At 43.9% G+C, this 144179-nt stretch overlaps 3 protein-coding genes and 1 long non-coding RNA gene across 5 annotated transcripts in view; 2 read left to right on the plus strand and 2 right to left on the minus strand.

The window, feature by feature from the left end:
* Nucleotides 1-3212: 3212 nt before the first annotated feature.
* On the minus strand, nucleotides 3213-4045 carry LOC306936908. The gene is made up of 2 exons (XR_013791563.1): nucleotides 3424-4045; nucleotides 3213-3376 (listed from the first exon to the last, which is right to left on the minus strand). It is a non-coding gene; the product is annotated as an uncharacterized lncRNA (long non-coding RNA).
* A 14347-nt stretch (nucleotides 4046-18392) lies between these two features.
* On the minus strand, nucleotides 18393-88203 carry LOC306936262 (tectonin beta-propeller repeat-containing protein 1-like). The gene is made up of 26 exons (XM_079519753.1): nucleotides 88137-88203; nucleotides 85936-86167; nucleotides 85448-85627; nucleotides 84904-85026; nucleotides 83179-83301; nucleotides 73108-73282; nucleotides 72359-72459; nucleotides 71633-71734; nucleotides 53609-53739; nucleotides 49188-49833; nucleotides 48026-48380; nucleotides 47450-47565; nucleotides 46714-46869; nucleotides 39447-39596; nucleotides 37814-37971; nucleotides 36392-36522; nucleotides 35031-35121; nucleotides 24901-24997; nucleotides 24499-24578; nucleotides 22876-22932; nucleotides 22509-22683; nucleotides 21578-21713; nucleotides 20993-21085; nucleotides 19863-19969; nucleotides 18943-19062; nucleotides 18393-18636 (listed from the first exon to the last, which is right to left on the minus strand). Exons 2-26 carry the CDS (start codon nucleotides 86158-86160, stop codon nucleotides 18499-18501), a joined length of 3966 nt encoding a protein of 1321 aa, XP_079375879.1. The 5' UTR covers nucleotides 86161-86167; nucleotides 88137-88203; the 3' UTR covers nucleotides 18393-18498.
* A 3711-nt stretch (nucleotides 88204-91914) lies between these two features.
* Nucleotides 91915-112645, plus strand: LOC306937350 (membrane protein BRI3-like). Its single transcript, XM_079521060.1, has 3 exons — nucleotides 91915-92645; nucleotides 101888-101993; nucleotides 111931-112645. Exons 1-3 carry the CDS (start codon nucleotides 92438-92440, stop codon nucleotides 112061-112063), a joined length of 447 nt encoding a protein of 148 aa, XP_079377186.1. The 5' UTR covers nucleotides 91915-92437; the 3' UTR covers nucleotides 112064-112645.
* Nucleotides 112646-137465: 24820 nt separating this feature from the next.
* bri3 (brain protein I3) overlaps nucleotides 137466-144179 on the plus strand; it is a 19887-nt gene continuing 13173 nt past the window's right edge. Inside the window, exons 1-2 of one of the 2 annotated variants that reach the window (XM_079520413.1) lie at nucleotides 137466-137604; nucleotides 139820-139956. In XM_079520413.1, the coding sequence (XP_079376539.1) occupies nucleotides 139944-139956 (13 nt within the window). In that variant the 5' untranslated portion in view covers nucleotides 137466-137604; nucleotides 139820-139943. Of the gene's footprint in view, nucleotides 137605-138385; nucleotides 138437-139819; nucleotides 139957-144179 lie in introns of those variants that run through there. The other variant, XM_079520414.1, reaches the window with a different exon arrangement.

Raw genomic sequence — 144179 nt, forward strand, 5'->3', positions numbered from 1 at the left:
ATGATTATTTTGGGGGGTCCCCAGTTCAAATATGATTATTTTGGTGGGTCCCCAGTTCAAATATGATTATTTTGGGGGGTCCCCAGTTCAAATATGATTATTTTGGGGGGTCCCCAGTTCAAATATGATTATGTTGGGGGGGGGGGGGGGTCTCAAGCTGAACATTTGGAGATCCACCAGCGTTGTACGGTAAAGTCCACGACCAACCACTGGCGACAGACACGTCACTATAGGAAAAACAAATCCCCCATATTTTAACATATTCCAAAATGTGTGACAAATAGCAGATCTACAAGCTGACCACGCTGTCTGTACATTGTGGCCAATGCGGAAGTTGACACTGAGTGTTGGAACTGTGAGTCAAACTAATAGATTGTTAAAGGTGTCGTGAGCTTGTAGATCGGCTGCTATGATAGGGCTTGTAGATCTGCTGCTATGATATAGGGCTCAGATCGTGTAGGGCTGAAAATGTGTCGGAATGTATAAATGAACTGAACTGTTTTTGTAAGTGTGTGTGTGTGTGTGTGTGTGTGTGTGTGTGTGGTGTGTGTGTGTGTGTGTGTGTGTGTGTGTGTGTGTGTGTGTGTGTGTGTGTGTGTGTGTGTGTGTGTGTGTGTGTGTGTGTGTGTGTGTGTGTGTGTGCAATGAGTTCTCATTAATTAATTGGTTTAAATGAGGTTTTTTTCCAGATCGACCGGTGAATATGTCAGCGTTTTTCTCTTAGTTTGTATCAAAGTTGCAGCAGGGACTTAGAACACTAAAGCAGTGGTTGTTCAACGTGTGGGTCGGGACCCCTAGGGTGGTCCCCCACAGGACCCCTAGGGTGGTCCCCCACAGGACCCCTAGGGTGGTCCCCCACAGGACCCCTAGGGGGGTCCCCCACAGGACAGTGAAGTGACCACTTAAGGACTCTTTGAGACCTTAAAAATATATGTATATATTAAAAAGAATTACTGAACTGGTCAAACATTGTCCAAATTGTTGAGAAATAGTCACATTTAGCCCAATTATTTTTGGGGCCCACTTGCAATACCCCCAGGGTCCACCAGTGGGCCCCGTTCTACAGGTTGACAACCACTGCTTTGAAAACAGAACGTTTTTCGCTCAGCTACTGTTATCATCACCCCCCCCCCCCCCCCCCCTCTCTCTCTCTCTCCGTCTCTCTCGCTCTCTCTCTTCCTCTCACACACACTCTCTCTCTCTCTTTCTCTCACACACACACACACACACACACACACACACTCTCTCTCTCTAACAGAGTTCTCTAGTTTGCCTTTGTTGTTGTTGTTTTAGTGTTTTTGGTTTACTGTGTCAAACCAATTTGACTCCCGGGAGATTTTCCTGCAATGGCGACGATGATGATGATGATGATGATTAATTATTGTATACCGTTGTCTATAATGTTGCTGTCGGGTCAGAGAGAACCTTGCATCTCAACCCTCATCTCAACTGTTTTTAACCCATTTTGGCCTGAGACCAGATTCTATAAATGTCTTCTACATCCTGACAGTTTTCTGAAAAAGCTATGTTTCTATGTCAGTCGTTCTTCGATTTTTCAAATAATAGCAGACCTACAAGCTCATAGCGCGCCACTCGGTGGTGGGGCGCTATGAGCTTGTAGATCTGATATTTTTCAATAGCTAAAGCATAACATAATGCTAACACCAAAAGGGGTTCCCGCCAAGTTTCTCTGTGAGTCAAATCGCTCTATACTTTTGTCGTACAAGAGTTATTGGGGGGAAGAAACATGTTGGGTTTTTTTAAATAAAAGTTGAACCAACAATAAAGTATTATTAACGAGGACTTACGACTAAATAATAAATACTTTTGGAACCTTTTTTAACCCATTTAACCCATTCTGGGCGGGAACCCCTTTTGGTGTTTTAAGCATTATGTTATGCTTCAGCTATTGAAAAATAGCAGATCTACAAGCTCGTAGCGCGCCACCGAGTGGCGCGCTACGAGCTTGTAGGTCTGCTATTTTTGAAAAATCGAAGAACGACTGACATAGAAACATAGCTTTTTCATAAAACTGTCAGGATTTAGAAGACATTTTTTCCTCTTATTTTCTCAAACGTGACGGTGTTGGACATGCAAGGTTTTCACCTGACAGCGACGTTGACTTAATTGTACAGCGGGGGTGGGTTGGGGGGGGGGGGGGGGGGGGGATATTTGTGTATCATTTACGATGATTAATTAATGTATAAAAACACGACTCAAATGGTAAATATCAGGATCTAGCAGATTGATACTTTTTTTTCATGTACAGAAATCATTTAAAAAAAATACAGTTCTTCCAAACTGACAGGCTTTTAAAGGAGAATCCACAACAAAATCACATGTACCCTGAATTATAGGCTGATTCAGGGTACATGTATGTATGTTGGGACAGGATTATAGGCTGATTCAGCGTACATGTATGTATGTTGGGACAGGATTATAGGCTGATTCAGGGTACATGTGTGTTGGGACAGGATTATAGGCTGATTCAGGGTACATGTATGTTGGGACAGGATTATAGGCTGATTCAGGGTACATGTGTGTTGGGACAGGATTATAGGCTGATTCAGGGTACATGTATGTTGGGACAGGATTATAGGCTGATTCAGGGTACATGTGTGTTGGGACAGGATTATAGGCTGATTCAGGGTACATGTACTGTATGTTGGGACAGGATTATAGGCTGATTCAGGGTACATGTACTGTGTGTTGGGACAGGATTATAGGCTGATTCAGGGTACATGTACTGTGTGTTGGGACAGGATTATAGGCTGATTCAGGGTACATGTATGTATGTTGGGACAGGATTATAGGCTGATTCAGGGTACATGTACTGCTCTCCTAGTTAAATATGAATCGGTCAACTATGGAGCGCTCTGCGCGTCGCCAGTGATCAACAGTGGTGGATCTACCAAGTACTCCAATCACACCCCAGTACTCTAGTCAACAAGGATAGTATACATTGTGTATAGTATATATTTGTATATCCTTGGTCAAGTATTACTCGACCACCACAAAGTGCAAGTTTGTCTTGTCAAACGTGTATGCGAGTTACAAGTGCTGAAGTACTTGATACAAAAAGAATAATACTTCAAGTATTCCAAAGTACTTCCTTTTTAAAACAATACAAATAATAAAGTATTGAAAGTACAAAGTACATAAACATTTTCCGGCTATCGTCACTATTTTCTTTAAATTATTTTGATTTGATAAATTTGTATTTTCCTTCCTATAGAAACGACGTGGAGTCAAAAAGTACAACACTGGTATTTTTTTCTGTGAAATGTGGAGTGAAAAGCGAATAAACAAAGGAAAGGAAAGTACAGATAATACTCGAGTAAATGTACTCATTACGGCGTCTACCACTGTTGATCAGCTGTTGGTCACCTGTATGGATCACACTGTTGATCAGCTGTCCGTCACCTGTATGGATCCATAACAGTATGCTCTGTATCTTAGAAAAGATGAATTGATTGATCTATCAATGATGTATTGATTAATTAATTTAAGGATCACCTCAGTTGAGAAACAACAGACTCCAACCAGCAGCCTGTGCTTCAGTTAAACTTGAATTTATTTTTATTTAAGGAAATCTTTTTTTCTCTCTTCGTTTTATTCAACGAACAGTATACATTATTTTATTTTTATTATTATTATTTCTTTGCTTAATCTTGCACATTTGAAAAGTGTAACTTAATGTCGAACTGTACTGATGTATATAAATGTTAATTTCTTTCGTCTGTAAATGGGACATTTATGTCGTTTTAGTTGAATAGGTATGAGGTTTCATTTTTTTGTAATTTAAAGGTTGATTTAAAAAAAGGAAAAAAAAGCAAACATATCATCGTGGTCATTCGCATAAGAACAGTTAAACTAAGACGGACGTGAAAATGCATCGTCTTGTCCTTTAAACTTGTAGATTTTAAAGAATTGTACTATTTTTACTTCATACTGATGATGATGATGATGATCATGCTTAGTGTAATTGAATGAAAAAAAATGTTTATAATTACACTGTTTAATATGGAAATAAATGCAAATTTACTTCTAATCGTTGTCTGTTATCTTATTTGTCAGGGTAAGGTTTGCTATAGGGCTCTGTTGGAGGCTGTGCTTCAGGGTAAGGTTTGCTATGAGGGCTCTGTTGGAGGCTGTGCTTCAGGGTAAGGTTTGCTATGAGGGCTCTGTTGGAGGCTGTGCTTCAGGGTAAGGTTTGCTATGAGGGCTCTGTTGGAGGCTGTGCTTCAGGGTAAGGTTTGCTATGAGGGCTCTGTTGGAGGCTGTGCTTCAGGGTAAGGTTTGCTATGAGGCCTCTGTTGGAGGCTGTGCTTCAGGGTAAGGTTTGCTATGAGGGCTCTGTTGGAGGCTGTGCTTCAGGGTAAGGTTTGCTATGAGGGCTCTGTTGGAGGCTGTGCTTCAGGGTAAGGTTTGCTATGAGGGCTCTGTTGGAGGCTGTGCTTCAGGGTAAGGTTTGCTATGAGGGCTCTGGAGGCTGTGCTTCAGGGTAAGGTTTGCTATGAGGGCTCTGTTGGAGGCTGTGCTTCAGGGTAAGGTTTGTTATGAGGGCTCTGTTGGAGGCTGTGCTTCAGGGTAAGGTTTGCTATGAGGGCTCTGGAGGCTGTGCTTCAGGGTAAGGTTTGCTATGAGGGCTCTGTTGGAGGCTGTGCTTCAGGGTAAGGTTTGTTATGAGGGCTCTGTTGGAGGCTGTGCTTCAGGGTAAGGTTTGCTATGAGGGCTCTGTTGGAGGCTGTGCTGGTGAGTGATTTTAAACTCTGAATAATAATACACAGTGGTGGAAGAAATGGTGGGAACCCCTTTTGGTGTTAGCATTATGTTATGCTTTAGCTATTGAAAAATAGCAGATCTACAAGCTCATAGCGCCCCACCACCGAGTGGCGCGCTACGAGCTTGTAGGTCTGCTATTTTTGAACAATCGAAGAACGACTGACATAGAAACATAGCTTTTTCATAAAACTGTCAGGATGTAGAAGAACATTTTTAGAATCTGATCTCAGGTCAAAATGGGTTAAAGACACTGACGTCGAGATTATTTCCTGCTTTTTCATCACTTCAGTTATTTATGGTGTCTCACTTGTCAGATATAGAGGTTATGCACATTCATGAAGTGAATGGGTTTAATGTCCTTTAACATCATTGACTGCACTCCGATAGGGCCCCCATAGGGCCGGGGACCCCCGCGGGCCCCCATTTGAAGAGATATGCCAAGGACCCCCATAAGAGGAGATTTGTACGGCGCTATGAGTGATTCTCAACCCGTTTCATTTCAAGGACCCCCACCGGGAGTATTGGTTTAACCCATTTTGACCTGAGATCAGATTCTAAAAATGTCTTCTACATCCTGACAGTTTTCTGAAAAAGCTATGTTTCTATGTCTATTCAAAAATAGCAGACCTACAAGCTCTATGAGTTTGTAGGCTAAATCTCATCAAATGGTGGTTCCGTGGCTCAAATGCCGAATAAATAATGGATCTTGATGTGAAAGAAAAGGGTTGAACACCACCGGGTTAAAGCAGAGGAAAGTGACTGATGTAGGGATGCACTGAAAGGGTTGAACACCACCAGGTTAAAGCAGAGGAAAGTGACTGATGTAGGGATGCACTGAAAGGGTTGAACACCACCAGGTTAAAGCAGAGGAGTGACTGATGTAGGGATGCACTGAAAGGGTTGAACACCACCGGGTTAAAGCAGAGGAGTGACTGATGTAGGGATGCACTGAAAGGGTTGAACACCACCAGGTTAAAGCAGAGGAGTGACTGATGTAGGGATGCACTGAAAGGGTTGAACACCACCAGGTTAAAGCAGAGGAGTGACTGATGTAGGGATGCACTGAAAGGGTTGAACACCACCAGGTTAAAGCAGAGGAGTGACTGATGTAGGGATGCACTGAAAGGGTTGAACACCACCAGGTTAAAGCAGAGGAGTGACTGATGTAGGGATGCACTGAAAGGGTTGAACACCACCTGGTTAAAGCAGAGGAGTGACTGATGTAGGGATGCACTGAAAGGGTTGAACACCACCGGGTTAAAGCAGAGGAAAGTGACTGATGTAGGGATGCACTGAAAGGGTTGAACACCACCAGGTTAAAGCAGAGGAGTGACTGATGTAGGGATGCACTGAAAGGGTTGAACACCACCAGGTTAAAGCAGAGGAAAGTGACTGATGTAGGGATGCACTGAAAGGGTTGAACACCACCAGGTTAAAGCAGAGGAAAGTGACTGATGTAGGGATGCACTGAAAGGGTTGAACACCACCAGGTTAAAGCAGAGGAGTGACTGATGTAGGGATGCACTGAAAGGGTTGAACACCACCGGGTTAAAGCAGAGGAGAGTGACTGATGTAGGGATGCACTGAAAGGGTTGAACACCACCGGGTTAAAGCAGAGGAAAGTGACTGATGTAGGGATGCACTGAAAGGGTTGAACACCACCAGGTTAAAGCAGAGGAAAGTGACTGATGTAGGGATGCACTGAAAGGGTTGAACACCACCAGGTTAAAGCAGAGGAAAGTGACTGATGTAGGGATGCACTGAAAGGGTTGAACACCACCAGGTTAAAGCAGAGGAGTGACTGATGTAGGGATGCACTGAAAGGGTTGAACACCACCAGGTTAAAGCAGAGGAGAGTGACTGATGTAGGGATGCACTGAAAGGGTTGAACACCACCAGGTTAAAGCAGAGGAAAGTGACTGATGTAGGGATGCACTGAAAGGGTTGAACACCACCAGGTTAAAGCAGAGGAAAGTGACTGATGTAGGGATGCACTGAAAGGGTTGAACACCACCAGGTTAAAGCAGAGGAAAGTGACTGATGTAGGGATGCACTGAAAGGGTTGAACACCACCAGGTTAAAGCAGAGGAAAGTGACTGATGTAGGGATGCACTGAAAGGGTTGAACACCACCAGGTTAAAGCAGAGGAAAGTGACTGATGTAGGGATGCACTGAAAGGGTTGAACACCACCGGGTTAAAGCAGAGGAAAGTGACTGATGTAGGGATGCACTGAAAGGGTTGAACACCACCGGGTTAAAGCAGAGGAGTGACTGATGTAGGGATGCACTGAAAGGGTTGAACACCACCAGGTTAAAGCAGAGGAAAGTGACTGATGTAGGGATGCACTGAAAGGGTTGAACACCACCAGGTTAAAGCAGAGGAAAGTGACTGATGTAGGGATGCACTGAAAGGGTTGAACACCACCAGGTTAAAGCAGAGGAAAGTGACTGATGTAGGGATGCACTGAAAGGGTTGAACACCACCAGGTTAAAGCAGAGGAGTGACTGATGTAGGGATGCACTGAAAGGGTTGAACACCACCAGGTTAAAGCAGAGGAGTGACTGATGTAGGGATGCACTGAAAGGGTTGAACACCACCGGGTTAAAGCAGAGGAAAGTGACTGATGTAGGGATGCACTGAAAGGGTTGAACACCACCAGGTTAAAGCAGAGGAAAGTGACTGATGTAGGGATGCACTGAAAGGGTTGAACACCACCGGGTTAAAGCAGAGGAAAGTGACTGATGTAGGGATGCACTGAAAGGGTTGAACACCACCAGGTTAAAGCAGAGGAGTGACTGATGTAGGGATGCACTGAAAGGGTTGAACACCACCGGGTTAAAGCAGAGGAGTGACTGATGTAGGGATGCACTGAAAGGGTTGAACACCACCAGGTTAAAGCAGAGGAGTGACTGATGTAGGGATGCACTGAAAGGGTTGAACACCACCAGGTTAAAGCAGAGGAGTGACTGATGTAGGGATGCACTGAAAGGGTTGAACACCACCAGGTTAAAGCAGAGGAGTGACTGATGTAGGGATGCACTGAAAGGGTTGAACACCACCAGGTTAAAGCAGAGGAGTGACTGATGTAGGGATGCACTGAAAGGGTTGAACACCACCGGGTTAAAGCAGAGGAAAGTGACTGATGTAGGGATGCACTGAAAGGGTTGAACACCACCGGGTTAAAGCAGAGGAAAGTGACTGATGTAGGGATGCACTGAAAGGGTTGAACACCACCAGGTTAAAGCAGAGGAGTGACTGATGTAGGGATGCACTGAAAGGGTTGAACACCACCGGGTTAAAGCAGAGGAGTGACTGATGTAGGGATGCACTGAAAGGGTTGAACACCACCAGGTTAAAGCAGAGGAGTGACTGATGTAGGGATGCACTGAAAGGGTTGAACACCACCAGGTTAAAGCAGAGGAGTGACTGATGTAGGGATGCACTGAAAGGGTTGAACACCACCAGGTTAAAGCAGAGGAGTGACTGATGTAGGGATGCACTGAAAGGGTTGAACACCACCAGGTTAAAGCAGAGGAGTGACTGATGTAGGGATGCACTGAAAGGGTTGAACACCACCGGGTTAAAGCAGAGGAAAGTGACTGATGTAGGGATGCACTGAAAGGGTTGAACACCACCGGGTTAAAGCAGAGGAAAGTGACTGATGTAGGGATGCACTGAAAGGGTTGAACACCACCGGGTTAAAGCAGAGGAGTGACTGATGTAGGGATGCACTGAAAGGGTTGAACACCACCGGGTTAAAGCAGAGGAAAGTGACTGATGTAGGGATGCACTGAAAGGGTTGAACACCACCGGGTTAAAGCAGAGGAGTGACTGATGTAGGGATGCACTGAAAGGGTTGAACACCACCGGGTTAAAGCAGAGGAGTGACTGATGTAGGGATGCACTGAAAGGGTTGAACACCACCAGGTTAAAGCAGAGGAAAGTGACTGATGTAGGGATGCACTGAAAGGGTTGAACACCACCGGGTTAAAGCAGAGGAAAGTGACTGATGTAGGGATGCACTGAAAGGGTTGAACACCACCAGGTTAAAGCAGAGGAGTGACTGATGTAGGGATGCACTGAAAGGGTTGAACACCACCGGGTTAAAGCAGAGGAAAGTGACTGATGTAGGGATGCACTGAAAGGGTTGAACACCACCAGGTTAAAGCAGAGGAGTGACTGATGTAGGGATGCACTGAAAGGGTTGAACACCACCAGGTTAAAGCAGAGGAGTCACTGATGTAGGGATGCACTGAAAGGGTTGAACACCACCAGGTTAAAGCAGAGGAGTGACTGATGTAGGGATGCACTGAAAGGGTTGAACACCACCAGGTTAAAGCAGAGGAGTCACTGATGTAGGGATGCACTGAAAGGGTTGAACACCACCAGGTTAAAGCAGAGGAGTGACTGATGTAGGGATGCACTGAAAGGGTTGAACACCACCAGGTTAAAGCAGAGGAAAGTGACTGATGTAGGGATGCACTGAAAGGGTTGAACACCACCAGGTTAAAGCAGAGGAAAGTGACTGATGTAGGGATGCACTGAAAGGGTTGAACACCACCAGGTTAAAGCAGAGGAGTGACTGATGTAGGGATGCACTGAAAGGGTTGAACACCACCAGGTTAAAGCAGAGGAGAGTGACTGATGTAGGGATGCACTGAAAGGGTTGAACACCACCGGGTTAAAGCAGAGGAAAGTGACTGATGTAGGGATGCACTGAAAGGGTTGAACACCACCAGGTTAAAGCAGAGGAAAGTGACTGATGTAGGGATGCACTGAAAGGGTTGAACACCACCAGGTTAAAGCAGAGGAAAGTGACTGATGTAGGGATGCACTGAAAGGGTTGAACACCACCAGGTTAAAGCAGAGGAGTGACTGATGTAGGGATGCACTGAAAGGGTTGAACACCACCAGGTTAAAGCAGAGGAAAGTGACTGATGTAGGGATGCACTGAAAGGGTTGAACACCACCGGGTTAAAGCAGAGGAAAGTGACTGATGTAGGGATGCACTGAAAGGGTTGAACACCACCAGGTTAAAGCAGAGGAAAGTGACTGATGTAGGGATGCACTGAAAGGGTTGAACACCACCAGGTTAAAGCAGAGGAAAGTGACTGATGTAGGGATGCACTGAAAGGGTTGAACACCACCAGGTTAAAGCAGAGGAAAGTGACTGATGTAGGGATGCACTGAAAGGGTTGAACACCACCAGGTTAAAGCAGAGGAAAGTGACTGATGTAGGGATGCACTGAAAGGGTTGAACACCACCAGGTTAAAGCAGAGGAAAGTGACTGATGTAGGGATGCACTGAAAGGGTTGAACACCACCGGGTTAAAGCAGAGGAAAGTGACTGATGTAGGGATGCACTGAAAGGGTTGAACACCACCAGGTTAAAGCAGAGGAAAGTGACTGATGTAGGGATGCACTGAAAGGGTTGAACACCACCGGGTTAAAGCAGAGGAAAGTGACTGATGTAGGGATGCACTGAAAGGGTTGAACACCACCAGGTTAAAGCAGAGGAAAGTGACTGATGTAGGGATGCACTGAAAGGGTTGAACACCACCAGGTTAAAGCAGAGGAAAGTGACTGATGTAGGGATGCACTGAAAGGGTTGAACACCACCAGGTTAAAGCAGAGGAGTGACTGATGTAGGGATGCACTGAAAGGGTTGAACACCACCAGGTTAAAGCAGAGGAAAGTGACTGATGTAGGGATGCACTGAAAGGGTTGAACACCACCAGGTTAAAGCAGAGGAGTGACTGATGTAGGGATGCACTGAAAGGGTTGAACACCACCGGGTTAAAGCAGAGGAAAGTGACTGATGTAGGGATGCACTGAAAGGGTTGAACACCACCAGGTTAAAGCAGAGGAAAGTGACTGATGTAGGGATGCACTGAAAGGGTTGAACACCACCAGGTTAAAGCAGAGGAAAGTGACTGATGTAGGGATGCACTGAAAGGGTTGAACACCACCAGGTTAAAGCAGAGGAGTGACTGATGTAGGGATGCACTGAAAGGGTTGAACACCACCAGGTTAAAGCGGAGGAGTGACTGATGTAGGGATGCACTGAAAGGGTTGAACACCACCAGGTTAAAGCAGAGGAAAGTGACTGATGTAGGGATGCACTGAAAGGGTTGAACACCACCAGGTTAAAGCAGAGGAAAGTGACTGATGTAGGGATGCACTGAAAGGGTTGAACACCACCAGGTTAAAGCAGAGGAAAGTGACTGATGTAGGGATGCACTGAAAGGGTTGAACACCACCAGGTTAAAGCAGAGGAGTGACTGATGTAGGGATGCACTGAAAGGGTTGAACACCACCAGGTTAAAGCAGAGGAGTGACTGATGTAGGGATGCACTGAAAGGGTTGAACACCACCAGGTTAAAGCAGAGGAAAGTGACTGATGTAGGGATGCACTGAAAGGGTTGAACACCACCAGGTTAAAGCAGAGGAGTGACTGATGTAGGGATGCACTGAAAGGGTTGAACACCACCAGGTTAAAGCAGAGGAAAGTGACTGATGTAGGGATGCACTGAAAGGGTTGAACACCACCAGGTTAAAGCAGAGGAAAGTGACTGATGTAGGGATGCACTGAAAGGGTTGAACACCACCGGGTTAAAGCAGAGGAAAGTGACTGATGTAGGGATGCACTGAAAGGGTTGAACACCACCAGGTTAAAGCAGAGGAAAGTGACTGATGTAGGGATGCACTGAAAGGGTTGAACACCACCGGGTTAAAGCAGAGGAGTGACTGATGTAGGGATGCACTGAAAGGGTTGAACACCACCAGGTTAAAGCAGAGGAGTGACTGATGTAGGGATGCACTGAAAGGGTTGAACACCACCAGGTTAAAGCAGAGGAGTGACTGATGTAGGGATGCACTGAAAGGGTTGAACACCACCAGGTTAAAGCAGAGGAAAGTGACTGATGTAGGGATGCACTGAAAGGGTTGAACACCACCAGGTTAAAGCAGAGGAAAGTGACTGATGTAGGGATGCACTGAAAGGGTTGAACACCACCAGGTTAAAGCAGAGGAAAGTGACTGATGTAGGGATGCACTGAAAGGGTTGAACACCACCAGGTTAAAGCAGAGGAAAGTGACTGATGTAGGGATGCACTGAAAGGGTTGAACACCACCAGGTTAAAGCAGAGGAGTGACTGATGTAGGGATGCACTGAAAGGGTTGAACACCACCGGGTTAAAGCAGAGGAAAGTGACTGATGTAGGGATGCACTGAAAGGGTTGAACACCACCAGGTTAAAGCAGAGGAAAGTGACTGATGTAGGGATGCACTGAAAGGGTTGAACACCACCAGGTTAAAGCAGAGGAGTGACTGATGTAGGGATGCACTGAAAGGGTTGAACACCACCGGGTTAAAGCAGAGGAGTGACTGATGTAGGGATGCACTGAAAGGGTTGAACACAACCAGGTTAAAGCAGAGGAGTGACTGATGTAGGGATGCACTGAAAGGAAAATTCCTGGCCGAAACCGAATATAGGAAACAGTTGGCCGAAAACCCCAATATGATTAATATTATATATCTTTTTTTCCTACCATTGCTGTCATGGCCGCACCTTAAAGCTACCTGATTTATGGCAAAAGGAATGGTCATGGCAAAACTTAACTTAAATAATAATCACTATTATGGGTCCATAAAACATTTATTCAGCTCTTTTGAATGCATTAATTGCATACACTATTCGGTGATATATTTTCTGCCTATTCGGGCCGAAACCGAATAGGCCGAAAATGCATTTTTTTAGCCATTTTCTGCCGAATATTTTATGCGGTGCATCACCAGACTGAAGAAACTTCAGGACGAGAATATAGGTTCAGAGTTTTATTTCACAGTTGGTCGTCGTCGTCCTCATCAGAAGAACATCAACGTTCAAAGGATGGAAACATTCATCACTGCTGTACAACAGGTCCGTTCGTCATCATCACACTGCAGATCACTGCTGTACAACAGGTCCGTTCATCAACACACTGCAGATCACTGCTGTACAACAGGTCCGTTCATCATCAGATTCATCACACTGCAGATCACTGCTGTACAACAGGTCCGTTCATCATCACACTGCAGATCACTGCTGTACAACAGGTCCGTTCATCATCATCACACTGCAGATCACTGCTGTACAACAGGTCCGTTCATCACCATCACACTGCAGATCACTGCTGTACAACAGGTCCGTTCGTCATCATCACACTGCAGATCACTGCTGTACAACAGGTCCGTTCATCATCATCACACTGCAGATCACTGCTGTACAACAGGTCCGTTCGTCATCATCACACTGCAGATCACTGCTGTACAACAGGTCCGTTCATCACCATCACACTGCAGATCACTGCTGTACAACAGGTCCGTTCATCACCATCACACTGCAGATCACTGCTGTACAACAGGTCCGTTCGTCATCACACTGCAGATCACTGCTGTACAACAGGTCCGTTCATCATCACACTGCAGATCACTGCTGTACAACAGGTCCGTTCATCATCACACTGCAGATCACTGCTGTACAACAGGTCCGTTCATCATCATCACTGCAGATCACTGCTGTACAACAGGTCCGTTCGTCATCATCACACTGCAGATCACTGCTGTACAACAGGTCCGTTCATCATCATCACACTGCAGATCACTGCTGTACAACAGGTCCGTTCATCATCACCACACTGCAGATCACTGCTGTACAACAGGTCCGTTCATCATCACACTGCAGATCACTGCTGTACAACAGGTCCGTTCATCATCATCACACTGCAGATCACTGCTGTACAACAGGTCCGTTCGTCATCATCACACTGCAGATCACTGCTGTACAACAGGTCCGTTCGTCATCATCACACTGCAGATCACTGCTGTACAACAGGTCCGTTCATCATCACACTGCAGATCACTGCTGTACAACAGGTCCGTTCATCATCATCACACTGCAGATCACTGCTGTACAACAGGTCCGTTCATCACCACACTGCAGATCACTGCTGTACAACAGGTCCGTTCGTCATCATCACACTGCAGATCACTGCTGTACAACAGGTCCGTTCATCATCATCACACTGCAGATCACTGCTGTACAACAGGTCCGTTCATCATCATCACACTGCAGATCACTGCTGTACAACAGGTCCGTTCATCATCATCACACTGCAGATCACTGCTGTACAACAGGTCCGTTCGTCATCATCACACTGCAGATCACTGCTGTACAACAGGTCCGTTCGTCATCATCACACTGCAGATCACTGCTGTACAACAGGTCCGTTCGTCATCATCACACTGCAGATCAACACGTTAATACTGAGAGGAGAGGAAAACAAAAACACTTCATACTGCAAGATGGAAACAATATAGAACAATAGAACAGGAGGAAACAATAAATATTAGGAATTATCTGCTGAGTAATAATATCCTGGGGATCCAAAAATAAATGCTTTCAGGTCATTCCAAATGTTTGTAATAAAAACCAAAGTAGTATATTCTTTTTTTTTAAATGGAGTGGGAAAACAAAAAACACGTAAACAAGCCAAAACATAATGGAGAAACAAAACACAACGCAAATAAATAGGTTAAAAATAAATCACATCGGGTCAATCAGGCAAATGAGACGGAAGCAAATACAGCAAAAAAACTAAAATGCTAATTTTAACACCACACGAGCCAATTGATCAGCCAATCAGACAGATGGACGATAAATGATCAGCCAATAGGGCATAGCAGTGGCGGCCATTTTCTGGTTCCATCATTCCAGACCCATTCGTATTTCCCATAGAGATTTCCAAAAAATATTTATATCAATTATTTTTAACTATTTATAAGCCTTTCTTCTGTCCTAATAAATAAAACCTAAGCCTAGAATCAAGCCATCCAGGATCCTGTCTCCTGTTGTCTGAGAATATTGATTCTAGACTTAAAGGAGCATTCAGTGATTTGGGTGATTTGGAAAACCACCCAGTCCGCCCCGGTAACAAAATGTGCACATGCACGCTCTACAGTGGGGGGAAGTGCAACAGGCCAACAGCATGTGCACCAAGGCCCGCTCCCAGTCGATCATGATTGGAGAAAGGCCCCTCTCATCCTGATTGGATGAAGGCTTTGCCACCCACCACCAAAACTGAAACTAGGGTTTTTTGACCCCAGGTGCTCACTGGGGACAGGGAGGAACTCCTTATATGGTCAGCACACTCTATAGTAGGGAGGATTATCCAGAAAAAAATAAAAAATAAGTGATATTTGAATTAAGTAAAATCACTGAATATACCTTTAAAGTAAATGATATCTATCTCTATAAATGCACCATGTCTCTGTCTGTCTGTACTCTGTACCTACGTGCGTACAGCTGTAATCCACGTAACTCCAGAACCGTTCGCCCCGCCCACTTCAAATTCCACACACGCGTTCCACACCCCCGCAGGGAGTGCAGTGACCGGTGTCGGCACGGTTGTCCAGAACCGACCCAAAGAAGTCTCTGCCCGGGCTCTGGACAGGGACAGGTTCTGGAACGGTGGAACCAGAAACATGTCCGTCACTGCTATGTCCTATGAGACAGCATGTGATGAAGGTAGGTAAACCGGACCGGTGTCCTATGAGACAGCATGTGATGAAGGTAGGTAAACCGGACCGGTGTCCAACGGTCCTGTCATACGGCGCTGTCGTTCGCTGAAAATAGCAGATTTATGTTCTCACAACTCGTTGGTCGGAAAAGCCGACGATACTGCCTCTAACATGCTGGTATCGGTATCCAGGAGTATATGGCCGTCTATGCCATTCCCATACCACACTATTTATCACAGTTTTGCAGTTATATTTTCAATGTTTCAGTTGATGTTGAGCGACTGTTTTAATACTCTTACTGTACTATTTGCATTACTAATTTGTAGCGGCACAACTAGCAATGGAATTATGATTTTTGAGTGGTGCAGCCACTCCAATGCACAGCAATGTGTGTCTCTGGCTGGCTGGGTCTGTCTCTGAGTCTGTTTGAAAGACCCCCATAACTGTTGAGTGCACACATGGAACCAAATGGACCATTTGTGTACACACTCAAGGACCACTGAGGTTCCCTGAACCCCACCTTGAGTATTATTATTTTAATCACACTTTGGTATCGGATGTGTCGGAACTCGATATCCGAAGAGTTATGGGTATCGGAATCTGTATCAGGAAGGACAAACGAACGTGTCGCATGTGAGCTTGTAGATGGTCTATTTTCAACATGTTGTGAGCTTGTAGATGGTCTATTTTCAACATGTTGTGAGCTTGTAGATGGTCTATTTTCAACATGTTGTGAGCTTGTAGATGGTCTATTTTCAACATGTTGTGAGCTTGTAGATGGTCTATTTTCAACATGTTGTGAGCTTGTAGATGGTCTATTTTCAACATGTTGTGAGCTTGTAGATGGTCTATTTTCAACATGTTGTGAGCTTGTAGATGGTCTATTTTCAACATGTTGTGAGCTTGTAGATGGTCTATTTTCAACGTGTTGTGAGCTTGTAGATGGTCTATTTTCAACATGTTGTGAGCTTGTAGATGGTCTATTTTCAACATGTTGTGAGCTTGTAGATGGTCTATTTTCAACATGTTGTGAGCTTGTAGATGGTCTGTTTTCAACGTGTTGTGAGCTTGTAGATCGTCTATTTTCAACATGTTGTGAGCTTGTAGATGGTCTATTTTCAACATGTTGTGAGCTTGTAGATCGTCTATTTTCAGCGAGCGCCGTTATCATACCATTGAATGGGGCCAGTATGGCCGTTATCATCACCATCGAATGGGGCCAGTATGTCCATACTGGCATACTGGAATTTCCAACTCTTGTCGGCGCATGGAAACTAGGGGCTACTAATATATACTATTCTCTGCCTATCGGGACGTAACTCGGACGGCGCTGAGTCAGGTCTGGTGGCCGTCGCAACGCTCGGCTAGCGCCTCGCTCGGCGGTGCCTCACGTGGCTCAAGGCCACCAGACACGGGGTGCCTCGCTCGGCGGTGCCTCACGTGGCTCAAGGCCACCAGACACGGCGCGCCTCCGTCAGGACATCAGTGACATTATCACCCGTCACAATCGGTGATAATGACATACTGAAACAGTGAGTATGCCAGTATGACCATACTGGCCCCATTCGATGGTGATGATAAGGCCATACTGGCCCCATTCAATGGTGATGATAAGGCCGTACTGGCCCCATTCGATGGTGATTCAATGGTATGATACCGGTCGAATGGGGTGCATGGAATGGGTTCAGAGCTCTCTGTCCTCCTATAAAGATGATATCATTTATAAAAATCTATTTGCTAGATCCGTGTTTCATCCTTTTGACAGATATGTACAAATAAATAATGTATGGTCACATATATATGCATTTGTCAATAAAAACAATCAATCATTTAACAACCAACCAATCAATCAATCAATCTCATGGATCACCCGATAGCCAGAAGCTAATGAGAGCAATTTGTGTGCTTAAGTTTATTTATTTGTATGTTTTTTACTCGACCAAATCGCACCAAACGTCGACGCCATCCGCAGGCTGCAATGCTCCCTTTGACCCTTTTCCGTAAGAAATCAAATACTTTCTGCATAAATATTTGTGTGATTTAATTTCTACTTTGGGGAGGAGAGAGAGGCTGGGGAACAAACACTGTAACATCCCTCCATTTAACCCATTTTGGGGCGGAAACCCATTTCGGTGTTAGCATTATGTTATGCTTTAGCTATTGAACAATAGCAGATCTACAAGCTCGTAGCGCGCCACTCGGTGGCGCGCTACGAGCTTGTAGATCTGCTAATTTTGAAAAATCGAAGAACGGCTGACATAGAAACATAGCTTTTTCGGAAAACTCAGGATGTAGAAGACATTTATAGAATCTGATCTCAGGTCAAAATGGGTTAAGGAGCAGGACTCTGTGAGAACAGAACAAACACTGTAACATCCCTCCATTTAAGGAGCAGAAGGACGTGAAGGTTGGAGGAGGAGGAGGAGGAGGATACTAGGCTGAGGAGATCAGGGTGTAGAGACAGAGACCAATGATTCTCAACCTTTACAGTTTCATTTCAGCGACCGCCCCCCAACATTTTGGTTCCTAATATAACGATCAAGTCATTTAGCTGGGGGGGGGGGGGGCGGCCTGGAAGCCCCCCACCCTGGGGGTCCCCGGACTGGACCGCACGTTGAGAACCAGTGGTGTGTAGTAGACAGTGTCGAGCCATGAGGCACACGAAGAGAGCTGCGAGGAAGTTGGGTCGCCCCTGGGTGGGGTCACATGCCCCCTGGGTGGGGTCACATGCCCCCTGGGTGGGGTCACACGCCCCCTGGGTGGGGTCACACGCCCCCCTGGGCGGGGTCACACGCCCCTCTGGGCGGGGTCACACACCCCCTGGGCGGGGTCACACGCCCCCTGGGCGGGGTCACACGCCCCCTGGGCGGGGTCACACGCCCCCTGGGCGGGGTCACACGCCCCCTGGGCGGGGTCACACGCCCCCTGGGCGGGGTCACACGCCCCCTGGGCGGGGTCACGCGCCCACCGGGGCGGGGTCACACGCGCCCACCGGGGCGGGGTCACACGCCCCCTGGGCGGGGTCACACGCCCCCTGGGCGGGGTCACACGCCCCCGGGGCGGGGTCACACGCCCCCTGGGCGTGGTCACACGCCCCCCGGGGTGGGGTCACACGCCCACCGGGGCGGGGTCACACGCCCACCGGGGCGGGGTCACACGCCCACTGCGTTCCCGTTGGCTTGTGTCTCGGGCCTGGAGGGGCGGGGACTGCCGGCAAGGGCGGAGCTAAGAGGCGGGAACGGAGGGCGGTCTATGGAGTTCCCTCTCACGCTGATGTGCTCCCAGCCACCCTGTGGAAAACAAACAGTTAATCACTGAGTTCACTGTCAATAATAATGGGTGAACAGTCAGAAGTCAAAGCTCTGAGATCATATTATTTACAAAATATATTCATGACTTTATGTCAAACTGAAATGTAATGCGTGATTATGTAGGCCAAAAGTCAGATATGGGTGGGCCACACATGGGTGGGCCACACATGCTTTGGAGATTTACAGTACAGACCCTGATTCAGAAAAGGTCTGGATTTGAGAAGCACTGCTTCATGTGAAGAGCTGTGATGATGATGATGATGATGATGATGATGTCACACTCACCCCGATGCCGAAGTCCCACGATTGGCCCTTGGGTTGCATAGGCCCCACCCCCAGCCTGTGACAGACAGCCCCGGTTGTCTCGGCGGGGAAACCCTGGACAGTGTCGGCTATGATCCATACCTGCAACACATGATGACAGCACTGGGCCAATCAGAATGAGGCATGCCTGCAACACATGACAGCACTGGGCCAATCAGAATGAGGCATGCCTGCAACACATGATGACAGCACTGGGCCAATCAGAATGAGCCATGCCTGCAACACATGATGACAGCACTGGGCCAATCAGAATGAGCCATGGCTGCAACACATGATGACAGCACTGGGCCAATCAGAATGAGCCATGGCTGCAACACATGATGACAGCACTGGGCCAATCAGAATGAGGCACGCCTGCAACACATCTGGCACTGGCCTATTTGGGAACGATGCAAGTTGGGAACAGTGAAAATCGAGAATACATACCCCACCCTAGTATGCAATACCCGTTATATCCGTTGTCATTAGTTTTAACTGTAGTAGTTCTGTCTGTCTGTCTGTGTAAGGCCTTGTGCAGTGTTAAACGTCTGTGGAGAATCTCTGAAGAGTGACTGTGAACTATGACGTAATCAAATGGCAGGTGTTGGGAATAAGGCTGGGGTTACCATGGCAAACAATTGGCTCAGTCAGAGCCTGGGAAATGTGAGCTAGGGGACTTACTGTAGGCTCATTAGGTCCACTGGCAGAGCCTGACCAGAGCCTTGTGTGGTGGTTCTAGACAACTGTGTATTCCCACCGAGTCAAGGCGGCGGGCACTGCACTATGTGTGGTGGTGTGGAACACGTGTAGGCGACGGACAGAACCCAAAATTAACTGGAAGTGAAAACTCTGTCTCCATCTGCCTCAATGTGGCGTGCGTGCGTGCGTGCGTGCGTGCGTACCTGGTCCAGCGGTCCCACAGACACCTTGGTGACGTTGTTGGAGATGGGCTCCCACGCTGACCCCTGGGGGTAGCTGGGGGTCAGACCCTGCCTGTACCACAGGTTGCCTACAGGGGGAGACAAAATACTCACCATCACCTACAAAACCCTCAACAACCAGGCCCCCCTCTACCTCTCTGAACTCATCCACCGTCATGTCCCCTCTCGCTCCCTCAGGTCAAGCACTGCCAACCAACTGGAACCCCACAAGTCCAACAAACGCACTTGGGGTGACAGGGCCTTCGCAGTGGCCGCCCCTTCTCTGTGGAACTCACTCCCAACTCACATCAGATCTTCCCCCACCTTCGAAATGTTCAAAAGCACACTCAAAACCCACCTTTTCAAACTGGCTTTCCCTACATAACCCCCCCCCCCACACACACACACACCCTTCTTGTTTGTCCTTTTTTGATTTTGATTTCTAGTTTTTAACCTTTTAAACCTTTTTAACTAGTTTGACACAATTCTAATAAAAATGTCTGTATTAAAATGTCTGTAAAGCGACTTTGGGTACCCAGAAAAGCGCTATATAAATCGTATGTATTATTATTATTATTAGAATGTATGTATGTATGTATGTACCGACCCATTTAAAGGTAGACGCCTCTGGCGCTGACTGGAGCGTCTGTTTGTCTCCCGGGCGCCATTTCAGGGACGGCGAGCGTCCGTGTGTGCCAATCAGAGGCAGGTGGGGTACGGGGGTCTTTTCGTAAACCCAGGGTGGGTTCGGATATCGGTGTGCCCTCTGGTCGTTCGTTTGTCCCGGAGAAGACGTGCTGTGATCACTTTGAGTGACAGCGTGCCTCCCCGAATATGAACCTCCCATGAACTGCAGCGGCCAATGAGGATAGGTTTTTATATCTATGGATGTACCCTCAACTAAACACTAAACGCTGTGCACATGTGTGTACATTTATACAGGTATGTAACTCTGAGAGAGTGCAAATGCACCCTTACGGGTCCAACAGGTCAATTTGGTTCCATTTGAACAAGTAAAGCCCAAACCGGGACAAAACAGTTTTTAAGGTCAACCACACCAATGCAACTCAACGAGTTGCATTGGTGTGGTTTACACTTGGTTTAATACTCACTGTTTTCATCCACAGCGAACACAGAGGTCCTTCCCACGGAGAGCTGTCTGAGAGTCTGCTTGGCAGGAGAGGGGATGTGGTACCAGCACTCGCCTGCAGGGGGAGACAATACTATACAATTCAATACAGGGGAGGGGATGTGGTACCAGCATTCACCTGCAGGTGGAGACAATACAATTCAATACAGGGGAGGGGATGTGGTACCAGCATTCACCTGCAGGGGGAGACAATACAATTCAATACAGGAGAGGGGATGTGATACCAGACTACCCATCGCTTGTTGTCTTGACGGAACGTGGCGTATTGTAGTAGCGACATTGACTTCAGTCCCGGAAGTGCAGTTTTCACACTTTTTTGATTAGCTACACCTGTTCTACAGGTCACTGCCCATAGGGCATGGATTCATGCCCTATAGGCCAGGTGTAGTTGATGGTATACCTCAGTAATGAGCATATTAGATTAGATTTGTCTATAGACTATTGCTGCCAGAACCGTGCAGCGCATATTATCTTACTGTGAAGTGAACTAGACCTACTCAACTGAATGCTTGCTTCTCCTCTCTTTAGACAGCCCTAGTACACTCACCGGCAGGGTTTTGGGGGGACACTGACCCCCGGTAGAACACGGCCCCGTCCCGGGCGATGGCCCACACCTGGTTGGCACCGCCGATGGAGATGGACTTGAAGGGCTGGTCTGTGCCCACGTGCAGCCAGGAGGTTCCCTGTGACATCACACAGTGTATGCACGCACGCACACCATTTTTTTATTTTCGGTTGCATTCGGCTCAAAAAGAAAAACCTGGGGGAAACCCATTGGACCATCTGGCATAGGAAGTGGGAGTCAACTTGTATATAGCTGAGCTGACCAATAACAGTGCAGAGGGGGCGTCGCTGCGAGACGTTGTGTGTGATTGTAAATCGGCTATTTTCAGCATGCGAACAACTGTAAAATCAGCCATTATGACTGTATCAAGGCACCGCCAACATATATTTTTGTCAACTGTAGATTTAGTCAACTAAACTCTTATGATAGTTGATTAAAACTAAACCTTTTCAGATGACTAAAATATGACTAAAACTAAACACATACACTGCTGAACACGAGTTAGCCGACTCCTCGGGTGTGAATCACATGAACGGAAGAAGATATAAAACAGTTTCTAGCCCCGCGAGGCTCCTGTGGAAAATCCCCACATAATGGACTCCTATGGGATGACGCAACGCAACGCGACACGATCAAACGGTTTGTCACAAATGGATCGTGGGTTATTTTCCGACACTAGGACATGCGTGCGCGCTAATTTAAGGCACTCGAGGAGCGTGGAATGGAGCGACGTACGATATTGGGTGATTCTTCAAAGGTTTAGTGAAAAACACCCAGCAGTCAAAGTGGGTTAAAGGTTACTTTAATTAAAAAGTCAATTTAACAGAATTGTATTCAAAAGACTACGACTAAAACTGAATCAAACTTTGCTGTTTTAGAATCAACACTGCAGAAGATGCAGTCATATTCTCACCGCGGGGACTTGGGGCGTGACCCCGAGGCGACACAGGACGTCTCCCTTGTCGCTGAGCGCCCAGACGGGGACGTGCTCCGCCCGGCTCTGGGCCAGACACGGCATCACGGAGATGTCACTCAGCTGGATGGGCGGGACATGCTGCCACGGACCAATCACAGTGATCTTACACTTCCTGGAAACAAAAAGGTTCAGTACAACACTGGGTGACGTCATTCACATGTCTTTAACTCATTTTCGGCCGAATAAAAACTCAAACCAAGGACCTTTCGGTTATGTGGCCGTCGTGTTTTCCGGGTGAGTGAGTGTGTGTGTGTGCGTGCGTGTCGGTGTGTGTGTGCGCATTCATACGTTGACGTGCACATACCTGGCCCATCTCCTGCGTCTGACAAAGTCCTTCATGGTCTTGTGGCCGTGGAAAGTCCTACGAGAAACAAACGGAAACCAGGCGGATATAAGTCTCACGCGGGGTCCCCCAGGGGTCTACACCCGGGACCCTCCTTTTCTCCTCCTCTGCACGGGGGACATGGCCGATATAGAAGCTCACACCGTGTCGCGTGAGCTTCTAGATTGGGTGTTGAGTGTTTTGGAGGTCTGGCCCTCGGACTAGCCATCAGAATATCAATATATAACTAAAACATGTACTTTGTGGGGTCTCTCTGCTCTATTGTGTCTTGAGACTCTACTTGTCATTCGTCACAGTGATAAAATAAAATTGTTTACATATAAACTTTAATAATATAGAATTGTTACATATAAACTTTAATAAAATATAATTGTTACATAAATAAACTATACTGGAGTAATAATAAGATGGAAGTGTTCCAGTACAGTCATGATAGTGAGATGGAAGTGTTCCAGTACAGTTATAATAGTGAGATGGAAGTGTTCCAGTACAGTCATAATAGTGAGATGGAAGTGTTCCAGTTCAGTTATAATAATGAGATGGAAGTGTTCCAGTTCAGTTATAATAGTGAGATGGAAGTGTTCCAGTGCAGTTATAATAGTGAGATGGAAGTGTTCCAGTACAGTTATAATAGTGAGATGGAAGTGTTCCAGTACAGTTATAATAGTGAGATGGAAGTGTTCCAGTACAGTTATAATAGTGAGATGGAAGTGTTCCAGTGCAGTTATAATAGTGAGATGGAAGTGTTCCAGTACAGTTATAATAGTGAGATGGAAGTGTTCCAGTACAGTTATAATAGTGAGATGGAAGTGTTCCAGTACAGTTATAATAATGAGATGGAAGTGTTCCAGTACAGTTATAATAGTGAGATGGAAGTGTTCCAGTGCAGTTATAATAGTGAGATGGAAGTGTTCCAGTTCAGTTATAATAGTGAGATGGAAGTGTTCCAGTTCAGTTATAATAGTGAGATGGAAGTGTTCCAGTACAGTTATAATAGTGAGATGGAAGTGTTCCAGTTCAGTTATAATAGTGAGATGGAAGTGCTCCAGTTCAGTTATAATAGTGAGATGGAAGTGTTCCAGTACAGTTACAATAGTGAGATGGAAGTGTTCCAGTACAGTTATAATAGTGAGATGGAAGTGTTCCAGTTCAGTTATAATAGTGAGATGGAAGTGTTCCAGTACAGTTATAATAGTGAGATGGAAGTGTTCCAGTTCAGTTATAATAGTGAGATGGAAGTGTTCCAGTTCAGTTATAATAGTGAGATGGAAGTGTTCCAGTACAGTTATAATAGTGAGATGGAAGTGTTCCAGTACAGTTATAATAGTGAGATGGAAGTGTTCCAGTTCAGTTATAATAGTGAGATGGAAGTGTTCCAGTACAGTTATAATAGTGAGATGGAAGTGTTCCAGTTCAGTTATAATAGTGAGATGGAAGTGTTCCAGTACAGTTATAATAGTGAGATGGAAGTGTTCCAGTACAGTTATAATAGTGAGATGGAAGTGTTCCAGTACAGTTATAATAGTGAGATGGAAGTGTTCCAGTTCAGTTATAATAGTGAGATGGAAGTGTTCCAGTACATACACGGGGAAGTCAGCGGCGTACTGCCACCCATCGTTGTCTGTTCCCTCAGGCAGGTTGTAGTCTATGCTCCACTCTGACACCTGCAGGCCACAGGACCACACTGCGGTCAGTCAAAGTGTGTCATATACACTCTATATAGAGCACCGCAGCCCCGCCCCCTCTCAGAACGACGGGGGCACCAGAAGAGAATTCCCCATTCATTTTCCCCCCATAGACGTTTCAGAAAGTATTTATTTAAAGACCTGTAAGCCGTCAGAATAAGCCAACTCGGATGGTGACAAATCATGACAATAAACAATTTTTTTTGGGGCCGAACAAATAATTAGAAAGAAAAGAAAAAGTAAATGTACCCTGCCCTTTTTTCCCGTGTGTGTGTGTGTGCGTGAGCGTGCGTGCACATACCCAGGTCCACCGAGGAGACGGGGGGTGTGTGCTGCTTTTCGTACACTCTTTGAAGCCGCTCTCATCACTCCACATGGGGCGATCCGTGGGGAGACCCCTGGGGGGGGGGAGGGAGGGGGAGGGAGGGAGGGAGAGAGAGGGGGGGAGAGAGGGGGGGGAAGACAGAGAGAGAGAGAGAGAGAGAGAGAGAGAGAGAGAGAGAGAGAGAGATGTAAACAATTTAGAAAAATCTTGTAACAGTTTTGAACATTATTTAATTTGGGGGTTCTTGGCCCGAACATGTTTGAGAACTTCTGATTTACAGTAGAAGGGTTTCCCAGCACTGTCAGCGGTTTGCGGTAACACCTCCCACTCTCATCAGCTGACTGCTGTGATTGGCTGTAAAAGTGCTTCATCTCCAGTAGTCTCTTCTGTCATTGGCTGCGTTTAGCAGACACTCTCATCTCAACCACAGAGAAGTACAGAGTCTAAGATCATTCCCCTCCTCTGTCTGCCACCAACATGTGGAAGGCAAGGCCCCAGAGCATCTGTCTGCCACCAACATGTGGAAGGCAAGGCCCCAGAGCATCTGTCTGCCACCAACATGTGGAAGGCAAGGCCCCAGAGCATCTGTCTGCCACCAACATGTGGAAGGCAAGGCCCCAGAGTGTCTAACTGCCACCAACATGTGGAAGGCAAGGCCCCAGAGTGTCTAACTGCCACCAGCATGTGGAAGGCAAGGCCCCAGAGCATCTGTCTGCCACCAACATGTGGAAGGCAAGGCCCCAGAGTGTCTAACTGCCACCAACATGTGGAAGGCAAGGCCCCAGAGTGTCTAACTGCCACCAGCATGTGGAAGGCAAGGCCCCAGAGTGTCTAACTGCCACCAACATGTGGAAGGCAAGGCCCCAGAGTGTCTAACTGCCACCAACATGTGGAAGGCAAGGCCCCAGAGCGGCTGGCTACCACCAACATGTGGAAGGCAAGGCCCCAGAGTGTCTAACTGCCACCAACATGTGGAAGGCAAGGCCCCAGAGCGGCTGGCTACCACCAACATGTGGAAGGCAAGGCCCCAGAGTGTATAACTGCCACCAACATGTGGAAGGCAAGGCCCCAGAGTGTCTAACTGCCACCAGCATGTGGAAGGCAAGGCCCCAGAGCGGCTGGCTACCACCAACATGTGGAAGGCAAGGCCCCAGAGTGTCTAACTGCCACCAACATGTGGAAGGCAAGGCCCCAGAGTGTCTAAATGCCACCAACATGTGGAAGGCAAGGCCCCAGAGCGTCTAACTGCCACCAACATGTGGAAGGCAAGGCCCCAGAGTGTCTAACTGCCACCAACATGTGGAAGGCAAGGCCCCAGAGCGTCTGGCTGCCACCAACATGTGGAACTGCAGGACGTTCATGGACATGCGTCATGGGGCAAAAGTTGACCTCGCAGTTGAGACCTGCACTCGAGCCAACCAACCATAGCCAACAGTGGTACTACAGGCAGGCTTCTGGGTGCTTCAAACACCACTGAAACACACACACACACCATTGAAATGACTAGTTGGGGGCGGGGTTGTCCGGTCTCTTGATTATATATAACTATAACTGGTGGAATTCCCAGGGAGCATCAATATGTCTGTACATGGACAAATGTGTAATTGTTATCATAAGACCCAACTACTGGATGTCATAATATCTATTCTTCATTATTCATACCCTGAAGAAGGCATTTTGTTGCCAAAACGTTGGTAACCCAATACAATGTTTTTGCATCGTGACTACGAGCTGTGGGTCCTCTCTTTCCTATTGTCAAGTTTGTCAGCTCTGTGGTCAGCACCTCCCCACTATTAGTGTGTCAGCTCTGTGGTCAGCACCTCCCCACTATTAGTGTGGTCAGCACCTCCCCACTATTAGTTTGTCAGCTCTGTGGTCAGCACCTCCCCACTATTAGTTTGTCAGCTCTGTGGTCAGCACCTCCCCACTATTAGTTTGTCAGCTCTGTGGTCAGCACCTCCCCACTATTAGTTTGTCAGCTCTGTGGTCAGCACCTCCCCACTATTAGTGTGGTCAGCACCTCCCCACTATTAGTTTGTCAGCTCTGTGGTCAGCACCTCCCCACTATTAGTTTGTCAGCTCTGTGGTCAGCACCTCCCCACTATTAGTGTGTCAGCTCTGTGGTCAGCACCTCCCCACTATTAGTGTGTCAGCTCTGTGGTCAGCACCTCCCCACTATTAGTGTGCGCTCCAACCTTTTGGTTTGCTTTGAGGAGTCCACTAGGACAGTGGTTCACTTAACGTTTTATGTTCAAGGACCCCCATAAATGGGGATGTCTGATGTCATCGACAACCGCTGACGGTTGTCTTGATGACATCACCAACTGATTGGCCATCCCATATAAAAGATTCAGATTTGAGAATATGGTGTCATCACTATACACAATTAGAGGGAGAGGCATATTGTTATTCATAGCTAGGTTTTATCCCGTTTCAAGAACCAAAAGAGTCACAGAAGATCATCGAGGATTTACACAGCGACCGCCCCCGTCCGACGGTATGAAGGGCAGGGAAGCACACGCCGAACTCAAGCAGCGGATGCTGCAGAGGAGCCTACGGGACCAGCAGCAGCACCTGGCGCAGCAGCGGGAACTCGCCATATTTACACACCGAGCAAAGACGCTGTCGTGGAGCAAGGTAGAAGAGAACGTCGGAGAGCCGCAGGGGCCGAGGGAGGTCATCTCCGACCCACTGGAGTCATTCAAGCAACAGGGCCAAGACAGGGAAACGGCCGCCGAGGGTATAGCGTCCGCGCTGCGCGAGCAACAGGACCGAAAGAGGGACGTAGACTCCGACAGGTTGGCATCGGCACAGCGAGCCCAGGTAGTCTCCGACAAAATAACGTCCGCGCTGCGCGAGAAGCTATACCGAAAGAAGGACATGGTCTCGGACGAAACGGCGTCCGCACAGCGAGAGCAAGTAGTCTCTGACAAAATAGAAGCCACAAAGCAAGAGCAAATACTCTCTGACACGACAGAATCTGCAGAGGGAGAGGAAACGGCCGTCTCTGACGAAATGGCAGCCGCAGAGCGAGAGCGAATCCTCTCCGACGAAATAGCAGCCGCAGAGCGAGAGCGAATCCTCTCCGACGAAATAGCAGGCGCAGAGCGAGAGCAAATTATCTCGGGCAAAATAGCAGCCGTAGAGCGAGGGCGAAGTGTCTCGGACAAAATAGCAGCCGCGCTGCGCGACCATGAAGCCCGAAAGAGGGACTACATCGCTGACCAACTGGCGGCCGAACTGCGAGAGCAGGACGACCAAAAGGAGGGGGAGCTGTCGGGCACGGATCGGGAGCAGGAAGACCGAAAGAGGAACAAGATGTTTGACAAAATGGCCGCCCAACGGCAGGACCAGGAGCGAAGGACTATCCTCAAGCGGGAAGAGGAGATGCTGGCCGTGCTTGCGGGCGTCGTCCACGACATCCGCGAGATCAAGGTGATGAAGCCGATACTGATGAATTCGCTCAAGGAGCTCCGGGAGCTGCGGTGCCTGGCACAGCAGCTCGCCGGCACCAGCCTCTGTGAGGACGACTCCTTCACCCAGATGGCGGAGCAACGCGCCAGGAATTACTGGAAGGTCAAGAACCAGCAGCAGGATCTAGCGGCGACGCAGAGAGAGCGCGAACTGGAAAGCGAGCGGAAGGTATTCATGCTGCAGAGGAAGGCGGCCAGGGAAGTGATCGGCGCCGGGCCCCTGTTGGTCCCGGTCTCGATCCCGGGACCGGGGGACAGGATGCTTTATAAACGCATCACGGACAGACTCAAAGCAGAAGCAGCGGCAGCAGCGGCACCAACCACCTACACCACTACACTACAACCACCACTACATGGACATGAGGAAGAGGACCAAGAACACGAACTCGAGGAAGAGGAAGAATTTGAAGAGGAATGCTAACAGGGAGGCATCGAGACGGACGATAATGGTAATGTCCATGTTAGACAAGGGGTCAAGGCAAGATACCCCTGCCCCCCAACAATAGCCATAGTCCCTTACATTCATTTTGTGATATTAATGTAATAATTATCAATACAATCTTGTGTTTCCGCCAATTATTTGGGGGCCCACTTGCATTATCCTCATGGCCAACAGGTTGGGATGCTAATAGACTAAAATATATATGTATGGACAAAGGTTTCTACTGGCGCCGGAGTTGAAGTCCTCTTACAGCTTGCAGTATAAATTACTCAATGGAAGTGAACGAGGTTTATAATAGAGTGTTACAAATCAAAGATTCAGATTTGAGAAGATGGTGTCATCACTTACAGTACACATGATTAGAGAGAGAGATATTGTTATTCATAGCTAGATTTTAGCCTGGTTAAAGAACCAAAAGAGTCACAGAAGCCCTCTTACAGTAATTGCTAGATTAAAGTATTTTTTTAAAACGTTGTGCTATGTGTTTAGTAAATTATGGTCCCATCAATTTTAAAGTAATAATGATAAAGTAGATGTTTCTAGGGTTTCTGTGGTTGCAGTCGATAGCAGTCGTTTCTGGTTTCATTGTGCACCCTGCAAAGATGGCAGATTTCAATTTGCCAAAAACGTGGCTTCAAAACGGTCATGTAGAAACCGATGGGACTGGCTTTGTACATTCAATTCAGACCACTCGGGAGCAAATAGCTAGGTCTAATTATTATTAAGCTGGGTAGTTACTAATATAACCCCGCCCTACCCCCTTAGATAGCACTTTTTGTAAACTTAGATAGCATTTGATACAGACTTATAGCATGTTATGTAGACAGCACTAGAATTGCAATGTATGTAGTCATAATACTTCATATGTATAGCATAGTATAGTATATATGTATAGTTTATATGTATAGTTTCATTATATAGATATTCCACTGTTACGTCTTAGTTTACGCATGTTTCATGATAACTACTTTTTATGTATGTGATGTATTGCCATGCTTTTTGTTCCTGCTTAATGTAAATCGCTCTGGATTAAGAGCGTCTGCTCAATGCCTAAATTGTAATTGTAAATTGTATTCACCTGTCTCAGCCCCAGGAAAACGAGGCTGCATGTGGGCTGATGACAGGGATCAATCAACCCACTACATGTGTTGGTTGCACCTGGGGAGTGTTATAATGTTGCATGTTTCACTATTTTTTAGTTTCTTGGTTTTGACTTCTTGTTTTCGTTTTCATTAGTCTACAAGGATAGTATGCTAGTTTATAGTTTAGTTTAGTTTTTTATCTGAATGGTTACTTTTAGTTGAGTTTTTTATTAGGTTTAGTGTTAGTTATTTTTTTACAGGTTAGTATACTTTAAGTTTAAGCAGGTCTTACTTGTCTGTATATCCAATCATGGTTGTATTAGCTATACTTTAGGTATACTTGAAGTTAAAGATGGAGTGCCGCAATTTTTGCATTTTTTCCAGTTGTTCGTGTGTTTATGAGGTGACGGCACTTCATTAGACCCCCTGGTGTGGTTATGTGCAATGATTTTGCATTGCAATGATTTTGCATTTTAACAAATACTGTAAATAAATTAAATAGTTCTTCCTCCTTATATAATAATACCTGATGATCATGTTTTCAAGGTCTTAGGCCTGACTCACATGTGCACAACAGATTGTTGTATAGCTGATGCATGAGACTTGTTTACTGATGCAAGCTCGCAATTAATTTCCAATGGGAGTCACATGGTTTGACACAACATTTGTATTGTATGAGGGGGAGGGGGGCAGTCGAAACACAGCCGAAAGCTGTACAACAAAAATGTTGTGTCAAACCATGTGACTTACATTGGAGATGCATTGGGGCGTCCATGACACTTACCCTTTGTTTACATCTAGCATGCAACAATGTTGTATGCTAGATGTAAAGGTGTGAGTCAGGCCCTACTTGTCTGTGTATCCAGTCATGGTTGTATCAGGTAAACAGGTCTTACTTGTCTGTGTATCCAGTCATGGTTGTATCAGGTAAACATGTAAACAGGTCTTACTTGTCTGTGTATCCAGTCATGGTTGTATCAGGTAAACATGTAAACAGGTCTTACTTGTCTGTGTATCCAGTCATAGTTGTATCAGGTAAACATGTAAACAGGTCTTACTTGTCTGTGTATCCAGTCATGGTTGTATCAGGTAAACAGGTCTTACTTGTCTGTGTATCCAGTCATGGTTGTATCAGGTAAACAGGTCTTACTTGTCTGTGTATCCAGTCATGGTTGTATCAGGTAAACAGGTCTTACTTGTCTGTGTATCCAGTCATGGTTGTATCAGGTGAACAGGTCTTACTTGTCTGTGTATCCAGTCATGGTTGTATCAGGTGAACAGGTCTTACTTGTCTGTGTATCCAGTCATGGTTGTATCAGGTGAACAGGTCTTACTTGTCTGTGTATCCAGTCATGGTTGTATCAGGTAAACAGGTCTTACTTGTCTGTGTATCCAGTCATGGTTGTATCAGGTAAACATGTAAACAGGTCTTACTTGTCTGTGTATCCAGTCATGGTTGTATCAGGTAAACAGCTCTTACTTGTCTGTATCCAGTCATGGTTGTATCAGGTAAACAGCTCTTACTTGTCTGTGTATCCAGTCATGGTTGTATCAGGTAAACAGCTCTTACTTGTCTGTGTATCCAGTCATGGTTGTATCAGGTAAACAGCTCTTACTTGTCTGTGTATCCAGTCATGGTTGTATCAGGTAAACAGCTCTTACTTGTCTGTGTATCCAGTCATGGTTGTATCAGGTAAACAGCTCTTACTTGTCTGTGTATCCAGTCATGGTTGTATCAGGTAAACAGCTCTTACTTGTCTGTGTATCCAGTCATGGTTGTATCAGGTGAACAGCTCTTACTTGTCTGTGTATCCAGTCATGGTTGTATCAGGTAAACAGCTCTTACTTGTCTGTGTATCCAGTCATGGTTGTATCAGGTAAACAGCTCTTACTTGTCTGTGTATCCAGTCATGGTTGTATCAGGTAAACAGCTCTTACTTGTCTGTGTATCCAGTCATGGTTGTATCAGGTAAACAGCTCTTACTTGTCTGTGTATCCAGTCATGGTTGTATCAGGTAAACAGCTCTTACTTGTCTGTGTATCCAGTCATGGTTGTATCAGGTGAACAGCTCTTACTTGTCTGTGTATCCAGTCATGGTTGTATCAGGTGAACAGCTCTTACTTGTCTGTGTATCCAGTCATGGTTGTATCAGGTAAACAGCTCTTACTTGTCTGTGTATCCAGTCATGGTTGTATCAGGTAAACAGCTCTTACTTGTCTGTGTATCCAGTCATGGTTGTATCAGGTAAACAGCTCTTACTTGTCTGTGTATCCAGTCATGGTTGTATCAGGTAAACAGCTCTTACTTGTCTGTGTATCCAGTCATGGTTGTATCAGGTGAACAGCTCTTACTTGTCTGTGTATCCAGTCATGGTTGTATCAGGTGAACAGCTCTTACTTGTCTGTGTATCCAGTCATGGTTGTATCAGGTAAACAGCTCTTACTTGTCTGTGTATCCAGTCATGGTTGTATCAGGTAAACAGCTCTTACTTGTCTGTGTATCCAGTCATGGTTGTATCAGGTAAACAGCTCTTACTTGTCTGTGTATCCAGTCATGGTTGTATCAGGTGAACAGCTCTTACTTGTCTGTGTATCCAGTCATGGTTGTATCAGGTAAACAGCTCTTACTTGTCTGTGTATCCAGTCATGGTTGTATCAGGTAAACAGCTCTTACTTGTCTGTGTATCCAGTCATGGTTGTATCAGGTAAACAGCTCTTACTTGTCTGTGTATCCAGTCATGGTTGTATCAGGTAAACAGCTCTTACTTGTCTGTGTATCCAGTCATGGTTGTATCAGGTAAACAGCTCTTACTTGTCTGTGTATCCAGTCATGGTTGTATCAGGTGAACAGCTCTTACTTGTCTGTGTATCCAGTCATGGGTGTATCAGGTAAACAGCTCTTACTTGTCTGTGTATCCAGTCATGGGTGTATCAGGTAAACAGCTCTTACTTGTCTGTGTATCCAGTCATGGTTGTATCAGGTGAACAGCTCTTACTTGTCTGTGTATCCAGTCATGGTTGTATCAGGTGAACAGCTCTTACTTGTCTGTGTATCCAGTCATGGTTGTATCAGGTGAACAGCTCTTACTTGTCTGTGTATCCAGTCATGGTTGTATCAGGTAAACAGCTCTTACTTGTCTGTGTATCCAGTCATGGGGTTAGTCAGCTCTTACTTGTCTGTGTATCCAGTCATGGTTGTATCAGGTGAACAGCTCTTACTTGTCTGTGTATCCAGTCATGGTTGTATCAGGTGAACAGCTCTTACTTGTCTGTGTATCCAGTCATGGGTGTATCAGGTGAACAGCTCTTACTTGTCTGTGTATCCAGTCATGGTTGTATCAGGTAAACAGCTCTTACTTGTCTGTGTATCCAGTCATGGTTGTATCAGGTAAACAGCTCTTACTTGTCTGTGTATCCAGTCATGGTTGTATCAGGTAAACAGGTCTTACTTGTCTGTGTATCCAGTCATGGTTGTATCAGGTAAACAGCTCTTACTTGTCTGTGTATCCAGTCATGGTTGTATCAGGTAAACAGCTCTTACTTGTCTGTGTATCCAGTCATGGTTGTATCAGGTAAACAGCTCTTACTTGTCTGTGTATCCAGTCATGGTTGTATCAGGTAAACAGCTCTTACTTGTCTGTGTATCCAGTCATGGTTGTATCAGGTAAACATGTAAACAGCTCTTACTTGTCTGTGTATCCAGTCATGGTTGTATCAGGTAAACAGGTCTTACTTGTCTGTGTATCCAGTCATGGTTGTATCAGGTAAACAGCTCTTACTTGTCTGTGTATCCAGTCATGGTTGTATCAGGTAAACAGCTCTTACTTGTCTGTGTATCCAGTCATGGTTGTATCAGGTAAACAGCTCTTACTTGTCTGTGTATCCAGTCATGGTTGTATCAGGTGAACAGCTCTTACTTGTCTGTGTATCCAGTCATGGTTGTATCAGGTAAACAGCTCTTACTTGTCTGTGTATCCAGTCATGGTTGTATCAGGTGAACAGCTCTTACTTGTCTGTGTATCCAGTCATGGTTGTATCAGGTAAACAGCTCTTACTTGTCTGTGTATCCAGTCATGGTTGTATCAGGTAAACAGCTCTTACTTGTCTGTGTATCCAGTCATGGTTGTATCAGGTAAACAGCTCTTACTTGTCTGTGTATCCAGTCATGGTTGTATCAGGTAAACATGTAAACAGCTCTTACTTGTCTGTGTATCCAGTCATGGTTGTATCAGGTGAACAGCTCTTACTTGTCTGTGTATCCAGTCATGGTTGTATCAGGTAAACATGTAAACAGCTCTTACTTGTCTGTGTATCCAGTCATGGTTGTATCAGGTGAACAGCTCTTACTTGTCTGTGTATCCAGTCATGGTTGTATCAGGTAAACATGTAAACAGCTCTTACTTGTCTGTGTATCCAGTCATGGTTGTATCAGGTGAACAGCTCTTACTTGTCTGTGTATCCAGTCATGGTTGTATCAGGTAAACAGCTCTTACTTGTCTGTGTATCCAGTCATGGTTGTATCAGGTAAACAGCTCTTACTTGTCTGTGTATCCAGTCATGGTTGTATCAGGTAAACATGTAAACAGCTCTTACTTGTCTGTGTATCCAGTCATGGTTGTATCAGGTGAACAGCTCTTACTTGTCTGTGTATCCAGTCATGGTTGTATCAGGTAAACATGTAAACAGCTCTTACTTGTCTGTGTATCCAGTCATGGTTGTATCAGGTGAACAGCTCTTACTTGTCTGTGTATCCAGTCATGGTTGTATCAGGTAAACATGTAAACAGCTCTTACTTGTCTGTGTATCCAGTCATGGTTGTATCAGGTGAACAGCTCTTACTTGTCTGTGTATCCAGTCATGGTTGTATCAGGTGAACAGCTCTTACTTGTCTGTGTATCCAGTCATGGTTGTATCAGGTGAACAGCTCTTACTTGTCTGTGTATCCAGTCATGGTTGTATCAGGTGAACAGCTCTTACTTGTCTGTGTATCCAGTCATGGTTGTATCAGGTAAACAGCTCTTACTTGTCTGTGTATCCAGTCATGGTTGTATCAGGTAAACAGCTCTTACTTGTCTGTGTATCCAGTCATGGGGTTAGGTTAGCTCTTACTTGTCTGTGTATCCAGTCATGGGGTTCCATCTCTGGTTCTCGTAGATCTGAACACTCCTCACGTCCGTCTGTGTCTGAGCCGCCGCGTCTCCTGGAACAAACACCAGATGGAGTCAACGCTGAGCGCTGTGCACGTGAGTGTGAGCACATAGACAACACTGTGCACGTGAGTGTGAGCACATAGACAACACTGTGCACGTGAGTGTGAGCACATAGACAACACTGTGCACGTGAGTGTGAGCACATAGACAACACTGTGCACGTGAGTGTGAGCACATAGACAACACTGTGCACGTGAGTGTGAGCACATAGACAACACTGTGCACGTGAGTGTGAGCGCATAGACAACACTGTGCACGTGAGTGTGAGCGCATAGACAACACTGTGCACGTGAGTGTGAGCGCATAGACAACACTGAGCGCCGTGCACGTGAGTGTGAGCGCACGTGTGTGTAGCAGACGGTTAAGCGTTGAACCATATGCTCATTGCTCAAGCAACTACACATCAACAAGCAAGGAATTTGACCACTTAATGAAGTAGTTCACCCACAAAATGGGGTGTACAGTATGCATTGATTTGGGTGAACTTTACTCCTTTAAGCTCTTAAGAACTTTATAATATTCAATGCACTTAAATATATAGAGATAAAATCATTTTAAGAGACAATGGTCTACCTTACCGAGAACACATATTAAACAGTTAGCCATTAAATTAATTATGCAGCAACTGTGAGAAATAAATCACACTCGTGTGGTGTGAGAGGGGCTGCCACGTGACGTCACTGCTAAAAGCAAACATTAAAAGTCCATAGACTTGGCTACTACATGGCGTCATGTCTGAAGGCCAGACGTTGGAGGGGCTCTAGCACCCCTCAAAAGGCTGTGAAGATGCCAAGACTCGATGTAGTGGAGGAGCTTATAGGGAGAGATGAGGGAGATTTCGTGCTAATTCGTCTAAAAGTGCCACATTTTGCACAGATATAGCCCAGGGCATGCTCTAATGATTTAGCTTGGGGCGCCCGAGCCGGCGGCCTTCGTGGTCGCCACAGCTGTTATCCCATTAACAGCCACTATACATTTCATTATATGCGTTCAGTAGCATGTGACGTGTCAAACTATGTTTGTTTTTTTTCATGATTCTGAATCCATGGATTTGGCCCCTGTGGCGACCATGACGGTCGCGGGTTAGGGCGCCTCTAGCTAAATCATTAGAGCATGCCCTGGGCTACATCTGTGCAAAATACGCCGCTTTTAGACAAATTAGCGTGGAATATCTCTAGGCTCCTCCTCTAATGAGAATGATTGGAGAGATCAGATCAGGAGGTACATTATGTGCATGTCTACGGGGTGGTCTGTGTTTACCCGGGGTAGTGGGCTGCTGTCCGCCGTGCCCGCTGTAGACCCAGGCCGTGCCGTCCCACCCGATGCCCCACACCAGCCCCAGACTGTTGGACTCTACCCAGCGCAGGTGGCCCGGGACCTGGCGCCAGAACCTGCAGCATAGAGTAGCACCACAACACACCACAACACAACACACGGAAAGCACCCAGCGTTAGCCACCTTAGCATCATGTTAGCACCTTAGCACCATGTTAGCACACGTTTAGCACCAGGAGGCACAATTAAAACGCAACCACACCAAAGACATGATACAGTACAAAAGGGTTAACGACAACAAACATGAGCGACCCATTTAGGCCTGACGTCGAAATAACAAAAAAAGTCGCATTTTCACGATTTTTCAAAAATAGCAGACCTACAAGCTGTAGATCTGCTATTTTTCAATAGCTAAAGTATAACGTAATGCTTAAAACACCAAAAGGGTTCCCGCCCAAAACGGGTTAACACCGCAGACATTTTCCATATAGTCTGAATGGCGCCTGCTTGCATGGTAGAGTGATTAGTGGTTAGTGATTTGAATATACTGAGGGTCAGATTCTCCAGAAAAAAATCACACCCGTGCGAAGTGAGGGGCGCTAATATATTAAAGTCTAACTCATGTTGATTATGTGATGTAAAACAAACGGTGCCAACACAAACATAACATTTTCTTTATTGTTAATGGCATTTAATGTTTGTGTTAGGGACAAGATGATGTAAATTTTCCCTTCATTGTCAATGGCGTTTTTAAAACAAACAGTCCCATATCCCGTTAGTCTGACCTACGTGGCCGGTTAAGACTGAGGTTAGGGTTAGCAGTGAGGTCACAGTGTGGGGTGTGTGTTTCACAGTGTCTATGGGTGTGTGGGGTGTGTGTTTCAGTGTCTATGGGTGAGGTCACAGTGTGGGGTGTGTGTTTCACAGTGTCTATGGGTGAGGTCACAGTGTGGGGGGTGTGTTTCACAGTGTCTATGGGTGTGTGGGGTGTGTGTTTCACAGTGTCTATGGGTGTGTGGGGTGTGTGTGTTTCAGAGTGTCTATGGGTGAGGTCACAGTGTGGGGTGTGTGTTTCACAGTGTATATGGGTGTGTGGGGTGTGTATTTCAGTGTCTATGGGTGAGGTCACAGTGTGGGGTGTGTGTTTCAGAGTGTGTATGGGTGTGTGGGGTGTGTGTGTTTCAGAGTGTATGGGTGTGTGGGGTGTGTGTGTTTCAGAGTGTATGGGTGAGGTCACAGTGTGGGGTGTGTGTTTCAGAGTGTCTATGGGTGTGTGGGGTGTGTGTTTCACAGTGTATATGGGTGTGTGGGGTGTGTGTTTCAGAGTGTATGGGTGTGTGGGGTGTGTGTTTCAGAGTGTCTATGGGTGTGTTTGGTGTGTGTTTCAGAGTGTCTAGGGGTCTCTCACATGAGGTCACAGTTTGGGCTGTTTGGGGGGCTCTCCAGCGAGTAGGAGGGCTCGTGGACCATGACGTCTCCCTTGGAGGTGCTGGCCCACAGCGCCTGGCTGGAGGGCGGGCCCCGGATCCCCCTGCTCTCACAGCAACACTCACACAACAGCGACACCTGGAGGACGGGAGGGGGGAGACGAGACGAGACGAGACGCCACGAGCAAACCATGAACAAACGAACGCTGTGTGGATAGTGTGAACGCTGTCTGTCCATGGTTCTGATCAGAGCGGTGATGTTCTGACCTAATTTCTGACCAAAGCATCTCGTTTGGAATATAAACGCTTCTAAAGAGAGATCAGATGTGACAGTAGAATATAAACGCTTCTAAAGAGAGATCAGATGTGACAGCGCGAGGTAGTAACGGAAAATGATACGGGGGGAATGGAAGGCTTTTCGGGGTAAAATCTGCCTCATCTCTAGCACCATTTTGAAAAGTTCTGCCGCACCGACATACGTGGCCGGTTAAGACATATAGGCTACAAAAGCTAATAGGCTATGGAACATCAGAAACAGTGTGGGCGGGGCCCTAGCCACCGTGCACAGCAACCGGAGCGGTTCCGTCCTCAGCATCCAATGTGTTAACACTCTGAACGCCCAGGACGAAGTTCTTTGTCCTTTCTATTAGTAACGCCCGACGCTCAGGACGAAGTTTTGTCCAAAAGACGAAGTTTATTGATACGAGAACAGATCGCATGGCTGTATAGCCTAGGCGCGCCTCCTGGGCTCTCCTCGGTGACGCGCAAGAGTGAGGCGTCATCGAAAAACTCCCTCCCCTGTTTAGCTGATAAACGAAAATCTTAAAACGTTCATAAATCGCGATCTAAATCATCCCGTCTTTTTCTGAAAAAAGATCCTGTGTTAGACGGCGCTCCGCGGTCCAGTCGCTAGTCTCGATAGATTTATTCTTGTCTCCCGTTGTTGACGATCGACTCTATAGTGCTGTGGCTATTGTTAGCTGCTACACAACATCATGAACTTCCGGCCTGTCCGTCTGGAAAAGGTGTCCGTGTTTATAAATCGACTGGGCGCATGAATGTAATGGATTAAATAGTTCCGGGGAATTCAAGTGTTAATGATTGTACTGTATATTAACCATTTCAGCGCTAACATTTATTGAAAAATTAGGATCTAATTCACGGCAGAATTTTTTCCAGTCGAGCTCTTATTTTGAAAAGCCACAGTTCCAGTCTACCGGAAGTAGCTTATCCCAGCAAGCTCGACGGAGTCTGGGGAGGCCTTGTTTACATGATTGATCTATGCCATTGCACTGGAGAGCTCCACATCACCGGCTCTGTGCCGTCAAAGAAACGCTGTTTTGACCAAAATGCCATCTGGGACAAGGAATAGGAGATACAGGCGATTGAAAGAAACGGATAGAATGGATTATTATGGCGACGACGATCTAAGATGGACGATCCAGTGCTGTGCTAACAACACAGCTAGCTAACCGGCTAACGTAAGTAGCATTATGGCTTGATCGATCGAATGCACTATAAAAGCGCAATTGCCATTAATCAACTGCAATGGCGCTGAAAGTATTAACGGTAGCCAGTCATGTATTAATGATTGTATATTCTATAAAATGCTACCCAGTGGTTCATGTCCTCCTCAGTGGCAGCGGCCAGGATCAGAGGCCATCTCTGGCGCGTCCGGAGGCCCGTGTACACAGCGAAGGAATGGTGGACGTCCCTGAGCACAGGAACCAACGCTGTCACCTCGCTGATGAAGACATGCAGGTACTGAGAGAGAGAGAGATGCACAAACACAGAGAGAGAAGGTAACTGTAGGAGTCTGTTTATTTCCACTTACATTTATACATCGCTCACACATTTCTATCACAGGATACATAGCCTGGGGTCCACCTATGCTTTCTATGGCATAGGCAGCTCCCGGCAGAATCCGCCGGGAGAATCTAGACGCAGCTGCGTGACATGAGAGTAATTAATTAGAGCGACAGAGAGAGAGAGGAGTGTGTGTGTGTGTGTACGGGTGTACGTGTGTGAGTCAATTTAACGAAGGTGCATACGATCAGAAATCAGCAGAGAGTGATCGACGTTTGCGCTACTCTCTGACGGATTGAAGTGGACTCGGTCCCAGACTTTTTTTTCCTCCCTGGAAATAAAAACGTCTGGGTTTCCGAGGCTGCAGCTACATGGTTAGATGCATAGACACACACAGTACGAACTGGACTTGAAACATCACCTTAAGGAGCATTCAATGTACAGATTTGTCATTCCAATTCTTCACACTTTCCTGATGGTTTCCTGTAGGTTTTCTGAAAATGCATGTTTTTTTCCCCTGCAGCTTTTATTCACTGATTAGCCTAATGCTAATTAGCCTAATGCTAATTCTACTGCTTTGCTACTGAAAAGGAGTGATCCAGCAGAGGAACTCTATCTAACCAGGGAATCTGAATAGAAATAACATATAACACCTTGGAAAAGCCCCCTTTTTTCAATGACAATTTTCTGTTTCTGACAATGTTCTGTTTCTGACAATGCACTGACAATCTACTGAACTGTGTGTAGTATTACCTTCTTCTCGTCGTACTGTGTGTAGTATTACCTTCTTCTCGTCGTACTGTGTGTAGTATTACCTTATGGTTCTACTGTGTGTAGTATTACCTTCTTCTCGTCGTACTGTGTGTAGTATTACCTTCTCATAGTACTGTGTGTAGTATTACCTTCTTCTCATAGTACTGTGTGTAGTATTACCTTCTTCTCGTCGTACTGTGTGTAGTATTACCTTCTTCTCGTCGTACTGTGTGTAGTATTACCTTCTTCTCATAGTACTGTGTGTAGTATTACCTTCTTCTCATAGTACTGTGTGTAGTATTACCTTCTTCTCGTCCTACTGTGTGTAGTATTACCTTCTTCTCATAGTACTGTGTGTAGTATTACCTTCTTCTCGTCGTACTGTGTGTAGTATTACCTTCTTCTCGTCCTACTGTGTGTAGTATTACCTTCTCATAGTACTGTGTGTAGTATTACCTTCTTCTCATAGTACTGTGTGTAGTATTACCTTCTCATAGTACTGTGTGTAGTATTACCTTCTTCTCATAGTACTGTGTGTAGTATTACCTTCTTCTCGTCGTACTGTGTGTAGTATTACCTTCTTCTCATAGTACTGTGTGTAGTATTACCTTCTTCTCATAGTACTGAGTGTAGTATTACCTTCTTCTCATAGTACTGTGTGTAGTATTACCTTCTTCTCATAGTACTGTGTGTAGTATTACCTTCTTCTCATAGTACTGTGTGTAGTATTACCTTCTTCTCATAGTACTGTGTGTAGTATTACCTTCTCATAGTACTGAGTGTAGTATTACCTTCTTCTCGTCGTACTGTGTGTAGTATTACCTTCTTCTCATAGTACTGTGTGTAGTATTACCTTCTTCTCATAGTACTGTGTGTAGTATTACCTTCACGTAGTACTGTGTGTAGTATTACCTTCTCGTAGTGCTGTGTGTAGTATTAGGTGTAGTATTACCTTATTTCCGTCGTACTTCGTGTAGTATTAGGTGTAGTATTACCTTCTTCTTGTCATAATGTGTGTAGTATTAGGTGTAGTATTACCTTCTTTTCGTCGTACTGTGTGTAGTATTAGGTGTAGTATTACCTTATTTCCGTCATACTGTGTGTAGTATTAGGTGTAGTATTACCTTCTCGTCGTACTGTGTGCAGTATTAGGTGTATTACCTTCTTTCCGTCATACTGTGTGTAGTATTAGGTGTAGTATTACCTTCTTTCCGTCATACTGTGTGTAGTATTAGGTGTAGTATTACCTTCTCGTCGTACTGTGTGCAGTATTAGGTGTATTACCTTCTTTTCGTCGTACTGTGTGTAGTATTAGGTGTAGTATTACCTTCTCGTAGTGCTGTGTGTAGTATTAGGTGTAGTATTACCTTCTTTTCGTCGTACTGTGTGTAGTATTAGGTGTAGTATTACCTTCTTTTCGTCGTACTGTGTGTAGTATTAAGTGTAGTATTACCTTATTTCCGTCATACTGTGTGTAGTATTAAGTGTAGTATTACCTTCTTTTCGTCGTACTGTGTGTAGTATTAGGTGTAGTATTACCTTCTTTTCGTCGTACTGTGTGTAGTATTACCTTCTTTTCGTCGTACTGTGTGTAGTATTAGGTGTAGTATTACCTTCTTTGCGTCGTACTGTGTGTAGTATTAGGTGTAGTATTACCTTCTTCTCGTCATACTGTGTGTAGTATTAGGTGTAGTATTACCTTCTTTTCGTCGTACTGTGTGTAGTATTAGGTGTAGTATTACCTTCTTTGTGTCGTACTGTGTGTAGTATTAGGTGTAGTATTACCTTCTTCTCGTCATACTGTGTGTAGTATTAGGTGTAGTATTACCTTCTTCTCGTCGTACTGTGTGTAGTATTAGGTGTATTACCTTCTTCTCGTCGTACTGTGTGTAGTATTAAGTGTAGTATTACCTTCTTTCCGTCGTACTGCGTGTAGTATTAGGTGTAGTATTACCTTCTTTTCGTCGTACTGTGTGTAGTATTAAGTGTAGTATTACCTTCTTTTCGTCGTACTGTGTGTAGTATTAAGTGTAGTATTACCTTCTTTTCGTCGTACTGTGTGTAGTATTAAGTGTAGTATTACCTTCTTTCCGTCGTACTGTGTGTAGTATTAGGTGTATTACCTTCTTTTCGTCGTACTGTGTGTAGTATTAGGTGTATTACCTTCTTTTCGTCGTACTGTGTGTAGTATTAAGTGTAGTATTACATTCTTTTCGTCGTACTGTGTGTAGTATTAAGTGTAGTATTACATTCTTTTCGTCGTACTGTGTGTAGTATTAAGTGTAGTATTACATTCTTTTCGTCGTACTGTGTGTAGTATTAAGTGTAGTATTACATTATTTTCGTCGTACTGTGTGTAGTATTAAGTGTAGTATTACATTCTTTCCGTCGTACTGTGTGTAGTATTAGGTGTAGTATTACATTCTTTTCGTCGTACTGTGTGTAGTATTAAGTGTAGTATTACATTCTTTTCGTCGTACTGTGTGTAGTATTAGGTGTAGTATTACCTTCTTTTCGTCGTACTGTGTGTAGTATTAAGTGTAGTATTACCTTCTTTCCGTCGTACTGTGTGTAGTATTAGGTGTAGTATTACCTTCTTTTCGTCGTACTGTGTGTAGTATTAAGTGTAGTATTACCTTCTTTTCGTCGTACTGTGTGTAGTATTAGGTGTAGTATTACCTTCTTTTCGTCGTACTGTGTGTAGTATTAAGTGTAGTATTACCTTATTTTCGTCGTACTGTGTGTAGTATTAAGTGTAGTATTACCTTATTTTCGTCGTACTGTGTGTAGTATTAAGTGTAGTATTACCTTCTTTTCGTCATACTGTGTGTAGTATTACCTTATTTTCGTCGTACTGTGTGTAGTATTAGGTGTAGTATTACCTTCTTTTCGTCGTACTGTGTGTAGTATTAAGTGTAGTATTACCTTCTTTTCGTCGTACTGTGTGTAGTATTAAGTGTAGTATTACCTTCTTTTCGTCGTACTGTGTGTAGTATTAAGTGTAGTATTACCTTCTTTTCGTCGTACTGTGTGTAGTATTAAGTGTAGTATTACCTTCTTTTCGTCGTACTGTGTGTAGTATTAAGTGTAGTATTACCTTCTTTTCGTCGTACTGTGTGTAGTATTAAGTGTAGTATTACCTTCTTTTCGTCGTACTGTGTGTAGTATTAAGTGTAGTATTACCTTCTTTTCGTCATACTGTGTGTAGTATTAGATGTAGTATTACCTTCTTCTCGTCATACTGTGTGTAGTATTAAGTGTAGTATTACCTTTTTGTCGTACTGTGTGTAGTATTAGGTGTAGTATTACCTTCTTTTCGTCGTACTGTGTGTAGTATTAAGTGTAATATTACCTTCTTCTCGTCATACTGTGTGTAGTATTAAGTGTAGTATTATCTTCTTTTCGTCGTACTGTGTGTAGTATTAGGTGTATTACCTTCTTTTCGTCGTACTGTGTGTAGTATTAAGTGTAGTATTACCTTCTTTTCGTCGTACTGTGTGTAGTATTAAGTGTAGTATTACATTCTTTTCGTCGTACTGTGTAGTATTAAGTGTAGTATTACCTTCTTTTCGTCGTACTGTGTGTAGTATTAAGTGTAGTATTACATTCTTTTCGTCGTACTGTGTAGTATTAAGTGTAGTATTACCTTCTTTTCGTCGTACTGTGTGTAGTATTAAGTGTAGTATTACCTTCTTTTCGTCGTACTGTGTGTAGTATTAGGTGTAGTATTACCTTCTTTTCGTCGTACTGTGTGTAGTATTAGGTGTATTACCTTCTTTTCGTCGTACTGTGTGTAGTATTAAGTGTAGTATTACCTTCTTTTCGTCGTACTGTGTGTAGTATTAAGTGTAGTATTACCTTCTTTTCGTCGTACTGTGTGTAGTATTAAGTGTAGTATTACCTTCTTTTCGTCGTACTGTGTGTAGTATTAAGTGTAGTATTACCTTCTTTTCGTCGTACTGTGTGTAGTATTAAGTGTAGTATTACCTTCTTTTCGTCGTACTGTGTGTAGTATTAGGTGTAGTATTACCTTCTTTTCGTCGTACTGTGTGTAGTATTAGGTGTAGTATTACCTTCTTTTCGTCGTACTGTGTGTAGTATTAAGTGTAGTATTACCTTCTTTTCGTCGTACTGTGTGTAGTATTAGGTGTAGTATTACCTTCTTTTCGTCGTACTGTGTGTAGTATTAAGTGTAGTATTACCTTCTTTTCGTCGTACTGTGTGTAGTATTAGGTGTAGTATTACCTTCTTTTCGTCGTACTGTGTGTAGTATTAGGTGTAGTATTACCTTCTTTTCGTCGTACTGTGTGTAGTATTAAGTGTAGTATTACATTCTTTTCGTCGTACTGTGTGTAGTATTAAGTGTAGTATTACCTTCTTTTCGTCGTACTGTGTGTAGTATTAGGTGTAGTATTACCTTATTTTCGTCGTACTGTGTGTAGTATTAAGTGTAGTATTACCTTCTTTTCGTCGTACTGTGTGTAGTATTAAGTGTAGTATTACCTTCTTTTCGTCGTACTGTGTGTAGTATTAGGTGTAGTATTACCTTATTTTCGTCGTACTGTGTGTAGTATTAGGTGTAGTATTACCTTCTTTTCGTCGTACTGTGTGTAGTATTAGGTGTAGTATTACATTCTTTTCGTCGTACTGTGTGTAGTATTAAGTGTAGTATTACCTTCTTTTCGTCGTACTGTGTGTAGTATTAGGTGTAGTATTACCTTCTTTTCGTCGTACTGTGTGTAGTATTAGGTGTAATATTACCTTCTTTTCGTCGTACTGTGTGTAGTATTAGGTGTAGTATTACCTTCTTTTCGTCGTACTGTGTGTAGTATTAAGTGTAGTATTACCTTCTTTTCGTCGTACTGTGTGTAGTATTACCTTCTTTTCGTCGTACTGTGTGTAGTATTAAGTGTAGTATTACCTTCTTTTCGTCGTACTGTGTGTAGTATTAGGTGTAGTATTACCTTCTTTTCGTCGTACTGTGTGTAGTATTAGGTGTAGTATTACCTTCTTTTCGTCGTACTGTGTGTAGTATTAGGTGTAGTATTACCTTCTTTTCGTCGTACTGTGTGTAGTATTAGGTGTAGTATTACCTTCTTTTCGTCGTACTGTGTGTAGTATTAGGTGTAGTATTACATTCTTTTCGTCGTACTGTGTGTAGTATTAAGTGTAGTATTACCTTCTTTTCGTCGTACTGTGTGTAGTATTAGGTGTAGTATTACCTTCTTTTCGTCGTACTGTGTGTAGTATTAAGTGTAGTATTACCTTCTTTTCGCCGTACTGTGTGTAGTATTAGGTGTAGTATTACCTTCTTTTCGTCGTACTGTGTGTAGTATTAGGTGTAGTATTACCTTCTTTTCGTCGTACTGTGTGTAGTATTAGGTGTAGTATTACATTCTTTTCGTCGTACTGTGTGTAGTATTAAGTGTAGTATTAACTTCTTTTCGTCGTACTGTGTGTAGTATTAGGTGTAGTATTACCTTCTTTTCGTCGTACTGTGTGTAGTATTAGGTGTAGTATTACCTTCTTTTCGTCGTACTGTGTGTAGTATTAAGTGTAGTATTACCTTCTTTTCGTCGTACTGTGTGTAGTATTAAGTGTAGTATTACATTATTTTCGTCGTACTGTGTGTAGTATTAAGTGTAGTATTACCTTCTTTTCGTCGTACTGTGTGTAGTATTAAGTGTAGTATTACCTTCTTTTCGTCGTACTGTGTGTAGTATTAGGTGTATTACCTTCTTTTCGTCGTACTGTGTGTAGTATTAAGTGTAGTATTACCTTCTTTTCGTCGTACTGTGTGTAGTATTAAGTGTAGTATTACCTTCTTTTCGTCGTACTGTGTGTAGTATTAGGTGTATTACCTTCTTTTCGTCGTACTGTGTGTAGTATTAAGTGTAGTATTACCTTCTTTTCGTCGTACTGTGTGTAGTATTAGGTGTATTACCTTCTTTTCGTCGTACTGTGTGTAGTATTAGGTGTATTACCTTCTTTTCGTCGTACTGTGTGTAGTATTAAGTGTAGTATTACCTTCTTTTCGTCGTACTGTGTGTAGTATTAGGTGTATTACCTTCTTTTCGTCGTACTGTGTGTAGTATTAGGTGTAGTATTACCTTCTTTTCGTCGTACTGTGTGTAGTATTAGGTGTAGTATTACCTTCTTTTCGTCGTACTGTGTGTAGTATTAAGTGTAGTATTACCTTCTTTTCGTCGTACTGTGTGTAGTATTAGGTGTATTACCTTCTTTTCGTCGTACTGTGTGTAGTATTAGGTGTAGTATTACCTTCTTTTCGTCGTACTGTGTGTAGTATTAGGTGTAGTATTACCTTCTTTTCGTCGTACTGTGTGTAGTAGATGAACAGGATGCTGTCCTTCTTCCCGGCGCAGCTGGTGGACTGCTCCAGGGCCACGCCCACATCCACCCAGCGCCGCGGGCTCCAGTCCCGCCACCAGCGCAGCGCCCCCTGGCGCACCCACACAGACTGCAGGGGGGGAGGAGCCACACACCGAGAGGGAGGAGCCACACACACAGAGGGGGAGCAGTTAGACTGAAGGAGATCATATCATGTCCCAAAAAAGGTGAAAGGAGTTTGATTTAATGCATACTTCCATCACACGATCCTGTCGCTTGCTGAAAACTAAAGGTTACTTAACTTACTTTAGTACCTACAGTTCTTTAATCGAAATTAATGAGCAAAATGGTTCACTTACGCGGAGTGCCATCTCCTGGCGCGATCAGTGATCGCGCCAGGAGATGGCACTTTTTGGCTACTTTTTGACATTTTTGAGGGGCGCTAGCCCCTCCTATATTTTCAGCTATAGTGTAGATGTTTGTCTTACACAAACATTACATTCCCATTGACAATGAATGGAGAATTTCCGTCATATGTGGACGAGCAAATCGGCTCCTTTTGTCCTACACAAAATCCCCATTGACAATGAATGGATGTTGTACGATGACAAGAGCGCCCCTCACTTCACATGGGTGTGAAGTGACAGACAGACAGACAGACAGACAGACAGACAGACAGACAGACAGACAGACAGACAGACAGGTCTTACACTGCTCCTCTCCAGCGGCTTCTTCCTGATCTCCTCATGGTCCCTGTGCACCTCCTGTTGCTGCTGCTGCTGGCTCCACTGAAGAGGAGTCAGCGACAGGGAGCTGGTCATGTGACCTGACGGACAGAGAGATGGACCAATCACAGCTCGCCTCACAGTACAGCGAATCACGAGGCCAATTAGCTCCATATGGCGCGTGATCGATTTTCAATTAAATGGTAAATGGTGCATTTATATTCATTTTTTATTGGATTATGTACGATGACAAGAGCGCCCCCATTTTCTATTACATTTTCTATTATTTTGTGGAAAAATAATTGACCTTTACATGGAATTGGAAAGGGTTGAAAAACGTTACTATAACCCATTTTGGGCGGGAACCCCTTTTGGTGTTGCATTATGTTATGCTTTAGCTATTGAAAAATAGCAGATCTACAAGCTCATTAGGTCTGCTATTTTTGAAAAATCGAAGAACCACTGACATAGAAACATAGCTTTTTCAGAAAACTGTCAGGATGTAGAAGACATTTTTAGAATCTGATCTCAGGTCAAAATGGGATAATTAGAGGTACCTACCTGTGGGGCTGAGCCAGCTGATCTGTGACGAGGCGTCGATGTCACAGCTTCCCCCGGAGAGCCACGCCCACACCGGCCCCTCCTCCTCCTCCCCCGCCACGCCGTGGTGATGATGAGAGGGGAGCAGGGCCGCCGCCCCCCTGCCAATGATGTCGTCACCCTGCGCCGCCGCCGCCCCCCGCTGGGCGGGGCTTATCCTGGCCGCCGCCTGGTCCAGGTCCACGGTGCTCCACGGGACGTCCGGAGCGATCGCCCACTCCTCCGGAGACGACGGGAGCAGCAAGGAGGGGGCGGCGTCCAGATCTAGCTCCTCCCCCTGGAGGAGGGCGGCGGGGGCGGCGTCCTCTGGGAAGGCCTGTTGTTGTTGTCACAAATACAAACGTTGAAGTTGACGATTAGTTGTCGCACGAGTAAATGCGATCAACGGTTTAATTGTGTTTTTTTGTGCCCATTGGAACATGTGAATACAATTTAGATTTCTGTTCACATTTCGTAATCACATATTGCACAAGGTGGGTCAGATATGACACATATCTTTGTTTGTTTTGTTTAGAGTAGCACTCTAAACAAAACAAGTCTATGGACTTTCTAATGTTTGTTTGGAGAACTCTGAACATAGAGTGAAAACTAGAAATGCACTCTGTCGAGGTGGCAACTTGGCCTTGCACACCGTGCGCAAGCACAGCACACAGCGCACAGCGCACAGCACACAGCGCACAGCGCACAGCGCACAGCGCACAGCACACAGCGCACAGCGCACAGCACACAGCACACAGCGCACAGCGCACAGCACACAGCGCACAGCGCACAGCGCACAGCGCACAGCACACAGCGCACAGCGCACAGCACACAGCGCACAGCGCACAGCGCACAGCGCACAGCGCACAGCGCACAGCGCACAGCACACAGCGCACAGTGCACAGCACACAGCGCACAGCGCACAGCGCACAGCGCACAGCGCACAGCGCACAGCGCACAGCGCACAGCGCGCAGCGCGCAGCGCACAGCGCACAGCGCACAGCGCACAGCGCACAGCGCACAGCGCACAGCGCACAGCACACAGCGCACAGCACACAGCGCACAGCGCACAGCGCACAGCACACAATCACTGCTACTAACTAGTGTCTATTACAACTGCTGATCGTTATTGAGGGGTCTTTACCTCCGAGGTGGGCGGGGCCCGCGGAGGGGGGCCCGTGGAGGAGGAGGAGGGGGTCTTCTCGCGGTCCGACACCAGGCTGGTGATGAAGCTGTCGCTGGTGGGGATGAACGCTCTGGGGGCTTCTGATTGGACGGATGATGACGACGGAGGGGGAGAGGCCAGGTGGGGAGGCGGTGGTGAGGGGGTCCCTGTACCTGCCCCGGCGGCCCCCAGTGGGACGGCTGAGGGCTCGGGGGCCCCGGGGTCCCCCGAGGGGTCCGCGGTGGGTCCCTCCAGCATGGCGGGGGTCTCCGTGGAGGTGTTCAGGGAGTCGGGAGGGCCCAGGTCGGTGGAGTCGGGAGGGCCCAGGTCGGTGGAGTCGGGAGGGCCCAGGTCGGTGGAGTCGGGAGGGCCCAGGTCGGTGGAGTCGGGAGGGCCCAGGTCGGTGGAGTCGGGAGGGCCCAGGTCGGTGGAGTCGGGACGGCCCAGGTCGGTGGAGTCGGGAGGGCCCAGGTCGGTGGAGTCGGGAGGGCCCAGGTCGGTGGAGTCGGGAGGGCCCAGGTCGGTGGAGTCGGGACGGCCCAGGTCGGTGGAGTCCGAGTCGGTGCAGCTCAGAACCGAGCCTTGGAAGGCCTCTGTGAGTCCCCCGTCGAACTCACACTCATCCCTGGAACATCTTAATAATTTATTTGAATCCACAAATTGCTTTTAAATTACTATTCATTTTGCAGGTAAACAAATGTAACATGTTGACAGTTCATGGGGCGCCTAAGGATACACATGACACCACCTCCTCCACACAGACACTAAGGATACACATGGAACCTTCTCCTCCACACAGACACTAAGGATACACATGGAACCTTCTCCTCCACACAGACACTAAGGATACACATGGAACCTTCTCCACCACACAGACACTAAGGACACACATGGAACCTTCTCCTCCACACAGACACTAAGGATACACATGACACCTTCTCCTCCACACAGACACTAAGGATACACATGGCACCACCTCCTCCACACAGACACTAAGGATACACATGACACCACCTCCTCCACACAGACACTAAGGATACACATGACACCACCTCCTCCACACTAAGGATACACATGACACCACCTCCTCCACACAGACACTAAGGATACACATGACACCACCTCCTCCACACAGACACTAAGGATACACATGGAACCTTCTCCTCCACACAGACACTAAGGATACACATGGAACCTTCTCCTCCACACAGACACTAAGGATACACATGGCACCACCTCCTCCACACAGACACTAAGGATACACATGGAACCTTCTCCTCCACACAGACACTAAGGATACACATGACACCACCTCCTCCACACAGACACTAAGGATACACATGACACCACCTCCTCCACACAGACACTAAGGATACACATGACACCACCTCCTCCACACTAAGGATACACATGGCACCTTCTCCTCCACACAGACACTAAGGATACACATGGAACCTTCTCCTCCACACAGACACTAAGGATACACATGGAACCTTCTCCTCCACACAGACACTAAGGATACACATGGAACCTTCTCCTCCACACAGACACTAAGGATACACATGGAACCTTCTCCTCCACACAGACACTAAGGATACACATGACACCTTCTCCTCCACACAGACACTAAGGATACACATGGCACCACCTCCTCCACACAGACACTAAGGATACACATGACACCACCTCCTCCACACAGACACTAAGGATACACATGACACCACCTCCTCCACACAGACACTAAGGATACACATGGAACCTTCTCCTCCACACAGACACTAAGGATACACATGACACCACCTCCTCCACACAGACACTAAGGATACACATGACACCACCTCCTCCACACAGACACTAAGGATACACATGGCACCACCTCCTCCACACAGACACTAAGGATACACATGGCACCACCTCCTCCACACAGACACTAAGGATACACATGGAACCTTCTCCTCCACACAGACACTAAGGATACACATGACACCACCTCCTCCACACAGACACTAAGGATACACATGGCACCACCTCCTCCACACAGACAAACTGTCTATAACTTAAGGACTAATCAAGCCCCGAATGTCACATGTTTGGCTTTTATGAGCCATTCTGTTAGTAAAGTCTGCGTGCACGTGAATGGACGATTACGGATTTTGCCGGTTACTTCCATGGAGGCTAGCGGGGGCTAACAACAGGTTACTTCCATGGAGGCTAGCGGGGGCTAACAACAGGTTACTTCCATGGAGGCTAGCGGGGGCTAACAACAGGTTACTTCCATGGAGGCTAGCGGGGGCTAACAACAGGTTACTTCCATGGAGGCTAGCGGAGGCTAACAACAGGTTACTTCCATGGAGGCTAGCGGGGGCTAACAACAGGTTACTTCCATGGAGGCTAGCGGGGGCTAACAACAGTGCTAAAATGTGCTGAATATATTTTTTTTTTGAACTCCGACCGTGAGGCCAGTGCCAGTCAAATGTGCGGAATAGAGGGTATGCGTGTGACATCATCATCAAACCCGGAAGTTATGCAAGAACGCCTACTGAGTGGCAAAAAACTACTTTCTGGCCTTGACAGCCCATGCACCCAAACAGAAACTGATTGCATTAAACAACATTATACCACAGGTCGTTTCGAGGAAGCAATCTGATTGGTTGAAACAGCCTTCTAGCCGTGGGTTAAACCAGCACCATTCACCACCTAATCAAAACAAAGAATTCAGCTGCTCTGTTCTCCCAGAGCGCTAGCAAACTCGGTGGCTAGGCTAGCTAGTTTCTTGGGACATTTGTGGTCGTAGTGACTACATCTGTCATTAAAAAAATATATTCTTTCAGCGATTTTCTTAGTTTTAAGGGTAACTGTTACGTGTACTCGAGGGTGTGGGTTAACGTGATTATTGCCACTTCAGTGATGCTTGCGGAACTCGACTTCGTCTCGTTCCTCACCGCATCCCTGTCGTGGCAATAATCACGTTAACCCACACCCTCTCGTGTAATATTGCTTAATTAAACACTTTGCATGTTGCTTTGCCACTCGATTTGCCACTCGACGTGCCACTCGATGTGCTACTCGATGTGCCATTCACTTTAAGCATGCGCATACCCTCTATACCACAGTAGAAGAAGAGATCCTTGGCAACCAGGAAGTGCAGTCAGGTATACCCATTGAGTAATACAAGGATAGAGACCGAACCGCTATTCATTTCGATGGAAGTTGCTCAGTGGCGTTTTGAAGCACCCGGAAGACTGCCGGAAGTATAATTATAACTCAATGGCTCCAGTGAGCGGAAGTTTAGCCCGGAGGATGACGCACAATACGCACATGACGTCACTGAACGTCCGTCCACCGCCATGAACGTGCTGCAGTTCCACTTTTCGCCAGTAGGTAGTGGCAGCTTCAACGTTGGATAGCCTTACTGGGGGTGTGGGTATACCTGACGAAGGATAGCCTTACTGGGGGTGTGGGTATACCTGACGAAGGTTAGCCTTACTGGGGGTGTGGGTATACCTGACGAAGGATAGCCTTAATGGGGGCTTTGGGTATACCTGACGAAGGATAGCCTTACTGGGGGCTTTGGGTATACCTGACGAAGGATAGCCTTACTGGGGGTGTGGGTATACCTGACGAAGGATAGCCTTACTGGGGGTGTGGGTATACCTGACGAAGGATAGCCTTACTGGGGGTGTGGGTATACCTGACGAAGGATAGCCTTACTGGGGGTGTGGGTATACCTGACGAAGGATAGCCTTACTGGGGGTGTGGGTATACCTGACGAAGGATAGCCTTACTGGGGGTGTGGGTATACCTGACGAAGGATAGCCTTACTGGGGGTGTGGGTATACCTGACGAAGGATAGCCTTACTGGGGGTGTGGGTATACCTGACGAAGGATAGCCTTACTGGGGGTGTGGGTATACCTGACGAAGGATAGCCTTACTGGGGGTGTGGGTATACCTGACGAAGGATAGCCTTACTGGGGGTGTGGGTATACCTGACGAAGGATAGCCTTACTGGGGGCGTGGGTATACCTGACGAAGGATAGCCTTACTGGGGGCTTTGGGTATACCTGACGAAGGCCTGAAACCTTGTATTTTTTTGTCCGCTCTGTTGTCAATACATTATTTGGGGGGCTTTTAACCCATTTAGGCCTGACCTCAAAATTTTAAAAAAAATCTTCTAAATCCTCCAGTTTTCTGAAATAAATATTTTCACGATTTTTCAAAAATAGCAGACTTACAAGCTCATAGCGCGCCACCGAGTGGCGCGCTATGAGCTTGTAGATCTGCTATTTTTCAATAGCTAAATTACAACATAATGTTTAAAACACCAAAAGGGGTTCCCGCCCAAAATGGGTTAAAACGACGTGCGGATCAGTTCTCTCCTTTCTGAGTTGTGATGACTCACCTGGGCGGAGCTATCTCCTGCATCCTGTTACCCCAGTGGGCGGAGACAGGGATCCAGCCACTCCCACTGGGCTCCAACGTGGTCACGCCCATTCTGAAGTACAGCCCACGGTCCTCGCCTACAGCCCACACCTAACGCACACGCACGCACACACACACGCACACATGCACGCACGCACACACACACACATGCACGCACGTTTAAAGTGCAAAATTTGGTATATAGCATTTTTTTATTGGCCTAAAATATTGTCTATAATACAGTACATACATTCATGAATCCACTTGCTGACCGGATGTCAGCATTGACTAATTTTTGGAGTGGTGCAACCACTCCAACTCCAAGGAACAGCAATGTCCCTATGTTTAGAGTGCCAACAGGGGGCGCTGTTGCACCACTCACTTGAGACTGGTCTGATTTTTACTAGAGTGAAAGAACAGCAGAGTACCTCTTATTCCACCACCACATGGACTGACACGGGGCCAGCGGCCAGCAGTCTACCGTTCTAGTGTGTCAGGCCAGTGAGGAGGAGGAGCCTACAGTCTGTCTGTCTGCATGGGCCAGTGAGGAGGAGGAGCCTACAGTCTGTCTGTCTGCATGGGGTTTATATAAGGGGCCAGTGAGGAGGAGGAGCCTACAGTCTGTCTGCATGGGGTTTATATGTCAGGCCAGTGAGGAGGAGGAGCCTACAGTCTGTCTGCATGGGGTTTATATAAGGCCTCTGCTCGCGTTACAACCACGCTCAAGAGAGTGTAGGGGGGGGGGGGGGGGGGGGGGGGGGAGAGAGAGAGAGAGAGAGAGAGATCTGAGGGTTTTGCAGTGCTTGCAAAGTACACCCTGTTTGAGACAGTCAGTCAGCACCGGAGGATCTGAGCCAAGAGTTTTCCACTTCACCCCCACTTAGCCCCACCATGCCACCCCAGCCCACACCCCGGATCACCCCAGACCATGCAGCCCTGACCTGGCCTGACCTGAAGTGTGGCCAGCCTCGTTCCCACGCTGCCTTTTCTCATCTCAGGAGGAGACGAGCGTGGTTACAACCTGAGGCAGAACGTGTACCTTACTGTATATAGGGCACGACTTCTGTTTTATGTACAGTACAGTGATTCCTGTGTTTTACTGTGTTTTATGTACAGTACAGTGATTCCTGTGTTTTACTGTGTTTTATGTACAGTACAGTGATTCCTGTGTTTTACTGTGTTTTATGTACAGTACAGTGATTCCTGTGTTTTATGTACAGTACAGTGATTCCTGTGTTTTACTGTGTTTTATGTACAGTACAGTGATTCCTGTGTTTTATGTACAGTACAGTGATTCCTGTGTTTTATGTACAGTACAGTGATTCCTGTGTTTTACTGTGTTTTATGTACAGTACAGTGATTCCTGTGTTTTATGTACAGTACAGTGATTCCTGTGTTTGACTGTGTTTTATGTACAGTACAGTGATTCCTGTGTTTTATGTACAGTACAGTGATTCCTGTGTTTTATGTACAGTACAGTGATTCCTGTGTTTTACTGTGTTTTATGTACAGTTCAGTGATTCCTGTGTTTTACTGTGTTTTATGTACAGTACAGTGATTCCTGTGTTTTACTGTGTTTTATGTACAGTTCAGTGATTCCTGTGTTTTACGTACAGTACAGTGATTCCTGTGTTTTACTGTGTTTTATGTACAGTACAGTGATTCCTGTGTTTTACTGTGTTTTATGTACAGTACAGTGATTCCTGTGTTTTATGTACAGTACAGTGATTCCTGTGTTTTACTGTGTTTTACGTACAGTACAGTGATTCCTGTGTTTTACTGTGTTTTACGTACAGTACAGTGATTCCTGTGTTTTACTGTGTTTTATGTACAGTACAGTGATTCCTGTGTTTTACTGTGTTTTATGTACAGTACAGTGATTCCTGTGTTTTACTGTGTTTTACGTACAGTACAGTGATTCCTGTGTTTTACTGTGTTTTATGTACAGTACAGTGATTCCTGTGTTTTACTGTGTTTTATGTACAGTTCAGTGATTCCTGTGTTTTATGTACAGTACAGTGATTCCTGTGTTTTACTGTGTTTTATGTACAGTACAGTGATTCCTGTGTTTTATGTACAGTACAGTGATTCCTGTGTTTTATGTACAGTACAGTGATTCCTGTGTTTTATGTACAGTACAGTGATTCCTGTGTTTTACTGTGTTTTATGTACAGTACAGTGATTCCTGTGTTTTACTGTGTTTTATGTACAGTACAGTGATTCCTGTGTTTTACTGTGTTTTACGTACAGTACAGTGATTCCTGTGTTTTATGTACAGTACAGTGATTCCTGTGTTTTACTGTGTTTTATGTACAGTACAGTGATTCCTGTGTTTTACTGTGTTTTATGTACAGTACAGTGATTCCTGTGTTTTACTGTGTTTTACGTACAGTACAGTGATTCCTGTGTTTTACTGTGTTTTATGTACAGTACAGTGATTCCTGTGTTTTATGTACAGTACAGTGATTCCTGTGTTTTATGTACAGTTCAGTGATTCCTGTGTTTTATGTACAGTACAGTGATTCCTGTGTTTTATGTACAGTTCAGTGATTCCTGTGTTTTATGTACAGTACAGTGATTCCTGTGTTTTACTGTGTTTTACGTACAGTACAGTGATTCCTGTGTTTTACTGTGTTTTATGTACAGTACAGTGATTCCTGTGTTTTACTGTGTTTTATGTACAGTACAGTGATTCCTGTGTTTTATGTACAGTACAGTGATTCCTGTGTTTTACTGTGTTTTACGTACAGTACAGTGATTCCTGTGTTTTATGTACAGTACAGTGATTCCTGTGTTTTACTGTGTTTTATGTACAGTACAGTGATTCCTGTGTTTTACTGTGTTTTATGTACAGTACAGTGATTCCTGTGTTTTACTGTGTTTTACGTACAGTACAGTGATTCCTGTGTTTTACTGTGTTTTACGTACAGTACAGTGATTCCTGTGTTTTACTGTGTTTTATGTACAGTACAGTGATTCCTGTGTTTTATGTACAGTACAGTGATTCCTGTGTTTTATGTACAGTACAGTGATTCCTGTGTTTTACTGTGTTTTATGTACAGTACAGTGATTCCTGTGTTTTATGTACAGTACAGTGATTCCTGTGTTTTACTGTGTTTTATGTACAGTACAGTGATTCCTGTGTTTTATGTACAGTACAGTGATTCCTGTGTTTTACTGTGTTTTATGTACAGTACAGTGATTCCTGTGTTTTACTGTGTTTTATGTACAGTACAGTGATTCCTGTGTTTTACTGTGTTTTACGTACAGTACAGTGATTCCTGTGTTTTACTGTGTTTTACGTACAGTACAGTGATTCCTGTGTTTTACTGTGTTTTATGTACAGTACAGTGATTCCTGTGTTTTATGTACAGTACAGTGATTCCTGTGTTTTATGTACAGTACAGTGATTCCTGTGTTTTATGTACATTACAGTGATTCCTGTGTTTTACTGTGTTTTACGTACAGTACAGTGATTCCTGTGTTTTACGTACAGTACAGTGATTCCTGTGTTTTATGTACAGTACAGTGATTCCTGTGTTTTATGTACAGTTCAGTGATTCCTGTGTTTTATGTACATTACAGTGATTCCTGTGTTTTACTGTGTTTTATGTACAGTACAGTGATTCCTGTGTTTTATGTACAGTACAGTGATTCCTGTGTTTTACTGTGTTTTATGTACAGTTCAGTGATTCCTGTGTTTTATGTACAGTACAGTGATTCCTGTGTTTTACTGTGTTTTATGTACAGTTCAGTGATTCCTGTGTTTTATGTACATTACAGTGATTCCTGTGTTTTACTGTGTTTTATGTACATTACAGTGATTCCTGTGTTTTATGTACAGTACAGTGATTCCTGTGTTTTATGTACATTACAGTGATTCCTGTGTTTTACTGTGTTTTATGTACATTACAGTGATTCCTGTGTTTTACTGTGTTTTATGTACATTACAGTGATTCCTGTGTTTTACTGTGTTTTATGTACAGTACAGTGATTCCTGTGTTTTACTGTGTTTTATGTACATTACAGTGATTCCTGTGTTTTACTGTGTTTTATGTACATTACAGTGATTCCTGTGTTTTACTGTGTTTTATGTACATTACAGTGATTCCTGTGTTTTACTGTGTTTTATGTACATTACAGTGATTCCTGTGTTTTACTGTGTTTTATGTACAGTACAGTGATTCCTGTGTTTTATGTACATTACAGTGATTCCTGTGTTTTACTGTGTTTTATGTACATTACAGTGATTCCTGTGTTTTACTGTGTTTTATGTACATTACAGTGATTCCTGTGTTTTACTGTGTTTTATGTACATTACAGTGATTCCTGTGTTTTATGTACAGTACAGTGATTCCTGTGTTTTATGTACAGTACAGTGATTCCTGTGTTTTATGTACAGTACAGTGATTCCTGTGTTTTATGTACATTACAGTGATTCCTGTGTTTTACTGTGTTTTATGTACATTACAGTGATTCCTGTGTTTTATGTACAGTACAGTGATTCCTGTGTTTTATGTACAGTACAGTGATTCCTGTGTTTTATGTACAGTACAGTGATTCTTGTGTTTTATGTACAGTACAGTGATTCTTGTGTTTTATGTAGAGTACAGTGATTCCTGTGTTTTATGTACATTACAGTGATTCCTGTGTTTTACTGTGTTTTATGTACATTACAGTGATTCCTGTGTTTTACTGTGTTTTATGTACATTACAGTGATTCCTGTGTTTTATGTACAGTACAGTGATTCCTGTGTTTTATGTACATTACAGTGATTCCTGTGTTTTACTGTGTTTTATGTACAGTTCAGTGATTCCTGTGTTTTATGTACAGTACAGTGATTCCTGTGTTTTATGTACATTACAGTGATTCCTGTGTTTTACTGTGTTTTATGTACAGTACAGTGATTCCTGTGTTTTACTGTGTTTTATGTACATTACAGTGATTCCTGTGTTTTACTGTGTTTTATGTACATTACAGTGATTCCTGTGTTTTACTGTGTTTTATGTACATTACAGTGATTCCTGTGTTTTACTGTGTTTTATGTACATTACAGTGATTCCTGTGTTTTACTGTGTTTTATGTACAGTACAGTGATTCCTGTGTTTTATGTACATTACAGTGATTCCTGTGTTTTACTGTGTTTTATGTACATTACAGTGATTCCTGTGTTTTACTGTGTTTTATGTACATTACAGTGATTCCTGTGTTTTACTGTGTTTTATGTACAGTACAGTGATTCCTGTGTTTTATGTACAGTACAGTGATTCCTGTGTTTTACTGTGTTTTATGTACATTACAGTGATTCCTGTGTTTTACTGTGTTTTATGTACATTACAGTGATTCCTGTGTTTTACTGTGTTTTATGTACATTACAGTGATTCCTGTGTTTTACTGTGTTTTATGTACAGTACAGTGATTCCTGTGTTTTATGTACAGTACAGTGATTCCTGTGTTTTACTGTGTTTTATGTACATTACAGTGATTCCTGTGTTTTACTGTGTTTTATGTACATTACAGTGATTCCTGTGTTTTACTGTGTTTTATGTACAGTACAGTGATTCCTGTGTTTTATGTACAGTACAGTGATTCCTGTGTTTTATGTACAGTACAGTGATTCCTGTGTTTTATGTACAGTACAGTGATTCCTGTGTTTTATGTACAGTACAGTGATTCCTGTGTTTTATGTACATTACAGTGATTCCTGTGTTTTACTGTGTTTTATGTACAGTACAGTGATTCCTGTGTTTTATGTACAGTACAGTGATTCCTGTGTTTTACTGTGTTTTATGTACAGTACAGTGATTCCTGTGTTTTATGTACAGTACAGTGATTCCTGTGTTTTATGTACAGTACAGTGATTCCTGTGTTTTACTGTGTTTTACGTACAGTACAGTGATTCCTGTGTTTTACTGTGTTTTATGTACAGTACAGTGATTCCTGTGTTTTACTGTGTTTTATGTACAGTACAGTGATTCCTGTGTTTTACTGTGTTTTACGTACAGTACAGTGATTCCTGTGTTTTATGTACAGTACAGTGATTCCTGTGTTTTACTGTGTTTTATGTACAGTACAGTGATTCCTGTGTTTTACTGTGTTTTACGTACAGTACAGTGATTCCTGTGTTTTACTGTGTTTTATGTACATTACAGTGATTCCTGTGTTTTACTGTGTTTTATGTACAGTACAGTGATTCCTGTGTTTTATGTACAGTTCAGTGATTCCTGTGTTTTACTGTGTTTTATGTACAGTACAGTGATTCCTGTGTTTTACTGTGTTTTATGTACAGTACAGTGATTCCTGTGTTTTACTGTGTTTTATGTACATTACAGTGATTCCTGTGTTTTACTGTGTTTTATGTACAGTACAGTGATTCCTGTGTTTTATGTACAGTACAGTGATTCCTGTGTTTTACTGTGTTTTATGTACAGTACAGTGATTCCTGTGTTTTACTGTGTTTTATGTACAGTACAGTGATTCCTGTGTTTTATGTACAGTACAGTGATTCCTGTGTTTTACTGTGTTTTATGTACATTACAGTGATTCCTGTGTTTTACTGTGTTTTACGTACAGTACAGTGATTCCTGTGTTTTACTGTGTTTTATGTACAGTACAGTGATTCCTGTGTTTTACTGTGTTTTATGTACATTACAGTGATTCCTGTGTTTTACTGTGTTTTACGTACAGTACAGTGATTCCTGTGTTTTACTGTGTTTTACGTACAGTACAGTGATTCCTGTGTTTTACTGTGTTTTATGTACAGTACAGTGATTCCTGTGTTTTACTGTGTTTTATGTACAGTACAGTGATTCCTGTGTTTTACTGTGTTTTATGTACAGTACAGTGATTCCTGTGTTTTATGTACATTACAGTGATTCCTGTGTTTTACTGTGTTTTATGTACAGTACAGTGATTCCTGTGTTTTATGTACAGTACAGTGATTCCTGTGTTTTATGTACAGTACAGTGATTCCTGTGTTTTACTGTGTTTTATGTACAGTACAGTGATTCCTGTGTTTTATGTACAGTTCAGTGATTCCTGTGTTTTATGTACAGTACAGTGATTCCTGTGTTTTACTGTGTTTTATGTACAGTACAGTGATTCCTGTGTTTTACTGTGTTTTATGTACAGTACAGTGATTCCTGTGTTTTATGTACATTACAGTGATTCCTGTGTTTTACTGTGTTTTATGTACAGTACAGTGATTCCTGTGTTTTATGTACAGTACAGTGATTCCTGTGTTTTATGTACATTACAGTGATTCCTGTGTTTTACTGTGTTTTACGTACAGTACAGTGATTCCTGTGTTTTACTGTGTTTTACGTACAGTACAGTGATTCCTGTGTTTTACTGTGTTTTATGTACAGTACAGTGATTCCTGTGTTTTACTGTGTTTTATGTACAGTACAGTGATTCCTGTGTTTTACTGTGTTTTATGTACAGTACAGTGATTCCTGTGTTTTATGTACAGTACAGTGATTCCTGTGTTTTATGTACAGTACAGTGATTCCTGTGTTTTATGTACAGTTCAGTGATTCCTGTGTTTTATGTACATTACAGTGATTCCTGTGTTTTACTGTGTTTTATGTACATTACAGTGATTCCTGTGTTTTACTGTGTTTTATGTACATTACAGTGATTCCTGTGTTTTATGTACAGTACAGTGATTCCTGTGTTTTATGTACATTACAGTGATTCCTGTGTTTTACTGTGTTTTATGTACAGTTCAGTGATTCCTGTGTTTTATGTACAGTACAGTGATTCCTGTGTTTTACTGTGTTTTATGTACATTACAGTGATTCCTGTGTTTTACTGTGTTTTATGTACATTACAGTGATTCCTGTGTTTTACTGTGTTTTATGTACATTACAGTGATTCCTGTGTTTTACTGTGTTTTATGTACATTACAGTGATTCCTGTGTTTTACTGTGTTTTATGTACAGTACAGTGATTCCTGTGTTTTATGTACATTACAGTGATTCCTGTGTTTTACTGTGTTTTATGTACAGTACAGTGATTCCTGTGTTTTACTGTGTTTTATGTACAGTACAGTGATTCCTGTGTTTTATGTACAGTACAGTGATTCCTGTGTTTTACTGTGTTTTATGTACATTACAGTGATTCCTGTGTTTTACTGTGTTTTATGTACAGTACAGTGATTCCTGTGTTTTATGTACAGTACAGTGATTCCTGTGTTTTACTGTGTTTTATGTACATTACAGTGATTCCTGTGTTTTACTGTGTTTTATGTACATTACAGTGATTCCTGTGTTTTACTGTGTTTTATGTACATTACAGTGATTCCTGTGTTTTACTGTGTTTTATGTACAGTACAGTGATTCCTGTGTTTTATGTACAGTACAGTGATTCCTGTGTTTTACTGTGTTTTATGTACATTACAGTGATTCCTGTGTTTTACTGTGTTTTATGTACATTACAGTGATTCCTGTGTTTTACTGTGTTTTATGTACAGTACAGTGATTCCTGTGTTTTATGTACAGTACAGTGATTCCTGTGTTTTATGTACAGTACAGTGATTCCTGTGTTTTATGTACAGTACAGTGATTCCTGTGTTTTATGTACAGTACAGTGATTCCTGTGTTTTATGTACATTACAGTGATTCCTGTGTTTTACTGTGTTTTATGTACAGTACAGTGATTCCTGTGTTTTATGTACAGTACAGTGATTCCTGTGTTTTACTGTGTTTTATGTACAGTACAGTGATTCCTGTGTTTTATGTACAGTACAGTGATTCCTGTGTTTTATGTACAGTACAGTGATTCCTGTGTTTTACTGTGTTTTACGTACAGTACAGTGATTCCTGTGTTTTACTGTGTTTTATGTACAGTACAGTGATTCCTGTGTTTTACTGTGTTTTATGTACAGTACAGTGATTCCTGTGTTTTACTGTGTTTTACGTACAGTACAGTGATTCCTGTGTTTTATGTACAGTACAGTGATTCCTGTGTTTTACTGTGTTTTATGTACAGTACAGTGATTCCTGTGTTTTACTGTGTTTTACGTACAGTACAGTGATTCCTGTGTTTTACTGTGTTTTATGTACATTACAGTGATTCCTGTGTTTTACTGTGTTTTATGTACAGTACAGTGATTCCTGTGTTTTATGTACAGTTCAGTGATTCCTGTGTTTTACTGTGTTTTATGTACAGTACAGTGATTCCTGTGTTTTACTGTGTTTTATGTACAGTACAGTGATTCCTGTGTTTTACTGTGTTTTATGTACATTACAGTGATTCCTGTGTTTTACTGTGTTTTATGTACAGTACAGTGATTCCTGTGTTTTATGTACAGTACAGTGATTCCTGTGTTTTACTGTGTTTTATGTACAGTACAGTGATTCCTGTGTTTTACTGTGTTTTATGTACAGTACAGTGATTCCTGTGTTTTATGTACAGTACAGTGATTCCTGTGTTTTACTGTGTTTTATGTACATTACAGTGATTCCTGTGTTTTACTGTGTTTTACGTACAGTACAGTGATTCCTGTGTTTTACTGTGTTTTATGTACAGTACAGTGATTCCTGTGTTTTACTGTGTTTTATGTACATTACAGTGATTCCTGTGTTTTACTGTGTTTTACGTACATTACAGTGATTCCTGTGTTTTACTGTGTTTTACGTACAGTACAGTGATTCCTGTGTTTTATGTACAGTACAGTGATTCCTGTGTTTTACTGTGTTTTATGTACAGTACAGTGATTCCTGTGTTTTACTGTGTTTTACGTACAGTACAGTGATTCCTGTGTTTTACTGTGTTTTATGTACAGTACAGTGATTCCTGTGTTTTACTGTGTTTTATGTACAGTACAGTGATTCCTGTGTTTTACTGTGTTTTATGTACAGTACAGTGATTCCTGTGTTTTATGTACAGTACAGTGATTCCTGTGTTTTATGTACAGTACAGTGATTCCTGTGTTTTATGTACATTACAGTGATTCCTGTGTTTTACTGTGTTTTATGTACAGTACAGTGATTCCTGTGTTTTATGTACAGTACAGTGATTCCTGTGTTTTATGTACATTACAGTGATTCCTGTGTTTTACTGTGTTTTACGTACAGTACAGTGATTCCTGTGTTTTACTGTGTTTTACGTACAGTACAGTGATTCCTGTGTTTTACTGTGTTTTATGTACAGTACAGTGATTCCTGTGTTTTACTGTGTTTTATGTACAGTACAGTGATTCCTGTGTTTTACTGTGTTTTATGTACAGTACAGTGATTCCTGTGTTTTATGTACAGTACAGTGATTCCTGTGTTTTATGTACATTACAGTGATTCCTGTGTTTTACTGTGTTTTATGTACAGTACAGTGATTCCTGTGTTTTATGTACAGTACAGTGATTCCTGTGTTTTACTGTGTTTTATGTACAGTACAGTGATTCCTGTGTTTTATGTACAGTACAGTGATTCCTGTGTTTTATGTACAGTACAGTGATTCCTGTGTTTTACTGTGTTTTACGTACAGTACAGTGATTCCTGTGTTTTACTGTGTTTTATGTACAGTACAGTGATTCCTGTGTTTTACTGTGTTTTATGTACAGTACAGTGATTCCTGTGTTTTACTGTGTTTTACGTACAGTACAGTGATTCCTGTGTTTTATGTACAGTACAGTGATTCCTGTGTTTTACTGTGTTTTATGTACAGTACAGTGATTCCTGTGTTTTACTGTGTTTTACGTACAGTACAGTGATTCCTGTGTTTTACTGTGTTTTATGTACAGTACAGTGATTCCTGTGTTTTATGTACAGTACAGTGATTCCTGTGTTTTATGTACAGTTCAGTGATTCCTGTGTTTTATGTACATTACAGTGATTCCTGTGTTTTACTGTGTTTTATGTACAGTACAGTGATTCCTGTGTTTTATGTACAGTACAGTGATTCCTGTGTTTTACTGTGTTTTATGTACAGTTCAGTGATTCCTGTGTTTTATGTACATTACAGTGATTCCTGTGTTTTACTGTGTTTTATGTACAGTTCAGTGATTCCTGTGTTTTATGTACAGTTCAGTGATTCCTGTGTTTTATGTACATTACAGTGATTCCTGTGTTTTACTGTGTTTTATGTACAGTACAGTGATTCCTGTGTTTTACTGTGTTTTATGTACAGTACAGTGATTCCTGTGTTTTATGTACAGTACAGTGATTCCTGTGTTTTATGTACATTACAGTGATTCCTGTGTTTTACTGTGTTTTATGTACAGTTCAGTGATTCCTGTGTTTTATGTACAGTACAGTGATTCCTGTGTTTTATGTACAGTACAGTGATTCCTGTGTTTTACTGTGTTTTATGTACAGTTCAGTGATTCCTGTGTTTTATGTACATTACAGTGATTCCTGTGTTTTACTGTGTTTTATGTACAGTTCAGTGATTCCTGTGTTTTATGTACAGTTCAGTGATTCCTGTGTTTTATGTACATTACAGTGATTCCTGTGTTTTACTGTGTTTTATGTACAGTACAGTGATTCCTGTGTTTTACTGTGTTTTATGTACAGTACAGTGATTCCTGTGTTTTATGTACAGTACAGTGATTCCTGTGTTTTATGTACAGTACAGTGATTCCTGTGTTTTATGTACAGTACAGTGATTCCTGTGTTTTACTGTGTTTTATGTACAGTTCAGTGATTCCTGTGTTTTATGTACATTACAGTGATTCCTGTGTTTTACTGTGTTTTATGTACAGTTCAGTGATTCCTGTGTTTTATGTACATTACAGTGATTCCTGTGTTTTACTGTGTTTTATGTACAGTTCAGTGATTCCTGTGTTTTATGTACAGTTCAGTGATTCCTGTGTTTTATGTACATTACAGTGATTCCTGTGTTTTACTGTGTTTTATGTACAGTACAGTGATTCCTGTGTTTTACTGTGTTTTATGTACAGTACAGTGATTCCTGTGTTTTATGTACAGTACAGTGATTCCTGTGTTTTATGTACAGTACAGTGATTCCTGTGTTTTATGTACATTACAGTGATTCCTGTGTTTTACTGTGTTTTATGTACAGTACAGTGATTCCTGTGTTTTATGTACAGTACAGTGATTCCTGTGTTTTATGTACATTACAGTGATTCCTGTGTTTTACTGTGTTTTATGTACAGTACAGTGATTCCTGTGTTTTATGTACAGTACAGTGATTCCTGTGTTTTACTGTGTTTTATGTACAGTACAGTGATTCCTGTGTTTTATGTACAGTACAGTGATTCCTGTGTTTTATGTACAGTACAGTGATTCCTGTGTTTTACGTACAGTACAGTGATTCCTGTGTTTTATGTACAGTACAGTGATTCCTGTGTTTTACTGTGTTTTATGTACAGTACAGTGATTACTGTGTTTTACTGTGTTTTATGTACAGTACAGTGATTCCTGTGTTTTACTGTGTTTTATGTACAGTACAGTGATTCCTGTGTTTTACTGTGTTTTATGTACAGTACAGTGATTACTGTGTTTTACTGTGTTTTATGTACAGTACAGTGATTCCTGTGTTTTACTGTGTTTTATGTACAGTACAGTGATTACTGTGTTTTACTGTGTTTTATGTACAGTACAGTGATTCCTGTGTTTTATGTACAGTACAGTGATTCCTGTGTTTTATGTACAGTTCAGTGATTCCTGTGTTTTATGTACAGTACAGTGATTCCTGTGTTTTACTGTGTTTTACGTACAGTACAGTGATTCCTGTGTTTTACTGTGTTTTATGTACAGTACAGTGATTCCTGTGTTTTACTGTGTTTTATGTACAGTACAGTGATTCCTGTGTTTTACTGTGTTTTACGTACAGTACAGTGATTCCTGTGTTTTATGTACAGTACAGTGATTCCTGTGTTTTACTGTGTTTTATGTACAGTACAGTGATTCCTGTGTTTTACTGTGTTTTATGTACAGTACAGTGATTCCTGTGTTTTACTGTGTTTTACGTACAGTACAGTGATTCCTGTGTTTTACTGTGTTTTATGTACAGTACAGTGATTCCTGTGTTTTATGTACAGTACAGTGATTCCTGTGTTTTATGTACAGTTCAGTGATTCCTGTGTTTTATGTACAGTACAGTGATTCCTGTGTTTTACTGTGTTTTATGTACAGTACAGTGATTCCTGTGTTTTACTGTGTTTTACGTACAGTACAGTGATTCCTGTGTTTTATGTACAGTACAGTGATTCCTGTGTTTTACTGTGTTTTATGTACAGTACAGTGATTCCTGTGTTTTACTGTGTTTTATGTACAGTACAGTGATTCCTGTGTTTTACTGTGTTTTATGTACAGTACAGTGATTCCTGTGTTTTACTGTGTTTTACGTACAGTACAGTGATTACTGTGTTTTATGTACAGTACAGTGATTCCTGTGTTTTATGTACAGTACAGTGATTCCTGTGTTTTACTGTGTTTTATGTACAGTACAGTGATTCCTGTGTTTTACTGTGTTTTATGTACAGTACAGTGATTACTGTGTTTTACTGTGTTTTATGTACAGTACAGTGATTCCTGTGTTTTACTGTGTTTTATGTACAGTACAGTGATTACTGTGTTGTACTGTGTTTTACGTACAGTACAGTGATTCCTGTGTTTTACTGTGTTTTACGTACAGTACAGTGATTCCTGTGTTTTATGTACAGTACAGTGATTCCTGTGTTTTACTGTGTTTTATGTACAGTACAGTGATTCCTGTGTTTTATGTACAGTACAGTGATTCCTGTGTTTTACTGTGTTTTACGTACAGTACAGTGATTCCTGTGTTTTATGTACAGTACAGTGATTCCTGTGTTTTACTGTGTTTTACGTACAGTACAGTGATTCCTGTGTTTTATGTACAGTACAGTGATTCCTGTGTTTTACTGTGTTTTATGTACAGTACAGTGATTCCTGTGTTTTATGTACAGTACAGTGATTCCTGTGTTTTACTGTGTTTTATGTACAGTACAGTGATTCCTGTGTTTTACGTACAGTACAGTGATTCCTGTGTTTTATGTACAGTACAGTGATTCCTGTGTTTTACTGTGTTTTATGTACAGTACAGTGATTCCTGTGTTTTATGTACAGTACAGTGATTCCTGTGTTTTACTGTGTTTTACGTACAGTACAGTGATTCCTGTGTTTTACGTACAGTACAGTGATTCCTGTGTTTTACGTACAGTACAGTGATTCCTGTGTTTTACGTACAGTACAGTGATTCCTGTGTTTTACTGTGTTTTATGTACAGTACAGTGATTCCTGTGTTTTATGTACAGTACAGTGATTCCTGTGTTTTACGTACAGTACAGTGATTCCTGTGTTTTACGTACAGTACAGTGATTCCTGTGTTTTACGTACAGTACAGTGATTCCTGTGTTTTACTGTGTTTTATGTACAGTACAGTGATTCCTGTGTTTTACGTACAGTACAGTGATTCCTGTGTTTTACGTACAGTACAGTGATTCCTGTGTTTTACGTACAGTACAGTGATTCCTGTGTTTTACTGTGTTTTATGTACAGTACAGTGATTCCTGTGTTTTATGTACAGTACAGTGATTCCTGTGTTTTACGTACAGTACAGTGATTCCTGTGTTTTACTGTGTTTTATGTACAGTACAGTGATTCCTGTGTTTTATGTACAGTACAGTGATTCCTGTGTTTTACTGTGTTTTATGTACAGTACAGTGATTCCTGTGTTTTACTGTGTTTTATGTACAGTACAGTGATTCCTGTGTTTTATGTACAGTTCAGTGATTCCTGTGTTTTATGTACAGTACAGTGATTCCTGTGTTTTACGTACAGTACAGTGATTCCTGTGTTTTACTGTGTTTTACGTACAGTACAGTGATTCCTGTGTTTTATGTACAGTACAGTGATTCCTGTGTTTTACTGTGTTTTACGTACAGTTCAGTGATTCCTGTGTTTTACTGTGTTTTATGTACAGTACAGTGATTCCTGTGTTTTACTGTGTTTTACGTACAGTACAGTGATTCCTGTGTTTTATGTACAGTTCAGTGATTCCTGTGTTTTACTGTGTTTTATGTACAGTACAGTGATTCCTGTGTTTTACTGTGTTTTACGTACAGTACAGTGATTCCTGTGTTTTACTGTGTTTTATGTACAGTACAGTGATTCCTGTGTTTTACTGTGTTTTATGTACAGTTCAGTGATTCCTGTGTTTTACTGTGTTTTATGTACAGTACAGTGATTCCTGTGTTTTACTGTGTTTTATGTACAGTACAGTGATTCCTGTGTTTTACTGTGTTTTATGTACAGTACAGTGATTCCTGTGTTTTATGTACAGTACAGTGATTCCTGTGTTTTACTGTGTTTTATGTACAGTACAGTGATTCCTGTGTTTTATGTACAGTACAGTGATTCCTGTGTTTTACTGTGTTTTATGTACAGTACAGTGATTCCTGTGTTTTACTGTGTTTTATGTACAGTACAGTGATTCCTGTGTTTTACTGTGTTTTATGTACAGTACAGTGATTCCTGTGTTTTACTGTGTTTTACGTACAGTACAGTGATTCCTGTGTTTTACTGTGTTTTATGTACAGTACAGTGATTCCTGTGTTTTACTGTGTTTTATGTACAGTACAGTGATTCCTGTGTTTTACTGTGTTTTATGTACAGTACAGTGATTCCTGTGTTTTATGTACAGTACAGTGATTCCTGTGTTTTACTGTGTTTTATGTACAGTACAGTGATTCCTGTGTTTTACTGTGTTTTATGTACAGTACAGTGATTCCTGTGTTTTATGTACAGTACAGTGATTCCTGTGTTTTACTGTGTTTTATGTACAGTACAGTGATTCCTGTGTTTTACTGTGTTTTACGTACAGTTCAGTGATTCCTGTGTTTTATGTACAGTACAGTGATTCCTGTGTTTTATGTACAGTACAGTGATTCCTGTGTTTTACTGTGTTTTACGTACAGTACAGTGATTCCTGTGTTTTACTGTGTTTTATGTACAGTACAGTGATTCCTGTGTTTTACTGTGTTTTATGTACAGTACAGTGATTCCTGTGTTTTACGTACAGTACAGTGATTCCTGTGTTTTATGTACAGTACAGTGATTCCTGTGTTTTATGTACAGTACAGTGATTCCTGTGTTTTATGTACAGTACAGTGATTCCTGTGTTTTATGTACAGTACAGTGATTCCTGTGTTTTATGTACAGTACAGTGATTCCTGTGTTTTACGTACAGTACAGTGATTCCTGTGTTTTACGTACAGTACAGTGATTCCTGTGTTTTATGTACAGTACAGTGATTCCTGTGTTTTACTGTACAGTACAGTGATTCCTGTGTTTTACTGTGTTTTACGTACAGTACAGTGATTCCTGTGTTTTACTGTGTTTTACGTACAGTACAGTGATTCCTGTGTTTTACTGTGTTTTATGTACAGTACAGTGATTCCTGTGTTTTATGTACAGTACAGTGATTCCTGTGTTTTACTGTGTTTTATGTACAGTACAGTGATTCCTGTGTTTTACTGTGTTTTACGTACAGTACAGTGATTCCTGTGTTTTACGTACAGTACAGTGATTCCTGTGTTTTATGTACAGTACAGTGATTCCTGTGTTTTATGTACAGTACAGTGATTCCTGTGTTTTACTGTGTTTTATGTACAGTACAGTGATTCCTGTGTTTTACTGTGTTTTACGTACAGTACAGTGATTCCTGTGTTTTACGTACAGTACAGTGATTCCTGTGTTTTATGTACAGTACAGTGATTCCTGTGTTTTACTGTACAGTACAGTGATTCCTGTGGTAGCTAGCTGCCTTATGCAAGCAATCACTGGTTTAATGCACAGGGATGTGAATATATTTACGCTCTTTCATCTAAATGTGGTTATTTTTTTGTTCATGTTATTTAGATTTATTTTGCTTGACTTCATGAATGAATGAATGAATGAATGAATTAATTAATTTAATGAATTAATTAATTAATTATTTTTTGAATGATTTTTTGAATGAATGAATGAATGTTGTTGTTCAGACAGATACTAGGTTAATTGTCTACCTGCTATCCTATCCCAGCAAGCATGGTCAGGACCTGGACACATTAGTGACGTCTCTGTTGTGGCCGTGCAGATCAAGTCCAACCAGGACTAGTCACATCTGGCCCAGAAATGCATCACGTGATCTCAACCAAAATGAATTCTGCCCACTAAGACGGCCGCTCCCTGGATGGATCGGAGAGAGTCCGAAATAGGCCAGATCAACTTATAAGTCATATCATAACTAGTCTGATCTGGCCAAGAATAAGCTAGCTAACTGGTGAAGACGTCCTGGAAATGATGTAAAGATCATCCCCATATGGGCTGTGATCTGCCCTAGTCCTGAACGTAAAGATCCTCCCCATATGGGCTGTGATCTGGCCTAGTCCTGAACGTAAAGATCCTCCCCATATGGGCTGTGATCTGGCCTAGTCCTGAACGTAAAGATCATCCCCATATGGGCTGTGATCTGGTCTAGTCCTGAACGTAAAGATCATCCCCATATGGGCTGTGATCTGCCCTAGTCCTGAACGTAAAGATCATCCCCATATGGGCTGTGATCTGGCCTAGTCCAGAACGTAAAGATCCTCCCCATATGGGCTGTGATCTGGTCTAGTCCTGAACGTAAAGATCCTCCCCATATGGGCTGTGATCTGCCCTAGTCCTGAACGTAAAGATCATCCCCATATGGGCTGTGATCTGGTCTAGTCCTGAACGTAAAGATCATCCCCATATGGGCTGTGGTCTGGCCTAGTCCTGAACGTAAAGATCATCCCCATATGGGCTGTGATCTGGCCTAGTCCTGAACGTAAAGATCATCCCCATATGGGCTGTGATCTGGCCTAGTCCAGAACGTCACCGGAGGACGTCATTTGGTTTTCTGGGTATAGTTTCTGTATAGAATGCTAGTTCCATAGCATGTTGTATAGACAGACATTGTTTACTTGGTATCCTAGTCTATTTTAGGGACACTGTTTTTCTCTCTGCACTTGCTCATTAATGTGAACTGCATTTCCCATGATGCCTGCAGGGTTACCTGGTCGTTGAGTCCCACGTCCACCATCATCATCTCGCCTCCGATGCTGATCCACCCGGAGCCACAGGGGTTATGGGAGTTCACACCGCGCCTGAACCACACCTACACACGCACGCACGCAAACACACGCACGCATGCACGCACGGACGCACGCACACGCACACAGACACGTGGGTACAGACACACATGTTAAATGGCAAATGGCATTTATATAGCGCCTTTATCCAAGGCGCTTTACATAGATTGTGAATTACATTCACCCATTCACACACACATTCATACACCGATTGCGGCGGAAGCCATGCAAGGCACCAACCAGCACATCGGGAGCAATTTGGGGTTCAGTGTCTTGCCCAAGGACACTTCGACATGTACAGGAGGAGCCGGGATTCGAACCGCTGACCCATGGATCATTGGACGACCTGCTCTACCTCCTGAGCCACAGTCGCCCATGTTGCACGAACCGCACCAATGCAACTCCTTGCAACAAAACAGTTTTAACACTTATTTTGACGGGGAATTCATCAGAATAAAGGCGATAGAGTGCCAAGCAGATGAGGCAGATTTTACTCTGAAAAGTGCCACACCTTCCATTTCCCCCCCAAAACCGGGAGGCATAATCTTCCATTATTACCACACACTGTCAAGTCTGATCTCCCTCTAGACAGTATAAATGGGTTAAGTACTACAGTTTGTCGGTCATTTTGATGAATCATCATTTCTCACCTTGAAGTCCTTGGTGACGACCCACACCACACTGAGCCCCACGGACACATGGAGAGCCTCCACCTCCTTCACTGGAGAGGACACCTCCGCCCATGAGGTACCTGAAAACATATGGACATTAACCCACTGAAGGCACCTCCACCTCCTTCACCGTAGAGGACACCTCCACCCACAAAGTACCTGAACACACAGCACATTAACCCACTGAAACCACCTCCACCTCCTTCACTGGAGAGGACACCTCCACCCACGAAGTACCTGAAAACATATGGACATTAACCCACTGAAACCACCTCCACCTGGAGTCACCTCCGCACCCATGAGGTACCTGAACACACAGAACATGAACAGACTGAACCACCTCCTCCTCCTTCAGACGAAACCTCCACAATGTACCTACAGTATATAATGTGTTGATTTTGAATCTCTTTGATCTCTTCTCCACTAGTCCCTCCCTAACATTTAGTTCTACTGGATCTCTTCTCCACTAGTCTCCACTAGTTGTGGAACAACAAATGAAACTGGGTCTGTTGCTGCTGGTGCAGTCAGGAAGGATTTACCTGTGGGACTGTCCAGTCAGGAAGGATTTACCTGTGGGACTGTCCAGTCAGGAAGGATTTACCTGTGGGACCGTCCACTAGTCAGGAAGGATTTACCTGTGGGACTGTCCAGTCAGGAAGGATTTACCTGTGGGACTGTCCAGTCAGGAAGGATTTACCTGTGGGACTGTCCAGTCAGGAAGGATTTACCTGTGGGACTGTCCAGGGTCAGTCCGTTCCGGGCCAGCATGTTTCCGTCCCAGAGCAGAGCCCACAGCAGGTCTCCTGGACCGGCCGAGATCTGACCCACCTCCCTGGGGACCTCCACCTCCTCCCAGTTGCTGCCCTCTGGGATCCGGGGGTGGATGCCCTCCCTGAAATACACCTGCAGACAGACAGGCAGACAGGCAGACAAATAGATACATAGATTTGTAATACACTCACACATGCTGTACATGTTGCAATAATTCAATAAGGATCTTTTATCCAGACTCAGATCCAGCCTGTGCCAGGTGTGGTCAGGAGTCTGCTACGCTTAGCCACATGTTTTGGTCGTATCCCAGATTGACTGCATTTTGGACAGAGATATTTAATACCTTCTCGTATATTTGTAACTCAACTATAGATCCCAATCCAATAACGGCGCTGTTTGGTGCCCCTCCAGAGGGAATACAAATACCAACTCATCAGGCTGAAGCTATAGCTTTTTCCTCTTTACTTGCCAGACGCCTGATACTATTTAGTTGGAAAAAGGCAGCGCCGCCACCTCACAAACGCTGGGTGGAGGATGTTATGTCACATCTCAAACTCGAAGAACTTAAATATACACTCAGAAATATATCAGAGTTTGGCAACCATTTCTAACCTACTTTGCGGTAGTATTTTCTACGTAGTCATTGGCCATCTCCCCCCCCCCCCCCCCCCCCCCCCCTTCATTTTTATTTATCTTTTTGTATTTTATTTCAGTTAGTTGATTTCATTAATGTACAATTTGTGGTTCTTTACATTGTATTTCAGACTTTTTTATTTTATACATGAATGTTGAGTACTGGTGTTGTTGTTTTGTCCTGTATCTGTTTTGTAATTGTTATGTATCTGTTGTTTGTCCTGTCTCAAACTTCAATAAAAATACTTGAATAATAATAATTCAATAAGGATCTAAACTATTCCTGAAACATTCCATGTCCAGATGCTTGTTGTCGGGAAACCCGACATTGTCCTGATACAAGCGTCTTGTCAGACTGGACATTCTGACTGATGTTTCCCTTGGTAAAAATACATGGGGTTGTGCTGCCCTCTTGTGGTGACTAAGTGAAGTGAATCAGATGCTGGACTAGCTGTAGACTGGTTTGTCATCCATAACCATAAAATAGTATAGGGCTGTCAAATGATAATAATAAAAACAATCAGATTATTCGCGGCTTAAAAATGGACTAATCGTGATTAATCACCATTCGAACTATGTCCAAAATATGCCATGTTTCTTTCTGTATATTGTTGTGGGAATAGAAAGATAAATAGAAAGATAAATAGAAAGATAAATGGCAAAAGGCGGATAAGTTATGTATGTAACTTTTTCTGAACTCTCCTGGAACAACATATTTGAACATGGGGGTCAGCAGCCAAATACATCGTTTTTGGGGTCCTTGACATGAAATAGTTTGAGAACCACTGATATAGAAACATGAGGTATTTCAGAACCACTGATATAGAAACATGAGGTATTTCAGAACCACTGATATAGAAACATGAGGTATTTCAGAACCACTGATATAGAAACATGAGGTATTTCAGAACCACTGATATAGAAACATGAGGTATTTCAGAACCACTGATATAGAAACATGAGGTATTTCAGAAAACTGTCAAGATTTAGAAAGACATTTTTAAATTTTCGACGTCAGGCCCTAAATGGCTTAATAATACTGGCCAAATATAAACACTCTCCAGATCACCAGTCAGCGTACAGCTGTGTGCTAAAACACATGAGCTTGAAGCACGGTGGCTACGACGAACAGCATGAAATATGCATGTATGACATCTAAGCTGCAGGTACAGTGAATGAGCTGAGTGGTCAGCACATTGTCCAGGGTGTGTAATGTGACCACAGGTACAGTGAATGAGCTGTGTGCTGCCTTTGGAATGGCAGTTTGGTTAAAATTCATAATTCTGTCATTTAATTAAGTAAGTTAAAAGGTGTACCAGTTCTTACTGTTTTTACTGCCCTCCAGTGGTGGAAGTAGAAAGTGAAACTAAACTCAGAGTCAGCATTTCCCCATGAAACAGTGAGCTGTGCGCATGGTCTGCTGATAATTCTTCTTTAATGCTTTTGCCTTGGACATTATTGTCTGTAAGTACTTTGAAGTTCTAGTTAATCGGTTCAAAGATTATATTTCATTAGAATGTGATGTTTGCAGAATACCTTTGTAGCTGGTTATTTTGTGTTTGGAAATTGTGTAAACACATGTGGTCTGCATGCTAGTTTACTGCTGCAGTAGCAGTAGCCTAGCCATTTTCTGTGTTTGACTTCAACATTGTGTACCTAGTTCAGTGCAAATAGCCTACTAATAACTATGCATACTATATTACTCACACACTCTGCATATTTACCTGTGTGCTAATTCATTTTTATGTTTATTTCTGTACTTTTCAGTTTTACAAAATTACCTGTGACTTCAGTAAACACAAGAAAAGTCAAGCCTTGTCTCTTATTGGAGGATCTCAGAAACTGTTAACTAGCTGTCTAGCTGCACATAGGCACGTGTTGCAAGGGCAGCACAGTAAAAAGACAAATGTACGGCGGGCTCAAGCACACAAGATAATAACCAGCAATCATGAGTCTACGCTCAGGAAAGAAATACACATTGGATACTAATGAACAAGAAGAGGAGAGGGGGGCTTCAGAGCTCCTGACACTAACAAGACAACAGGATGAGCATGAAGCATCCGAAGCAGCATCTGTCAAGTCTTCTCACAAGTCTTCAGTCAAATCTAAATCTAAAGCATCCTCTAAGACATCCAGTAAGTCATCACGATCCTCAATAGCATCTTTATATGTAAAAGCACAGGCTAAGGCAAAGGCTGCTCAGGCTGAAGTGGCATTTGCTAAACAACAAGCTGAAGTGATTAAACAAAGGGCTGAACTTGATGGCACCTTCCTTATTCTCCAGTCTCAGAGGGCTGCTGCTGCTGCCTCTGCTGAAGCCGCAGCCTACCAAGAAGCTGTGGAGAGTGAAAGTGAGGACGAATACCAGGAAGTGCTAGAACACCCTGTTCTACAACAAGCTCTCAACTCAGCACAACTTACCAGAGAGTACGTGCAGCAGCATGCTAATCAAACACTGATGCCCCCTGCTCTACAACAATCTGTCACCCCAGCACAACATGCTAATCAAACACCATTGCCCCCGGTTCTTCAGCAGCCTCTCAACTCAGCGCAACGTGCTAAAGAATACGTCCAGCAGCTTCCCAAACACTCACCAGTGAGTTCACCTGAGATGGACGAGAAGCCTTTAAGAACCCCTGGCGCTAATCCAGCTGTTGACAACGGCACCCATGTTAACCAACCTCCAGAGTATGGAAGTGTTGAAATTAAAAGAGAAGAGCCAACAAAGAGCACACAACCAACCAAGACATACTTCAATCTTCCTCAACACTCAAGCAATCCCTTTAAAGACTACTACTCACCTGAGCCTCCAGGTGCACAAGACTTTGCTAGATACCTGATACGCAGAGAAGTGATCAGTTCAGGTCTTCTTCAATTTGACGATCGACCTGAACATTACATGTCATGGAAAGCGTCCTTTCACAGTTCAACTAAGGACTTAAATCTGTCAGCCAGGGAAGAATTGGACCTGATGACAAAATGGCTTGGGCCTGAGTCATCAGAACAGGCAAAAACCATCCGCTCTGTATATGTTCTCAAACCTGCAGCAGGCCTCTACACCGTCTGGCAACGTCTGGAAGAATGTTATGGGGCGCCAGAGGTCATCGAAGATGCACTGCTAAAAAAGATTGACAACTTTCCAAAACTAAATAACGGAGACAATATCAAGCTAAGAGAACTAGGTGACATTCTCTTGGAATTGGAATGTGCCAAAGAGGATGGTTACCTAACAGGCCTCTTATATTTGGATACACCTCGTGGGGTAAAACCCATTGTGGAGAAACTCCCATACAGCCTCCAGGAGAAATGGAGAGCTCTGGGATCCAAGTACAAAGAGGAGAATGCAGTGACTTTTCCACCTTTTTGTGTCTTCTCCGGGTTCGTGAGAAACCAGGCAAAGGTGAGGAATGATCCAAGCTTCTATTCTTCCACATCCGACAGTTATTGTACATCACAAACGGAGAAACCTGCAAAGTCCAGCTGGAAAGCCTCTGTAAGTGCACACAAGACTGATGTTGATGCAGAATCACTGGATGATAGTGACAACATACCTGTTCAACAGAAATTGGAGGGACCAGATAGGCAATGTCCTATACACAAGATGCCCCACCCACTGAAAAAGTGTAAAGTATTCAGAGGAAAACCCATGGAAGAACGCAAAACATACCTGAGAGAGAACAGAATTTGCTACAGATGCTGTGGGTCCACGCTACACGTGGCAAAAGACTGCAAGGTGGCAATAATGTGCTTTGAGTGTAATAGCGACAAACACACCACTGCCTTGCATCCAGGTCCTCCTCCTCAAGAGGCTTCAGAGAGTATTCCGGCTGACAAGCAAGACAGCGGGGAGCCAAGTGGGAGTACAGTCACCTCAAGTTGCACAAAGATATGTGTAAGTGGAGAAAGCCCACGCTCCTACTCCAAGATCTGTTTGGTAAAAGTACATCCTGCAGGCAAAAAAGAGAGCGCTATTAGTATGTATGCGGTACTCGATGAGCAAAGTAACAAGTCTCTTGCCAAGACAGAGTTTTTTGACCTCTTCAAGGTCGAGGCCAATTCATCTCATTATACACTGAGAACCTGTTCAGGGAGAACAGAGACGTCAGGTAGAAGAGCTAGTAACTTCATCATCGAGTCTATTGATGGAAAATTACAACTTCCTTTACCAACCCTAATCGAGTGTGACATGGTTCCTGATGATAGGACAGCAATACCTTCACCAGAAATTGCACAGCATCACTCCCACCTACGGCCAATTGCCAAGAAGATGCAACCTGTGGACCCAGACGCTCCAATCCTCTTGCTCTTAGGAAGAGACATCTTAAGGGTGCACAAGGTGCGCGAGCTAATAAACGGGCCCCACAATGCTCCTTACGCACAGCGACTAGACCTAGGATGGGTCGTCGTGGGTGAAGCATGCTTGGGAACAGTCCACAAACCATCAGAGGTCAATGTATACAAAGCAAACGTGCTGCAAAATGGTCACACATCCTGTTTCAGCCCATACCCAAAAAAGCATCCAAGTGACTGAAGGCTACAGTAGTATGATACAGCATCCTGGTTCAACCTCCCCTGCCTGTAAGGAAGATGCAGGTCCCACAGAGAGTACGGACAACCTTGGATGCTCTGTGTTAAAACAGTCCAAGGATGACGACAAATCAGCACTACACATGGGTGACAGAATGTCCCTGACCATCATGGACAAACATGTCTATCAGAGCAGCTCAAACTGAGCTGATTGAATCTATGTCAACTGACAACTTCACCAATGCTCTGAAGAACAGAATTGTGAAGATGTTTCTGAGGCCAGTCTCAGAGTTCATAGTTCCCCTGTCAGAGATTTATTGAACTCTTATGTTGCTACTTGCATCCAAGGACATTCCCTTAATGTTGATGTATCTATAGTGATACAATGTTATTGTACCAAAGCGGGGAGTGTGCTGCCTTTGGAATGGCAGTTTGGTTAAAATTCATAATTCTGTCATTTAATTAAGTAAGTTAAAAGGTGTACCAGTTCTTACTGTTTTTACTGCCCTCCAGTGGTGGAAGTAGAAAGTGAAACTAAACTCAGAGTCAGCATTTCCCCATGAAACAGTGAGCTGTGCGCATGGTCTGCTGATAATTCTTCTTTAATGCTTTTGCCTTGGACATTATTGTCTGTAAGTACTTTGAAGTTCTAGTTAATCGGTTCAAAGATTATATTTCATTAGAATGTGATGTTTGCAGAATACCTTTGTAGCTGGTTATTTTGTGTTTGGAAATTGTGTAAACACATGTGGTCTGCATGCTAGTTTACTGCTGCAGTAGCAGTAGCCTAGCCATTTTCTGTGTTTGACTTCAACATTGTGTACCTAGTTCAGTGCAAATAGCCTACTAATAACTATGCATACTATATTACTCACACACTCTGCATATTTACCTGTGTGCTAATTCATTTTTATGTTTATTTCTGTACTTTTCAGTTTTACAAAATTACCTGTGACTTCAGTAAACACAAGAAAAGTCAAGCCTTGTCTCTTATTGGAGGATCTCAGAAACTGTTAACTAGCTGTCTAGCTGCACATAGGCACGTGTTGCAAGGGCAGCACAAGCTGAGTGGTCAGCACATTGTCCAGGGTGTGTAATGTGACCACAGGTACAGTGAATGAGCTGAGTGGTCAGCACATTGTCCAGGGTGTGTAATGTGACCACAGGGAGGAGCGTTTTACACACACTGCTATTAGGTTGTTGTTCCTCAATAGGTTGACAGGTTTGTACTGAGATGGTGTTTCTTTGCATGAAAACATAACGCGGGCAGCATTCATTTTTCGGGTTTATGATCCGGTCGGGAGCGGATGATATCGCTATGTCATGTTGGAGTCATTGTTTTGTAGTCATCAGGATGATATCGCTACGGCATGTTGTAGTCATTGTTTTGTAGTCATCAGGATGATATCGCTACGTCATGTTGGAGTCATTGTTTTGTAGTCATCAGGATGATATCGCTACGTCATGTTGTAGTCATTGTTTTGTAGTCATCAGGATGATATCGCTATGTCATGTTGGAGTCATTGTTTTGTAGTCATCAGGATGATATCGCTACGGCATGTTGTAGTCATTGTTTTGTAGTCATCAGGATGATATCGCTACGTCATGTTGTAGTCATTGTTTTGTAGTCATCAGGATGATATCGCTACGGCATGTTGTAGTATTGTTTTGTAGTCATCAGGATGATATCGATACGTCATGTTGTAGTATTGTTTTGTAGTCATCAGGATGATATCGCTATGTCATGTTGGAGTCATTGTTTTGTAGTCATCAGGATGATATCGCTACGTCATGTTGTAGTATTGTTTTGTAGTCATCAGGATGATATCGCTATGTCATGTTGGAGTCATTGTTTTGTAGTCATCAGGATGATATCGCTACGTCATGTTGTAGTATTGTTTTGTAGTCATCAGGATGATATCGTTACGTCATGTTGGAGTCATTGTTTTGTAGTCATCAGGATGATATCGCTACGTCATGTTGTAGTATTGTTTTGTAGTCATCAGGATGATATCGCTACGTCATGTTGTAGTATTGTTTTGTAGTCATCAGGATGATATCGTTACGTCATGTTGTAGTATTGTTTTGTAGTCATCAGGATGATATCGCTACGTCATGTTGTAGTCATTGTTTTGTAGTCATCAGGATGATATCGTTACGTCATGTTGGAGTCATTGTTTTGTAGTCATCAGGATGATATCGCTACGTCATGTTGTAGTATTGTTTTGTAGTCATCAGGATGATATCGTTACGTCATGTTGTAGTCATTGTTTTGTAGTCATCAGGATGATATCGCTACGTCATGTTGTAGTATTGTTTTGTAGTCATCAGGATGATATCGCTACGTCATGTTGGAGTCATTGTTTTGTAGTCATCAGGATGATATCGCTACGTCATGTTGGAGTCATTGTTTTGTAGTCATCAGGATGATATCGCTACGTCATGTTGTAGTCATTGTTTTGTAGTCATCAGGATGATATCGTTACGTCATGTTGGAGTCATTGTTTTGTAGTCATCAGGATGATATCGTTACGTCATGTTGGAGTCATTGTTTTGTAGTCATCAGGATGATATCGCTACGTCATGTTGTAGTATTGTTTTGTAGTCATCAGGATGATATCGTTACGTCATGTTGTAGTATTGTTTTGTAGTCATCAGGATGATATTGTTACGTCATGTTGTAGTCATTGTTTTGTAGTCATCAGGATGATATCGCTACGTCATGTTGTAGTATTGTTTTGTAGTCATCAGGATGATATCGTTACGTCATGTTGTAGTATTGTTTTGTAGTCATCAGGATGATATCGTTACGTCATGTTGTAGTATTGTTTTATAGTCATCAGGATGATATCGCTACGTTATGTTGTAGTCATTGTTTTGTAGTATTGTTTTGTAGTCATCAGGATGATATCGCTACGGCATGTTGTAGTATTGTTTTGTAGTCATCAGGATGATATCGATACGTCATGTTGTAGTCATTGTTTTGTAGTCATCAGGATGATATCGCTACGGCATGTTGTAGTATTGTTTTGTAGTCATCAGGATGATATCGCTACGGCATGTTGTAGTCATTGTTTTGTAGTCATCAGGATGATATCGCTACGGCATGTTGTAGTATTGTTTTGTAGTCATCAGGATGATATCGCTACGTCATGTTGTAGTATTGTTTTGTAGTCATCAGGATGATATCGTTACGTCATGTTGTAGTATTGTTTTGTAGTCATCAGGATGATATCGCTACGGCATGTTGTAGTATTGTTTTGTAGTCATCAGGATGATATCGTTTCGTCATGTTGGAGTCATTGTTTTGTAGTCATCAGGATGATATCGCTACGTCATGTTGGAGTCATTGTTTTGTAGTCATCAGGATGATATCGCTACGTCATGTTGTAGTATTGTTTTGTAGTCATCAGGATGATATCGCTACGTCATGTTGTAGTATTGTTTTGTAGTCATCAGGATGATATCGCTACGTCATGTTGTAGTCATTGTTTTGTAGTCACCAGGATGATATCGCTATGTCATGTTGGAGTCATTGTTTTGTAGTCATCAGGATGATATCGCTACGTCATGTTGTAGTATTGTTTTGTAGTCATCAGGATGATATTGCTACGTCATGTTGTAGTCATTGTTTTGTAGTCATCAGGATGATATCGCTACGTCATGTTGTAGTATTGTTTTGTAGTCATCAGGATGATATCGTTACGTCATGTTGTAGTATTGTTTTGTAGTCATCAGGATGATATCGCTACGTCATGTTGTAGTATTGTTTTGTAGTCATCAGGATGATATCGCTACGTCATGTTGTAGTCATTGTTTTGTAGTCATCAGGATGATATCGCTACGTCATGTTGTAGTCATTGTTTTGTAGTCATCATGATGATATCGCTACGTCATGTTGTAGTATTGTTTTGTAGTCATCAGGATGATATCGTTACATCATGTTGTAGTATTGTTTTGTAGTCATCAGGATGATATCGCTACGTCATGTTGTAGTATTGTTTTGTAGTCATCAGGATGATATCGCTACGTCATGTTGTAGTATTGTTTTGTAGTCATCATGATGATATCGCTACGTCATGTTGTATTATTGTTTTGTAGTCATCAGGATGATATCGCTACGTCATGTTGTAGTCATTGTTTTGTAGTCATCAGGATGATATCGCTACGTCATGTTGTAGTATTGTTTTGTAGTCATCAGGATGATATCGCTACGTCATGTTGTAGTCATTGTTTTGTAGTCATCAGGATGATATCACTACGGCATGTTGTAGTATTGTTTTGTAGTCATCAGGATGATATCGTTACGTCATGTTGTAGTCATTGTTTTGTAGTCATCAGGATGATATCGCTACGTCATGTTGTAGTCATTGTTTTGTAGTCATCAGGATGATATCGCTACGTCATGTTGTAGTCATTGTTTTGTAGTCATCAGGATGATATCGTTACGTCATGTTGTAGTCATTGTTTTGTAGTCATCAGGATGATATCGCTACGTCATGTTGTAGTCATTGTTTTGTAGTCATCAGGATGATATCGCTACGTCATGTTGTAGTCATTGTTTTGTCAGGCAGGACCCATCAATCTGGAACTTCCTTTTCCCTCAAACCGATTTTCCTCAATAAAAGCCACATGCTACGAGAGCTTTTATTGTTGTTCTTCCGGTTTGAGGGAAAAGGAAGTTCCGACTTCCGATTGATTGTCCCTGCCTGATGACTACACAACAATACTAAAACATGACGTAACGTAACGATATCATCCGCTCCAGAGTAGAGGTCATATAGTGAATATGAACGAACAACCCCTAATCGTCCACAAACCTGTGTGTGTGTGCGTGCGTGCATGCGTGCGTGTGTGCATGCGCATACCTGTCCTTGTTGGCTCACAGCCCACAGATAGGGGTATTTCCCAGACTGGTCGCTCATCTCCCAACCGCCACAGCTGATGTCACACAGGGGGAGGGGCACTTTCTTAGGGTGGTCCAATGGGATCTGCAGGGGGGAGGGGGTAAGTGAGGGGAGGGGATAAGTGGGTTAAAGGGGAATACCACTAGCTGGGTCCCAATTCGTTAAAAAAAATGTTTTTTACATTTGTTTTTTTATCAGCTTCAATAGAGCGTCGCAGTCCCGCCCCCTACCAGGGCCCAGGAAATTATTCTCTGTTCATTTTCCTCATAGACATTTCAAAAAGTATTTATTTAAATACCTTTTAAGCCTCATACAAAGCCAACTTTTGTCGTGACAAATCATGACAACAAACAAACAAATAATTAGAAAGAAGAAAACAACGGCAGGTTACAACTCCTTTTTTGTTGTTTTTCTTCTTTGTAATTATTTGTTTGGTCCAAAATATTGTGTTTGTTGTCATGAGTTGTCACAACTCGAGTTGGCTTTGTCCGCAGCGTAATCGTCTTTAAATAAATACTTTTCGAAATGTCTATGGGGGAAAATGCATTGGGTATCATTTCCTGGGCCTGTCGTCATGAAAGGAGGCGGGACTGCGACGCTCTATAGTGTTAGTATTCCAGTTCCAATTATCTCTTTTTTTATTTGTTCCAATTTATCCTGTATGAGTCGTCTTGACCCTGATTGGATCAAGTTGGTATCCTGACATGAAAATGTATGTTCTGTTTAGTAAAAAATCCCACCCGTGTAAACTGAGTGGTGCAGTCCCCCCCCCCGCTCTCTCTCTCTCTCTCTGTCTCTCATTAGCAGGCAACAGTGCAGCACTATATCTCTCTCTCTCTGTTTCTGGCGCAACAGCGCCACTTTTTCCCCTACTGGTACTCATAGTCACACACATAGTCACATAGGTTAACACGGACATTGCTGTTCCTTGGAGTGGTTGCACCACTCAAAAATGCAGCACTTTACTACAGAGAGGCGGAGACCCCTGGCTGTTACTGAACAAACACTCTGATAGCAATGATTACCATCAGAATATATTGACTTTAAAATATCACTGACGTAATTAAACCCATTTAGACCGATAGATTTTTTTAAAAAATAGGCTTCTAAATTTACTTTAATAAACAGTTCTCTGAAAAACCCATGTTTATAGGTCAGTGGTTCTCAAAGTATTTCATGTCAAGGACCCCCGGAAATATCTCTATTTGGCTGCCGACCCCCATCTGAAAATATCTTGTCCCAGGAACCCCCCCAGAAGCAAAGATTTGAACTTAAAAAATTTCGCCGTGAAAGAATATATATTCAAAGATTTGCGCCACACGATTTTTCATGCAGAGCTACAAGCTCGTAGCTTGTATGAGCTTGTAGATCTGCTATTTTTCAATAGCTAAAGTATAACATAATGCTTAAAATCCAAAATGTGTAACATTAATTGTTAAATTATGGCAGGGCCAACAACGACTGACGGTATAAACGTCTTTCATTGATCCCAGACTACTGACCTTGGCCCACCATCATCATCATCATCACACGCACACACACACACACACACACACACACACACACACACACACACACACACACACACACACACACACACACACACACACACACACACACACACACACACACACACACACACACACACACACACACACACACACACACACACACACACACACACACCTTGGCCCACGTGCCCTGTGCCGTGTATCTCCGGTATCGGATCCATCGCCTGCGACGAACACACGACCTCCACGTCTTCTCCAACGAGAAATTGGCTGGGAAATCCACCGCGTACTCCCATCCCTGGAGAGGACAGTTTGGTATTTAGTACTCCCATCCCTGGGGAGTCACTGGGGAGAACATGTTAGTGTTTAGTACTCCCATCCCTGGAGAGGACAGTTTAGTGTTTAGTACTCCCATCCCTGGGGAGGACAGGTTAGTGTTTAGCACTCCCATCCCTGGAGAGGACAGTTTAGTGTTTAGTACTCCCATCCCTGGAGAGGACAGTTTGGTATTTAGTACTCCCATCCCTTGGGAGGACAGTTTAGTGTTTAGTACTCCCATTCCTGGAGAGGACAGTTTGGTATTTAGTACTCCCATCCCTGGAGAGGACAGTTTGGTATTTAGTACTCCCATCCCTGGAGAGGACAGATTGGTATTTAGTAGTCGTGTGCGTTTGCACATGCGTGTGTGTGTGTGTGCGTGCATGTGTGCGTGCACTCACCCCGGTCTGGCTGGGGTCTCCAGAGGTATGGTCCACGTACCAGTCCCCCTCCCACTCCCAGCTGAAGGAGGGCAGCGTGAAGCTGGCCAGAGGCTGTGGCGTGGTGCCCGTCACATCGCTCCACGGCCAGCGGTCCGTGGGCAGGAGGACGTCCGTGAAGCCGTCCACCGGGTTCCATCTCTGGGGGAACATATACATGGACACACGTCACGTCAGGGATGGAGGGACAGACTCTCTGGGCGAACCAGAGACATCTAATAGAAGAGTTACGACATTGAGGGGGCAGAAACCGAGCGCTCCGGCGCTGTTCATGCAGCCTGAACTGAGACAAGCTGGAGTCGGAGTGGTGGTGGTGGTGGTCGTGGTCGTGGTGGTGGTGGTGGTACCGTATGGGGGTATTACCTGGTTTTCGTATGTCTCCTCCTGGTACCGTATGGGGGTATTACCTGGTTTTTGTACGTCTCCTCTGTACCCTATGAGGGTTTTACCTGGTTTTCGTAGGTCTCCTCCCGGTAGCGTATGGCGGTCTCGCTGGGCAGCAGGTTCAGGTAGACGCGGTGATCGCAGCCGACGCCCCAGCTCCGCCCCTTCCCCGCCGTCACGCGCTTCAGCTCCAGCAGGCGGTCGTCGGCGCGCTGCCAGCGCCCGCTGGCGGTGGACAGGCTGTAGACACGGCCGTACACGTCCACCGCCCACAGCAAGGTGATAGGCATGATGCTGCTGGAATAATAATCATCATCATAATAATATTAACCCATTTAGGCCTGACGTCGAACTTTAAAAAAAAAAAGTCTTCTAGATCCTGACAGTTTTCTGAAATACCTATGTTTCTATATCAGTGGTGCTCAATATTTCATGTCAAGGACCCCAGACATTATATGTAATTGGCCACCGACCCCCATCTGAAAATATGTTGTTCCAGGAACCCTAAGATTTTAGTTAAAAACGTTCGCTCTGAAAGAATATATATTCCAAGATGTGTGCCACATTTTCACAATTTTTCAAAAATAGCAGATCTACAAGCTCGTAGCGCGGCACTCGGTGCCGCGCTTTGAGATTGTAGATCTGCTATTTTTCAATAGCTAAAGTATAACATAATGCTCAAAACACCAAAAGGGGTTCCCGCCCAAAATGGGATAACCAGTAAGGGGGAGAGAAGCGACCGTAGATCGCGTGCTCTGGCCATATATAGGCGTATCTTGAGAGTACAGGGTGTGATGAGGTCAGAACAGGTCAGCTCCATATATGGAGATCTAAGGGTGGCAGCGGGGGCATAAATAACTTTGGGCAGGCCCGTCTAGAGTTTAAATGGACAGGTATCCGTCAACAGGCCCGTCCAGAGTTTAAATGGACAGGTATCTGTCAAAAGGGAGACATCGGAAAGGAAGGATGAATGGATGGGGAACGATCAACATATGGAATGTCAGAACAGGTTCTAACATACATCCATATACTACTAATGATGACATCAGGGATCTCCATATATGGGCTTAATTGTGACAGCAGGTCACATTTACTATGACATCAGGTATCTCCATCCCTGATGATGTCATGCGATGTCACGAGACCTTTACTTACCTTTGTGGCAACCACAGTGGTTATCATGAGACTGTCACAATAGGTTTTGTAGCAATTGTAGAAATATTAGATCTTAATTGTGAAATGCTCAATGATGTTCTAATCATGTATATAGAGGCCCTACTTTACATTAGCCTAATCATTTCTGTCCTGATGAAGGTCTATTAATTAACAACCCAAACTTATTGAAATAACACTTTTTGGCAAGTTTCTGACAGTATACACTGACACCACGGCGCGTAAACAGAGCCTCAAAAGGGGTAATTCCGGGGTAAATTCTTACCCGGGATGTGACGTTTTTGGGCGTTCCTGTCTAGCGTGGTGTCCTTTTCTTTCTTTTTTCAAATTAAGATACCCTTTTTAATATGCTTAAAATGGAGTTTGAAGTTACAATGGGTATAGGAAGGGGGCGTGTCTGATACATATCAAACATCTAAATACTGAATCAAGAAACTTCCCAAAAGCCTGAGCTATAGTAGACAATACAATGACCCAAAAAATATTTTTGAAAGAGAAATATCCCCTTTAAGACTATTTTCCAAATATATAGGCCTATTATATAACCAATTTCACATCGGGGTGCCTGCGTGCACTCTTCATGTTGTCTAATTGAGCACTTTACATGATTCCACACTGCCAGCATTGCATCATAGAGACTAAACAGTGTCAGATCTATATCTAATCCGCTGTAGGCTACACAGCCGCGCCTACCCTGGCTGTGGCACGTCCTCAGTCCTCAGTCCTCACCGGTCCTGTCCCGTTACTTACAGGGCAGAATTCGGCGACAGCCGACAGGCTGCTACACAAATGCATGGAATTAATTCACCATGAATAAACATATAAGGCTAGATGGGTAGATAGATATAAAGTCTATAGTCGCTGCAGCAATAGGCTTTAGCATGGCAGCATACTCAGGTTTCACAATATTTCCACCGTGGCTGCAAAGTTATATGGCTCATGCGTGCGATGTATTCAATTCAATTCTGCAGTTTGTTTAAATTCACTCACATGCATTCAGGTGTGTCAACGGTAGCCTACATGCTACACTGTAAGCCATTCTGATGATCACTTATTATAAAGTAATAGTATACTATAGTAGGGTAGGCTGTACCTGACTATTGCTATCCGATCCTCGCGGGCAGTCAGTGGAATATCATGGCATCATGTGCGACAGACAGACAGGCTAGGCTACACCTCATCAAACACCATCTCCATCCATCCACGCACCTAGATTCTTGCAGCCTGCATGGTGCACATTGCACAGTGCGCACGCACGCGCGCGCGCACACACACACACACACACACACACACACACACACACACACACACACACACAGACAGATCCGATGTCAACAACAAACAATACATGATATTAAATGATCACTCTAGTCTCTTCGACACACTGCGCGCCGTGCATAGGGGGATTGTCCCAGCACGGACACACAGCAGCAGTAAAGTCGTCTGTAATCTCTTTACATGTAGGCTACCCATGTCCATATGGGACGGCCGGGTGTTGTATAGCCTACATGGGAGCTACTGTATCTAAAATAAAACCTTATATATGCTAAGTTATATAACACCGTTAAAACGGTCTCTACTTACGGTGTGACGGCCGTTTATGACGCACCGAAACGTGCGCGTGAAATAGCGTCATTTGTAAACATTCCTGAAGGTATTTTGTTTTAATTCCCTTTAGAATGAAGCAGAGAGGTGATACGCTGTGTACGCTGCTGTCTGTCTGCACTCTCTCCAACACTCACACAGGAAATGGGAGTGAGCCGCCTCGTCCGATTGGTCGACGCTCTGCAGGTGGTTGTGGATCCGCCGCTGTGATTGGCTGAGCGGTCGGTGGGTGGGGCTGGTTTGGTTTGCAGGCAGCCAGCCCTGCATGTTTCAATAATTGATTGTCAGCCTCCAGATGAATTATTGAAGAGTAAAACGAACTAAAGGTTGGTTTCACCTGTTAGTTAGGCTATAAGGCTACACTTTAAGATGTGACGATAAAGACTTTATTTGTTTTAGCCCCGTGGGGGAAAGAAAGTTCAATAGTATATAAGACAAGGAGCATGCAAATATGTAGGCTTAAGGCTATAAGAATAAAAAAATAAAATAAAATAAAAAGAACCAGATTCTAATAGACATCTGCACATGTTATGCCCATACAAACAAGTAAATACAATTGTAGGAAGGAATATAAACAAAATAAAGAAAATTGGATAATCATTTATTATAGATTTTAGAAGTCACTTTCCTTGAATAATATATGAGGTGCTTTGATCATCAGGCTGATGGCAACACGCACGCACGCGCGCACACACACACACACACACACACACACACACACACACACACACACACACACACACACACACACACACACACACACACACACACACACACTGGAGTGCTCTATTAATTAACTGTGCTATTCCAGTCATTATTTGCACAAGTCATATAGCCTACTTTGTCATTAAAAACACGGTATCATTTACATTCAGATGTCAGCCCTGACATGGAATAAAACATCTATATCAGTTGTATAATGGGGGGGGGAGGTGCTGCTGGAGATACATTTAATAACAGGCCTATAGTCTACTATACTGTTTCTCAAAGTGCAGTCCGGGGAGCGAATAGACGTCCTTGAGAGGGGTTTGTAGATCAAGCTTTTCCTATTTTCCATATTTTTGTCTGCATTTGCCCAACATATGGAAGCCAGCTTCAGTATCAGACAGATTATACATGTTCTATAACTATTGGAGAGAGAGGGAGAGAGAGAGAGAGAGAGAGAGAGAGAGAGAGTGAGAGAGCTGTGCATGTGATGTCTTTGCTAACATCCCAAATACACCTGATGTTGTTTTTGTTGACATCAGTCACAAGGAGGTCCTGATTCTGGAGGTGGGTTGTCTTTGATTTGTACATGGACCATGAAGGCATTCCAAGATAAATAGGTCTGTGTGGAGGAGGAGGTGCCATGTGTATCCTTGAGTGAAATGTCGACCATCACCCCGTCATATTTGTTTCCTTGTAAAATGAATTGTAATTTATGGATTCAAAACTAAAATGTGTGTGTGTGTGTGTGTGTGTGTGTGTGTGTGTGTGTGTGTGTGTGTGTGTGTGTGTGTGTGTGTGTGTGTGTGTGTGTGTGTGTGTGTAACCACTAACCATCATCAAAAGATAAGAAAACACAATATCTCAGAAACATTTATTTTCTTTCCATTGTGGTGTTTATTTATTTGTTATAACAACAAAGAAACAGTTTACATAATCAGCTACAAAGTCATAACAAAACAATATATTATTATTATTATTATTATTATTATTATTATTGTTATTGTTATTGTTATTATTATTATTATTATTATTATTATTATTATTATTATATTTTAATTCCCTCTATGTCAGCAGTAACTGGAGTGTGGTGGTGGTGGTGGTGGTGGTGTTTACTGCCCTCTGCTGGATTGTTTTAGACTGCAGGCCAGACAGGGACGTTTTGGGGTTACATAAAAAAGTACTCTATCATTCTGATCGATTAGTCCTCCTGGTGTAGCCTATACTTTTTGTTTTCCTACATTTCTTTCCACAGCTCATGTATTAAAACATAAATAAAACATATAAATGCCTTTTTTGCCATTGAATAAAGCTGAAGAGGGTGCAGTATTTTCCATAATCCAAAGACACGTCACTCTGAAAGTGACTGTCCCCATTTAAGGACATGTACACATCTGTGTTTCTCACGGTAGGCCTATAAACACCACCAGGAAATGATGGGTGAAATACAAATCAATGTTATTGTTTTGTTATGTAAACGACAGGGCTAAGTTACATACTTTACATATCTATCTATCCTGAATCATTTTCTAAAATGCCAAGACTTTCTTCTTAAAACAATGACTGACTGTTTAATATTTGTGGGTCCTTCTTTCATGTTTTGAGAGAGAGCTACTGCTCTGTTTCGACGGTACTGCCCCTTTAAGAAGTCTTCCTTCCTGTGCGCAGCGCAGAGAGGCGTTCCAGTTAGTGTTGCCACGTCCGCTCGTTATAAGCGACTTTGGCCTTACTTTTCTTCTGTAAAGTTGCTTGCTTGGAAATAATATTGTTTGACAGTTTGGTTGATTGATTGATGGAAGTACTCATTAACAGATTGGAGAATTACAGTACATTTCAAGCACAACTCAAAACTGTTAACTGTGGACGACACCATGATGCATTACACTTGTTTACAATAGGGTCCACCATGTTCAATTCATCATAACATTTAGAGACGTACAAATATACAGTTGCGGCGTAGCGTTTTTTTGGGGGGGCTTGTTTTTGATTGATTGATTGATTTATTAACAGTTTGCAGAATTACAGTACATTTCAAGTACAACTCAATACAAAAAAACCTGTTAACTGTGAGTGGACGATACCATATGCATTACACTTGTTTACAATAGGGCCCACCATTTTCAATTCATCAAAGCATTTAGAGACGTACGAATATACACAACTATATTGTTCCTGACGTGTAGTTGTTTATTTGTGCTTGCTTCCTGATGTCGTTTATACCAGTGATTTACATGTCAAGGACCCCCAGAATCATGTATATGTCCATTATGGACCCTACATCTAAAGAATATTGTGCGCCAGGGACCCCCATAACAGATTTGTGTGTTGCTAAAATGTTTCCAAAAAATATTCCACGTGTGTCAGTATCTAGGCTACTTGTAGATCTGCTATTTTCAAATAGCCTGCCCTATTAAAAGTCTCCTTCTTTTGGGCCTTGTTTTCCTAGAACCTTGGCTTGCTTATTTCTCTCACACACGATCTGGCAACGCCGATCATCAGCAGCGAGCATCACATGATTCCTCTCTTGTGACACAATCCATCCTGTCTGTGTGTGTGTGTTGTGTGTGCGTGTGCGCGCGTGTGTAGGAACTAGTGTAGAAACAAGAAAAGAGACAACACTTCCCCACAATATCTTCTCCTTGGAGAGGGAAGGGACCATGACACCGGAGGAGTCTGACTGACTGAGGGACATGAATGAACCTGGGTCGTTCCTACATTTAAAGAGCCGGACGGTGTGTGTGTTTTTGGGGGCTGTCTGGCGGAGGAGGAGGTGACGGAGAGGGAGGTGTAGGTGGAGGTGGGGGGACAAAGTTCCTCTCGTCGCATGGAGGTCCACCAGGACAACAACAAACCAGGCACGGAGATCAAGAAGAAGTTACATTTTTGGCCAAGCTTGGCGGCGTGTTGTGTTGGTTTGGCGCTTTGATCTCTTTGATCTTTTGAAACAAAGTATCCGTTTCCTTAAATGCGACACATCTGTGGAGGAAGGGGATTTTCTTTCTCTATTTTTCTTTTTGAGTTTTAATTTTTGAGGTAAAAAAAAAAAAAGTTGAAGGAAAAAAAATAAACGCAACACGTTCGTTCATGATGGTGGACACCAGCAAGCCACTGCTCCATGACAGACCCCCCGCCTACAACACCGTGGCGCCGGGGGGGACCTACGGGGGACCCCCGCCGCCGGGCCAGGGACCCCCGCTGCTGCAGCAGGGCAACTACGGGGCCATCCCCCCCGCCGGGGGCTTCCACCAGCCCCCGCCGCCCTACCAGTACGGTCCCACCACCGCTGGCCCAGGCAAGTATCACACACGCACACACACACACAAAAGATCAATACTGCAATGTTAGTCTGGAATTTGAAGTGTTGGCCTACTTATGAGTCAGAGACTCAGAGTAAGCAAAAGCATACACAAGTATTGGTATATAGAGGCTACTCTTTATACAGAAATGTACCATTTCAAGTTTTCACATAACAATCTTTTGAAAATAGAATGAGTAGGCCTTTATAAGATCTATACTCATGAAATGAAATGAAATGATTACTATATTTACCCAGGGTATCTGGGCTAAGCTCAAGAACTTGTTTCCAGCCAGGCCCTGCTCATAGAACATTTCATCGTAGTGGTTCAATGCCTTGTTCAAGGGCACTTAGATCTGCTATTTTCAAATGGCCGAAATGTAGATAAAATGGTGCATTTATATAGCCTTTATCCAAGGCACTTTACATAGCACTTTGCATTGCATTCACCCATTGACACACATTCATACAGCCTCACATATATTGTGCATTACATTCACCCACATTCACACACCTTTACATAGATTGTGCATTACATTAACCCATTCACACCCACATTCACACACCGATGACAGAGGAAACCACACAAGGCTACCAACCTGCACATCGGGATCAATTAGGGGTTCAGAGTCTTGCTCAAGGACACTCAAATAAATGTAGTGGAGTAAAAGTACACTATTTGACTCTGAGATTGGAAATTAGAAATACTGAAGTAAAGTACAAATACCTCAAAATTGTACGTGAAGTACAGTACTTGAATACAAATACTTAGTTATTTTCCAACACACACACGCGCACACGCACACATACACACCACACACACACGCAACTCCTCCTCACAACCGTTTGGTTGCGAGGAGTTGCATGGTGACCCTTTGGTGTGGTTTGGGGCTTTAGGCTGCTCAACAGTGACACGATGGGTGCGTTCGGAAATGCGCACCGGGAATGTGGTCTGTTTGTTGAGTGTGGTGTGCGGTGATAACCTGACTCCGCCAGATGGGGTGCGGTGACGTCACAGAGTGCGTTCAGTGTGCCTTATTTACGAACGACCACAGCTGTGACGCATTCACACTGGACAACCCCAGCTTCAGGGTAGGGTCGCTCAGTGCGGGCACTCGGCACACCCGGTGCGCAGCGCACTGGATTTTCGAACGACAACGCACCGAGTGCACTGAATAAACGAACGACAAGAGAGCACACCAGTGCGTTCAGGGCGCATTTCCGAACGCACCCTTAGTTGGTCGTCACCTAGTGGTGTTGCCATACTCAAGCGGTCATATACATACATGTGGAGGGATCGATTGACGGACGGACGGATGGACAGACACACGTAGTTGGCTGTTGGAGCGGTTAGGCACCGCTCAAACATTGTGTGTACGTTTTCGTTTTTTTTTTCTTATAAATATTTATGTTTCATAGGCAAATACATACATCATTTTAAAATGTATATCCATATGTTTTGTGGTTTTAAACCAGTGGTCCGGGGACCACCAGTGGTCCTTGAGGGGGTTCCAGGTGGTCCCCAGCTAAATGACGGTAGAGTTGGTAACCTTACTAACCTAATGGACTCTTATAGATCTTTAACTTTTGAGAGCGTAACATGAAACCAAATGGGCCCTTTCGGGTCCATTTTACGCTCTCAAGAGTTGAATTATTGTTAAACATCTGCACTATTTAATACATAAGAAGTCTACACAATTATGGAATGTAGAATAAATGAAGAATTGTTATTTTGATCATATGCCATCAGCATCAAAGGGTTGGATTGGGGGGTCAAATCAACTAATCAAATGATTCCCGAGCGCGGCACGGCTGCAGCTCACCGCTCCTTGGCTGCGGCTCACCGCTCCAAGAGATGGGCCAAATACGGAGAACAAATTTCACTGCGGTAACGTGTGTGACAAATCGTATGACTTTGACTTTGACTTTATCTTATCCAATGACAACTAAATATTCTTTGGTCTTGGGTCTGAGAGGCTAAATGTCCTCAAATGGTGGTTCCGTGGCTCAAATGGGTCTGAGAGGCTAAATGTCCTCAAATGGTGGTTCCGTGGCTCAAATGGGTCTGAGAGGCTAAATGTCCTCAAATGGTGGTTCCGTGGCTCAAATGGGTCTGAGAGGCTAAATGTCCTCAAATGGTGGTTCCGTGGCTCAAATGGGTCTGAGAGGCTAAATGTCCTCAAATGGTGGTTCCGTGGCTCAAATGGGTCTGAGAGGCTAAATGTCCTCAAATGGTGGTTCCGTGGCTCAAATGGGTCTGAGAGGCTAAATGTCCTCAAATGGTGGTTCCGTGGCTCAAATGCCGAATAAATAATTGACCTTGATATGAAAAGGGTTGAAAACCACTGCCTTAACCCATTTTGGCCTGACCTCAACATTTTAAAAAAAATCGTCTAAATCCTCCAGTTTTCTGAAATAAATATTTTCACGATTTTTCAAAAATAGCAGATCTACAAGCTCATAGCGCGCCACTCGGTGGCGCGCTATGGGCTTGTAGATCTGCTATTTTTTCAATAGCTAAATTATAACAATTAAAACACCAAAAGGGGTTCCCGTCTAGAATGGGGTTAAACAAACCAGGTAAAACCTCATGGTCTATAAATTACAGGCTACTTATTCTTTCAATAACGTTGATATTTTGTCATGTTTGCTATAGCCTAAACTACAGTTAGCCTATCTGGTTGCCAGTCAGCAGCAGGTGCTTGACAACCACATTTGTTGTAGCCAATCACAGCGACACTATCCCCCCCGGGGAATGGGATATTGAGCAGTAGTCCGTTACCTAAGGAAGTGTTGCCGGTGCAGCAGGGCGGCAACAACATCACTTTTATTTTAAGCTCTTTGAACTGTAGATGACATTATGCAGCCGCCAGGTCTGCTCTGTCTGCAGCACGGTCTCTACTCTACTGCAGTGGTTACCCCAAAGAGGGGTCCGGGGACCCCCAGGGGACCCTTGAGGCAGTTCCAGGGGGTCCCCAGATAAACTATAGTTTGGAACCATTTGTACAAATGGAACCAAATGGACCCGGATCCCCTCCCCTAACCCCTCCCCCTTTATCATACAACAGCTGTGGGTGCGGCTTCAGTTCAGGTGGATCACCAGGCAAACCAGGCATACTTAATGAACTGGGGGGCGTGTCCACATAAAAACGACATTTTAACAAATCCTGTACACTTTTTTTTTTTTGAGGGAAAAAAAAAACGTCCTCCGAGTCCTTAATCATACTAATAATACCTCATGATCATGTTATAGGGTGGGAAAAAATCAAGGCAACTCCATCTTTTAACCCATTCTGGGCGGGAACCCCTTTTGGTGTTAGCATTATGTTATGCTTTAGCTATTGAAAAATAGCAGATCTACAAGCTCATAGCGCGCCACCGAGTGGCGCGCTACGAGCTTGCGACGTCTGCTATTTTTGAAAAATCGAAGAACGAAGATTTTTTTTAGAATCTGATCTCAGGTCAAAATGGGTTAAGATTTAATAATGGTGACAGCCCTGAGCAATAAGAGAGTTGGCGCTGAGCAGACTGGTGCTTCCGGTTGAAGTGAGGAGAGATGGAGGGAGAGCATGCATGCATGCCGGGCAGGATGAGGACATTGTGTGGTTGGCTTAATTTGCATCAGACAGAATGTTGGCAGGCAGACATGATGAAGACACAATGCTGCCCGCTGTCGACACCAGCACCACTTCCGCTCGGACTTCATGTGCTCGCTAACGGCAAAATAGAGCTCATTGTTGTTTGTTATTGTAGAAGGAACAATAACATTGGAGCTTTGTGCCCGTTTTACTTTTCCCCCAAGAAGTGTAATTTTGAAGATGATTCACTTCTTCAGGGGAGTGGTTCTCAACCTTCTCAAGCTGCGACCCCCCCCCCCCCCCCACACACACTACTGACCAGTGACCACCCCAAATCATATTTGAACTGGTGACCCCCCCCAAAATAATCATATAGATTGTGGCCATTACAGGAGACTATGGAGCGGCTGCCTATGCGGTGAATATGACACAGATGAGAGCCACCACTATATCAGTGGTGGCTCAATATTTCATGTCAAGGACCCCCAAAATTATCTGTATTTGGCCACATACCCCTATCTGAAAATATGTTGTTCCAGGGACCCCCCCCAGAAGCAAAGATTTGAGTTCAAAACGTTTGCTCTGAAAGAGTATATTCAAAGATTTGCGGCACATTTTCACGATCTTTCAAAAATAGCAGATCTACAAGCTCGTAGCATGGCACTCTGTGGCTCTATGAGCTTGTAGATCTGCTATTCTTCAATAGCTAAAGTATAACATAATGGTTAAAATAACTTAAAACACCAAAAAGGGTTCCCGCCCAGAATGGGATAAAGACCGGTGCCCGGCCATACACGGGATTTATAGCCCGGTTATTTCCGTGTATGACTCGGCATGTGTTAAAAACGGGAATACAAATTCTGAAGTATCAACTGAATGATCAGAATTGATGGGCCAACGAGAAGTGGAATCAGGAACTGGCTGTTAGTGTTAACCTCAACGTAACCTCATCATAAAGCATTGTTTCATGACCCTATCTTAAACCTACTACAGTTTCACTGCCTGATGTGATGTTATATTTACCAGGTCGTTTTCTTGGTCATTGGTTTTAACCCGTTTTGGCCGGGAACCCCTTTTGGTGTTTCAAGCATTAAGTTATACTTTAGCTATTGAAAAATATCAGATCTACAAGCTCATAGCGCGGCACAGAGTGCCGCGCTACGAGCTTGTAGGTCTGCTATTTTTGAAAAATCGTGAAAATGTGGCGCAAATCTTTGAATATATATATATATATATATATATATATATATATATATATATATATATATATATATATATATATATTCTCTTTCAGAGCGAACGTTTTTAACTCAAATCTTCTGGGAGGTCATCTGGAACAACATATTTTCAGTTGGGGGTCGGCGGCCAAATACAGATAATGCTGGGGGTCCTTGACATGAAATAGGTTGAGAACCACTGACATATTAGAAACATGAGGTTTTTCAGAAAAATGTCAGGATTTAGAAGACATTTGTAGACTCGACCTCTGGTCTAAATGGGTTAAAATGCTATATATATATATATATATATATATATATAAACTATCACATTTAGTTAGTGTTGTGTTTTTTCCCTCTCTCCAAGGGACGAGCTGTGTTGTCAACGTATTGTGTGATCTGTTTGTATTGTGCATATAGTGTGTTTTCAAATTTCCGCAAGGACAAATGAAGTATATCTATCTTATCTTCACTTAGCCCCGGAAACCCAGACGTTTTTATTTCCACGGAGAAAAACAAAAGTCTGGGTCCGAGTCCACTTCAATCCGTCATAGAGTAGCGCAAACGTCCATCACTCTCTGCTGATTTCTGATCGTCTGCACCTTTGTTAAGTTGACGCACACACACACAGTCCTCTCTCTCTCTCTCTCTGTCGCTCTAATTAATTAGTCTCATGTTGCTCAGCTGCGTCTAGATTATCCCGGAGGATCCTGCCGGGAGCTGCCTATATATGCCATAGAAAGCATAGGTGGACCCCAGGCTAATCTTCACATAATCGGTCCTTACATTATTTATCCCATTTTGGGCGGGAACCCCTTTTGGTGTTTTAAGGATTATGTTATGCTTTAGCTATTGAAAAATAGCATATCTACAAGTTCATGCCGCGCTATGAACTTGTAGGTCTGCTATTTTAGAAAAAACGTGAAAATATGCCTCAAATGTTTGAATATATATTATTACAGAGTGAACATTTTAACTCAAATCTTTGCTTCTGGGGAGGTCCCCTGGAACAACATATTTTCAGATTGGGTGAGGCGGAGGCATATTACATATCATTTTTGGGGTCCTTGACGTGAAATATTGAGCACCACTGATATAGAAACATGAGGTATTTCAGAAAACTGTCAGGATTTAGAAGACTTTTTATACATTTTGAAGTCCGGTCTAAATGGGTTAAACCTGTCCACCAGTGACACGTCATCCTCATCGACGGGGATTCCAAGGTGATAGAAACCGCAGCCTTTCTCTTCCTGGAAAGATAGCGTGCTGACATAGACGGTTGTTACACCGGCAACAATATGACGTTGTGAAATGTTGTTTGAAATTCCCATGATGATGTGTGTCCTCATCAGTTGGCACATGTTGTAACTATCCACACAGAGTCCACCTCTGAGACTCGTGTAGAAGGAAATACATTTCACTGCTATTAGTGAGGAAACGTATTACTGTACTGTACTGTTCTGAAAAACCTATGTTTCTATGTCAGTGGTTCTGAAACTATTTAATGTCAAGGAGCCCCAGAATTATATGTATTTGGCCGCCGACCCCCATCTGAAAATATGTTGTTCCAGGGACCCCCCCCCCCCCCCCCCCCCCCCAAAGCAAAGATTTGAGTTAAAAACGTTCGCTCTGAAAGAATATATATTCAAAGATTTGTGCCAGATTTTCATGATAAAAAAAGACATTGCTGTCCAGAGGGCAAGTGGTGGTGCTCTAGCACCCCATAGTGTATCTGTGCACGCCACTGCTTAAATCCCTTTATTTTAGATTGTTTTGTAGTAATAGTACAACATAAACATTAAAGAGACTTTAGTTGTTACTGTACAATACTTCAAAACAGTTGTCATGTTGCACACATGCCTAAAATAGCTCTTATTTGCGCCGCCCTCGTTGAAAACAATGTATTTCCAACTCCAGGTTGTCTCAGTTCAGGCTGCATGAACAGCGCTCGAGCGCTCGGTTTCCGCCCCCTCTATATCGTAACTCTTCTATTAGATGGCTCTGGTGTCGAAGTGTCCTTGAGCAAGACACTGAACCTCTCCCGATGTGCTGGTTGGTGCCTTGCATGGTTTCCGCTGCCATTGGTGTGTGAATGTGTGGGCGAATGTGATGCACAATCTATGTAAAGCGCCTTGGATAAAGGCGCTGTATAAATGCACCATTTACCATAATTCTTTCCGTCAACTACTGCTAAAGAGTTCTTAACCCATTTTGGGCGGGAACCCCTTTTGGTGTTTTAAACATTATGTTATGATTTAGCTATTGAAAAATAGCAGATCTACAAGCTCGTAGAGTGCCACGCTACGAGCTTGTAGGTCTGCTATTTTTGAAAAATGTGGCGCAAATCATTGAATATATATTTCAGAGCGAACATTTTTAACTAAAATATTTGCTTCTGGGGGGGGGGGGGGTCCCTGGAACTATACATATTTTGAGATGGGGGTCCGTGGCCCAATAGAGATAATTCTGGGGGTCCTTGACATGAGAGAGGTTGAGCACCACTGACATAGAAACATAGGTTTTTCAGAAAAATGTTAGGATTTAGAAGCCTTTTTTTTTTTTAAATCAACCTCTGTCCAAAATGGGTTTTAAAGTATCGTGCCACGAGCAGCTCCTCTATAAGTGAACCCTGTGAACCCCTGGTGATTTACAGTCATTGGAACTGGAAGGTTCACATTCAGCTCTTAGCATGTGAGCTCCTTCTGATTTGTTCACATTCAGCTCTTAGCATGTGAGCTCCTTCTGATTTGTTCACATTCAGCTCTTAGCATGTGAGCTCCTTCTGATTTGTTCACATTCAGCTCTTAGCATGTGAGCTCCTTCTGATTTGTTCACATTCAGCTCTTAGCATGTGAGCTCCTTCTGATTTGTTCACATTCAGCTCTTAGCATGTGAGCTCCTTCTGATTTGTTTACATTCAGCTCTTAGCATGTGAGCTCCTTCTGATTTGTTGACAGACTGTGATACTGTTTGTACTGTAACTCTGTTGACATGGCAATAAAGTATTGAATCTTGTGTGTCTATTTGGCATAAGGAAGGTTTGTCAACGCTTTGGAACTACTACTATACAAATACAAATAGTGTACCGTAGCCCTGTTGGCCGGGGACCCCCGGGGACCCCCGAGGACCCCCGGAAATGCTTTGGACATGTCTGTGATATATCAGTCTTCCAATATCAACCTGCGGACCACATTAACCCATTTAGGCCTGACGTCGAAATTTTAAAAATGTCTTCTAATTAAATCCTGACAGTTTTCTGAAATATCTCATGTTTCTATATCGGAGGTGCTCAATATTTCATGTCGAGGACCCCCAAAATGATATGTACGGTAATTGGCTGCCGACCCAGATCTGAATATAAATATGAAAATATATGTGACCCCCAGTCCCCCACCCCAGAAGCAAAGATTTGAGATTGAAATAATATTGAAAGATTTGCGCAACATTTTCACAAATTTTCAAAAAATAGCAGATCTACAAGCTCGTACCGCCGCACTCGGCGCCGCGCTATGAGCGTGTAGATGTGTCAGCTAGGTCAGGTGTCAGCTAGGTCAGGTGTCAGCTAGGTCAGGTGTCAGCTAGGTCAGGTGTCAGCTAGGTCAGGTGTCAGCTAGGTCAGGTGTCAGCTAGGTCAGGAGGTAACGGGGGTGCACGGACAAAAATGTTTGGCGGCCGCTGATCTAGGGTACCCCATCTAGTCTGTATGTTATGTTTCCAGGGTCGCCCCAGTCAGTCTAACATTAACCGTGGTGTGTCTTCCATACATATCCCAGGGTACCCCAGCCAGTCTAACATTAACCGTGGTGTGTCTTACTTCCATACATATTCCAGGGTACCCCAGCCAGTCTAACATTAACCATGGTGTGTCTTCCATACATGTTCCAGGGTACCCCAGCCAGTCTAACATTAACCGTGGTGTGTCTTCCATACATGTTCCAGGGTACCCCAGTCCCCAGCCAGTCTAACATTAACCGTGGTGTGTCTTCCATACATGTTCCAGGGTACCCCAGTCAGTCTAACATTAACCGTGGTGTGTCTTCCATACATGTTCCAGGGTACCCCCAGTCAGTCTAACATTAACCGTGGTGTGTCTTCCATACATGTTCCAGGGTACCCCAGTCAGTCTAACATTAACCGTGGTGTGTCTTCCATACATATTCCAGGGTACCCCAGTCAGTCTAACATTAATTGTGGTGTGTCTTCCATACATATTCCAGGGTACCCCAGTCCCCAGCCAGTCTAACATTAACCGTGGTGTGTCTTCCATACATATTCCAGGGTACCCCAGTCAGTCTAACATTAACCGTGGTGTGTCTTCCATACATATTCCAGGGTACCCCAGCCAGTCTAACATTAACCGTGGTGTGTCTTCTATACATGTTCCAGGGTACCCCAGCCAGTCTAACATTAACCGTGGTGTGTCTTCCTTCCATACATGTTCCAGGGTACCCCAGCCAGGCCATATCCCAGCAGCCCTACACACCTCACCCGCTGACCTACACCATCATACAGCCCTCCGTTGTTGTGGTGGGAGGCTGTCCCGCATGCAGGTGAGTGCACGCACACACACACACACACACACACAGTCGCAGTGCAATCACTTCCAATTTCACTTCCAGTGTTCAGCAGCTCTCGAGTCTCGACACGTCGCATTGCGAAAATCAGGTCATTTGATTAGCATGTGATGTGTACGTCTCTCTCTCCTCATGATCACTGACTGAAACTGTTGCTTATAGACAGGCTCATATAGAGTTAACCCATTTTGACCTGAGATCAGATTCTAAAAATGTCTTCTACATCCTGACAGTTTTCTGAAAAAGCTATGTTTCTATGTCAGTCGTTGAGCTTGTAGATCTGCTATTTTGCAATAGCTAAAGCACAACATAATGCTAACACCAAAAGGGGTTCCCGCCCAGAATGGGTTAACCACATACAGAGGATCATATCTACTATGTATAGAGGCTATGCACGTGACATCATCATCATCATCATACCAGGAAGTTATGCAGGAACGCCTAATGAGTGACAACCAACTACTTTCTGGCCTTGACAGTCCATACATCCAAACAGAAAAGTCCTATTTGATTGAATGAAATTACTTTAAACAACATTAAATTCACTTTGCCACTCGATTTGCCATTTGCTTTATGCATGCGCATACCCTCTATAGACACATAGCCTACACAGTTTTCAAACATTTCCCCAAAAGTAGCAGAAAAAGCTGAGTTCACAAGGTGTTTCATAGCAATGCCTTACTTATGTTGTAGATCGGATATTTACACTATTTGTACACATATTTTGAATGTCTAAAATGATTCAAAAGCTAAAGTAATTTCTTATTTAACTCATAGTATTTGTCGTAACAATTACATTGTTAATCCCAATTATTTGTATCGACCACCGATGTGGCCTCATTTTAGCCTGGCTAATAAGCCAGACTAATATCACACAACACTGTCGCGGTATATTAGTCTGGGCTGGCTCCACTTGGATTTCATTTCCCGGGGGGCGGGTTCAAACATTTTCTCTTTGACGCAATTGGTCAGAGCTACTGTCAGTCAAAGGTCTCAAGCATTGAACGTCACTGTACCAAAGCCCGCCCATATTGCATACCTGTGTCCCGATTGGCCCTGTTCTCGGTTGTAGGAAAGAGGCGTGCTACTGAGCCTCGCCAGACCCTAATCCGCTGGCAGGCAAAAAAATTTTGGCCAACGGCTGATTCGGTCTGGTTTATTAACCAGGCTAGCCTCATTTGGCATATTGGGTCGTATCGTATCGGTGAAATGTCTACCGATAGTTATCGCTATTACATCCCGATGTAACCTATTTTGTCTGTGCCAAACTGTGACGTCAATGGTACTGGCAGTAGTGTAGTGTCTGTATCACTACAAACTACTCTACTCTCCCGCAGAAAAACTCCCACAGTGAAGTAAACCGCCATAAGAGTTAAAAAAAGCAGCAGTCTGTACTACTGTGACTGTACCTTTTTACTATGGCTGCACAATTAAGAAATTATGTCCGATCTCCGATTAGATCTCCGATTAGATCTCCGATTAGATCTCCGAGGGTCATACAGTATCTGCCGATACCGATTCCAATATTATACAGGATCAGGACCACGATGGAAACAAGCCTAGGCCTACTTCCCGTCTTGGCCCAAAGCCTGTTAAACATAATGTGTTTAACAGGAGTATATATTATATCTCTATATCTCTTTTCCAAGTGAATACTGAATGAGATGACTACACAAATTAAATGTAGAAAAATGTAAAAGTTTATTTTTACTTAAGATTTTACATCATATTTGATTTGACCTTTGTTCTACACTAGAGTTACTAGAAACGTTTTATTTATATTCAACTCATTTTTACGTTTTTCTTTTTGTTTGCTGGTGTAAACCGAATCATTCTGGAGAGACCAATCCGATACCGATATGGCATTTTTTTACCGATTATGTTACCGATTATAGTGTGCATCCCTGCTTTTTACTTAATCGTAATCTGTAAAAAAAGATGGCCTGCTTTCATTCCCGCTCAAAAATACATATAACATCGGTTGCATGTTGGTTTTCGGTGATTGTCCCCTCTCTAAAATGGGTTATCGGTATCGTCTGGCGCTAATTATTTGTAAGACAATTCGTCCAGTAAAATGTCATGAATGAACGATGGTGACACGCCCCCTAACTGTGTCCATATATGTATGATGAAACAGCATGTTGTCCGGCCATGGTCACGCACGCACACACACACACACACACACACACACACACACACACACACACACACACACACACACACACACACACACACACACACACACACACACACACACACGGTACATTCGTATTCACAATCTGCTGACCGTCGGTTCAATGGATGGATTTATCACGCTGTTGGCCGGAGTCAACGTCCTGTCAGTCACATGACCGCACTCCAGACATGTGACTGGACTTACTGAGGCTGTGTGGGGGGGAAGGAGGGGGATGGGTTGGGGTCAGCACAGGTCAAGGTTCACCAGCAGGCAAAACCCCCCCGCTCTTCTCATGCGGTCACAATGATTACATAATCTCCTGACTCATGATCAGTTGTTTGTGCATGGTGGTCATTGCCATTCATATAGTGTTAACAGCTGGATGTTAACCCATTTACATGACATGACATCGAAATAATGTATTGTGAAAGAATATATATTCAAAGATTTGTGCCGCATTTTCACATTTTTTTCAAAAATAGCAGATCTACAAGCTCATAGCGCGCCACCGAGTGGCGCGCTATGAGCTTGTAGATCTGCTATTTTTTTTTACTAAGTTATGTTTCGTGTTAATCTTGCAAAGTAAAAGTAACTAAAGCTGTAAAATAATTGTAGCATGGTACAAAAATCACACAATATTTACCATTTAGATTTGTGTGAATTTATGTATAAAGTATTGAAAAATGGAAATGGTACACACAGACACCCATCTAAATTGTACTCATGTACAGTTCTTTAGTAAATGTACTTAGTTTACTTTCCAGCACTGTCAGATAGGGCATTAAGCAACTAGTCGACTAGTTAGTAAATCCACTAGTCGACCTTGTTGGTACTAGTTGATAAGGTTTTGTAGGCCTCAAGATCAGGTAGATTATAGTTATAGTCACCAATGTACACAGTTTTTAAATGTACAAATATTTATTTCCAAAAAAAAAGTCGACTAGTAAACTAGTCAACTAGTAAAAATGACTAGAAGTGAATGCCCTACTGTCAGATAAGCCCTACTGTCAGATAGAATGACTAGAAGTGAATGCCCTACTGTCAGATAAGCCCTACTGTCAGATAGAATGACTAGAAGTGAATGCCCTACTGTCAGATAAGCCGTGTGGGGCCACTTCCAGTAAACTAGGCAACTAGTCAACTAGTAAAAATACCTTACTTCAACATCCTGCAGTGTCACACAAAAGTAGAAACAAATATCAGATCTACAAGCTGTAGGTATCAGATCTATATCTATATATATATAATATCAGATATACAAGCTGTAGGTCGACTACTTCTTCTTTCTGTCCCTTCACTTTGGAATGTGAATTGGTTTTGGACATATGAGGTTTTTTGAAATCCCTCCCACAGGACAAAGTTCACGCACGCACGCACGCACGCACGCACGCACGCACGCACAGGCACGCACGCACGCACAGGCACGCACGCACGCACGCACCAACGTGACCTGCCGTCTGGTCCGGTCAGGACACTGTATACACACACGATTGAGGAACTGCATGACTGTAACTGTACGTGTGTTGGGTTGCTGAAAGCAGCTGTAATCTTCATGTTTATGCTGATTATTAGTCATATGATACTTTGTTTTGTGACTGCCATGTCACGACTAATAGGCTTAGCTTTTATAGCTGTTATTCATAAGCACCAGCAGCTCCAAAACACATTTCAACCATTCTTTTACTTCTCACCAAATTAAGAATTTACTTAGTCACAACGTCTAAATTTAATGACTTGTCAAACGGAAACTTAGGGCTCTTGTGCCTTATCCCTGATGCCTAAACTCTTTAGTCATTTTCTAAGAAGAAATGCAAATTAAATGGTAAAAATAGCCGATCTATCTATAAGTATAAGATTTATGGCTATTTTCACTATTTTAAACTAAAGTCTTTTTTTTTCTTCTTTTTTTTAATGGTAAAAAAAGGTGCCTGAAAAGTGTAAGCCATGATGGCGTAATGCGTCCAGCAATGCACTTTGTCTAATAAATATGTATAAAAAGAAACTCCAAAGTAAACATGTCAGCGCAATTTTAAATGAAAATGGTGATATGGTAGAAGATGAGAAGATGAAGAGGGAAACTGTTAGAAATCTTTGTGAAAAAATGTTCCAGAAAACTACGATTGATGAATATAAATTGCATGCTTTCCTTGATTCAGTTGATTTGAGGGAGGTTGGCCGTTACTCTACGGGTGGGGAAATCACCAAACATGAGGTGAGGGATGCAATTGTCCAGTTGAGTAAGGGTGAATCCCCAGGCCCTGATGGTCTGGGGATTTACCTCCCCAGGCCCTGATGGTCTGGGGATTTACCTCCCCAGGCCCTGATGGTCTGGGGATTTACCTCTCTTGCACAAACAAATGAGTATATCTGCTAACCTCTGTATATAATGATGGGATCAAGGAAGGCAAAATGCATTCATCGTTCTACCATGGGGTTATATCGCTTATATATAAAAAATCACACCCGTGTGAACTGAGTGGTGTAAGGTTTTATATAGCATGATCAGCTGTGGTCTGACGTAATGTCTGACGTAATGAAATCACACAAAATATGTTAAGTAAAAAAAGCTATCATTTTTGATAAATGTATGTATCACACCCGGATGTGATTTCACAACTGGCTGTTTTTGCGCAGAGAAAATGACCACGGTTGCTACGGTCATCCAGTTCACCCGGGTGTGATTTAATTACGTCAGAAATTATTTTGAACATAGCAACCATGGTCATTTTTTTATGCACACAAAAGCCAGTTGTAGGAGTGGTTTACACCACTCAACAAAAAAAGCCAGTTGTAGGAGTGGTTTACACCACTCAAAAAGGGTCATCTTATCATTTAGATAATTGGAGACATGTTACGTTAATGAATGTAGATTATAAAATACTGGCAAAAATAATAGTTAATCGATTAAATAAAAGTAAGGTGGCTCACGAACCAATTCCAACCAATAATATGATGACAAGCACCTGTCAATCACTGTTGTGATTCATATTCATTATGCTCAGCTGAGATAGAGATGAAACACTACTCTCACTGCAATTGTTTTCAAACAGTCAAAAATAGTGACTCGTGAGCTTGTAGGATAAATACTGCTCAAGTGGTTAACCCATTTTGGGCGGGAACCCCTTATGGTATTTTAAACAATATGTTATACTTTAGCTATTGAAAAATAGCAGATCTACAACCACCTCATAGCATGAGCTTGTAGGTCTGCTATTTTTTTTAAATCGTGAAAATGTGGCACGAATCCTTGAATATATATTCTTTCAGAGCGAACGTTTTTAACTAAAATCTTTGCTTCTGGGGGGTCCCTGGAACAACATATTTTCAGATAGGGGTCGGCGGCCAATTACATACATTTGTGGGGGTCCTTGACATGAAATAGTTTGAGAACCACTGACATAGAAACATAGGGTTTTTCAGAAAACTGTCAGGATTTAGAAGACTTTTTTTCTTTTTGAATCGTCCTCAGGTCAAAATGAGTTAAAATAAGCTTTAACTCTGCTATCATATATAGGTTATGTTTACATGTGACATAATCATCAATTCATCATACGCGTGTAGTGTTTTTAATAGGTTTTATGGTTCTTATTTATGATTGTACACTACTGACTGTCACAGTCAATTGTTGCTGTTTTTAAATGTGCTTCACAAATGGATTCTGATCTAGGATTTTTTATTGTTTTTTTTTGTTTTTTTTTGAGTGGTGACAATTCAGCCTTTCACGCCAGTCAGCATGTTGCAGTCATGAGACCTGGCTGACCTGAGACCAGTCATGAGACCTGGCTGACCTGAGACCAGTCATGAGACCTGGCTGACCTGAGACCAGTCATGAGACCTGGCTGACCTGAGACCAGTCATGAGACCTGGCTGACCTGAGACCAGTCATGAGACCTGGCTGACCTGAGACCAGTCATGAGACCTGGCTGACCTGAGACCAGTCATGAGACCTGGCTGACCTGAGACCAGTCATGAGACCTGGCTGACCTGAGACCAGTCATGAGACCTGGCTGACCTGAGACCAGTCATGAGACCTGGCTGACCTGAGACCAGTCATGAGACCTGGCTGGCGTCTTATGATGACTCTGCATTCTGCATGTGTGGCTTATACTCTCGGATCAGTTCCATCATGGCTGGTTTTGAAGGATAATCAATGAGTCAGCATTTATGTGTGGCAGGCAGTGCTGCACCATTATTTCTTGCTCAAAATGTGAATCTCAATTTTCCTCCACAAGAATTGAGATCACTATTCTCACACTATTCATTTTTCTTTTCGTCTTCAGTCTATATATTTGCTGAACATTACTACGTTCAAAATGTGTCTCTGGGGCCAACTACGGCTTTTACCCATTTAGACCTGAGGACCATTCTACAAATGTCTTCTAAATCCCGTTTTCTGAAAGAACCTATGTTTCTATGTCAGTGGTTCTCAAACTATTTCATGTCAAGGACCCCCAGAATTATCTGTATTAGGCCGTCGACCCTAACCTGACTCCGCCAGTTGGGGCAGCAGAGAGTACACTGGGTTCGGGGAGTACACTGGGTTCGGGGAACCCAGTGTACTCTCTGCTGCCCCATCTGGCGGAGTCAGGTTACGTCGACCCCCCCCCCCCCCCATCTGAAAATATGTTGTTCCAGGGACCTCCCAGAAGCAAAGATTTGAGTTAAAAAAGTTAACTGTGAAATAATATATATTCAAAGATTTGTGCCACATTTTTCAAAAATAGCAGACCTACAAGCTCGTAGCGCGGCACTCGGTGCCGTGCTATGAGCTTGTAGGTCTGCTATTTTTCAATAGCTAAAGTAACATAATGCTTGAAACACCAAGAGGGGTTCAACAGACGGCATCAAAGTGCTCGACTTAAACGTCTCTTAAAGTCTCTTTTGTAGCAAAAACACAAGAGTAACTAAACATGAACTGGACAGAAACTAGTGCTGAAACAACATGAGATTGCATTGGTGTCTGAATCTAGATTGCAATCTTTTATTTTTAGTTAGTGTTAGTTAGTTTCATTTATTTGTCCACATATGGAAATTTGTCTTCGGTCTCAACAGTAAAAAAAACAAACAGTTACAACAACAACAACAACACTTAACACAATTATTTTCTCATGACAAAAAGTGCAGGACAACAGAGTGGCAAATACATTGGAAAAACAAACAAATCTAGCGAGACATGGTATCATTTAGTGCCTTAATGGCATTTGGTATGAAGGAATTTTTAAAAATGGCTCTTGGCACTTTGTACCGTCTACCAGAGGGAAGTAGCTCTAACTCCCTGCAGAGTGGATGAGATGTAGCAGAGTGGCTCAGAGCCTCTGCCTGATGGCCTCAAAGGTCTAATATCTCCCCTGGACCATAGGGATATCCCTTTGGTCTATGTTTGTTTATTTATTTGATATGGACATAACAATCACATTGCTCATTGCACAGTTGTACAAATAGTAGATGCGTCATTTACAGTGCTAATTTTCACCACTTGTCCACAGGAGACTTTTCTAAAAAATACAGGGACACTATAGTTTAAAAAAAAAAAACACCCAATCAAATACAAAAAAATTATACATTCTAATAATATTTCAGCACAATTACAATATCCATTACATAATCTTTAATACAAAAGTAAACATACTCACTCTAATAACCAGTCAGAAGCTATACATGTGAACACAGTTGATTTGATTTCAACCATAGTTTGAGTCCTCTGTAGAACACTTACCATCCGTCTAGTGGTTAAGATGTTGGATTTTCACGCGTGAGGCCCGAGTTCGAATCCCGGGTGTTACAGAGAGGGGTCGTTTGCTATCTTGACAGCTTTTTTACCTCCTTGTAGATACAGCCTAATTGTTGCTGTCTCTTCTTATTAATTGCTCAGCACTAATGTGTGGCTGCATCCATTCAGATCTGTTCCATGGCCTTTTGATTGGATAATTGCTTAATTGTCTTCATTATCCTGAAGTGTATTTTAACCCATTTTGGGGCGGGAATCCCTTTTGGTGTTTTTAAAGCATTATGTTATACTTTAGCTATTGAAAAATAGCAGATCTACAAGCTCATAGCGTGGCACCGAGTGCCGCGCTACGAGCTTGTAGGTCTGCTATTTTTGAAAAATCGTGAAAATGGGGGCGCAGATCTTTGAATATTCTTTCAGAGCGAACGTTCAAGTCTTTGCTTCTGAGGGGTTTTTGGAATAACATATTTTCAGATGGGGGTCGGCGGCCAATTACATATTATTTTTGGGGTCCTTGACATGAAATATTGAGCACCACTGATACAGAAACATAGGGTATTTCAGAAAACTGTCAGCATTTAGAAGATTTTCTTTTTAATTTCGACGTCAGGTCGAAATGGGTTAAATCGTTCCTTCCTTGTTGCACACACACCTTTCTGGATCAGGGCCTGCTTGACAACAAGAAAGTATGACATACGTGATTATGTCAACTATGAGCGGCACGTGACTTTTTTTTTTTTTTTTAGACAAACGCAAGTCAGCGTTAGCCTGTTATCTCTCCTATGGTGCCAACGTCGTGACACAACATGTTATTGTGGAAACATCGTATCCAGCGACGTACAACATATTCTTTAGTTTTGGGTCTGAGAGGCTAAATCTCATCAGATGGTGGTCCGTGGCTCAAATGGGTCTGAGAGGCTAAATGTCATCAAACGGTGGTCCGTGGCTGAAATGGGTCTGAGAGGCTAAATGTCATCAGATGGTGGTCCGTGGCTGAAATGGGTCTGAGAGGCTAAATGTCATCAGATGGTGGTCCGTGGCTCAAATGGGTCTGAGAGGCTAAATGTCATCAGATGGTGGTTCCGTGGCTCAAATGGGTCTGAGAGGCTAAATGTCATCAAACGGTGGTCCGTGGCTCAAATGGGTCTGAGAGGCTAAATGTCATCAAACGGTGGTCCGTGGCTCAAATGGGTCTGAGAGGCTAAATGTCATCAAACGGTGGTCCGTGGCTCAAATGGGTCTGAGGGGCTAAATCTCATCAGATGGTGGTCCGTGGCTCAAATGGGTCTGAGAGGCTAAATGTCATCAAACGGTGGTCCGTGGCTGAAATGGGTCTGAGAGGCTAAATGTCATCAGATGGTGGTCCGTGGCTGAAATGGGTCTGAGAGGCTAAATGTCATCAGATGGTGGTCCGTGGCTCAAATGGGTCTGAGAGGCTAAATGTCATCACATGGTGGTTCCGTGGCTCAAATGGGTCTGAGAGGCTAAATGTCATCAAACGGTGGTCCGTGGCTCAAATGGGTCTGAGAGGCTAAATGTCATCACATGGTGGTTCCGTGGCTCAAATGGGTCTGAGAGGCTAAATGTCATCACATGGTGGTTCCGTGGCTCAAATGGGTCTGAGAGGCTAAATCTCATCACATGGTGGTTCCGTGGCTCAAATGGGTCTGAGAGGCTAAATGTCATCACATGGTGGTTCCGTGGCTCAAATGCAGAATAAATAATGGACCTTTGGTAAGAAAAAGGTTGGAAACCCACAGCCTGTTCTCTGTTCCCTCCCACTTGGAACTTTGGCTCCCTCTCTCGTCCACGTGTACTATTAGGCATGATAATAAAAAATAGAAATATCTTGACAAGAGTTTACTCTACAAAAATATGTCTTTCTAATACATCTCTCTTTGATTGTGTGTGTGTGTGCGTGCGTTGTGTGTGCGTGCGTCCGTTGTACGTGTGTGTGCGTGCGTGTGTGTGTGTGTGTGTGCGTGTGTGCGTGCGTGCACATATTCCAGGGTGGGCGTTCTGGAAGATGACTTCACGTGCCTGGGCATCATGTGCGCCATCTTCTTCTTCCCGCTGGGCATCCTCTTCTGCTTCGCACTGCGCCAGAGGCGGTGCCCCAACTGTGGCGCCACCTTCGGCTAGGAGGACCAAACTGCAGCCAGTGCCGTACTGACGGACTTCTACAAGCAAACGCACGCTTTCTTTTTTTTCATTTTTTTTTTTTTCATAATCATTGCACACAGATCGTTGCCATTCATATATTTCTCAACATTGGTTCCCGGGGACACCCAGGAGGGGTCGGTTCTGTAACTGGAGGGTACAAATGGAACCATGGGGTCGGTTCTGTAACTGGAGGGTACAAACGGAACCATGGGGTCGGTTCTGTAACTCTGGAGGGTACAAACGGAACCATGGGGTCGGTTCTGTAACTCTGGAGGGTACAAAGGGAACCAAATGAACCCGTTCCATTTGAACACACTCAAATACAAAAAAAAGGGGATCCGCAGCTGTAGATGATTGATAATTAGGAAATGGGTTAATTAGGAAATTAGCATACGGACGCTTTCACTGAGGGTCGTTGCGGTGTAGATTGGGGGATGAAACTCATCAAACGGGCGTCGTATAATTAACCCATTTTTGACCTGAGATCAGATTCTAAAAATGTCTTCTACATCCTGACAGTTTTCTGAAAAAGCTATGTTTCTATGTCAGTCGTTCTTTGATTTTTCAAAAATAGCAGACCTACAAGCTCGTAGCGCGCCACTCGGTGGCGCGCTACGAGCTTGTAGGTCTGCTATTTTTCAATAGCTAAAGCATAACATAATGCTAACACCAAAATGGGTTCCCGCCCAGAATGGGTTAAAGTGTCGTAACGGCACATGATCAAAGGACACGATACCGGAGAATTATGAGCCAACTGCAAATATTCTGTTTTTTTAATTAGTGCCGCGTCGTGGCCAAAAGTATAACGTTTTGTCAGTTTGTCAATAATTATTGCCGGAGCGAGGTTAGACCACGCCTCTTTTAATGTGCAGTAGGTCTAGGCTGTAATCACACGATTTAGTCGATTTTGTTATTTTTCATGTCGATTCATTGATATTATAAGAAGAAAAAAAAATCCAGAAGTGGTTCCAAATATTTGTGGTTAATTGCCCGGACCTTCTTTAATCACATGGACTGAGACATATTCCCCCCCCCCCCCCCTTGGGCCCTTGGTCAATCTGCTGCTCCTCAACGTGGGGTCCCAGAGGGGCCCCCAGCGAAATGACTTAATACAGCATCCAAATCAGTTTAACCACTTCTACGTATAAACGCATACATCATGCACGCTCGCAACGTGTTCTGAGCTCTCAGAGAAAAATGCAAATTGTTTAATATTTCTGAAACATTTTAACGATACAAATCTTGTATGGGGGGTCCCTGGCACATCTTGTATGGGGGGTCCCTGGCACAGAGTATTTTCAGATAGGTGGGGGTGGGTCATTGACATCAACATGTTGGCGAACCGCTGGGTTAATCCACACGGCGAGCGGAGCACATTCCTTTGTGTTTTGTGACGTCATGGTGAATCGGACGATGTGCCTCGAGAGGATTGGATCGTTTTCTTTGTTTTTTTTGCCATACAGATTCTTGCATTGACTCTCCTGTTATGTTTTATTAGATATATATTTTTGCCATCAGTTAGTTATGTGCAGTGCACGTCGCGGTCACTGCGCCGCTTCACGCAGATCACGTGGCGAGGAAACGACACAGGCTAAACCCATGGAAACGACACAGGCTAAACCCATGGAAACGACACAGGCTAAACCCATGGAAACGACACAGGCTAAACCCATGGAAACGACACAGGCTAAACCCATGGAAACGACACAGGCTAAACCCATGGAAACGACACAGGCTAAACCCATGGAAACGACACAGGCTAAACCCATGGAAACGACACAGGCTAAACCCATGGAAACGACACAGGCTAAACCCATGGAAACGACACAGGCTAAACCCATGGAAACGACCCAGGCTAAACCCATGGAAACGACACAGGCTAAACCCATGGCTATATTTGCACTGACCGCTTTTTTATTTTTATTTTTTATGATTCTTTCCCTGTTTTTTGCTTTCCTTCCAGGGCTTACCTCAGGTATACGGAGGGTACCTCAGGGTACCCTCCGTACCTCAGGGTACCTCAGGTATATGGAGACTAAAACGCCCTGAGCCTCCAACGGACTTCAAAAAGGCATGATGATGAATATTCTAAAGCTGTATTTCTGACTCAATGCTGCCACGTGCTCCTCTCACTCGTACATTTAAAGGAACCCCCTAAACTTGTTTTATTTTTTCTTTCCTTCTACCTAATCTTGGTGTAATTGGTCCTCCATAATGCTCATTGTAAGCTGTTCCATCATCATACAGCGATATAATCGATGGGGATTCATTCCTCAGCTAATAGAAGACCTTTCTCTTCCTGGAAAGATAGCATGCTGAAATAGATGTCGTCGTTCTTGCATTTAGTACAAAATAAAGAGCAAAAGTTGGAAAGCTCGTATGACCAAACCTGCTGTACCGAGTGTCACCAGTAGGCGGGTTTTCCTGGACCCATTCAGGGCGGGAACCCCTTTTGGTGTTTTAAGCATTATGTTACTCTATTGAAAAATAGCAGATCTACAAGCGCAGAGCGCAGCACTGAGTGCCGCGCTACGAGCTTGTAGGTCTGCTATTTTTGAAAAATTGTGAATGTGGCGCAAATCTTTGAATATATATTCTTTCAGAGCGAACATTTTTTTTTAACTCAAATCTTTGCTTCTGAGGGGTTCCTGGAACCGCATATTTTCAGATGGGGGTCGACGGCCAATTATATATCATTTTTGGGGTCCTTGACATGAAACATTGAGCACCACTTATATAGAAACATAGATATTTCAGTAAACTTATTTTTTTTTTGTATATATATTGAACCGGTTCAGTTCTGGTTCCACGGCTAATATTGAACCGGTTCAGTTCTGGTTCCACGGCTAATATTGAACCAGTTCAGTTCTGGTTCCACGGCTAATATTGAACCAGTTCAGTTCTGGTTCCACGGCTAATATTGAACCGGTTCAGTTCTGGTTCCACGGCTAATATTGAACCGGTTCAGTTCTGGTTCCACGGCTAATATTGAACCGGTTCAGTTCTGGTTCCACGGCTAATATTGAACCAGTTCAGTTCTGGTTCCACGGCTAATATTGAACCAGTTCAGTTCTGGTTCCACGGCTAATATTGAACCAGTTCAGTTCTGGTTCCACGGCTAATATTGAACCGGTTCAGACAGAGTGTTTACACTGAAAATTAATTGGTTTCTAGAACCGTAAAACGGTTGGTTCGGAACTGGAACCAAAGGAAATGGCCGCCGGTTTCTGTGAAAGCACCAATGCGTGCGGTTCCAAGAATCTAGAATGGAACCAGTTCTAGAACCAGAAGTTATTTTGGTCTAAAAGGGGCCAGAGCGAGTCGACATCTTAACCCATTTTGGGCGGGAACCCCTTTTGGTGTTAGCATTATGTTATGCTTTAGCTATTGAAAAATAGCAGATCTACAAGCTCATAGCGCGCCACCGAGTGGCGCGCTACGAGCTTGTAGATCTGCTATTTTAGCTCTTTCAGAAAGGAGTGTTCAAAGTGTTTGTTACTTTTTGAATATATGGATAAACCAATGCAAAGTATTTAACAAGAGCTTGTGACTAATTTAATAACTACATTGGATCCATTTGGAAGTCTGTATTTATTTCTTTTCTTTTCTTCCATTTCCTGAAATGTAACCGTTTTGGAAATGCAAGGTTTCTGCCCGACCGTGATGATATATTTGTTTAAGATGAGTTTTTAAGCTGTTTAAAAAAGAGGCATGTCGAGATTAAATAAGTCAAGATGCAAGTAACGACGTATAATCTCTGGTTCGATATTTACCTGAAATTCTATAGTATAGGACAACTCATTCTATACGCCCTACAACAGGAGACGCTTAATGAATGTGCCAACCGTCGTAAGGCTGTCGCAATTATGAAATGTTATTTGACGATTCATTGTCGCTCAAATAATTGACGTTTTGCGAGTTTGTGCCGTCATACATTATGAATTCAAATTTCACATTTCTGCTTGGCCTCTAATTTTTTTTAGACGTTGGAAATGAAATGCACAGATATGACTCAATAATAGCAGATATGACAAAACTTACATAATTAAATGTTTTACTTTTTTTTTTAAATTATAGTGGAAATGGCAGATCTACAAGCTCAAAACATGTAGATCTGATCTTTCCACTATTTTCTGAACACGTTTGTAAACATATGAAAATATTTGAACACGGTAACGATTATGACAATAATGAATTTTTGTAGATCGGACAATAGTCTCGCGATTCTGTCACACGATCGGAAGTTGGAACGTTTAATTTGTACTTTGTACTCAAAGCCTCGTGGAGCTCGTAGATCTGTTATTTTTGTGGCTATGAATTGGGCTTATACCCCCATTATTCCTCCCGAACATGCAGACAATCAATCGTTGAATGTCTATCTGTGTCTCTGTTGTGTCTATATATACGTCTTCTATCACAGCAGGATGTGTCGCTTCTGTAAAGATAAAATGTATGTGACTCTGGGAAATGGTAGAGGGGGTTTATTGTTTTTTAAAAAAATCTGTCCTTTGCTTTGAAAACACACTATACCGCACGCTGTTATGATCGATGATTGAGGTTCATACTTTTTATATGAGAGAAATTATTGTAAATAAAATAAAGAAGCGCTTATTATAACCTTAATATACCTGTGGCTGTGTGTGTGTGTGTGTGTGTTAATGCTACCACAGTATGTTCAGATTGTGAAGATACAATATAATTTCACTTCTCTGCCACTAGAGGTCACAGGCAGCCTGTTTTTGGAAAACCTTCAAATCGCTGTGCAGTTTGTAAATGAGAAAAGCATTTGATATTGATCATTGTCCACAACAACAATATACAGGACTGGAACTGTTGCAACAATACTTCATCTGTTGAACAGTTTAAGTGTTATCTTACACTTGGTCATCAGTGGTTGAATTTAGTCCAAAACCTACAGGAAAAAAGGTATTTTGGAATACCACAACAGGCATACATTCATTGATTTGACATATATCGTATATTCACTGTTATGAGTGAGAGATGCCCAACTCAAATTAATCATAACATTCTAAACGGGGAATATCAATAGAATCCATGATGACATGTTTATTCGATTGATTAGTACACTTAGGCTGCTTAAAGGTGTGGTCATCGGTCATACAAGACAAAGGAATGACACACACAACAGAACAGGCACAGAGGCACCCCACCACTCGTAGCCTCCACTCTTCCAACACCTATACCTTCTCCACCGAACTGGCATTTTTGATTGGGATTGATTGGTAAAAAAAGTAACTTTGCACAGTCTGTCGCACAAAGTTCTGGATAACTTTAAAACTAAACCGTCACAGATGGAGAAGTGGCGAACAAACAGACACACAAACTCTCATCCCATCCACAAAGCCAGCCTAAATGCCACAACTTCACTAGCTTGCATCTGTCCTTATTCTTTCTCTGCTCTCGGGCCTTTGATATGTGTGTATATATATATATATATATATATATATATATATATATATATAGGCAGGCACTGCTTTTCTTATAATCCTTCTGATTTCATTTACCAGAAGCTTAATGTGGGATGGGGAGAATGGGACACATGCAGACACTCTATGCATGGTGCGCAGCTGACAGAGCTCATATCAATTAAATGTATATAGGCTACTGTAGAAGCTGTGATAAACACATTTTACAAATGTCTTCCCTGCAGATGCTGCCAACAGTTCCTCTGCTGCAGTGTATATTCAATCTTTATTTCAGAGGTGTGTGTGTGTGTGTGTGTGTGTGTGTGTGTGTGTGTGTGTGTGTGTGTGTGTGTGTGTGTGTGTGTGTGTGTGTGTGTGTGTGTGTGTGTGTGTGTGTGTGTGTGTGGGACCCCTCTCTAAAATGAGAAGCTGCATCTCAAAGGGATAATGACCTCGCTGTACATTCTGATAGTAGATGAGTCACAATGCAACATGATGAGCTGGTCCCAGGTCAGTCACTGTTACAGGAACCATCTGTCTGTTCACATTCCAAACACAACAGAGAGTTTCCAATAAGGAAGTTTTATTTATTTATTTATTAAATGCCTTCTGAACCGATGCTCATCAAACTGTTTTGTGCCCAAAGTGTTATTTATTTGGACGCAGATCCCCCATCTGAAAATGCCTTGTGCCAGGGACCCCGAGAAGAGATTTGTGTCAAAAAACACTTCTTAACGAGATTGTTAAGGGTGGGCGCTCGGGGACAGACGGAGCGCCTGGTTCCCCGGTACTGTTTGGAAACCGCACTAAGTATAGAGGAGTCCCAGGGGCGGGCGGTCCTCTGGGCCACGGGACCCCACCTCTTATGGCCCACCGAGGGGTGCTTAAGAAATAGAAGATGTACAAGCTCACAGCATGGGGACAGTGTCTCAGGGAGCAGTCAGGGGTCAAGCTCACAGCATGGGGACAGTGTCTCAGGGAGAGGTCAGGGGTCAAGCTCACAGCATGGGGACAGTGTCTCAGGGAGAGGTCAGGGGTCAAGCTCACAGCATGGGGACAGTGTCTCAGGGAGAGGTCAGGGGTCAAGCTCACAGCATGGGGACAGTGTCTCAGGGAGAGGTCAGGGGTCAAGCTCACAGCATGGGGACAGTGTCTCAGGGAGAGGTCAGGGGTCAAGCTCACAGCATGGGGACAGTGTCTCAGGGAGAGGTCAGGGGTCAAGCTCACAGCATGGGGACAGTGTCTCAGGGAGAGGCCAGGGGTCAAGCTCACAGCATGGGGACAGTGTCTCAGGGAGAGGTCAGGGATCAAGTGTCTTGCTCAGGGTCACTTAACTCACTTTGATACATTGCTGAGGCCTGGCATTGAACCTGAGACCTCTGGGTTCCAATCTCATCATTCAACTGTGGCCGCACCTTATGCCACAGTATGCTCGTGCACATGTGTGTGTGCGTGTTGGCAGCCACACCTGCCTGGTGCAGAATACTATACTATAGTCTATACAGACTAAACTATATCTAAATGGTAAATGGTGCATTTATATAGCGCCTTTATCCAAGGCGTCTTACATGGTAAAATACGTGGTAACACACTTCACACACACATTCATACACCGATTGCGGCGGAAGCCATGCAAGGTACCAACCAGCACATCGGGAGCAATTGGGGGTTCAATGTCTTAAAGGACACAGAAACAATGACAGTCCTCGGGTTTAGTAATAATGGAAGTTATTGGAAGTTAAACTGGGATAATAAAGATAATGAAATAAAGGAGGACTTAGAAAAATGGGAAAACAAATCATGCTGTTATAGAACAAAGATTATGATTATTAAGACATATGTATTGGCAAAACTGCTGTTTTTGGCGACTATATTTCCTCCCAAGGACCAGACACTGAAACACATAAATAAAACACTAGTTAATTTCATATGGGGAACCACTAGAGAAGTTACAAAGAGAAACCTATTGTATAAGAGTACAAATAATGGAGGCCATGGGGCTGTGGACTTAGGACTTAAACTAAAAATGTAGTTTTGTAAAAATGTAGCAGCTGGTTTTAAACGGAGGGCTATGTGGATAGGGGAGGCACTGAGCTGGACCAAAAAGAAGGGCCGGGCAAACAGTGCCTTATTTTAAAGTGATGTATGGTTTGATTGATTGATTGATTGATTGAAATATTTATTAACAGTTTGCAGAATTACAGTACATTTCGAGCACAAACTCAATACAAAGGCTGTTAACTGTGAGTGGACGACCCAATTAAGCATTACACTTGTTTACAACAGGGTCCACCATGTTCAATACATCAAAAATATTTAGAGACGTACAAATAGACACTTCTATATAGACAAAGAACAGAACAGGAATTCATCATAATGGAGGTAAAAAGGGAAAAGAAACATACAGTGAGGGAAAAAGGGGGGACACATCTGAATATCGATTGGACAGAAATGTCAACCAAATGCATTTATGGCAAAATATGTGACGATTTATATGGTGGCATTTTCAAAAGCGGGTTTGTTTAAAAAATATTAGTAGTAAAAGTATCTCTGAAAAAAAGAGAGAGGTCATGTGGCTGGTCTCTGTGAGGAGACTAGCAGTGAGAGCAGTAGTGAAATGGAGCTGCTTCGTCAAAACCATTAAATGCCCAATCCTAAATTGTGGTCAAGATGAGACAATTGAGCACCTGCTTGTAGACTGCCAGAGGTCTGGCTTTGTGTGGGGGAAAATGCCACAAATTGGTTTTAAAATTAAGGTAAACTACAGTGCTGCTATGTATGGGGTTTTTGGGGGGAAAATGTCTGCCGTAGAACAGGAGTTTTACTGGTCTATTATTTGCACAGTTATACAGTAAATAAGTTGTGGAAAACCAGGTGTGCCATGGTGATTCACCAGGAGGCCATCTCAGGGGAGGTGGTCTTTAAACAAATCCAAACAGAGCTGAAAAGACAAAGAACTCTTGACTCAAGACAAAATAAACTGACACCATGGCACCTATTAACATTGTAAAAAAAAAAAGAAGAGAAACCCTTTTGTATTGAAATGCCTTGAAATTAGACGGCACCCGGGAGCAGTATGGGTTGGCGCCCCAGCCTGTGTCTTCCGTGAGGAAGAAGCCCAACAAACCCACGGTGAGGCCTTTAGGAGGGCCATTCAAGCCTCAAGCGGAGCCTGCGGCACCACCAAGGGCAAGGTGGAGCCTGCGGAACTGTTGCGGCTCGAGAATCCACCATTCCTGAATAAAGTGCCTGGTGCTGGGAGTCTGGTGCAACGCACAGGGCCTGACCTGGTGAGAGCAGGAGTGGACCTGGTGAGACGTAGGAGGGGCCCGGACAGGAGTCAACCCACAGAGCCTAGTCCTTCCACGCGCCAGAATGGTACCTCCCAGTCCCGGCAGAGTAGTTCAGGAGGAACGGATTGTGTGGCCCTGGTTTTTCCCTAATGGGACTGATCGAGGGTAGCTACTGGGACGTAAGTCGGGACTTGATCACCCCGAAACCCTGATGACCTTGGGATACATCACTGAGGATACGTCCCAGGTGCATCCATGTATGTATGTATTATGTTTAGTATATATATATATATATATATATATATATATTTTTTTTTTTTTATGTAATTTTTGCATAATTTGTAAACCCCTGAATAATTTTCAATAAAGTATATATAAAAAGGGAGAACATGCATATCCTCACCAACGACAGAAAGTATCAGCTGAGGGTGGACATGGAGGACTTTGAGGGAAACACAGCGTCTGCCTCTTACTCCTCTTTCTCCGTGGGTTCTGAGGCTGACGGCTACAAGCTGCAGGTTGCTGGCTTGGTTTTAAAGGACAGTTCAGATTATTTTTTAACTTAAGCTGTATGAAATACTTGCCATTAATATAGTGGTTGCAACTGTATTAATAATTAATAACTCAAATCATGAACACAGCGTGTGATTTCCATGAAATTGTGGCATTTGTTCCTCTGCCTAGTGGGAATGTGCGTACATTCCCACTAGGCAGAGGAACAAATGCCACTGAAAAAAACCCACATCAGTCTCATGCTGGTGATATAACAGGCCAATTCTAGAAACTCTGTTTCCCCTTTTTTTCCCTCTGTACATTAATATCTTACTTGATCACACTACAGCGTCACACGAAAGCATGAAAGTAGCAGATCCACAAAGTCGAAAATGACATATTTGTATAAGCAGTAGCCTATGGTGTGAATGTTGTCTCTATGCAGTGGTTCTCAACATGGGGGTCGCACTCGCAACCCCCAGAGGGGGGTGTGTGTGTGTGTGTGTGTGTGTGTGTGTGTGTGTGTGTGTGTGTGTGTGTGTGTGTGTGTGTGTGTGTGTGTGTGTGTGTGTCCATGTTGCTATTCATGTCCTCACTGCAATTCCCCAGGTGGCGTCGTTGGCTACCTTAATCTATACCACCCCGCCACACTTACACAAAAAACCTGTGTACCCAATTTACATGAGCAGACCAAACGAGACACGGAACATGACTTTGACGTAAATGTGACTTAATTATGAACTTCTTCATTATGAACTTGTACCTTTTAGGAATAAAGCAAACTATATCACCTATAGTGGCAACAGTTACAATATGAATGTGTTTAAATGCCAGTGTAGCTGGTTCACACACACACACACACACACACACACACACACACACACACACACACACACACACACACACACACACACACACACACACACACACACACACACACACACACACACACACACACACACACACACACACACACAATACAGCAGGCATTAGACAACCTGACAGCCACCAACCTGGCAACCCTGAATGAGCCAATCAGCTGCCAGTCTCTGGTGTGTGTGTGTGAGAGAGAGAGTCCTCACAAGTACTGTTAAACAAACTCTACCCTAACGTCAAAGTACATTAAAACAGTTTTTCCTTTCCAAAACAAACACAACGTACATTATGACAATATTTCACCCTTTGCATTGGTAAAATAGACTTTTTTTATTTTTGTCTTCCCTTCCAAAAAAACAAAAAGATAAAATTACCCCAAATCCATGGTTAAGAGTATTCCACGATAGCTCAGTGGTTTGGGCAGCTTCCTACGGTGCCTGCCAGAGGATGCTGGTTCGAGTCAAGATTCGTGACCTCGGACCAAGGACTAAGGATCCAGAATAAATAAATCAAAATAAATCAGTCTTTACCTTTTGGTCAAGTAAATGTACTATTGGAATGTATTTTGGCGGACGTAATCCAAGATAATCCACTGTCAATTTGTAACAGTCAGCAGTGCCAGTTGGTGCCACAGGGTGGTGCACTGCTCCCTTTTGTTTTGCTTTGTGTAGAAGATCTGACGTCAATTCCACCTCTTGCTATAGATAGACATGACATGATGTAACATGACGTGTGTCAAACAATTGTCACACATGGATGGATGATTAGCCGTGCTTATTTATTTATTTCCGGGGGGAATGAATGAATGAATGACTAACCCTGTAAAACCCGGATTAATTTCTACTTGCAAAAAAACGATTTCAACCTTACTACTACTTTTTACTACTAGGACTAAGGACTAAGGATAAATCAATCCCGGCCCCTCCATAGGGCCGGGGGTCCGCGGAGGGGGTCCGCGGGGGTCCCCGGCCCTATCTCGGCCGTCCCTTGTCCGTTTCGGACGGGGGGAATCTCGTTCGAACCGGGCCGCCGTCCCGGACGCGCTCCCGGGGCTCTCGCGGTGGCAATAGTTGGAAATGTCACGTCCACCAAGGGGAAACCTTGACCAGGCTATGGTGAGTATGCCAGTATGGCCACTATATGCGTGTACTATGTTGGCAGCAGTGCTCCGTTCACGTTTGTTTATTATATTAGTGCTGTCTGCCGTGATACCTGGCTTAATATGGTCAATACTGAATCAGTCTAAAATATGCTTTGGCCCCCCCCCCCCCCCACCTCTTGCTATAGACAGACATGACTTGACATGATGTGTGTCAAACAATCGTCACACATGGATGGATGATTATCCTTGTTTATTTATTTATTTCCGGGGGGAATGAATGAATGAATGAATGAATGAATGAATGAATGAATGAATGAATGAATGAATGAATGAATAAATAAATAAATAAATAAATAGATGGATGGATGGATGGATGGATGGATGGATGGATGGATGGATGGATGGTATGGATGGATGGATGGTATGGATGGATGATGGATGGATGGATGGATGGATGGATGGATGGATGGATGGATGGATGATGGATGGATGGATGGATGGATGGATGGATGGATGATGGATGGATGGATGGATGGATGGATGGATGGATGGATGGATGGATGATGGATGGATGGATGATGGCTGGATGGATGGATGGATGATGGATGGATGGATGGATGGATGGATGGATGATGGATGGATGGATGATGGATGGATGGATGATGGATGGATGGATGGATGGATGGATGGATGGATGATGGATGGATGGATGATGGATGATGGATGGATGATGGATGGATGGATGGATGATGGATGGATGGATGATGGATGGATGGATGGATGGATGATGGATGGATGGATGGATGATGGATGGATGATGGATGGATGGATGGATGGATGGATGGATGATGGATGATGGATGGATGATGGATGGATGGATGGATGGATGGATGGATGATGGATGGATGGATGATGGCTGGATGGATGGATGGATGATGGATGGATGATGGATGGATGGATGGATGGATGGATGGATGGATGGATGATGGATGGATGGATGATGGCTGGATGGATGGATGGATGATGGATGGATGGATGGATGATGGATGGATGGATGATGGATGGATGATGGATGGATGGATGGATGATGGATGGATGGATGGATGGATGGATGGATGATGGATGGATGGATGGATGGATGATGGATGGATGGATGGATGGTATGGATGGATGATGGATGGATGGATGGATGATGGATGGATGGATGGATGGATGGATGGATGATGGATGGATGGATGGATGATGGCTGGATGGATGGATGGATGATGGATGGATGGATGGATGGATGGATGATGGATGGATGGATGGATGATGGCTGGATGGATGATGGATGGATGGATGGATGGATGATGGATGGATGGATGATGGATGGATGGATGGATGGATGGATGGATGGATGGATGGATGGATGGATGATGGATGGATGGATGGATGATGGATGGATGGATGGATGGATGATGGATGGATGGATGATGGCTGGATGGATGGATGGATGATGGATGGATGGATGATGGATGGATGGATGATGGATGGATGGATGATGGATGGATGGATGGATGGATGGATGGATGATGGATGGATGGATGATGGATGATGGATGGATGATGGATGGATGGATGGATGGATGGATGGATGATGGATGGATGGATGGATGATGGATGGATGGATGGATGGATGGATGATGGATGATGGATGGATGATGGATGGATGGATGGATGGATGGATGGATGATGGATGGATGGATGATGGCTGGATGGATGGATGGATGATGGATGGATGATGGATGGATGGATGGATGGATGGATGGATGATGGATGGATGGATGATGGCTGGATGGATGGATGGATGATGGATGGATGATGGATGGATGGATGGATGGATGGATGATGGATGGATGGATGATGGCTGGATGGATGGATGGATGATGGATGGATGGATGGATGATGGATGGATGGATGATGGATGGATGATGGATGGATGGATGGATGATGGATGGATGGATGGATGGATGGATGGATGATGGATGGATGGATGGATGGATGATGGATGGATGGATGGATGGTATGGATGGATGATGGATGGATGGATGGATGATGGATGGATGGATGGATGGATGGATGGATGATGGATGGATGGATGGATGATGGCTGGATGGATGGATGGATGATGGATGGATGGATGGATGGATGGATGATGGATGGATGGATGGATGATGGCTGGATGGATGATGGATGGATGGATGGATGGATGATGGATGGATGGATGATGGATGGATGGATGGATGGATGGATGGATGGATGGATGGATGGATGATGGATGGATGGATGGATGATGGATGGATGGATGGATGGATGATGGATGGATGGATGATGGCTGGATGGATGGATGGATGATGGATGGATGGATGATGGATGGATGGATGATGGATGGATGGATGATGGATGGATGGATGGATGGATGGATGGATGATGGATGGATGGATGATGGATGATGGATGGATGATGGATGGATGGATGGATGGATGGATGATGGATGGATGGATGGATGATGGATGGATGGATGGATGGATGGATGATGGATGATGGATGGATGATGGATGGATGGATGGATGGATGGATGGATGATGGATGGATGGATGATGGCTGGATGGATGGATGGATGATGGATGGATGGATGGATGATGGATGGATGGATGGATGATGGATGGATGGATGATGGATGATGGATGGATGATGGATGGATGGATGGATGGATGATGGATGGATGGATGGATGATGGATGGATGGATGGATGGATGGATGATGGATGATGGATGGATGATGGATGGATGGATGGATGGATGGATGGATGATGGATGGATGGATGATGGCTGGATGGATGGATGGATGATGGATGGATGGATGGATGATGGATGGATGGATGATGGATGGATGGATGGATGATGGATGATGGATGGATGATGGATGGATGGATGATGGATGGATGGATGGATGGATGATGGATGGATGGATGGATGATGGATGGATGGATGGATGATAGATGGATGGATGGATGGATGATGGATGGATGGATGATGGATGGATGGATGGATGATAGATGGATGGATGGATGGATGATGGATGGATGGATCATATTTCCGGGGGCATTTCACACACATTTTGCTTATGCAAATTAGTGGGCTGCGTCCCACCTGCTTTGTGGGTGTGGTTTCGACTACTTTGTGGGAGCGGCTTATGCAAATGAAGGGGCGTAGTATGCAAATGAAGGGGAGTGGTATGCAAATGAAGGGGCATGGTATGCAAATGAAGGGGAGTGGTATGCAAATGAAGGGGCATGGTATGCAAATGAAGGGGCGTAGTATGCAAATGAAGGGGAGGGGTATGCAAATGAAGGGGCATGGTATGCAAATGAAGGGGAGTAGTATGCAAATGAAGGGGAGTAGTATGCAAATGAAGGTGCGTGGTATGCAAATGAAGGGGAGTGGTATGCAAATTAAGGGCGTGTTTCGGCTACTTTGTGGGAGTGGCTTATGCAAATGAAGGGGCGTAGTATGCAAATGAAGGGGAGGGGTATGCAAATGAAGGGGCATGGTATGCAAATGAAGGGGAGTGGTATGCAAATGAAGGGGCATGGTATGCAAATGAAGGGGAGTAGTATGCAAATGAAGGGGCATGGTATGCAAATGAAGGGCGTGTTTCGGCTACTTTGTGGGATTAGTTTATGCAAATGAAGGTGCGTGGTATGCAAATGAAGGGGCATGGTATGCAAATGAAGGGCGTGTTTCGGCTACTTTGTGGGATTAGTTTATGCAAATGAAGGGGCGTAGTATGCAAATGAAGGGGAGTGGTATGCAAATGAAGGGGCATGGTATGCAAATTAAGGGGGGAGTGGTATGCAAATGAAGGGGCATGTTATGCAAATGAAGGGGAGTAGTATGCAAATGAAGGTGCGTGGTATGCAAATGAAGGGGAGTGGTATGCAAATGAAGGGCGTGTTTCGGCTACTTTGTGGGAGCGGCTTATGCAAATGAAGGGGCGTAGTATGCAAATGAAGGGCAGTGGTATGCAAATGAAGGGGCATGGTATGCAAATGCAGGGGAGTGGTATGCAAAGGAAGGGGCATGGTATGCAAATGAAGGGGCATGGTATGCAAATTAAGGGGAGTGGTATGCAAATGAAGGGCATGTTTCGGCTACTTTGTGGGATTATTTTATGCAAATGAAGGGGCGTGGCATGCAAATGAAGGGCAGTGATATGCAAATGAAGGGGCATGGTATGCAAATGAAGGGGAGTAGTATGCAAATGAAGGTGCGTGGTATGCAAATGAAGGGGCAAGGTATGCAAATGAAGGGGAGTGGTATGCAAATGAAGGGCATGTTTCGGCTACTTTGTGGGATTATTTTATGCAAATGAAGGGGCGTGGCATGCAAATGAAGGGCAGTGATATGCAAATGAAGGGGCATGGTATGCAAATGAAGGGGAGTAGTATGCAAATGAAGGTGCGTGGTATGCAAATGAAGGGGCAAGGTATGCAAATGAAGGGCGTGTTTCGGCTACTTTGTGGGATTAGTTTATGCAAATTAAGGGGCGTGGCATGCAAATTAAGGGGAGTGGTATGCAAATGAATGTGCATGTTTCGGCTACTTTGTGGGATTATTTTATGCAAATGAAGGGGCGTGGCATGCAAATGAAGGGCAGTGATATGCAAATGAAGGGGCATGGTATGCAAATGAAGGGGAGTAGTATGCAAATGAAGGTGCGTGGTATACAAATGAAGGGGCATGGTATGCAAATGAAGGGGCATGGTATGCAAATTAAGGGGAGTGGTATGCAAATGAAGGGCATGTTTCGGCTACTTTGTGGGATTATTTTTATGCAAATGAAGGGGCGTGGTATGCAAATGAAGGGGAGTGGTATGCAAATTAAGGGGAGTGGTATGCAAATGAAGGGGCATGGTTTCGGCTACTTTGTGGGATTAGTTTATGCAAATGAAGGTGCGTGGTATGCAAATGAAGGGGAGTGGTATGCAAATGAAGGGGAGTGGTATGCAAATTAAGGTGCGTGGTATGCAAATAAAGGGGCATGGTATGCAAATGAAGGGCATGGTATGCAAATGAAGGGGAGTGGTATGCAAATGAAGGGGCATGGTATGCAAATGAAGGAGCATGGTATGCAAATGAAGGGGAGTGGTATTCAAATGAAGGGGAGTGGTATGCAAATGAAGGGCATGTTTCTGCTACTTTGTGGGATTGGCTTATGCAAATGAAGGTGCGTGGCATGCAAATGAAGGTACGTGGTATGCAAATGAAGGTGCGTGGTATGCAAATGAAGGGGAGTGGTATGCAAATGAAGGGGCATAATATGCAAATGAAGGGGCGTGGTATGCAAATGAAGGGGAGTGGTATGCAAATGAAGGGGAGTGGTATGCAAATGAAGGGCATGTTTCTGCTACTTTGTGGGATTGGCTTATGCAAATGAAGGTGCGTGGCATGCAAATGAAGGTACGTGGTATGCAAATGAAGGTGCGTGGTATGCAAATGAAGGGGAGTGGTATGCAAATGAAGGGGCATAATATGCAAATGAAGGGGCGTGGTATGCAAATGAAGGGGAGTGGTATGCAAATGAAGGGGAGTGGTATGCAAATGAAGGTGCGTGGTATGCAAATGAAGGTGCGTGGTATGCAAATGAAGGGGCGTGGTATGCAAATGAAGGTGTGTGGTATGCAAATGAAGGGGAGTGGTATGCAAATGAAGGGGCATAATATGCAAATGAAGGGGCGTGGTATGCAAATGAAGGGGAGTGGTATGCAAATGAAGGGGAGTGGTATGCAAATGAAGGTGCGTGGTATGCAAATGAAGGTGCGTGGTATGCAAATGAAGGTGCGTGGTATGCTCCATCTACGACGACGTGCATGTTCCCTCCACGATGATGTGCATGTTCCCTCCACGATGACGTACATGTTCCCTCCACGATGACGTACATGGTCCCTCCACGATGACGTACATGTTCCCTCCACGATGACGTACATGTTCCCTTCACGATGACGTGCATGTTCCCTCCACGATGACGTACATGCTCCCTCCACGATGACGTACATGTTTCCTCCACGATGACGTACATGTTTCCTCCACGATGACGTACATGCTCCCTCCACGATGACGTACATGTTTCCTCCACGATGACGTACATGTTCCCTCCACGATGACGTGCATGTTCCCTACACGATAACGTACATGCTCCCTTCACGATGACGTACATGTTCCCTACATGATGACGTAAATGTTCCATCTACGACGACGTGCATGTTCCCTACACGATGACGTACATGTTTCCTCCACGATGATGTACATGTTTCCGCCACGATGACGTACATGTCCCCTTCACGATAACGTACATGTCCCCTTCACGATGGCGTACATGTTCAATTCACGACGACGCGCATGCTCCCTCCACGATGACGTACATGTTTCCTCCACGATGACGTACATGTTCCCTCCACGATGACGTACATGTTCCCTCCACGATGACGTGCATGTTCCCTTCACGATGACGTGCATGTTCCCTCCACGATGACGTACATGTTCCCGTCACGATGACGTACATGTTCCCTACATGATGACGTAAATGCTCCATCTACGACGACGTGCATGTTCCCTCCACGATGACGTACATGTTCCCTCCACGATGACGTAAATGTCCACGTCACGATGACGTACATGTTCCCTACATGATGGCGTACATGTTCAATTTACGACGACGCGCATGTTCCCTCCACGATGGCGTACATGTTCCCTTCACGATGACGTGCATGTTCCCTCCACGATGACGTGCATGTTCCCTCCACGACGACGTACATGTTCCCTACACGATGGCGTACATGTTCCCTACACGATGACGTACATGTTCCCTCCACGATGACATACATGTTCCCTCCACAATGACGTACATGTTCCCTACACGATGGCGTACATGTTCCCTCCACGATGACGTACATGTTTCCTCCACAATGACGTACATGCTCCCTTCACGATAACGTACATGTTCCCTCCACGATGACGTACATGTCCCCTTCACGATGACGTACATGTCCACGTGACGATGACGTACATGATCCCTACATGATGGCGTACATGTTCAATTTACGACGACGCGCATGTTCCCTCCACGATGACGTACATGTTCCCTCCACGATGACGTACATGTTCCCTCCACGATGACGTACATGTTTCCTCCACGATGACGTACATGTCCCCTTCACGATGACGTACATGTTCCCTACATGATGGCGTACATGTTCAATTTACGACGACGCGCATGTTCCCTCCACGATGACGTACATGTTCCCTCCACGATGACGTGCATGTTCCCTACACGATGGCGTACATGTTCCCTCCACGATGACGTATATGTTGCCTCCACAATGACGTACATGCCCCCACGATGACGTACATGTTTCCTCCACGATGACGTACATGTTCCCTCCACGATGACGTGCATGTTCCCTACACGATGACGTACTTGCTCCCTTCACGATGACGTACATGTCCCCTACATGATGACGTAAATGTTCAATTTACGACGACGCGCATGTTCCCTCCACGATGACGTACATGTTCCCTCCACGATGACGTGCATGTTCCCTCCACGATGACGTACATGTTCCCTCCACGATGACGTAAATGTCCACGTCACGATGACGTACATGTTCCCTACATGATGGCGTACATGTTCAATTTACGACGACGCGCATGTTCCCTCCACGATGGCGTACATGTTCCCTTCACGATGACGTGCATGTTCCCTTCACGACGACGTACATGTTCCCTACACGATGGCGTACATGTTCCCTACACGATGACGTACATGTTCCCTCCACGATGACATACATGTTCCCTCCACAATGACGTACATGTTCCCTACACGATGGCGTACATGTTCCCTCCACGATGACGTACATGTTTCCTCCACAATGACGTACATGCTCCCTTCACGATAACGTACATGTTCCCTCCACGATGACGTACATGTCCCCTTCACGATGACGTACATGCCCACGTCACGATGACGTACATGATCCCTACATGATGGCGTACATGTTCAATTTACGACGACGTGCATGTTCCCTCCACGATGACGTACATGTCCCCTCCACGATGACATACATGTTCCCGTCACGATGACGTACATGTTCCCTACATGATGACGTAAATGTTCCATCTACGACGACGTGCATGTTCCCTACACGATGACGTTCATGTTTCCTCCACGATGACGTACATCTTTCCGCCACAATGGCGTACAAGTTCCCTCCACGATGACGTACATGTTCCCGCCACGATGGCGTACATGTCCCCTTCACGATAACGTACATGTCCCCTTCACGATAACGTACATGTCCCCTTCACGATGACGTACATGTTCCCTACATGATGATGTGCATGTTCCATTCACGATGACGTACATGTTTCCTCCACGACGACGTACATGCTCCCTCCACGATGACGTACATGTTACCTCCACGATGACGTACATGCTCCCTCCACGATGGCGTACATGTTTCATCCACGATGACGTACATGCTCCCTCCACGATGACGTACATGTTTCCTCCACGATGACGTACATGTTCCCTACACGATGGCGTACATGTTCAATTCACGACGACGCGCATGTTCCCTCCACGATGACGTACATGTTTCCTCCACGGTGACGTACATGTTCCCTCCACGATGACGTACATGTTCCCGTCACGATGGCGTACATGTTCCCTACATGATGACGTAAATGCTCCATCTACGACGACGTGCATGTTCCCTCCACGATGACGTGCATGTTCCCTCCACGATGACGTACATGTTCCCTCCACGATGACGTACATGGTCCCTCCACGATGACGTACATGTTCTTTCCACGATGACGTACATGTTCCCTTCACGATGACGTGCATGTTCCCTCCACGATGACGTGCATGTTCCCTTCACGACGACGTGCATGTTCCCTCCACGATGACGTACATGTTTCCTCCACGATGACGTACATGTCCCCTCCACGATGACGCACATGTTTCCTCCACGGTGACGTACATGTTCCCTACACGATGGCGTACATGTTCCCTCCACGATGACGTACATGTTCCCTCCACGATGACGTACATGTTTCCTCCACGATGACGTACATGTTCCCTCCACGACAACGTGCATGCTCCCTTCACGATGACGTACATGCTCCCTTCACGATGACGTACATGTTCCCTCCACGATGACGTGCATGTCCCTTTCACGATGACGTACATGTCCACGTCACGATGACGTACATGTTCCCTACATGATGGCGTACATGTTCAATTTACGACGACGCGCATGTTCCCTCCACGATGACGTACATGTTCCCTCCACGATGACGTGCATGTTTCCTCCACGATGACGTACATGTCCCCTTCACGATGACGTACATGTTCCCTACATGATGACGTAAATGTTCCATCTACGATGACGTGCATGTTCCCTTAACGACGACGTGCATGTTCCCTTCACGATGACGTACATGTTCCCTTCACGATGACATACATGTTCCCTCCACGATGACGTACATGTTCCCTCCACGATGACGTGCATGTTCCCTTCACGATGACGTGCATGTTCCCTCCACGATGACGTGCATGTCCCCTCCACGATGACGTGCATGTTCCCTTCACGACGACGTGCATGTTCCCTCCACGATGACGTACATGTTTCCTCCACGATGACGTACATGTCCCCTTCACGATGACGTACATGTTTCCTCCACGATGACGTACATGTTCCCTCCACGATGACGTACATGTTTCCTCCACGATGACGTACATGTCCCCTTCACGATGATGTACATGTCCCCTTCACGATGACGTACATGTCCCCTTCACGATGACGTGCATGTTCCCTTCACGATGACGTGCATGTTCCCTTCACGATGACGTACATGTCCCCTTCACGATGACGTGCATGTTCCCTTCACGATGACGTGCATGTTCCCTTCACGATGACGTGCATGTTCCCTTCACGATGACGTGCATGTTCCCTTCACGATGACGTACATGTTCCCTCCACGATGACGTGCATGTTCCCTACACGACGACGTACATGTTCCCTACACGACGACGCACATGTTCCCTACACGACGACGTACATGTTCCCTACACGACGACGTACATACCACTCCCCTTCATTTGCATACCACGCCCCTTCATTTGCATACCACGCACCTCATTTGCATACCAATCCCCTTAATTTGCATGTCACGCCCCTTCATTTGCATAAACCAATCCCGCAAAGTAGCCGAAACATGCCCTTCATTTGCATACCACTCCCCTTCATTTGCATGCCACGCCCCTTCATTTGCATAAACCAATCCCACAAAGTAGCCGAAACATGCCCTTCATGTGCGTGGTATGCAAATGAAGGGGAGTGGCCCCTTCATTTGCATACCACGCACCTTCATTTGCATGCCACGCCCCTTCATTTGCATAAACCAATCCCCTTCATTTGCATGCCACGCCCCTTCATTTGCATACCACGCACCCCATTTCCATACCACTCCCCTTCATTTGCATACCACGCACCTTAATTTGCATACCACTCCCCTTCATTTGCATGCCACGCCCCTTCATTTGCATAAACCAATCCCACAAAGTAGCCGAAACATGCCCTTCATGTGCGTGGTATGCAAATGAAGGGGAGTGGCCCCTTCATTTGCATACCACGCACCTTCATTTGCATGCCACGCCCCTTCATTTGCATAAACCAATCCCCTTCATTTGCATGCCACGCCCCTTCATTTGCATACCACGCACCCCTTCATTTGCATGCCACGCCCCTTCATTTGCATAACACGCACCCCATTTGCATACCACTCCCCTTCATTTGCATACCACGCACCTTCATTTGCATACCACGCACCTTAATTTGCATGCCACGCCCCTTCATTTGCATAAACCAATCCCCTTAATTTGCATGCCACACCCCTTCATTTGCATACCACGCACCTCATTTGCATACCACTCCCCTTCATTTGCATGCCACGCCCCTTCATTTGCATAAACCAATCCCGCAAAGTAGCGGAAACATGCCCTTCATTTGCATACCACTCCCCTTCATTTGCATACCACTCCCCTTCATTTGCATCCCACGCACCTTCATTTGCATACCACGCACCTTCATTTGCATAAACTAATCCCACAAAGTAGCCGGAGCCATGCCCCTTCATTTGCATACCACGCACCTTCATTTGCATGCCACTCCCCTTCATTTGCATACCACGCACCTCATTTGCATACCACTCCCCTTCATTTGCATACCACGCCCCTTCATTTGCATAAACCAATCCCGCAAAGTAGCGGAAACATGCCCTTCATTTGCATACCACTCCTTCATTTGCATACCACGCACCTTCATTTGCATGCCACGTCCCTTCATTTGCATAAACCAATCCCCTTCATTTGCATGTCACGCCCCTTCATTTGCATAAACCAATCCCGCAAAGTAGCCGAAACATGCCCTTCATTTGCATACCACTCCCCTTCATTTGCATACCACGCACCTTAATTTGCATGCCACGCCCCTTCATTTGCATAAACCAATCCCCTTAATTTGCATGCCACACCCCTTCATTTGCATACCACGCACCTCATTTGCATACCACTCCCCTTCATTTGCATGCCACGCCCCTTCATTTGCATAAACCAATCCCGCAAAGTAGCGGAAACATGCCCTTCATTTGCATACTACTCCCCTTCATTTGCATACCACTCCCCTTCATTTGCATCCCACGCACCTTCATTTGCATACCACGCACCTTCATTTGCATAAACTAATCCCACAAAGTAGCCGGAGCCATGCCCCTTCATTTGCATACCACGCACCTTCATTTGCATGCCACTCCCCTTCATTTGCATACCACGCACCTCATTTGCATACCACTCCCCTTCATTTGCATACCACGCCCCTTCATTTGCATAAACCAATCCCGCAAAGTAGCGGAAACATGTCCTTCATTTGCATACCACTCCCCTTCATTTGCATACCACGCACCTTCATTTGCATGCCACGTCCCTTCATTTGCATAAACCAATCCCCTTCATTTGCATGTCACGCCCCTTCATTTGCATAAACCAATCCCGCAAAGTAGCCGAAACATGCCCTTCATTTGCATACCACTCCCCTTCATTTGCATACCACGCACCTTAATTTGCATAAGCAAATCCCACAAAGTAGCCGAAACATGCCCTTCATTTGCATACCACGCACCTTCATTTGCATGCCACGCCCCTTCATTTGCATAAACCACTCCCACAAAGTAGGCGGGGTGACACCCACTAATTTACATAAGCGACACCCACTAATTTGCATATACCACACCCACAAAGTAGCCGAAACCACGCCCATCAAATTTGCATAACCCACACCCACAAAGTAGCCGGAACCACGCCCTTCATTAGCATAAACTGCTCCCACAAAGTAAGTTAGCGAGAAAAGTCGCGAAATTCGACAGAACAAATCCGAGACCATCACCGCAACCGGGTCGCGGCCCCGATCGTAGCCGTATAGGGTTTGGGCCAAACGGACATACGGTCGCGACAGTAGCCCTGCACGAAAGCCTCGAAATTTGCGACTTTGACGCGAAAGTCGCAGAACAAATCCGAGACCATCACCGCGGCCGGGTCGCGGCCCCGATCGCAGCCGTATAGGTTTCGGGCCAAACGGACATACGGCCGCGGCGGTAGCCTTGAACGAACGCCTACAAATTGCCGACTTTGACGCGTGCCAACGCGCCAACGATAAAACATCACGGTCCGACGTTCGGATATGTCGGAGAGCCAGCCGAGACGAACGATTAGGTGTCTCGGACGAACGCCTCCGACAGTCGTACAAAACGTCCTTCACTTTGGCTCTGTGCATGCAGACACGTCATAGACCCATAGACTCTAACAGCGTCCTGGCTGAAAAAGTGAAACGAGACCGTGCCTCTTAGAAAGGTCGCCCGAGGACGTTCTATAGATCCATGCGTGCGTCTCCGGGAGCTCTATAACATATCCGAAAATCATCCCGGAAGGCCTCACCGTCGTGGCGTTCCAGTGAAGCAAAGTTTGACGTTCACGCGCGCCTACGCCGACGATCGTAAGTCTGTTCGGGATGGGCCGAACACCTCTGCGATCGCGGCGACGAGCCGATCTTCGTGATGGTCTGAGTTTTTTTCTGCGACCTCGGGAACCTCAAATCTGACCCGAGGCCTAGCATTGCAGTGTAGTTCCCTTTATCGGACGCTTGTAAGACTCCCACAAAATCGAGACCAACGCCATTTTATTCGCCATGGCCTGAATATGGATATTCGGGGGTGTTACATATTTAAAAAAATATCTATCACTTAATTGTTAAGGCATTTGGCCCAAAGGTCACCGTGGCAGTCTTTCGGCTGACCTTTGACCTTTGCAAACGTCGTGGAAATTCGAGACCGGTTCCATTGGATTCGACATGTCCTGAATATGGATATTGGAGGTTCTTACATATTTTTAAAAATATATATCACCCAGTTTTTTTAAGAATTTGGCCCAAAGGGTCACCGTTGCAGTCTTTTTGCTGACCATTGACCTTTGCAAACGGCGTGGAGAGCCCAGACCGACGCCATTGGATTCTGCATTTTCTAAATATGAATAAAATGTCTAGTTTGTGAAGAATAACATTAATGAACATGTTGTGTTTTGTGTTTTGTCTGTTCATTCAAAAAGAGAGGAGAGGAGAGGAGGGGAGAGGCATATGCCTTCATACATGTGGATGGGCTGTGGCGCTGTTCTGAATTCCACTGGCAGATGACGGTCTTTTCTTTGATTCGTTTCTCTGACTTCCTATGTAAGTGCTGCTATTAAAAATGCTTACTTTAAAAAGACTAAAATAGCTAAAATACAACAATTCATGGTCATAAGTTCATAAAGCATAATTCATAATAATGTCATGATACAATAATACATATGTGGTTCATAATTGATTTCATATGAGGTTAAAAATGTAAACATGATGTGATGATAACTTTCTGAGGCAGAACCAAGTTCCCTGTCTGTCAGTAGCAACACTGGACCATGATTGATTGACTGATTGATGCATGATTGCCTGGCATTGCACACAGGTGGTACAAACATTTCTCTCACTCATTCGGACTCTGGTCTGCACAAGGAAGCACACTCGCAGCAGAGTAGTGTGTTTGAACTGTTTAAAGTTATTAAACACGGTCAAAAGGACATTCAAAGGACTGTATGAAACTCAAGAAGCATCAAGAACCTCTTTACACAACAAGCGGCCAACGAGGTATTATTATTTGAGAGTTATCTTTGTTGTGTTGTATTGTGGTGTTTTGACGGACACGTTCACCTGCGCATCGCGCATTTCTACATGTTTTGTATTTCTTTGTTTGATCAATATTATGTATTGCGACGTAATTTGTTGATTGTTTATGTGTTTATTATTTTGTGTGAACATAGTTCTCACGGCATGGAACAGCAGAGGGATGAGAAGAATGCCCAATAAATGCCCGTTTATAAAGAACCGACCTGTGTCGTCAATGTTGTGAGAAGAGCTACATCCTACGTGTGTGTGTTTCGTGTCGTGTCATTCATCATCACTTTGTTTACTTTATCACAGCTAACAGTCACATCAAGGTCTGTGAAATAGTTAGTAATGAATGAATAGCTGACTCTGTCGTGATTTTGGCTTTTATGGTGAATGAACATGTATTATTCAACTTTGGCCAGTAGTTGTACAAAGCCATGGGTCTGAATGTAAACAAAGTATATGCTGCTTTATAAGACAACGTTTTATTTTTATATTGAGTGGTGGTGTGATTTGCATGTTATGTAATGAGTCCGAGTTTGTATTGTGCTAAACCATTCACCAGAATACAGTAATGTTTATTATTGATCTAAAAACGGACTAAATGAGTGATATGGTATAAGTACTGTAGCATGGATTAGAAGCTAACTATGTGTGACGGGTGGGACATTAGGACCTGGAGCTGCCTGCCCAGAGCAGAGCGGTAGCTTGAGACCCGTGAGATCAATGAAGCTCACGTTTGTTCTCGTTCTGTCGTGTGCATGTAGCGCCCAGCAGCACCCGTCGCGTCCGTGTAAATCAATTTACCAAGGTATGTTACAACAAAGGCTTACACATTGTAGTCTGTTGCATTTAGTATGATTTAGAGTTGTAGATACTTATTGTTGTTGTGCTTCTAGAAACTGTTGGTGCTGTTGTGGGGCTAGGCTGTACAGGGCAGACTACACTTGGACCCAGTGTCCACACATACTATTTAACAGAACACGGGTATGAGTCTCACACTTCAATGTGGATTATGGTGGCATGCCAAAGGTAGCCCTTTGGCATGCAACCACCTTATGTCATACTTTTAATTCACATATTTATTATGATGGGGGATTAATATTGTTTCTGTTTTGATTGATTGATTGAAGAATTTATTAACAGTTTGCAGAATTACAGTACATTTCAAGCACAAACTCAATACAAAGGCTGTTAACTGTGAGTGGACGACCCAATTAAGCATTACACTTGTTTCCAATAGGGTCCACCATGTTCAAATCATCAAAACATTTAGAGACGTACAAATAGACACTTCTATAGACAGAACAGGAATTCATCATAGAAGGAGGTATTTCATGGTAGAACAATGTCAGAACGGATCCAGACCTGGCTAGCCTGAATCCTGCCTGCTGGGTATAAGTGCCTTGGGCCTAGGAGGTAGGAAGATGGGCTTGCCAGTATATGTTTATATTATAATGAGTACTTATGATGGGTGCTCGGTGTCTAATTGCTCTGTTGTATATTGCAGGCTGAACTGGTGACACAGAGTGGTCAGCAGACAGCCATTGCTCTTTTCCTCAGTTTTACTTTGTTTTTAATTGTTTCCATGCTCTTCAGTGCCTCCAGTATTTTATATAACCTTATTGAAAGAAACCCCCTGTACTGTATATTTTACTGAATGACCGTTGTTACCCCCCTTCCCCACTTCTAGTGTGCTTTTACCTTTTGACTAACAGTCAGCAAGTGTTTTGTGTGCGCAACATAAGCCGCAGTGCCATGATGGTTGCAGTGATGTATATCTTATTCTCATAACAGTTTGCAGTGATTTATATCTTATTATCTTAACAGTTTGCTGTGTTTATGAGAAGTGCTATATTGTCCCTCCGGTCAAGTAATTTAAATACAACATTTATGAAGGTTTTGCTATCTGTATTATGTGAAATTGTGAATAAAGTTGATCTAGTGATTGTACACAGAAAAGCCTCTGTCCGTCTATAAAGTACTTTGCACGGGGATTTTGGTTACAAGAGTAAATACTGAATACGGGTCTCTCACCCATTGAGAGTGGCGTAGTCTTAGTCTATGAACTTGGTTCTTATTCCAAAAGTATCATCAGTGTCCATCTGGTCACATTTGCTAATCGGAATTAGCATTAAGCTAACTGCATCCACTATAATGTTACACATTATATTAATGTGCTCTGTGTGTTCAGCCATGGCCAGGACGTCGAGGCACGACCGAGAGATGGCGCTGGACGCCAAGAGACGTCTGTGTGAGTTCAGATCCCGTGGAGAGGCTGAGGCTGCAGTGCCTGGCCCGAGGGTCGTCTGGCATCAATGGCCTGGGCAGGTGAGTGTGTGCGTGTGTGTGCGCGCGTGCCTCCCTCAGGCACAGCAGAGGCGTACATACAGACAGTTGGACTGTGAGGTGACGTGGCAGCCCTCCTCCTCCTCCTCGCCATCACCCAGGAAGCCTTGGAGGTGTCGGCCGGTGTTGCTGGGCTCTATAACATATGAAAATCAGACCGGAAGGCCTTACCGTTGTGGCGTTCTACAGAAGCAAAGGTTTTAAATAGCAGACCTACAAGCTCGTAGCGCGCCACTCGGTGTAGTGGAACGTTTGCGCGCGCCATGTCGACTAGAAAGGTCGCCCGAGGACGTACTACAGTTCCACGCGTGCGTCTCGTGGAGCTCTATAACATATCCGTAAATCAGACCGGAAGGCCTTACCGTTGTGGCGTTCTACAGAAGCAAAGGTTTTAAATAGCAGATCTACAAGCTCGTAGCGCGCCACTCTGTGTAGTGGAACGTTCGCGCGCGCCATGTCGACTAGAAAGGTCGCCCGAGGACGTACTACAGTTCCACGCGTGCGTCTCGTGGAGCTCTATAACATATCCGTAAATCAGACCGGAAGGCCTTACCGTTGTGGCGTTCTACAGAAGCAAAGGTTTTAAATAGCAGATCTACAAGCTCGTAGCGCGCCACTCGGTGTAGTGGAACGTTCGCGCACGCCATGTCGACTAGAAAGGTCGCCCGAGGACGTACTAAAGTTCCACGCGTGCGTCTCGTGGAGCTCTATAACATATCCGTAAATCAGACCGGAAGGCCTTACCGTTGTGGCGTTCTACAGAAGCAAAGGTTTTAAATAGCAGATCTACAAGCTCGTAGCGCGCCACTCACTCGGTGTAGTGGAACGTTCGCGCACGCCATGTCGACTAGAAAGGTCGCCCGAGGACGTACTACAGTTCCACGCGTGCGTCTCGTGGAGCTCTATAACATATCCGTAAATCAGACCGGAAGGCCTTACCGTTGTGGCGTTCTACAGAAGCAAAGGTTTTAAATAGCAGATCTACAAGCTCGTAGCGCGCCACTCGGTGTAGTGGAACGTTCGCGCACGCCATGTCGACTAGAAAGGTCGCCCGAGGACGTACTAAAGTTCCACGCGTGCGTCTCGTGGAGCTCTATAACATATCCGTAAATCAGACCGGAAGGCCTTACCGTTGTGGCGTTCTACAGAAGCAAAGGTTTGACGTTCACGTGCGCCTACGTCGATGATCGTAAGTCTGTTCGGGGTGGGCCTTATATCTCTGCGATCGCGGCAACGAGACGATCGTCGTGATCGTCTTTCTGCGACCTTGGGAACCTCAAATCTAACCCGTAGGCCCAGGTGGTCCCCAGCTAAATGATGGAGAGTTAGTAACCAAATGGACCCTTATAGATCTTTAACTTTTGAGAGCGTAACATGAAACCAAATGGGCCCTTTCGGGTCCATTTTACGCTCTCAAGAGTTTAATTATTGTTAAACATCTGCACTATTTAATACATAAGAAGTCTACACAATTATGGAATGTAGAATAAATGAAGAATTGTTATTTTGATCATATGCCATCAGCATCAAAGGGTTGGATTGGGGGGTCAAATCAACTAATCAAATGATTCCCGAGCGCGGCACGGCTGCAGCTCACCGCTCCTTGGCTGCGGCTCACCGCTCCAAGAGATGGGCCAAATACGGAGAACAAATTTCACTGCGGTAACGTGTGTGACAAATCGTATGACTTTGACTTTGACTTTATCTTATCCAATGACAACAAAATATTCTTTGGTCTTGGGTCTGAGAGGCTAAATGTCCTCAAATGGTGGTTCCGTGGCTCAAATGGGTCTGAGAGGCTAAATGTCCTCAAACGGTGGTTCCGTGGCTCAAATGGGTCTGAGAGGCTAAATGTCCTCAAATGGTGGTTCCGTGGCTCAAATGGGTCTGAGAGGCTAAATGTCCTCAAACGGTGGTTCCGTGGCTCAAATGGGTCTGAGAGGCTAAATGTCCTCAAATGGTGGTTCCGTGGCTCAAATGGGTCTGAGAGGCTAAATGTCCTCAAACGGTGGTTCCGTGGCTCAAATGGGTCTGAGAGGCTAAATGTCCTCAAATGGTGGTTCCGTGGCTCAAATGGGTCTGAGAGGCTAAATGTCCTCAAATGGTGGTTCCGTGGCTCAAATGGGTCTGAGAGGCTAAATGTCCTCAAATGGTGGTTCCGTGGCTCAGATGCCGAATAAATAATGGACCTTGATATGAAAAGGGTTGAAAACCACTGCCTTAACCCATTTTGGCCTGACCTCAAAATTTAAAAAAAAATCGTCTAAATCCTCCAGTTTTCTGAAATAAATATTTTCACGATTTTTGAAAAATAGCAGATCTACAAGCTCATAGCGCGCCACTCGGTGGCGCGCTATGGGCTTGTAGATCTGCTATTTTTTCAATAGCTAAATTATAACAATTAAAACACCAAAAGGGGTTCCCGTCTAGAATGGGGTTAAACAAACCAGGTAAAACCTCATGGTCTATAAATTACAGGCTACTTATTCTTTCAATAACGTTGATATTTTGTCATGTTTGCTATAGCCTAAACTACAGTTAGCCTATCTGGTTGCCAGTCAGCAGCAGGTGCTTGACAACCACATTTGTTGTAGCCAATCACAGCGACACTATCCCCCCCCGGGGAATGGGATATTGAGCAGTAGTCCGTTACCTAAGGAAGTGTTGCCGGTGCAGCAGGGCGGCAACAACATCACTTTTATTTTAAGCTCTTTGAACTGTAGATGACATTATGCAGCCGCCAGGTCTGCTCTGTCTGCAGCACGGTCTGTACTCTACTGCAGTGGTTACCCCAAAGAGGGGTCCGGGGACCCCCAGGGGACCCTTGAGGCAGTTCCAGGGGGTCCCCAGATAAACTATAGTTTGGAACCATTTGTACACTCTGAGAGTGTACAAATGGACCCGGATCCCCTCCCCTAACCCCTCCCCCTTTATCATACAACAGCTGTGGGTGCGGCTTCAGTTCAGGTGGATCACCAGGCAAACCAGGCATACTTAATGAACTGGGGGGCCTGTCCACATAAAAACGACATTTTAACAAATCCTGTACACTTTTTTTTTTTTGAGGGAAAAAAAAAACGTCCTCCGAGTCCTTAATCATACTAATAATACCTCATGATCATGTTATAGGGTGGGAAAAAATCAAGGCAACTCCATCTTTTAACCCATTCTGGGCGGGAACCCCTTTTGGTGTTAGCATTATGTTATGCTTTAGCTATTGAAAAATAGCAGATCTACAAGCTCGTAGCGCGCCACCGAGTGGCGCGCTACGAGCTTGCGAGGTCTGCTATTTTTGAAAAATCGAAGAACGAAGATTTTTTTAGAATCTGATCTCAGGTCAAAATGGGTTAAGATTTAATAATGGTGACAGCCCTGAGCAATAACAGAGTTGGCGCTGAGCAGACTGGTGCTTCCGGTTGAAGTGAGGAGAGATGGAGGGAGAGCATGCATGCATGCCGGGCAGGATGAGGACATTGTGTGGTTGGCTTAATTTGCATCAGACAGAATGTTGGCAGGCAGACATGATGAAGACACAATGCTGCCCGCTGTCGACACCAGCACCACTTCCGCTCGGACTTCATGTGCTCGCTAACGGCAAAATAGAGCTCATTGTTGTTTGTTATTGTAGAAGGAACAATAACATTGGAGCTTTGTGCCCGTTTTACTTTTCCCCCAAGAAGTGTAATTTTGAAGATGATTCACTTCTTCAGGGGAGTGGTTCTCAACCTTCTCAAGCTGCGACAACCCCCCCCCCCAGATAATCATATTTTAACTACTGACCAGTGACCACCCCAAATCATATTTGAACTGGTGACCCCCCCAAAATAATCATATAGATTGTGGCCATTACAGGAGACTATGGAGCGGCTGCCTATGCGGTGAATATGACACAGATGAGAGCCACCACTATATCAGTGGTGGCTCAATATTTCATGTCAAGGACCCCCAGAATTATCTGTATTTGGCCACAGACCCCTATCTGAAAATATGTTGTTCCAGGGACCCCCCCCAGAAGCAAAGATTTGAGTTCAAAACGTTTGCTCTGAAAGAGTATATTCAAAGATTTGCGGCACATTTTCACGATCTTTCAAAAATAGCAGATCTACAAGCTCATAGAGGCACTCTGTGGCTCTATGAGCTTGTAGATCTGCTATTCTTCAATAGCTAAAGTATAACATAATGGTTAAAATAACTTAAAACACCAA

The sequence above is a fragment of the Electrona antarctica genome, assembly GCF_951216825.1.
Source record: "Electrona antarctica genome assembly, chromosome: 14".
In the NCBI taxonomy this organism is placed as follows: Eukaryota; Metazoa; Chordata; class Actinopteri; order Myctophiformes; family Myctophidae; genus Electrona; species Electrona antarctica.

Excerpts from the sequence above, each read along its gene's own strand:
- LOC306936262 (XM_079519753.1), bottom strand. The coding sequence starts at position 86,160 with ATGCCTATCACCTTGCTGTGGGCGGTGGACGTGTACGGCCGTGTCTAC. Across the intron at positions 49,834-53,608 it reads CAGGAGATAGCTCCGCCCAG|GGATGAGTGTGAGTTCGACG; the intron begins GTGAGTCATCAC and ends AAGATGTTCCAG. Across the intron at positions 21,714-22,508 it reads TCACGCCCCAAGTCCCCGCG|GGAACCTCCTGGCTGCACGT; the intron begins GTGAGAATATGA and ends GTGATGTCACAG.
- LOC306937350 (XM_079521060.1), top strand. The coding sequence starts at position 92,438 with ATGATGGTGGACACCAGCAAGCCACTGCTCCATGACAGACCCCCCGCC. Across the intron at positions 92,646-101,887 it reads TCCCACCACCGCTGGCCCAG|GGTACCCCAGCCAGGCCATA; the intron begins GCAAGTATCACA and ends TACATGTTCCAG. Across the intron at positions 101,994-111,930 it reads GGAGGCTGTCCCGCATGCAG|GGTGGGCGTTCTGGAAGATG; the intron begins GTGAGTGCACGC and ends CACATATTCCAG.